The sequence below is a fragment of the Uloborus diversus genome, chromosome 1, assembly GCF_026930045.1.
Source record: "Uloborus diversus isolate 005 chromosome 1, Udiv.v.3.1, whole genome shotgun sequence".
NCBI lineage: Eukaryota > Metazoa > Arthropoda > Arachnida > Araneae > Uloboridae > Uloborus > Uloborus diversus.
The window spans coordinates 248,075,731-248,213,335 of record NC_072731.1 but is presented as its reverse complement, the minus strand read 5'-3'; the positions used below and the strand labels follow the sequence as shown (position 1 = coordinate 248,213,335).

General features: G+C 32.6%; 3 protein-coding genes across 3 annotated transcripts; 2 read left to right on the top strand and 1 right to left on the bottom strand.

Moving 5' to 3' along the window:
* Nucleotides 1-19,055: 19,055 nt before the first annotated feature.
* On the top strand, nucleotides 19,056-70,985 carry LOC129226606 (sodium-dependent dopamine transporter-like). The gene is made up of 13 exons (XM_054861237.1): nucleotides 19,056-19,412; nucleotides 27,295-27,429; nucleotides 31,623-31,875; nucleotides 32,259-32,397; nucleotides 41,319-41,453; nucleotides 45,608-45,711; nucleotides 50,272-50,396; nucleotides 51,093-51,205; nucleotides 59,664-59,792; nucleotides 62,110-62,209; nucleotides 62,390-62,490; nucleotides 65,209-65,376; nucleotides 70,788-70,985. Exons 1-13 carry the CDS (start codon nucleotides 19,232-19,234, stop codon nucleotides 70,881-70,883), a joined length of 1,779 nt encoding a protein of 592 aa, XP_054717212.1. The 5' UTR covers nucleotides 19,056-19,231; the 3' UTR covers nucleotides 70,884-70,985.
* A 3,592-nt stretch (nucleotides 70,986-74,577) lies between these two features.
* Nucleotides 74,578-111,351, top strand: LOC129226599 (septin-2-like). Its single transcript, XM_054861227.1, has 12 exons — nucleotides 74,578-74,671; nucleotides 90,553-90,637; nucleotides 93,229-93,315; nucleotides 95,070-95,193; nucleotides 101,683-101,817; nucleotides 102,986-103,103; nucleotides 105,040-105,141; nucleotides 105,526-105,622; nucleotides 106,677-106,728; nucleotides 108,198-108,302; nucleotides 109,587-109,665; nucleotides 111,030-111,351. The coding sequence occupies exons 1-12, from the start codon at nucleotides 74,624-74,626 to the stop codon at nucleotides 111,120-111,122; spliced, it is 1,125 nt and encodes a 374-aa protein (XP_054717202.1). The 5' UTR covers nucleotides 74,578-74,623; the 3' UTR covers nucleotides 111,123-111,351.
* A 5,800-nt stretch (nucleotides 111,352-117,151) lies between these two features.
* LOC129226588 (peroxisome assembly protein 12-like) lies at nucleotides 117,152-131,921 on the bottom strand. Its single transcript, XM_054861215.1, is given in 8 exon segments — nucleotides 117,152-117,322; nucleotides 119,277-119,356; nucleotides 121,660-121,825; nucleotides 124,235-124,455; nucleotides 129,715-129,902; nucleotides 131,390-131,498; nucleotides 131,621-131,677; nucleotides 131,679-131,921. Coding segments are annotated over 8 exon segments (1,002 nt in total). The 5' UTR covers nucleotides 131,742-131,921; the 3' UTR covers nucleotides 117,152-117,204.
* Nucleotides 131,922-137,605: the final 5,684 nt, after the last annotated feature.

The following is a 137,605-nucleotide window of genomic DNA, read 5'->3' as shown; positions in this document are numbered from 1 at the left end:
AATTTTCCCCCTCCCGAAAATGAAACTTTGGGATGATTGTATGTAGAATCCTATTCAGCACTGAGCCATAACAGCTTGATTATATTAAAAAAGATCCATTACAATTATTTGCCAGTGTTATGAGAACGCAAGGCCTAACCTTAGCATGCGCCAGACAAGCACTCTCCTAAGTAGTGATATTGTGATGTATGTTAGTCTGGCTTTGAGGTACAGATATTTGACATGAATATAGTGCAACACACTCAGGAAATGTTGTAGTAGCTGTAAAAGGGAATTTTCTTTGGTTAAAAAATTTCACTGTGATTTGAATCATAATCAGGGTTCGAAAATAACATGATATTTTCGAAAATATCCGATATTTTGATATACAGGGTGTCCGAGAAAGATCTGTACAACTTCAAAAATTTATTGAAAAAGAAACAATAGGGTTACAGCGAAACTAATTAGTACATTAGATAGAATAACTCAAAAACTTTTTTTCCTGTAACTTAAGTTATTACCTTAGGAAATTTCTACATGAGATCCTTTCATAGCACGGACAATATCAAGATGATAATCCAATTCCATCCAAGACCGTTTCAGCATGTAGTAACAATGTGTCATCAACAGTAGCTACAGCTGTTTGTATGTTTTGTTCCGTTGTGTTTACTTATTGGATTTTGTTTCGATAAACCACGCAGCACATTGAGCTTTCTTCACGCGATCCGCCATTAAAATAATTAAAATGCTTTAATATTCCTTTGCGTGGCATGTAGCGCCATATATGCTCAGAAACATACCTTTTTGGGTTATTCTACCTAATGTACCTAAATTTCTAACTAAGTTTCGCTGTAACCCTATTGTTTCTTTTTCAACAAATTTTTGAAGTTGTACGGATCTTTCTCGGACACCCTGTATATCGGATATTTTGATATAATCCGATATTTTCAATTAGCACAAACTAAAATCTTCAAAATAATAAATGCATCCTCAAATCACTCTTTATTTTGTTATATTATACAAACAATATGTAGACTTAAAATTAAAAATTCTTTCATTATCTATATATATAAAAATGGAGTTTGGTAAATTTGTTCCCTAAGATCTCAGAAACTACCCGGCAGATTTGGCTGAAACTTTCACCGTTTGTTCTTTTTGGTACTGGGGAGGTTTGCAGACCAGTTCGAAAAAAATCCGATTGATAGTTCCTTTTTTATTCTAATTTGTCCAAATTTTCGCATAAATGCCCCAATATGACGGCGAACAAATACGTGCACATTTTAAAATTATGTGTCCATCGAAAGCGCTTATTTTTCTGCTGAAGATGGCATCTGTTAGAAAGTTCTAAGTTGTATGAAAAACGAGTTATGAGCTTTTTTTGTTCCATGTTCGAAGGCTTTCCTCAACCCAATTCATTATTTAGTGTATCATCTCAACTCCCAGTTCATAGTTAGAGTTGTTGAATGTTTTTGTGTTTCGTCTGACTGTTTGAGGCTTTTCTCAAGTCCAAAGTAACGTTTCCCCCCCCCCCCAAGATTTGCTAATAATAACTAGATTTGGTTGATTATTTTCCATTTAAACGGAGCTTTAGTGTAATTAATGGGTTTTTTAAAATTATTTGTGCTGATTAGATTTTTTAATCATAATCCAATCTAACAGCAGAAACCTCGCCAAAATTTATGCAAAAAGATTTCAGTAGCGGATGCATTTGGCAATTTTTTCAACTGTCGCGGTTTTTGAAGTCAAAGACTACGTAATAATGTTTGCCAGCTTTCACCATGTAAACAAAATATCGTCAACCAAAGAATCTTTAAAAAAATTTTTACTGTAAAATAATCCAGCAACTAAATTAGGCAAATCCATAAACAGCACAAAAACTTCCATTAATGTGACTTTGTGCACAATGTCAAACCATCGCCAAATTTTACTACTTATTTTGGAAACATTTCGGATGAAATTGTTTAGCACCATTTTATGGTGACCAAAAGTATCTCAGCATATGGCGACAATATCTCTTTAACAAAAATGAGTAACATGCCGTTTTACAAAGTAAGGAGGGGGAGCATTATCCAAGGTATCCCAAAACGATTCCCGCAAATTCGGTAACATTTTAAATCGCACCAAGAACCCACAATAATTGAAATTTTCCAAAATAACTAAAGCAAGTTTAAGGGGATGATGGGCGCGCGGCTACATTTTTTAAACAGTTCGTTCTTCAATAGACATACAGAGAAGGTAAGACTCCATGTAAAAAAAAAAAATGAGTATTAACTGATAAATCTTTTTAAACATGTGAAGTTTAATTTCATATTTCGGAAATTCTTCAAATTTGTATAAGCTTTCATAAATTTCGTTTCTAAATGAAGACTATTTTGCTCTTTTTACTTACTGCTACTTTAGTTTTATGATTAAGGAAGAAGCTAGATTTTAAATCACGTCAAAAAGGTGTGTTTTAAGTTCTTTCACTTAAAACAGAAAACAAATGCAAGTAACGATTGTTTCTCATAATTATTGCTAACCCAGGCAACGCCGGGTATTTTTGCTAGTTTATATCTAAAAATTCACTTTGCATTTCTATCAATTTTAATGGAGTTCATTTAGCATTAGCTGTTTTACTCATTTTTCTTCTGTTAGCTACTTTTACAGTTATATGATTCAGAAATAAATAATATGCATTAGTCGGTGCACTGTCATAAGACATTTTCATCTTCTGAGCAATGTTTAATATTTAATTAGGCACTTTTAATATGAATCAAAATTGTTACATTACTAATAATTTTATGAATATAAAATACAAGTGTAAAAGGGATATTATATTACTTTGCTATATTAATAATGTATTATACATCATAAAAATATAATACATAACATTTTGGTTATTTTTTAATAATAAATGAACAATATTATTATGATTAATATACTTTTTATATTGAAAATATCATAGTTGAAAAAAAAAAAAAATCAGATATATATCATGATATTGGCGAACCCTGATCCGAATACTGTCGGCCCCACTTAATCGAATATTGCCGGTTCTAAGAAATATTGCTTGATTAATCGGGAAAATTTTCTTTACCTTTCTAAATTGGCAGCAACATTTCTCTTAAAACGTAATAATCATAAATCAATAGTTATATAAAGGAAATAACTGCTGTTATTTGTAAAAAGTTATTGAAATAAGGCAACAAAATTGTATAATAGTTTGTACATTCTATATTATAGTACGTATGAAAATTATTAAACTTGACTTCAACTTGAGTTACGAAATGTTTGTTTTAGCATCTTATTTCAGTACAATGTTTTGAAAAAATTCTGTAATAGTGGATTGCTTGCTCCAAGTTCTTTTAAGAATACTTTTCCGAGTCCTTTTCTCCCCTTCTCGTCTGCCAAGTTTTTTATTTAATATTTATCAAATTATTATGGTCTGAAATGTGTATATTTCTTTGTGTTATTTAATTTAATTTCCGATTGTGCTGTTTTTTTTTCTTTTTGTTATGGCAACGACAAAATAAATTAGATAGAATGGAGGAAATGTTTTGATCAAAAATAGAACTTTTTTCTTGCTGTTGAAGGCGAAAAATATTGTTTTATGTTTTTACGTCAACAATTGTTTTTTCTTAACTTATTTATAGTTTTTTATTTAATATTTATCAAATTATTATGGTCTGAAATGTGTATATTTCTTTGTGTTATTTAATTTAATTTCCGATTGTGCTGTTTTTTTTTTCTTTTTGTTATGGCAACGACAAAATAAATTAGATAGAATGGAGGAAATGTTTTGATCAAAAATAGAACTTTTTTCTTGCTGTTGAAGGCGAAAAATATTGTTTTATGTTTTTACGTCAACAATTGTTTTTTTCTTAACTTATTTATAATTGATTCAAAAAAATTTCAACAAAAATATTTGCGAAAGCTGATCAATATTATTCGATTATCCAGGGAAATTATTCAGTTGAGTGAGGATTTTTGACATTGTGTCTATGGGGAATTATTCGGTTCCAGGAGGTTTTATTCGTATAGGCCAGGTATTCGTTTCTCCGTTACCCGATTGAGCAGAGCTGACAGTAGTTTTGTAATCACACTTTTGGTTTTCTCTTAAGATTATGAAACATTATTTCAGATCTTGCAATTTCTCAAAAACAAGCGTGTACAAAAAATACTTGCATGCATCCAGTTTTACTGAAATTTCTGTGACTCTTTTAAAATCTTCAAATATGCTATGTATTTGATCAATAAATTAAAACAATTTTTATTTGACCACAATGTCTGAATTTACGTGTTCTTAAACTATCTTGAAATGGGAATCTATAAATTGAGAAATTTGTTATTTGTTTTACTTCTTGCTTTTAAATTTTCTTTAGAATTTAAACATATATAAACAATTTAATTTAAAAGCATATGCATGTTTCTTTTTAAAAATTTGGCATTATTTATTTTAAGTTAACAGTCACATTTGACGAGGATATTAGCATTGAATATTTCTATTTTATTTGTAAGCTATCCAATTTGGCTCCATTACAAATATTCTTAACGCAATTCAAGTATTAAAACTTTCATATGACACATATGACCTTTTGTGTCATCACGTTAGGATGTTATATATATATAATTGATTGTTTTATTTTTTGGTTATTAATTTTTTCCATTTATTGATCCCTCAAAGTAAAGGATTAGTATCAAAATGAGAAATTTTCATGTTTTCAAAATTTAGTTCATACCCATAGGTAGAAAAATAACACGTAGGAAAAAAACTCCAGTATATTTTCCAATTATCAAAAATTAATATAAATATAATTTATGCAATGTGTCATGAAGTGCTTTTTGAAAATTTTTGATTTTCTGAAGATATGAAAGGAAGTTATTTAGTACTTAAATATTACTTTCTTGTTTCCTTCCATTTTTGCACTCAGATTATATGTAGAGGAATAGGGTTAGATTTTTAACTTTGAATTTATTCCGCTCATTTTGATTAATTTTCATATTATATACTGTGATTGTAAATAGTTAATCCAGAGTAAAAAGATATTTTTAGAAATTTTTGTCATTTACATTTCTGTTATGGTAAAAATTGTACTTTTGAAGATTTATAAATCTCAATCTGTGTACAGTGGCCGCTGCCTATATGAATCATGTTTGTTCTGAACGGTTTTGATTCTATAAAGCGGCTGATTCAATAAAGCAGGTAATTCAATGACTGGATACTCAATCTGGATTTTTCTGTTTTTGACAATTTGATTCAATAAAGCAGTTGATGCAATTAACCGCTGACTCAATTAACCGGCGTCCACTGTATTATGTTTGAGGAGTGAAATTTTTCACAAGAATAAGGTATAAAAAACTGCATTTACATAAAAATAAAAAGGAAAAATCAGTAAAAAGAAAATGACAGGAGTATTGCAGATCTTACTTGTAACGTTTTAATTTAAAAATGTATATTCTTATCCGTAATTGTAACACCTATTAACTTTTTCCTTTGTGTAACTTGATCTTCAAAATGAGTCAGAGAGGTTTCTTTATTGAATTTCAAATTTCTTCACCAATGTGTATTCATGAAAGAAATTAAAATATTTTTTAGAAGGAAATTTGTGGACTTTTTTAAAAATATAAATCACAACCATTCAACACATCTCTGCTCTATAATTGTCAAGTTTTAGTGTTGAAAACAGTATGACTTATAGTAATGAACATTTTGTCGAAGGGGTGTTGTTTTCTATGATTGGCATTGCACTGGCAAGAACTTTTACAAAATTCATGAATTTTTCATGAGAATATTTTAACAAATATGATGGAAAATTTGCTTAAGTTGATGAATTAATCTGGAGAGTATATGTTATGAGAAATATAAGCATGCACAATTCATGCTAGCTCCATGAAATCCTGATTCAAGCTAATCAGGTCCAACTACTCTGAACTCCCGATTATCCGCGGAATAGTGTGACACGGTATCCGCGGATAGGGAAAACCGTGGATAATCCGACTAATAGGTGAAAACGATACTACTGTATACAATAGCTAAAAAATATGAATAATACTCTCACATACATTTAAATTATAGCTAAAAACATCGCTACATTGCATCTACTAACATAAAATGTAAAAAAAATATACATATGTTAAAACTAAAGAAAAGCAATAACACAATGATAAGTTTGAAAATAATAATGATAATAATTAGAGACGTACCGAGTAGCACTTTGGCCGAGTACCGAGTACTCGGCCTTTTATTACTCGGCCGAGTACCGAGTTACCGAGTACTCGGCCTTTCACTACTCGGCCGAGTTCCAAGTACCAATTATGTTTTAAGAAGAACCACCGACACACATGTGATGAATTTTGAACTTATTGGAATAGTAGTATAAACCTCCTTGTCCATATAATAGTTTTTAAAACTAAATTCCTGCTGAAATTTAATTACGCATTATATATATACAATTTTGTTTGTGTCAAAAATTTTACAAAAAAGTAATTTTTTAAATTAAAAATAAATAAATAAAAGGTATGATTAATCAAGTTGGAATTAAAACAAATTACACTAAAATCCCTCTAATGCGGACACTAACAGGACAAATTTTTTTTCTGCAATATAGAGGTGTCCGCAGGACAGGGGTTTAATAATGTTATTTGCATTGGAACTGGGGAATTAAAAATTGTCCGCATAAGAGGGGTGTCCGCCTTTGAGGGGTGTCCGTTAGGAGGGGTTTCACTGTATACCAACCAATTATAGTTCTAATCTGCCAAACATAAATAATTTTTAAAAGCAGATAAAACAAATGTGCAGGAACACTCCAGACACGTGTTTCTGCCCCCCCCCCCCCCCCCCCGTTACAAGGAACGTCTTTTTCAGTGCATAACATGTGAGCTAGAGAATGTAAAGACATTCAACAAAAAAATACTTTTGTCGGATCAACAAAGTCGGACTTTTGTCGGATGCCTTTAAATCTACGAGCCCCCATTTTGTGCATTGAAAAAGGAATTCTTTGTAATGCCAAAACACGTGTCTGCAGAGTTCCTGCACTGTACTTTTAAGATTGTTTTATTTTTTAAGCAAAGTTATTTTTACATTTTTATAACTAATTTTTGTTTGTAGCAAAAATCCATTTTTAATATAAAAATTACATATTTTCTATACTTACATTTTTTGCGTAATTTTTAATAAATAAGTTTTATTAACTTTGGGGACATTAAAATAAAGATTTATTCCATTGAAGCATTACAAACTTCATTATTCTCAAACTTTAAATTTGACTTATAAATTTTAATTGTAAATGATTGCAGAATATAATGTTTGCTCTTTTTTTTATAAATTTTAGTATCTGTCTTGGACAATATTCAATTTTTTGCAACTACTCAGTATTGGCCGAGTATCTGATCAGAATTTGGCCGAGTACCGAGTACTCGGCAAAGTGGCCGAGTACCGAGTAGTTACCGAGTACTCGGTACGTCTCTAATAATAATAATGACCGTTAAATAAATAAAACAAAATGTGAAAAGACCAGTTGATCATCCGAACTCCGATAATCTGGATTTTACTGTACTTCATTGAAGAAACCTATACGAACATAGGCGTGCGCAGGGCTTCAGAAATGGGGTACCACTGTACCAAGAGGTTTAAATTGCACCTGGAAAGACTCTCATACTTGCTCGTTTAAGGAACATTTTCAAATATTGTGAGTAAAAAAGCATTTTAAAAATGTATGAGCTAAGAAATTAATGAACCTAAAAATGTAAAATTTTAACCACTTTCGTATTAACTGTCATTTTTACGTGCTAATGGGGGTACCACAGTATTACTTGGTGCCCTGGTGTATGACGTTTATAGAAACGATTAGAGTTGATTCAGATGCAAAGGAACACCTATCTCAAGAAAGATTCCAATTTAATTGAAAAGATCGAGGGAGAGAGAAAGATTATTTTTTTGAATTACAAGTTAATTTCTTAACGTTACAGGGTGGCGACAGATCAGGGAAAAGTCAGGGAACTTTATTAATCAGGGAAATATCAGGGAATTTTGAAAAAAAAAAATAACAAAATCAGGGAAACTTGAATATGAAGGTTTTTTTTTTTGCTTTACAAAATTAAGTACTCTAATTCCTTACGCATTTTCCGCCAAATATCTATTAAAAAAAAAGTAAAATTACTGAGGTGCGATTGTACATTGCCGCATATTTGTGCATCTTTTTTCCTCAACGTCTAAGTATTGAATCTTACTTATTAACCACAGGATGAACTTCCTAAGATTGCTTCTGTGTCTGTTAGGTTGTTTATTTTACCTAGCTTGAAATTTCCTTTTACGCTCTCAATGCTACGTAAAATAAACAACCATACAGGCAAAGAGGAAGCCTTCATTAATGATTTAGCTCCTTTGCCTTTATTCCATTGTCTCGAAGTAATTAGCGTACTGTAATCACGATTTCTAGAAAAAATTTTTGGTTTTTGAATTAATACTATAAAAGCTTAAAAGTTATTAATTCTTTGCATTTTTAATTTAATTGCTAAAATTAAACTTTCAATGAAAAAAACTTTGTTTTTTGCCGTTATACTATTTGTTGTCACCGCAGATTATAAAGGTTTTCTTTTCTTCAGACTTAAGTGATTCTTTAATGTTATACCCAAGTTGTATTCTTCTTTTATGTATTTTGAAATTAACTAATTGCTTTTTTTCCCCCCGTGCATTTCAAAGTTGTTTGTTACAAAAGCATTCTAAGATTTTTTTTTCTTTACATACTGAAATCATTTGAAATAGAGTTAACTTAGGTACTTAAGTAAATATCTTTATTTTTTTATTGTTAAAATGCTGTATTCATTCATTAAAACCCATGTTCTTGACTAGAGAAAAGCTCCCTATGAATGGATGTCAAATGATTTCATCTGTTTTGCATAAATATGTCAATTAGTTATATAAGAATAACTACATTACTTCTATTCTTTCACTATTACTTGTTATTCTTGCAACAATTATTATACTGTTTGAAAACTTAGTTCAAAATAATTTCAATTACTTTATAGTTCTATCATAAGTACACATATGTTTTTAAGAGTAATTTTAGTAGTTTCTTAAAATTCTTATGCTAAGTGGTTTCTGGAAGTAAAGTATTTTTTTTTCTGTAATCTTTCCACGTAGAAAAATTTAATATACTGTTTTGTAGGGGTTTTCCCCCCAAAAAAAATTGACTTGACAAGTATTTTTTTTAACCATTTTATTAAAAAAGTAGCATCTTTTTAAAATATACCTTTAGTTCAACAACTTTACACAACTTAAAACGTTTAAAATACTGCATTTTATACAAACATACAGTAGATTTCATGTAGAGCAAAGAAAAAAACCCATTATCATTGGTAACGTAAATCAGGGAAATTTGGTGACCCTTTATCAGGGAAAAGTCAGGGAACTTTTTTTCACAGTTCCTGTCGCCACTCTGCGTCACTTTTAGCCAATTTAACCGTTAAAGTAATTAAAAAAAAAGACATGAAAGGAAGCTAAATGCATTGTAAATATATCGTTAAGTACAAAAAAAAAAAAAAAAAAGAGTCAAAAATAAGTAAAATATGAGTGATTAAATAAATATCAAAAAATTTAAAATGGGAAAGACGGGTAATGAGATGAGGAAAGTGCGTGTCTATCGTTCTGTCTGTCTCCCTTCCCCCCAATAACTTTTGAAGGAATAGTCCGATTGGAAGAAAACTTTTTTTTTTGCTCAAAAAAAGAAAAAAAAAAGGGGGGGGGGGGCTAGGACACTTCATTCATATTGTTCAGTTTTTGATTTGAATGAAATTTTTTTTTTTTTTTTGGAGGGTTGGAAAAGTTTTTGATGAAGAATATGTTCATAAAAGAGCTTTCGAAATACACAGTTAAAAATCATCAACGCCTACGGGAACATATTTAAGGCAATGGGGTTGTATCCCTCAGTCAAAAGTACAACTTTTAGTCACTGATAGAATGAGAGAAAAAAAAAAAGACCATGGAGCGAGGTAACGAGGAAAATCCCCTTTTTTTTTTCAAAATGTTTAATTTTTAATTAATTTTTTTAAATGTCCGATTTTTCTAATAAGGCGTGTTCTCTATGACGTCATAAAGACCATGAACTTCGACGCATTAGTCCACTGGTCCGCTGAATGTTAACGCAACTATATACCACGCTTCTGGGTTATGATAATTCAGAAACGAATTAAATATATATTGCTCTCTACGCTTGCTATCAACCATATCGTTGCCAGTACATGTGAGTAAAGAAGCGAATTAAATATTGCGCTAATGGCATCAATGAATAGCATTTCATCACTTGTGATGTCATGTGCAGTACTGTAAAAATAAAACTGAATCTGCACACTGATTAAAATATTTTTTTCTAGAAATATTAAACTTTGTGAAATTATTTTAAAAATGGTCAAATCCTTTGATTTTAAATATGCTCTTTCAGAAAAAAATACTTTTAAAATTTCGGAAACGACCCTATTGTAGTTTCCGAACTTAAAGGCGTACTTGCTTCGGACAAGCCTTGTTAAAGTTTTTGACAAAGAATATGTTCAAAATGAACGATTCAAAAGAATTCAACATTCACGTTTACGGGGGAATTTAAAGCAAATATAGATTTTGAACAGAAAAGACGCATTTGTTTTAAACAAACTTTGTTATAGAAAGCTCTTAACAAAGAAACTTTTTTTTTTGATATAGGTATTTTTTGAACAATTCAAAAATTTTTAGCATTATAGTTTGATAGAAACAACCCATTACTTTAGTAGTAAGGAGGCGTTGCGGAGACCTGAATCAAAAAAAAAAAAAAAAAAAAAAAAAATGCTCAGACGATTTTATTTTTGAGGAAAATTATTCATTCAAAAAAGACTTTTTAATATTTATTTATTATTTTCTAAAGTAGATTTATTTATTTATTTATTTAAATTTTTGACAACGAGGGGGAAATGACATTTGATGAGACGCTTTATTTTTACACAAAATGAAGAGCTAAAAACAATTTTTTTTTTGATAAACTTTATTTATTTTGATGTTTTAAAATTTTTAATTCTTTTTTTTTTTTTTTGAAGGATATTAAAAAAGTTGTTTTTCTTTTTTTTATGGAAGAAGTATATTAGCTGCATTGTTTAAAAGGTACCACTATTTTATTGGTTTGGATTTTTTTTCTTTTTTTTTTACGCAGCTATTTCATCAGATGAGAGACACATATTTTGTTTTTAGAAATCAGTTTCAAATGCTAACAAAGAATGTTTGACATAAACTGCAGCCTTAATTTTTTAAGAGAAATTGATCAGATGCCAGAAAGTCGACGTTGGTATATGGGAAAGTAGACTCATTTAGTCCTGGACGAAACTTCTTGTTTGAAGAGTTAAAACCAACGAAGTTTCAAATCCGATACAAAAAAAGAGTAACATTGTTTTCCGACAAAATTGAAGAACATAGGACAGTGCTAGAACCATAGGCAGTATCCTTTAGACCTGAATTTTTTTGTCGGTGACATTAAAGGTCAAGACTTAGAAATTTTTTTACCGACCCGAGTCCTGTGGGAACTAGACCCCAAAACTTTAGTGGTCATTGACCACCGAAATTTGTCGACAAGTTTTGAAATTCAAACTGGGGGGGGGGGGGGGGGTACAGCAACCAACGTTCATAAAAATAAAAAAATAAAAATAAAAATAAAAAAACATGATTAGATCTTTGCACATTCTAAAAGATAATTATTCAATTCTGTTTTTACATGTGGAAAAAATAAGTTAAATAGGTTTTTTTATTTCTTTGAACACCATCGAAGCTACTTTTAAACACATATTTTGAAGTCGGTGCAAAAACAATCGATAAAATCATACTTAACCAAAATTTAATTGCAACTGTTAATTGTAATGGACCCAAGTTCTTCAATTGAATTCGCATACATTACATTGATAACAACCTATCTGTATAGCGGTATAAATGTTTTGTTTTTAATTTTGAGTTTTGCTGAGAACTCTTTTTTTTTTAGCCAGTGAGATGGAAAATATTTTTTCTTCAACAGTTTAACTTTCATGAATTTAATTCGCCGCGCGTGACAAAAATAGTCTCGTTATCTTCATTAGTCTTGTGAAAATACGAACCGGAATAGAACCATTTTTATGGTTTTTAATTATTATTTTCACCAATTAAAGCCCCACAGAAGCGACCAAGTAAAATGGATTATTTGGAAAATTCCGATTTTTTTCTTGTATTTGGCTTAACTCGTCCACATTTACCGACTATTCTCGAAAATATAGCTTAACATGCATCCATACAAACATTCATATGTCTGTTTTAGAAGATAGTTTTGAAAGAGGAGCGGAACGTCAGTCTCGCTTCAAGAAAACGCTAAGCAAATCTTTATGGCTAAAATAATAATAAAAATAATAATAAAATAATGATATAGGAAGAAGGGAAAAAAAATCATTTGAATTTTGACTTCTTGAATTCAAACTATGTTTTTTTTAAATCACGATTTGCGATAGGGCCATACTCGTTGGGTTTCTTGATTTTGCAAATGAAATGGAATAGAACTGGCCAAGAAATTTGCACCAGTCATATTATGACTGGTGATTTTCGAGAATAGGTAATACGAGGCATATCCATATTAAAAGAAATTGTGATAAGGTTGCGGTAATAAAGGTAAAGATTTTATGGCTGATATCCACAATTAACTTATCGATTAAAGATTATTTACAGAGCATAATGTTGTGTATTCTGGAAATTTTGTATTTAGATGAAGTTTTGCTGTTTAAGTTTATCATAATACGTAATTTTCCTGAAAAAATGTCATTTTATAAGCAAAAAAAAAAAAAAAAAAAAAAAAAAAAAAAAAAAAAAAAAAAAACTTTATTTAATGTAAAGTCTGCTTGAGAAGCCCTGGAAAAATAGGAATAAAATCAAACCGCAGATGATTCGTAACCACGACAACGAAAATTTCGCTTTCTAAATAAATATTGTAAACAACTCTCGTCATGACAATCTGAAAAATCAGAGCGACATTAACATTGATCAAGTGAGGTAGTGAGGATAGTAAGCAATTCGTGATTACTCAAAAAAAAAAAAAAAAAGAAAAAGAAACTAATAACTAAAACACCCGGAAACTTTCCTGATTTTTTAACTAAAGATTAACTTTAAAAAAATATATTTGAAAACAAATCTATATTTTTTTCACAGAAAATGTAGTTACTGCATTTAAAATTTTTATTCATATTTGAGGAAGAACTATCACAAATTGTGACAGTAGTTCAACATTTGTTGTTAGAAATATTTTTAAGAGCACTAACATTTTCATAATGTGTTCAAAACGTTGATTCTTCCTTTGTGAACCGAATCTCAAGTGTATTCGGCTGTTCTCGGGGTTATCTATTGTGATTCTTCGCTTTTGTATAAATTCTATTCATGACTCATGTCTTCATGAAGTTTTTTTTTATAGAATAAAAATGCCCCTTCACAAAAAATCAGTATTTGTGAGTCATTCTTTAGAAACAGCTGCATTTAAGTGCTAATTTAAAAATGCGATGAATATAAAAAATTTTATGTTTTTGAATACTGGTAAGACTCATTCGGGAAATGTGGGGATTAAATAGTTTTTTAAAACTTCTGAATTATGCTCTTCTCAGAGGAAGTTCATGCGAGGGATAGAGCTTATTTCTGAAATCCAAGGACCTAAAATCTACAATTGTCTAAAATCTGGACAAGATTACAGTGTTTAAATTTATTGCTACAGGTTGCTCTTTAAGAAGAAAATAACAGAAAGAATGTTAAATGTTGAAAAAGATGGTGTCAATATTAGTTACATATAGCGACAATGACAGATGAAAAATATGCGTCATTCTCATTAGAAGAAACCACAAGTAAATAAGAACTGACTAATTAAAATCGTAAAACTGAAGAATAACCATGGAGTTAAAAAAATAAAAATAATAATTTGAACTTTGACATCTTGAATTCAAATTATGTTTTTTGCAATCACGAGTGTGTGTATGTAGGCATGTGTGTGTGGGGGGAGGGTATGTTTGTGTGTGTGGGGGGGGTATGTATATGTGTAGGCATGTGTGTGTGTGGGTAGTTGTGTGTTTGTGTGGGTAGTTGCGTGTATGTGTAAGTGTATGAATGTGTTTGTATGTATGCATGTGTGTATGTGTTTGTGTGTGTAGATGTATGTATGTGTTTGTGTAGGTGTGTGTATGTGTGTTTGTAGGTGTATGTGTAAGTAGGCAAGTAAGTGACGCAACCTGGAGACGGTTTTCGCTATAGGAGCAGCATCGTGAGGCGGTCGATCGACGGTGGTGCTGCAGAGGGAGGCGGCGGGGGGGGGGGGAGAATAAAATTACAGGAATTCAAAACTGTCAAGTGAGAACAATAAGCAATCGTGATTGCTCAAAAAAAAAAAAAAAAAAAAAAAAAAACTTGTGGCATTAGAGTAGTTTTATTGAGTAGCATAATATTTTTTTCGTCGATTTCATCCAAGGTTTTTTCTTCAAATAATGGCCAAAATGCTGAATGCAATACAAGAAAATGCGTAAACATATTTTAAGCAACTTAAAATTTTCAAAACTCTAAAATTAGCAAATTGCTTGTTCTCAAGGCATGTAGATTTATTTTAAAATGTGAATGTGTTGTTAAAATAAACACTAAGACAAAAAGTAATGCAAAACTTGTTGTTCGACAAGAAATTATTTTCGCAAAAAGAAAAGAAACGGGAAATTTATTACAAGGGATTGCTGAAGTGTTGAACACGAAGATGAAGTGAAAGTTAAAGCAAAATAAATAACAGCAGTTAGAGTGGCATTCCGTGTCGCAGTGTTTTCACTGAGGGAGAAAAATATTGGATGTCCATTGTATAAGTTCCGGAGATAGAAAAAAGCTGAGAGTTGTAAGCGCATTTTCACGTCACATATAATACAAACATTTCTGTAAGAAAAACACGGAAGAATTATGGGGGAGGGAAATAATTATTCATCAGTTTCGGAACTGATGCACTGGAGGGCTCCGCGGGTCACTGTGACCATCCAAAAATGTCCTCATTCGGCAAATTTGGCAACATGATTGCAATATTGCAGTTTTTGAATGCCCGAATGCTACTTTTCATTTGATGTATGGATACCCGTATTTTACCATTTGGCAAAACATGGAGTTCCATTCGGCAAATTATGAATTATCGAGATGAATTCGGCAAATTATTATTCGAATTCGGGACACCCCTTGTTTGGCGTCTTATTAATCAAAATTCTCCATCAAAAACAACCAGTTAGCTTCCATGCAAATTAGGCTCTGGGATTGTTTGCCCTCATATTTAAATAATAGCCGATGATCGAGTAACCCGCGTGTTTCAACAATGAAACTCGCGCCACGGCATGTTGATTTGATACTATGTTTTGGTAATGTTTGACATGCGGGGAAATGCTTTATTGTGAAAAGGCTGAACTCGATCCGGCAACTTAACTGTTTTACTTGTAAGACTTTGTCATTTCAGGGGAATGAAGAAACGAAAAAATGGTCAACGATGAACGCTACCTACTGGAGTTTAGGGTTAATCCACTGGAGTTAGGGTGACGATTTCATCTATCAAAATATCACCAGGCAGTTGCTTCGTTCAAATGTAGAAGCAATTTTCACCCGCCATACCTTGACGGGCGATTTTCTAGTTAATAAAAATAATTATGAATCATCCAAGGCAATCATGAAACAAATACTGTCAGATCCACTTAATCGGGTAACGGATAAACGAATACCCCGCTTATACGAATAAAATCTCCCGGAACCGAATATTTCCCCATAAGTGTTATGTTAGAGATCCTCGCTTAATCGAATCATTTCCCCGGTTAATCGAATAATAGTAATCAGCTTTCGCATTTATTTTTGCTGAGGAAAATTTTGAATACGTTAAAAAATAAATAAATAAGAGTAATTATTGACGTGAAAATTTAAAATAGCATTTTTTGGCAAACAACGGGCGGGAAAAACAACATTCATATTCCATTAAAGCATTTCCACTATTACATTTAGTTTCTTTTATTGTTGCCAATTCGCAACTCCAACAAACTATAGGGAGCACTGCAGCCACTGTCTAATGGCGGATGAAAAGGGTAAAACAAACGCATACCGTAGCGTAGAAAATTCTCAAAAGCCTAGTAAATTTTGTTAGTATGCACGATTTTTTCGCTTTTTTTTAAATTAATTTTCAAAGTCTTTTAGATATTCTGGCCCATCTTTTTACCCCAGAGACTGTAGTGTAAATGGAAGCACTCCATTTATTTCCTCGTAAAGCTGATGGAGGCAAATAATTGCTCTACACACAATCAGTTCAGAAGCTTAAAAAGTTCCGCACCAACAATACTCAATATGTGGCCCGTTGGTCACATGCGACCCATCGAATCCTCCAAATGCATCTTGCATTTAAAAGAAAAATCATACAAAAAATTAAACTATGCGCTGATTTTATGTGAAATACACACAAAAGTGTCAGTCACATCAAAACTTAATCTTGGGGGAAAAAATGGGAAGAATGAAAAACTCAGTTGTTGCCCAGGGTAGAGCATTTATAGGATGAATGGAAACACCATCAAAAATAGCTGGGAAGATGAAATTCATAACTAAATGTTTTTAGCAATTTTCCGCGAGAAAAGTAAAATTAGTTGAAATCAGTGACTTCTCATTTTTAGATCTCTGGAGAGGAAAATGTAAGGCCACTAAACTTTTAAAAAAAAAACATTTTTTCACGTTGGTCATCTTCAAAACATGATGAAGCCTACACAATTGTTTGGAAACACGTGAAGCCTCAGGATGTCTACTATAAGGTACTTAGTCTCTACTCACCAGCAGTTTAGTTTCCAAAATTATCCCAAATACAGTTTGTTTGCGTTTACCCAGGCCCGACGAGAGGCTATGTCAGCCTAGACGGAAACTAGGGCCCTGGTTCTTGGGGGGGGGGGGGCGGCGACACTAACGAAAAAAAAAAAAGATAAATTAATTTGAATTTTGGCTTCTTGAATTCAAATTATATTTTTCGCAATCACGTGTGTGTGTGTATGTAGGGGTGTGTGTTTGTGCCCAGGCATGAATGAGTGTGTAGGTATGTGTGTGTGTGTGTAGGAATTTGTATTTATGCGTGTGTGTTTGTGTCTGTATGCAGGCATGAGTGTGTGTGTGTATGTATGCGTGTGTGTTTGTGTTTGTATGCAGGCATGTGTGTGTGTGTGTGTGTGTAGGCATGAGTGTGTATGTGTGTGTGTGTGCAGGTGTGTGTATGTATGCGTGTGCGTGTAGGATATGGGCGCAACCTGGAGACGGTTTTCGCTATTACATGGAGCAGCATCGTGAGGAGCCGATCGACGGTGATGGTGCGGAGGATGGCGGTGGGAGAATAAAATGATTTGACGCCAAAAACAGTCAAATGAAAGCAATAAGCAATCGTGATTGCACAAAATAGAGAGAGAGAGAGAGGAAATAAAGGAAGAAAGAAAAAGGGGGTTAAAAGTCCGAATTAAAGAAAACATAAAGATTAAGTAAAAACTGACTCTTTTGGTATTTACTGTTGCATCACTTCTAATAGAGGTTATTGTTTTCTAGTAAGCTGTTCGATTTTTTTCTTTTTTCGCCCCTTTTTTGCCTTTTCTTTTTCCTTCTTTTTTTCTTTCCCCCCTTTTTTTCTTTACCCTTTTCTTTTTTTTGAGAAGCGAGAGGGGCCCGCCTTGATTCTCTGCAGCCCTGCATTTACCCCATATTTTCTTTTATCCCAACTGATCCCAATTAGCTTAACGACGTTTTGCATCAAAAGAGAAAATGAAACATCACAAAATAAGGTTTGATGTCATTCAACAAATGAAAAAGAAAAAAAAAAAGTTTGAAAGGAAGAAAATGTCGTTGAAGCGAGGTTGAGACGAACTCTCTTTTCGCTACTCCTTCAGCATTCATTCATACACTTAGGAATGAAAAATTGATCTCGCTGCTCGGAATGATAGAAGCTTTCAGTAATGCTACTTTCTGCAAACAACAGAGATAGAAATTGCTCCTTAACGACCTTCGCTTAACACAAGGCGCACATAAAAAGGATCCCACCAATATCTAAATCATTAAATTTTGCCTAGCTACATTTTCCCACTACTTTACGAGTCTCGGACCGTGACGTCATCTTTTGCGCGCGCCACTTTCTTCAAGAAATGATCCAACAAGTTGCAAGACGGCCAATCCGTGCTCCGCGATCATCCCCTGCTCATCCTCCGGGAGCTGCCCCTGTTGGAAGGTTTTAAGAGAAATTTCGAATTTTCCCCATCTGTTGATCGTTCTTTTAGTGCGAGAGAGCGGAGAATATGAGTTCCAAAGTATCGAATCGGTCAAGAAAAGTTTTTCTGAATTTTTTCGGGAAAATTAAACTTAAAAGTGGAAAATGTTCGATGTAGAAAATTTATCTATGGAGCTGTTTATTGGAACTTTTTTGCGTCGTTTTCGAAAGGATTAAAATTAATTCCAACAATGTTTTTAGTTCTGCCATTTGAAGCGATGGAGTTTCTACAAGACTAACGATGCATCAATAATAAATTGAAGGAAATTGCAACGATATAAAAATTGAGATCAAATATGGTGCTGTAACCAAAGTTTGGCAGACATTTTTTTTTTATATGTGTTGAAGGAATATTGCTTTTATTTAAGAAACTGAGTTGTGTATTCTATTTTTTTTTTTAATTTTTAAAATCAATTAGAATTTGATAATGGTAGAAAAGTTTTTTTATATGCGTTGAAGGAGTATATGCGTTGAAGGAGTATTGATTTATTTGAGAAACTATATTGTGAATTCTCATTTTTTGAATTTTTAAAATCAATCAGAATTTGATAATAAGTCAATTAATGACTTAATTGTCTCTTGAGACAAAACTTCTCAATGTTTGCAATTTAACCATAGAATACGGTACATAACTACGAATTGTATTCAATTTCCTTGGCAAGAAAACCGTTTTAAATGCAACAATTAATCTTCAAAACAGAAATTCTCATATGATTTCCCTTTTTTATTTTCCAAAATCGAATTAAGAATTTCGTTAGCCGCCATGACACTAAAAGGCGGCAAAAAGGTGAAATCGCTCATACTGGAAAAGAAGATAAAAGTGTCGGAACTAGGCAAATGGCTTTGTGACATTCTCAACTGCAAAAAAGAATTATGCTAGAAAATGGCTCTTCATAATTTGCGCAAGAAGCTAATTGAAAAGACGACAAGGACAACGAACGCCTAAAGTCGTAACCATAATAAACTTTACCGTTTTTTTTCTCTGGATGTCTGACAAAAGAAAGCCCAAAGACTCAATCGTGGCAATGCAATCTGGTGCAGGCAAGCACGATCAAGAGCGGGAAACTTGGGGCAAAAAAGCAGATTTTTTGCTTTCTGTGATAGGCTTCGCTGTTGATTTAGCTAATGTATGGAGATTTCCGTACTTGTGCTACAAAAATGGAGGAGGTACGTAAATATTTCTTTTGCGCTTTTTACAGTTAAATTCTCTTTATTAGTCAGTTTTTAAGTAAAATGATTGTTCCAGTAGCTTTAAATACATTTGTTCTCAAAGGCAAAAAACAAAATCCCCACCCCCTCCTTCCATATTTATTATTAGTGGTACCCGCACGGCTTCGCTCGTAGTAGAAAACTAAAAGGTCTTTTGGTTCGCCTGTATATATTTACAAATAATGAGTTTATCGCCAATTGGCTTGCCCATGTTACGGTTCCACGTTATGATAACTAGGTAATTTACTCGTCCATTTTATGATATTTTGCTCGGTAAAATGTTTTTAATATTGGAATAGTAAAAGAACAAATAGAATTTTCGAAAAATCGCATCGAGGTGAACACCCCCGTGCTACAAACTAGATCTGTGTCAAATTTCATGAAAATCGGCAGAACGGTCTAGGCGCTATGCGCGTCACAGAGATCCAGACAGACAGATATCCGGACAGAGAGAGAGAGAGATCCAAACAGAGAGACTTTCAGCTTTATTATTAGTAAAGAAGATTTAACACTGCATTAAAATATTATTCACACACGCACATACACAAAAAAAAAGTACGGTTTTTATGGAATAGTACAAAAAGAATTTATATTTGGTATTAATTAAATTTGACAATCATGGGATTTATTTTTACTCTAAGTGAAGCACGTGCAATATTAGCTTGAGTAAATTCACAAAAAGCTTTAAAAAATTTCCTAAAATCTAGTCTAGTTTAAGAGATGAAAAATGGTTTTATTGAATTTAAATTTTAGTCAAAATGAAGTAAGGCAATATTTTTTTTTCCTTTCGTTATTTAGTTTACTTTCTCGTAAATGTAAAAGAAAGAAGGAAAAAGCACGGAAGAAATCTTAATTGCATTTTCAAAATATCGCTATATATAAAAAAGTCAAAAACAAATAAAATAATTAAATAAGTATCGGAAAAATTAAAATTAGAAAGCACGGTTTCAAGATAGGGAAAATGTGTGTCTGCCGGTCTGTTTTTTCTCCCCAGCCCCCCATAACTTTTGAACGAATTCGTTTGAACAAATTTGTTTTTGGTTCAAACGATGTTGGCGAGGATACCTTATTCCCATACTTCGTATTTTGATTGAACAATATTTCGTTCAACTTTGAACAAATCAAACAAAAAAAAAAAAAAAAATACCATGGGGGAAATTTAAGACAAATATATATCTCGAACTTATGTATAAAGGCGAATTTGCTTCAAATAAACTTTGTCGGAGAAAGCGCTTGATGAAGAACATGCATAGAAAATATCTTTTTGATTTAAACAACTTTGCGAAGAAAAAAAAAAAAAAAAGAAAGAAGAAACAATTGTGCAGATTCTGAATATATACCCCAATTTTTGGATTCAAGAAATAGAAAAAAGTTAATTAATCGAAATTTCAGACTTAACATTGACGAAAGTCAGAGGTAAATATGACTTGAATCAAAATAAAATAAATCCAAAGCGCAAATGTTTTAACCAGGACTGCGGAGTCGCAGAGAAAATGATCAACTCGCTTCTCCTAATCCTAGAATTTTAGAGTCCGAATTCGAATCCACGACTCTGACTCTGATTCCGCAGTCTTGGCAGAAGTACAGACAAAGAGTACATACTCGGACGGAAAATGACCAACTCTAGGAATTTTGATTGGTCAATAAGATTTGTGTTATTTTTTATTCTAAAGCTGGCATTTATTGAGCAATCACGATTGCTTATTGCTTTCATTTGACTGTTTTTGACGTTCCTTTGATTTTTCCCACCAGCACCCTCCGCAGCATCACCGTCGACCGGCTCCTCACGATGCTGCACCTCTCGCGAAAACCGTCTCCAGGTTTCGTCAATATCCTACACTTACGCGCATACATACACGCACCTACACACTTAGATACATATATACACCTATACACACATACATAGACCTACACACATACACAAACACATACACACACAAACACACACACACCTACACACTTACATACACACAACTACCTACACACTCATGCCTGCACACAGACACAAACACATATGCCTACACACATACACATACCCCCCCCCCAAAACACACCTATACACATACACACAACTACCCACACACTCATGCCTGCACACAGACACAAACACATGCCTACACACACACACATACCCCCACACACAAACACCTGCTTACATACACACACACACACTCGTGATTGCGAAAAAACATAATTTGAGTTAAAGATGACAAAATTCAAATTAATTTTTTTTAATTCTATTTTTGGCATCGGGAAATAAAGCGAAATTCGGAGTCCTTTATGTTTTCAACAGTTGTGCAGACGATTTTTTTTCTTTGATAATGAAAATTATTTTTTTAAGAGGACATTTTGTGTCATTTTTTATTTATTTTCTAAAGCATATTTATTTATTTTTTAGATTATTTTTCGGCAACAGGGGAAAAATTAAACCCGATGCGCTTTATTGTTACCCGGAAGAATAAGCTTAACAAAGGATTTGTTTTCTTGAAATACAATGTATTTATATCGAAGAGATTTTATTTATTTATTAATTATTATTATTATTATTATTATTTTGCTTTTTGGAAGCGAGTCAAGATTCTTTTTACGAAAAAGAAAAAAGTTAGCTGCATTGTTTTAAAGGTGCTCATACTTTAGTTGTCCGTTTATTTATTTTTTACGTATCTATTTCATTAGATGAGCGAGGCATATTTTTTTTTTCTCCAAAAATCAGTTTTAAATGTAAAAAAAGTATGTTTGCAGTCTAAGCTAATTAGCATGTTTGTAGTGTGCAGCCTAAGCATAATTTAGAGAATATCGATTAGATACTAGTTAGTCGAATTTGGTATATACGAGAAATTAAGCTCGTTTAGTGCTGGCCGGAACTTCTTGTTTTTCTTAGAAAAATAATTTCTGACTTGAAATCCCAAAAGCCCACAGTCGTTTTTGCAAACCAACTGCGTTGCCCGGCCTTGCACGGTCTACCTTGGAAATAAAAGTTATGTCACATGACGCATGTTCAACAATCAGAACTTAATAAATGAAGAAACAAATGTGTAAAATTTCTCGTCAACGCTCAGAAAAGAGCAATTTTATGACTTAAATTTAAATTTGGATTAAAAAAAATCCTCTGTATTTATTTTTAATTAAAAAAATAATTATTGTTATTGACGTAAGCATTTCGTTTTACGAATTTTCTTGCGAAATCGACCCGCAGGAGGCCATAAATATGCGGAAAATCCTGAGCATCAAAGAACCTCTGCAAAATTCTCAAAGATTCGACATAAACTGTGGATTTGTACGAGAAACACATACACATACTGCCATTTCTATTTATATAGATAACCAATTCAAATTGATACAACATAGGTTAATTGCAGCACGTTTCCTTATTGAAACATAACACGCCACCATTTTCGTGGCAATTTTGGATTTCGATGTTCCTATGCGTTCTGCTAATGATTCATGCGTTTAAAAAGTTGTGATTGAAGTTATAAAAATTTATAAAACTTTTGACTTTGATATTACTCCAGTGTAGTCTCATACATGAATAAAGCAAACCAAGATCACTCTTGTGAGAATATTTCTGTGATATTTTGTTTGTAGAAAACATTGTTTTCAAATGTTAAAAGAGCAAAAAAAAAAAAAAAAAAAAAAAAAACCTTACGAGACTTTGAAGCAAGGGCAAGTAAAACAAAATTAAAAAAAAAAAAACCTTTAACAAAATTTTTATTCTGAAATTTTTTTAAAAAGTCTACAAAATGCTCTAAGTAAAACCGAAATATGCCAAAAGAAAAGAAAAAACATCCAGCCCAGTCATTAGTTTGAGTTTCGACATTTTGAATTCAAATTAGTATGACTTTCACAATAACGAGATACAATAGAACCATACTCCTCGGGTTTCTTATTTCTACAAATGGCTCCTATCGCAATAATAATGGCGAAAAACATAATTAGAATTCAAGACGTCAAAATTCAAATTAATGCCAGGGACTGGATGCTATGTGTTGCGCGCTGGATGCTGTTTTTGTCTTAAGAGGAGGGCCAAAAGGTTCAGAAATTTTTAACTTTACTGTCTGCCAAAAAAAAAAAAAAAAAAAAAAAAAAATCCAACCTTTCAATCCAAAAAAAAAAAAAAGCCGTCAAAAATTTTGTTGGCAAGTGAAAATTCGGAAAATTGCAGAAATTCTAAATATATTCTTCTTCTTTTCTTTTCTTTTTTTCTTTTTTTTTTTAATTTCAAGAAAACGGAAAATAGTTAATAAAAACTGGAGTGCATTTTAATTGACAAAAGTCTGAGATTGTTTGATTATGCAGATGGCAGCTTAAAGCGCATCTGTACTAAAATCGGTTTCTATGGGGAAAATATCATGCTAAACCATGGGGGAAATATCTGAGCCTCCCCTTAAAATTTTACATATGGGCACTCTCCCCCCCCCCCTCCCTTGTCATAAGCTGTTACGACTTAATGAACCCCCTCAAAGCGGGACATCATAATTATTATAATAAGGGTTCATTTAAATAAGGGTTCATTTATGGATGACCCCTTATTTAAATTTCTGAATTGTAAATTGTAGAATGAGACATTCTTTGAACCATTCTTATTGATTTCACTACTTGATTACTGAACGAGAGCTTAAAATAGAATGCATTCTCTTGGTCTTTGTGAATCAAACCGACGATGCTCATTCTTATTCGTCGCACATCTCATTACGTTAATGATTCACGTGGTGGTTTAAGTCCCTTAACTTCTTCATTATGAGAAAACGTTCTATTTTCATGTGCTTTCGTAGTACTTTTGAGCCATGAAGCGTGACAACTGGTGTAGTTATTCGTTTAAGAACTATTTCAAGCCATTTCGATTTTCAAATCGAGATCATTTAAAGGAATTTTAACCAGTTCATTTAGCGTCATGACTGAATTGAAAAAAAGTTTGCCCGTAGATTATAATTTGATCGTAATGGAGAAAAAAAATAACTGTTAGTGAGTACGTCAAATTTAATTTCTAAGCCTTCTGCTTTTTCTAAAAAGAAGCATGAAAAATGGTTTAACGTATTTTGAAAATATCGCTAAAAACAAAAGGAGAAAAAAGTGAAAAATGAATTAAATCCTCATATATATATATGTAGCAGCGAATGATCGAGTAATGCTGACGTCACCAACAATGAAACTCGCGGCACGGCATGATAATTTGATAGTATTTTGGTAATGTTTGACGTGAAGGGAAATGCTTTTTGGCGCATCTTTGTACCGCGTTTCCACGTTATGATAATCAAGAAGCGAATTAAATTCGCGCTCTACGCCTGCTATCAAGCATATTGTTGCCAATACACGTGAGTAAAGATGCCAATTAAATATTTTGCTCTGAGAATGGCCACACAGAATGGCATTTCATCATTTGTGATGTCATCGGCAAGAAATGTAAACAATGAAAGACCACTGATTTAAGTATTTTTTTAAAAATACTAAACATAAACAAATCATTTAAAAAATGGTTAGATCTTATGTTTTTAAGCATGTTCTTTCAGAAAAAAAAAATACTTTTAAAATATTGGAAACGACCCCATTACCATTATTCATTTTCGGTTTTGGCAACGATTAAAAAGTAAAAGTAAAAATTGTTTTGGAACAATTTTTTTAAAGTTTTGTATTTTTTTTGGAACAGTATTGTTAAAGTTTTACTTTTAAGTTTTTTTTTTAACGATAAAAGAAACCCCTATACATTTGATTAAAATATGCTCTAGTACACTATTATATTTCACAGCTATCCCTTTAATAGCAAAGCTCTTAAAATAAGATTAAACCTCTTGATTTCTAACTTGCGATTCTTAAACTTTCAAAAGTTTCCTGTTTGAAAACTTTGAGATTAAAAATAAAAAACATAGCCACTACCACTTGGAATAAACTAGCAAGTTATTCACGCATTGTTGATTTTCTGCATGGCCCTCCAGAGAGCCATTGATCCAAGCAACCAATATAGCAAATAGTTTGAAGAAATCAGAACTTTAGCAACGATTCATTTATAGCCTTGAAGCTGAAAAGTTTTAAATCTGTTCTGTTTAAAAGCAAGTTAACCCTATCAGTAAAATGCTTTAGTATTTTGGCTATCGTAAAATGAATCTGCTTTTGATACACCGTAAGAATGTTAAGAAACAAATGATTTTTACATGGAACTGAAAAGTTTACTTCTTTGCCGCTATAAATCGATCGTTTGGAAATAAAACATAAATAGTACTAGCATGTAAAAAAAAGAAAGAAAGAAAAGAGTATTTCATCAGCCAAACTCCATGCTAGAAAGAACAATAAAACTGTCGAAATTAGCCTCTGTGACTAAAACTTTTGGAAATTGAACAATTTATTGAGCAAGAAATAATATTAAATTAAAAACTAAAAAACCCCGACTAAATTGAACCATAGCTAAGAACAGTAGCACCTAATCTTTTTCATCTGAGGTAGAGGGCCACACCAGATGAACCTCTCACCAAAGCACATACAATTAAAATTAATAATGTTTTTTTCTAGATAACGTGGGCGGGGCCGCAGAGAGCCCAGGCGGGTCCCTTGTCAGTTATGTCGCCGAGCCCCTCCCGCCCCCCAAAAAAGAGAAAAAAAAGAAAAGAAAATGGGGGAAAGGAGAAAAAAGGGGTAACAAGAAAGGGAATGGAAAAAGAAAATAAAGAGGAGAAAAAAGGGGGGATGTAGAAGAAAAAAGGGGGAGGGGATCAAAACTGCCAACTAGAAAACAATTAACTCTTTTTTAATTGACACAACAGTAAATACTAAAAGTAAATTTTACTTAATTTTTACGTTTTTTCTTATTTGGAGTCCCCCTTCCCCTTTTCTTTCTTCCTTTGTTTCTTTTTTCTTTTCTTTTCTTTTTTTCTTTGTTCTTTTCTTTTCTTTCTTTCTTTTTTTTTTGCGTCAGTGTCGCCGAGCCCTTCTAAGGCACGGGCCTCTAGTTTTCGACTAGGCTGACATGGCCTCTCGTCGGGCCAGTCAGTGGGAAACACAGAAAAGGAGAAAAAAAATACCAACTCAGATATGTTGTTACCATTATTGCAAGGTTATTTCATTAGTAAGAAGCTTCCATTTGTTTTTCAGAAACCAATTTCTCAATATTTGGCTCCAAATTTGCAACAATTACTCTTAATTTCAAATGAAGATGATTGCTTGGGTTGATGGTTTGTAACATTGAACGTATTGATCACAACATTGAACGAGCGCCACGGATCAGCTTCAAAAAGGCCCCAGATGACTTGCGGGACGTAAGTTAGGAACCACTGACAAATAATACCCTCTTATAACAGCCGATGATCGAGTATGAAACTCGCGCCACGGTATGAAAATTTGATAACATGTTTTGGTGATGTTTAACGTGCAGGCAAAGGCTTTATCGTGACAAGGCTGAACTTGATCCGGTAACTTAACTGTGTTACTGGTAAGACTGTGTCATTTCAGGGGAATGAAGAAACGGAAAAGTGTCCAACAAAATGACCGCTATCTACTGCAGTTTAGGGTTAATCCACTGGAGTTAGGGTTACCATTTCAACCATCAAACTACCACCAAACAGACAATGGCTTCGTTCAAATGTAGAAGCAATTTTCACCCGTCATACCTTGACGGGCGACTTTCTAGTGTGTATATAATTTGAAAAGTTGAAACATTTGTGCGTTTAAAATTTGCGTGTGTGTGTGTTTAAAACATTGACTATAAAGTTCCACTTCACGAAATGAGCCAATTTAGACATGAACAGCAGTAGAAAGTACTGGAAACTTATTTCCAAAAATAATGTTGCGCTGTCAAAACTGCGAGTTTTGAAAATAATTTTTACTTTCATTCGTTTCTAATTTCTCTTTCCAGGTGCTTTTCTCATTCCTTACTTAATAATGCTAGCAGTAGGTGGGATTCCACTCTTCTTCATGGAATTAGCATTAGGACAATACAACAGGAAAGGTGCTATCACGTGTTGGGGTCGTATCGTGCCTCTACTCAAAGGTTAGTGTATTTTAAGAGAAATGTTTCTCTAACAGGAAATTTGTGTTAAATAGAGAATCATTCTCACAAAAATAGTCAAATCATGTCCGACACTTTTGAATTTTGTTTATTAATTTAAAAAAAATTCACCTTCTGATCATATTTTTACTAATTCGCAACTCCAATAAGCTATAGAGGGGACTGTCTAATGGCGGATGAAAAAGGTAAAACAAACAAATGCCGTAACTATAACTTGCTTTGAAGCTTTATGAACGACACTAATTTTTCATCGTAATTGCGGAAAGCTTTTCTTTTCTATCCCTCTGAAATTACATTACACTACAAACTGTCTGTAGCCTTTAATTTACCCCAAAGAAAACACGTAGATCGTTTTACCTTTTACGGTAGTATTGTTATTCACCGCAAGGTAACGTATTCGAGCCCTGGAGTTGCGAATAGTCCCAATGTTAAACCATCAATTCTTTTTACATAAGTAATTTAAGAAGAACAGCCCATAGGGTGGGCAAATAAGCCTTTAAAAAGTCTTTTCTAAAATTTACTGTTACAGAATAATTATGAACTGAAATACTGATCCCGAATCTTATTTTATCAGCAACTTCAATAAATAAATAAACAAATAAATAAAATCATTAAGCAAATACAATACATTGGAAGTTCAACGGTTCAAATTAACTACCAGAAAAACGAATTGGACTCACCTTTTGTGTTAACCGTAGAATTCAAAGTAACTAATCACGGAAGTTATAATTAGTCTTCTTGGAAATATTACCAGAATTAATGTCCATAATTGTTTTTTTTTTTTTTTTACTTTTAGAATGGCTGTAGTAAAGTGGACAGTGTAAACTTGGAACTTTTTCTTCACGGATTTTTTTGTTCCTGAAGTTGTATTACAACGTTTGAAGTTGTATTACAACGTTATGTTTTTACTCCTCAAGTTGTATTGCAATGTATTGTTACAAATTCTGTAAATAGTAATTATTGTAGTAACGTAACCTGTAAATAGTTTCCCGTAATGAATATACAACCCCTTTTCATTCGGTTGAAGTATACGATCCCCTATTTCCTTTTCTTTTCATTGATAAAATTCGATAACGGTCTACGCATTTCGAGAAGCAGTAAGAATGTTGTGGAAACTTTTTCGATGTTTATAAAAGTGTCCCGCGTGATAAAAAGTTTAGTTTCGATTGAGAATTCGAACTGAGAGCGTATTTGCTCTGTTTATTGCGAGGCATTTCGCTGTGTTGTTTTTCGTATTTGGAAGTAAATACGTGGGTAACCGTTGAGTTTACGGTGTGGTGTGATATTTGTTTAATTGCTGATGATTAATTTAGCAGTTGTTAACGATTTCTCCTGTACATAGTGTAAATAAAGCTCCTGTGTTTTAATCAAGAACTGTGTCTTCATTTCAAGAAAGTGGAAGTCGCACTGAATCCGTTACAATATATATATATATATATATATATATATATATATATATATATATATATATATATATATATATATATATATATATATATATAAAGCTGTACTCTTTAGCTATACAATGGTTCTTAAATTTTTATAATATAAATAACAAATACTTACATAATATTATAATATAAATATAAAAATAGTAAACTTTTTCTTGTTCCAAAGTAAAATATTTTTGAACAGTTTATAACTTACCAGTGTACAAACAGTTGATATTTGATTATGCACAATTAAATGGAGAATCAATTAAAAAAATATGATTAATAGTTGACCATTATTAAAATTGATACAAAAATTTCTAAAGTTTAAGACACGATTTGTAGTATTTTTGCGAGATTTTGTAGTATTTTTGCATGATTATTTGAGTAAGCAGTTGCGACATTATTGATGGTTAGGAAATTTCAAAACTGTTGTTAGTTCAGTTAAAATATTTTATAATATATTTGGTCTAAAAATAAAGAAAAAAAGGGAGGGAGGCGTTTTTCTCAAAGAGATAAAGGTAAAGTTAATATTCATATGATTGAATACAGATATCTTTAGTGATTTTGCTGCAGTATTTTGAAAGAAAATGTAAAAATATTTATGGGGCTTTATTTGACCATGTTGGTACTCAGTGTAGCAGTAAGGGTATTTATTGAAAAAAGATTTTTTTAGAACAAAGCAACCCTTATTACTACCTACAGTTTAATCACTAGAAGATTTCAGTAAATAGTTAATAGCAGATAACAATAATATTTAAAATAATCTCAATGAAAAAAAAGCGATTAGGTTGAAACGGTCATCATCGTTACTTTTCCCATTTCACGAGAAATGAGAAACAGCGTGTTTGTTTTATATCACTTCACAGTTCCGAAAACGTTTAGGACTGTTTAACATTTTAATAGTGAAACCTGTGTATAACAATACTGTTTATAACAATAAACCTGTCTATAACGATATTTTCCTTGGTCCAAGCAAAATGTCAGCATAAATAATCAAACTGTTTGTAACAATAGCCTGTCTATAACAATATTTTTTAGATCCCTACAGTAGACAGGTTTTACTGTATAGGAGTACGGTAAGACTGACAACTAAGAACAGTTTCTTCTTTCTTTCTTTCTTTTTTTTTTGTTTTTGAGGAGAAATATTTTTTTATTTTCTAGCAGCAAGAGCATAAGACGTTTTACCATTTTAGCAACTTTTCATTGTCCTCAAGTATCGAGTCCCGACTTACACGAGTTATGCGTTCAAAGACCCCTCGTGTAAGTCGAAATTTCGCGTTGTGGAAAAGGGCATGTGTAAGAATTTTTATAAACATACCAATTATTTTAGACACTTGTAAATGCCATCTCAAACTGTTTTAAACCATTCCTTAACTATGCATTGCCGTTTCTTGCATAAAGAACTGAATTTTAATTGTACTAAAAAAACAGTTTAATTCTACCTAAAATACTGTTACGATGCACAAAATCAATGATCAGTAGGAGAAAGAAACATGAAATAAAGCAGCTCGGTCCGTACAGTACGTACTAATAACAAAATGCAGCGCTATAATAGTACGGTACGATACAGTAATGACCTATATTTATAACTTAAAATGTGAAGATGATGAGAATTTATGCTGAGTAATTTGGCTGTTCAGCCTCCCCCAGACACCGCATAGGTGTCAGGAAACTCGCAGGAGTAGAGGAAGAACACAGGAAAGAATACTGAATTAATGTTTTTTCTGCCGAAAATTTTCGCGTTGTGGGCGAGCAATTCACGTTAGCTATAAAATTAGTTACTCCTGAAAACCCGCGTTATAGCCATTTCGCGTAAGTCGAATCGCGTTGTAGCGGGAGTTGACTGTAGTCTTTTTATCTAATGATACAAGATGTGTATCTTATGATGAAAAACTTTCATTTAGAAAGCAGCTGTAGGTAAATACAAGAAGATCATGAACCAGCAATTTTCGACACGTTTCCTAAAGCTGTTTGCTTTTGACACAGGTTTTCCTTAATTTTTTTTTTGTTCAAAAGTCTGTACAAGCCCTTAGCATGTTCATGATGCGTATGAAGTCCAGTAATCCTTAAATAAAACGAGTTTTTTTAGCACTACTAACACTGGGTAGTTGATATATTCAGTAAATTACTGATTAGCTACCAGTTTGTTTCGCACTCTTGGCTTCCTTAAGAGGTTTTCCATCTCCAGCTCAGTCACTTTCCTATGCCGGGTTGATGAGTGCTAATAAGCACGAAACTGCAGTCCTCGCCTGGAAATGACTGAGCTGGCGGTTGTATTTCACTGGGTAGTTGGTCAAAATACGCTCAGACGGACAGCTGATGGGACCGTTGCCAAACCGTGAATAAGGTCGTTACCAAACTTTTACAACAGACACGTAGAAAGTATGTAATTTCTTAAAACAAGATTATTTATTTCAAAGCACTTTCCATACAACTAACGAGTGTTTCGAACGTTCGTTTTCGTGTCGACGAAAGTTCTGTGGTAGTTTTAAACGAAATAATTCAAAACCCATTTCTATTGGAGAAGAAATAAAATTAATAGACAGAAGGACTTCATTTATAACAAAACTGTTTCCTCATTTCCAACTCCATGATGCAATTCAACAACGATCAGGAAAGAAACATTATTGGAAAAAGGTAACCATTAAAGCATGGGAGATTTTCAAATTGTTTTCGCATTATTACCTGAACAAAATCATATAACAGCTTCTAAAAGAATTTTTCTTTTTAATCCCTTTTAAGGTGTTGGATACGCTGTTGTCTTAATAGCGTTTTACGTGGATTTCTATTATAATATCATCATAGCTTGGTCTCTATACTTCTTTGTGGCCTCCTTCAACACTGTTTTGCCTTGGACAACATGTGACAATGCTTGGAACACCCCTTTCTGCAGAGAATTAGACGACAATTCGACAATAGACAATGTCACGGAAAATGCCAGCATTGAAGGTGCCTTGCTGGAACCTAGAACTTCACCAGCAGAGGAGTATTTCAAGTAAGTTGATCAAAGCTTTCATAAAATTTTTTTTAAGAAAGTGGATTGTTGTTAAGTAATGATCTTTAAAAACGTAGAAAAGAAGTTTGCTCCAAACAACATTTTCATTTTACTCGAAAACTGGCCACCTAGCTTCGGCAGCATCCTCAACCTTGCGATCTACCCGTCTGCGGCGGGTTGGTGCTCACCGCCTTCGGCCGTGTACTTTCGCTGCTTCCTCCCCTTCTTACGGTCTGCACTTCGGCTTAATAAACCTTCCAAATCCAGGAAAGAGTTGTATTTTGCATTCTGCTTTGACCCTTTACAAGCATCCTAAACTTTCTGTAGATAATTATATAACTATCTTCAGTTAACCAGGATTTTTTTTTTGTTTGGTTTTGTAGCCGTGCAGTTTTGGAACTACACGAAAGCTCTGGAATCGATGACTTAGGAATCATCAAGTGGGATATGGCGCTGTGTTTACTTGCCGTATATGTTATTTGCTATTTTAGCTTATGGAAAGGCATCAGTACATCAGGGAAGGTAAGAATTCAACTACTTATTTGTGAATTTTGATTCATTTTGTAAGTACCTTTTAAAACTCTTTAAAAAGATTTTCTCAAAAATTTACTGTCAAAAAATTAATACAACATGTTCAGCCATTTTTTGTTAATGTGCAGTTCATTTTAAAAGAAAGATTACATTATGCATACATACGAGTATATGGGGTTATCCGGTTTTACTGCCTGCCATTCAATAAAATGTAAAGCAAGGAGAGGAAAGTATAAAAAAGTAAGTAAAAGGAAGTACTTCTAAAAGGAAGTATTGTAATGGCGAAAAAAAAATTACCTAAAATTTCGGCCTTAATTTCCATTTTTATTGTAGCTCTAAAAAGTTGTTTTCACAACAGAGTTAAAAAATATTTTTTTAATGCGGTGGATAGGGAGCGCATAAAAAAAGTCTCACATAGAAAATAACCGAAAAACTTACAAAATTGAAATATTTAAAGAAATCAAAATGAACCAAGTGATGATAATTTTTGCCGAGTAGTCGGACAAAATTTCCCGAACAAGGAAATTTTCGGAAGGTCACAGTGACCTTCCGAACACCGGTTCCCACCGGGTTGCCTATGTCGTCACTTGAAGGGACTACTCGCTCTTGTTTTAGAAATAATTTCGTCAATTGAATCCCAATCAGATTAAAATTTTAATGTACGGCAAAAAAAAAAAAGTTCACACACACACACACACAAAAAAAAAATCGTATTAAAAAAAATTGCACTAAAAAAAGACCGCATAAAAATAGTGGGATGTACTCTCCAACCACGGATTGCATGGAATTTTCAAACGTTTAGATAAGACGAATCTATGTGAATGAGGGGGAAAAGTAAAAATTTGATGCGCGTATTCCGCTCATTCGAAAGAGACTCTGCTTCTGCAAAAGCTGACATCGATAAAAAATAATAGATTCGTTCATTTCCGGTGGTAAAACGGATGTTTGTCTTTCCATACAATCCGTGGTCAGACAGTATTATCTTTCTGCCCTTTTAACTTCTGGGAAAAAGTGATAGGCTGGATTAAATGTTAAAACTTCAATAGCTGGTTTCAATATTATATTTTATTGCAGTGTTACAGACGATCAATTTTCGCTGAAATAGTGAAGCCACGGCTGTCGAAATTTTAAGCGACCTTTATGAGGTCACAATGTTATAACTTCTCTTTTGCATCTGATGGGTTGTCTAAGAAAGTCATCACATTTCGTGATTATTGAATGCTTGGCGAGAATTTTGACGACGATGCGTGAAAATGCTACCTAGAACCGCTTTAGAAGACAAACTGACCTGTCCGACATTTAGGTTCCAAGAGAACCTTGGGTCCAGCTTTGTTTCAAATACTATAGGCACATTTTTAAAGTAAGAACTGTTTTGAAACCAAAAAAGAACAAGTACAGATAGAGCAAAGAAATTAGTTGGACAAAAATCTACCACCCTTACGCTAGTTTCCGACATTGCTTGATTTTCCCAGCATTTGTCATAGCATGGTACAGGTTTTTGTATACCTATTCGTAGAAAGTTGCCGCTTGTGTAGTCAACCATGAGGACTCTGGCTGGGACGTTTTTGAGCATCCTCCGAACTGCCCCGACCTTGCTCGTAGCAACTTTCATTTGTTTCGGCATCTAGTCTTTCCTTGGCAGTCGATGGCACAACGTGCTCAGAGAAAAATGTTACACCATGGATGATTACACAGGCAGCAACTTTCTATGAATAGGTATACAAAAACCTGTACCACGCCATGAAAAATGCTTGGAAAATCACGAGAGCAATGTCGAAAAATAGCGTAAGGGTGGTAGATTTTTGTGCAATAAATTTCTTTGTTTTTTTTTTTTTTTTTTTTCATTTCAAACGGTACATACTTTGAAGACATGCTTCGTATATCAAAAACAACTGATGAGAGGATGAGTAAAACGCCGTTGTGAGCAAATCTAGCAAGATAACTATTTTTACTTCCTTTTACAAAAAAAGGAAGTATTGTATTCGCGAAAAAAATTTCACCCAAAAATCGACCTTAATTTCCATTTTGCTCACCCCCGAATGAATGTTGAGTTTTTTTTTTTTCGACTCGACCACACGTGGATAACTGCATAAGAACGTATAGACACGCGAAATATCCATTTTGACGATTCCCGAGTTAATTACAACGAGTTTTCTCGTGACGTCCGTATGTACGTATGTGCAGATATGCGTATGTATGTCGCATACCTCAAGAACGGTATGTCCTAGAAAGTTGAAATTTGGTACGTAGACTCCTAGGGGGTGTAGTTGTGCACCTCTCTTTCTTTGGTTGCATTCGGGTGTTTCTAAAGGGGTCTCTTTTCTTTTGCCCCTTTTCGGGGAGAAATCATTGTTAATTTCGATGTTAACTCAAGTGGTGTTTTAATTTGGTGGACACTTGGCGATATATCGCCAGTCTTTTGGTCGCCAAGTTTTGTCGCCAACTTGGCGACAATTTTGGCGATTTTTTTTTTTTAAATCTGGTTTCAATTTGGCCGCTGTTGATGATATTTAGAGAGTAAACTATTGAATAACATTAAAATTGCCAACAATGTGAAAGTGACATTAAATTGGAGCAAAAGGAAGTCATGTGATGCACACATCAGCTCGTTTTAAATCGAACAATAACTTATCAGAACACGTTACTAGTACAGAACCCCCATGTTCATACTTAACTTCAATGTGAATTAATCAAATGCTAATTCACCCTATTTTTGTGTTTTTTTCATTGAAACTGGATATAAAAATATTAAAGACTATGGTAAGGGCGGCAGTTTTAAGTTTTTGCTCCGGATCGGAAAAATCGTAGATCCGGCACTGCATGTTAGTGGTCTAACGCGTAAACTTTTAGAACCAAAATGGCGGATCAGCCAGTTCCCCTCATGCAGTGGCCTTAATGTAACCAAAACGCTCATCTCCATCCACCCGTTCATTACACAGCTTCCCCTCTTATGGTCTTTTCATGTAAAAGATCCGATTTTTTCCTTCTTATTCTTTCCCTTCTGAGTCTCCAGGATTTAACTTCTGCCGTTTATTATCTTTCATCACTGAGCGGAGGCCTCGCCATTGGTCGAAATTGCAATAACGTAACGGACGCTCGGTTTCTCTCCGGCATCCGGCGAGGCTCCTAATTGGAGGAAACGCCTGCAATGGGCCGGAAGTGGAGCCAGGGATGATCAGAGTGAGTTTTCTCGTGTCGCAAAGTTTTTAGAAAAGGTTCTTGGACCATAAGTTCGGGATGAGATGAAGTATTGCACCATCAGTGCCCTGCATCCTTGAAAATTTTCACTTAACTTATGTTAAATTTGTTTGTTGTAAGAAAATTTATATGCAACTATAACAATAAACAGAAAGCAATATAAATGTTGCCTGTTAATGTGGAATCCTGGAACTCAATTTTCATCCACTTCCTGTGATTGGATTCTTTTGAAATTTCGTATGTAACCTCAGACTCAGGGGCGGCAAATAGGGGGGTCAAGAGGGGGGCGGTCGCACCCCCAAATGTTTCAAGAGGAATGATAAAAAACGAGCAAATTCAATTTACGTGAATCGCAAACCAATGTTCATGAGAAAAGAATCTTGCTGGTTCTCTGTAATGGATGAAGAAACTCGACATTTTTTCAGATATGAGCAAGTGTTTTCCGTTTTTTTTTATAATTAGAAATTCATCAAGCCTTTACCGGCCTTTTCGGAACAGAAAAAACTGATGAAGAATCATGGTTAATTTTACCTAAAGACGTAAACTTCATATAGGCTAAATATTTCATTCTTGTGTGCTCTGTGTAACGACGGTTATGAGAGGTCCGTGCAGTGGTGTGGCTGCATGATTTTCACTAAATGCCTTGGTGTTTTACATTCATTGTTACGCTCATATTTTAAGTGTGTCTATTTAATGAGTGTTCATCACTTTCTTCTGCTAGAAACACATTTCAACTGCTCAATACATAGTATACTTTCATAGATACGTCTTAAAAATACATACATACTATTTAAAAAAAAAAAAAATCTCACATCATCAAATATCTTTTCTGTGGGCTCTTTAACAATGCAATATCAGCGTGATACAAGAGGGTCTTCAAGAGACAACACAAGATGGTCTTTTAAACCATTAAAACCCTTCTCGATAATTTCAAAGCAGTGATTTTAGAAAACTGTTTCAATAATGAAGAAGCTAATATCCTTTAACATTTCTTCATATGAATTTTTATCCGTTTTGTTTGTATTGCAGAGAGTTTTTGAACATACTTTACTCTATTAAAGCATCTTCAATCAGCTAACCTTAATTTTTAGACAGTTCAAGCTTCAGTTTAAGCTACAAGTGAAACTATTAATGAATTTCACGTGGATGTATATTTCAGGCAAGCGTGGATTTTTTCAAAAAAATTCGTACTCCAAGAGAATTTTAAAAAGGTGCAAAGAATATTCAAATGAATTTAGAAGAGGTGACAAAAAAGCACATGATGATGTAAAGTCAAACCTTGATTTAACATATTGTATAAAATAATAGATTCAGTTTCTAATGAAATTAACACAAGACTTGATGATTAATGTTTTCCAGTATTGTTGGCTCTATATTATCTGGATTGGATGTAGAAAACAAAAAATAAAGTGTTTCAATTATGAGTAAAATTTTTAGCATGAGGCAAGAAGAATTGTTTAGAGACTAGCCTAGAATAAACTCTTCAACAATGAAAAAGGAAGATCATCACAATTTTTCAAGTTACCTGGGTGATTTTGAACAGCAAGATGTGAAAGTTGTGTTTTCATGCGTGACTTAGTTACTTCAATTTTTTTTCAACTATACTAATTAGTTCAGTTAGTAGAGAAAAATCATTTTCGTTTTTCAGGAGGTTAGAGAATTATTGTCGACTTAGCTGAAAAAAGAGCATGACACTGGGCATTGCTCGATTAGTAACAAGATTTCCTGTTCTTCCACATTTTAAAAATAAAGTGTCAAAACTTTACTAAAAGGTGAAAACTGTAGTACCAAATATTTGGTATAATAACATATTATAAAACGAACTACAAATTTTGTCATAAAAATTTAAATTGCTTTTTGCCACACATTTTTTTTTTATTAATTTTAAACCCATATCGTGATTACTTGCTGTTAGCCAATATGTGTTTTGGTTCCATACCGGGGTAATTCATATTTAAGAAACTCGACCCCCCAAATGAAACGCTGAAATACCGCCCCTGCTCAGACTCGATAGCAATCCATTATTCTATAATCAAATTAATTAACTAACCGTTAATTACAGTAAAACCTGTAAAGTTGACCACCCTTGTTGACCACCTACCTTATGTTGACCGCTTTTGTCGGGAACGGAATTAATCCTAGCTTATACAATGAAGGAAAACCTCTGTAACTTGACCACCTCTCTATCTTGACCACCTGTCTATCTTGACCACTAATGAACACCAAATTTGGTCTGGAGTATTGTAAAAAACCCTTTGTAAGTTGACCACTTGTTTACTTTTTAAATTTAATCAAGCAAATTATTTTATTTTGTCTTTATTTATTTATTTTTTTCATAACTTTCCATGAATAATTTTAATGCTTTGATGCAGGGTTGCCAACTGCTCCGTAAAAATAGCTAAACTCCGCAGCTCCACAAAAAAGTTATCTTGCTCCGCATTTCCCGGTAGAACGTTTTAATGCATGACATAGTGTTTAAAGCTGTTTTTCTATTTGAGATAGCCTTTTGTACTCTGTTCAATGAAAACAGGTGTCAGTAGAAAAGTACTGTCTTTTCTTTCAGTTGCAATATTTTGTGGCAACACTGGAATTGTGCTTAAGGGTAAAGTTATTTTTTTCTGGTTCAAGGGATTAAGGTTGATAAAAAGTATGAAATATTAAAATTAATTGAAAAGTGGGAAAGCAAGAGAAAATTAGCTGATACATATGGAATTTCTACAACTACAGTGTCTAATATAGTAAAAAAACAAGGGGGGGAAAAACAAAAATACTTGAATTAACATTTTAAATTATTGTTTCAAAGTAATGTTAAGCAATGAAAGTGAGTTGAACAGAATGAGTAAGTGTGAATTAGTCAAAAAATAAATACATGATGGAAGAAATGACAAAAAAAAAAAAAAAAAAAAAAAATCAGTACCACATTTTGTAAGTTGACCACCTGTCTAAGTTGACCACCAAAGTACTGCACCGCAAGTGGTCAACTTACACAGGTCTCACTGTATTAGTTTTTTTCAATTTTAATCTACATTTTTGTACAATTCCTCTAATATGAGGCAGAAAAAATGCTCGCAGAAATTAAAATTAAATATCCATAGAAACCCCTGATTTTTCTGCATCAGATACGTTTTTTTCTAATATTCCAAGGTAATTAGGATCAATTTCATGCTAAAATGTAGGTGAGCTTTGAATTGAAAATTCATCATTGATCAGGGTTATTGTTGAAGAAACTGAGCGTATCTTTGCATGTATGTATTTATTTCATTGCTACTTCTGGTGAACAACAGAAAACTGAGCATCGAACCAGGTATCGATAGATTCATAATTTTCTCAGCAACATGTTTAGCTAAGTGGCATAGCTGTGAGACTTTAATTAGCGGTGATGTTAATTAAAAACAATTAAAAGAATTTCTCTCCTCTCGGTTTTGCCCTCGGAATCACTTTTCCCCATAATTTTCCCCATCATTCCGGCAGTTGCCAAAGCGGAAGTTAACTCGCAGACCAAAGATTTTTCCTTTTCTAGGCTACTTTGATAATGCGTTCATAGTTTCTCTCTTTTTTACTACCTTTTACAAAAAAGGAAGTATTGTATTCGCGAAAAAAATTTCACTCAAAAATCAGCCTTAATTTCCTTTTTTCTCACCACCGAATGAATGTTGAGTTTTTTTTTTTTCGACCCGACCACACGTAGATATATGCCTAGGAACCTACAGACACCCGAAATATCCATTTTGACGACCTCCGAGTTGATTACAACGAATTTTCTCGTGACGTCCGTATGTACGTATGTATGTGTGTATGTATCTCGCATAACTAAAAAACGGTATGTCCTAGAAAGTTGAAATTTGATACGTAGACTCCTAGAGGGGCCTACTTGTGCACTTCCCCTTTTGGTTGCATTCGGATGTCTCTAAGGAGGTCTTTTGACCCTTTTAGGGGGAAATCATTGTAAAACTCAAGTGGTGTTATAATTTGTCGGATACTTGGAGATATATCGCTAGTTTTTTGGTCGCCAACTTGGCGACAAATTTGGCGATTTTTTTTTTAAATTTTAACTTTGGTTTCAATTCGACCACTGTTGGTGATATTTAGAGAGCAAACAATTGAATCTCATTAAAATTGCCATTAATGGAGAAATGACATTAAATTGGAGTAAAAGGAAGTCATGTGATGCACACATTAGCTCGTTCTGCTTAAAGCGGAAGGAATTGAATAGTTCCAGTTAATGGTTTAGTTACAAGGTGCACGGAACGGAATCGAATGATTCTAGAATAGCGCCGCACAAAAGATTAAAACACTGTTTACTAATTAATGAACCGTCGCAAACGTCAATTAAATTTCTTTTGCTCAGCGAAGTCAAAGGAAAAACAGCGCCTTCGGAGCTATATTTCTATTTCGGAAGAACACAGTTGTACACCAACCCACCAAAGGCGGATTGTGTGAGTCACCGTAGGCGGCGAGGCTGGCTAGTATTTATTAAAATGTGTATGAGATAACATCACCTGATAAGAAAAACTAGCTGCATCGCCCGGCTTTGCACGGTCTACCTCGAAAATAAAAGGTATGTCAGGTGACGCGTGTTCAACAATCAGGCTTGGAAGAAAAAAAAAGAAATTTTTGCGGCAGATTGTAGAAACATAACCAAAAAGGAAAAATTTTAAATCCCCATATTTCAGGAAAAGCCTCAAAACAAAAGGGAGAATTTTATTTGTTCATATTCGAGAAAAAAATGGCAACACATTTTTCTTCTCAATAATTTTCCTCACGCTACAAATTTTAATAAAATCATTGTTGCGGAAAGTTGAGATGAAGACCTGAATAATAATTTGAATAAAGGAAAGCCTTCGAAAAATAGGGATTTTATGTCGAAATCTAAGTGTCATATAATTAATAGTTTTTAATTGATATCTCCACTAATTATTATCGGATTATTATATTAAATAGCCACACATACTGTGCAACCACGGATTGCATGGAATTTTCAAATATCCAGATAAGACGAATCTGTCTGAATGAGGGGGAAAAGTAAAAATTTGATGCGCGTATTCCGCTCATTTGAATGACTCTGCTTCTGCAAAAGCTGACATCGGTAAAAAATAATAGATTCGTCCATTTCCCGCTGTAAAACAGATGTTTGTCTTTCCATACAATCCGTGGTCAGACAGTAAAGACGGGAAAATTATGAATCTATCGATACCTGGTTCGATGGTCAGTTTACTGTAGTTCGGGAGATGTAACTTGGACATAGATGGGTACATAGATAGGTACGTACATAGATACGCTCAGTTTTTAATTATATAAGTTTAATTGATAGCATGAAGGATACTACGATGTGCAAGGTTATCCACAGTTCTCCAATTATAACTACATGTGAATCGCCATGTTCGATGGTGGGCAGTTGGAGTGGTGACAGTACAGGCGAAATTAAATGATTTTCATCATGTGTTGTATTGTTCGTGTGAATGTAGTTCGTGTGAGCAGTACCCTCAAGTCAGGGCGTACCGACAGCCCGGTTTGCAGTTTCGTCATTGTTATGACCTCGTCAATCTACGTTGTTTCTAATCTCAGCTTCAATGCGAAAACATCTGCCTGCAGCTCGGATATTGACTATTCCAGACTGACGAGGCCACAACAAGGACGAAACTGCAGTCTCTGGATGTCATAAACGAGCTATCGTTTCGCTGCATGTATTGACACGTGTGTTCCTTTCTCCACAGGTGGTCTGGTTCACTGCCCTCTTTCCTTACGTCGTCCTTCTAGTGCTCTTAGTCCGGGGGTGTACGTTGCCAGGAGCAGCGGAAGGAATAAAGTTCTATTTGACTCCAGATTTTTCTGCCCTCGCCAATGCGAACGTGAGTATCAGAGAGCTGGCAAAACTTTATTTTAAACGAAAACAATTTGATAAGAGTTTTACTTCTAGGCTTGTAGCTAGATACAGTCTGCCCACGGTTGATATGGAGTTGGCACGTGTCCAGTTAAGACGAGACTATCTGAATGAGGAGAAAAAGTAAAAATTTGATGCGCGTGCTCTGTTAATTTCAATGTGACTCTGGTTAGTTTAGAGGCTAACTTTTTTATAGAAAAAATAAGATAAATATGTATGTCAGTTGACTAACTATCATATTTATTTATTCATCCATTTTTTAATATGTGACTTGTCATCGGTTTCTACAACGTATTGATTCTTTTTTTGCTGCTTAAAAAATGTTTGAAACATATATTCCGGCCGTCCTTAGTAAGGTGTTTCTATCGGCCATCGGCTCTTTTTGAACCATCGGCCAACAATCGGCATCGGCCCAAAATTGCCATCGGTTGATTTAACCACTGCTGCTATCTGTGGGGGGGGGGGGGGGGGGCTATCTAAGGGCTAGTATTATTCAATTAAATATTGCAATCGTATTTTTCAAAATTCCGGTTTTTCTTAAATTTATTTATTTATTTATTTATTTTGAGCAATCACGAATTGCTTATTATCCTCAATTGACCTAAGTTGATGTTGCTCTGATTTTTAAGATTAAAATGGCGACGCTTTTTTTAAAATATTTCTTTTAATATTTCTTTAGGGAGCGAAATTTTCATTGTCATAATTACAAATCATCTGCGGTTTGATTTTATTCATATTTTTTCAGGCCAAAAACGTTTTTTGGGTAAATTACGTTTTTTCAGGTTAAAAAAAAAACTATATAAAAGAACAAAAAGAGCAAAACTTCATCTATACACAAAATTTCCATATTAATAATTTCCATCATTTAAGATTATTAAGAAATAAAAATAAATAACGTTATACGCTGTAAATAGTCTTTATAATAGGTGTGCTGGTCGATATCGGGCATAAGATCTTTAACTTTTATTACAGCATCCTATTCATCATTTCTTTTCTGTGGAAATGAATTGTATTACCTATTCTACAAAATAATTAGTCATAATATGAGAGGGTGCAAACTTCTTGACCATAACCATTCTATTCCATTTGTATAAACAAGAAACCCAACGAGTAGGGTCTTATCGCAATTCGTCACTGCGAAAAACGTAATTTGAATTCAAAACGTCAAAATTCAAATGAGTGATGGAGTCTGGATGTTTTTCTTTCTTTCTTTTTCTTTTCTTTTTTTAAGTAATCGTGATTTTACTTTTCGACACTGCTTCAAGCTTTCATAGTAAAAATTTAATGATGTTGCTGAAAGTGCTAAATTATTATTTTATTCCTTGTAAAAAATCATTTCCTAGACAACTGAGACAAGTATTTTTGGCATCGCTATTCTTAGGAACCTCCAACATTATCTATTCCAACACCATCTAATTAGCTTCATTCACTGCCCCGCTTTCAAGAACTAAATTTAATCATCACCGAGGGAATACGCTCTTTCTCACTTAAAAAAAGTTTTAAAACGTCTGATGATGTGCTGCACTGAAACTGCATTAAGAAGGGGAAAGTAGCAAAAGTTTTTTTTTTTATGTAGCAGGGGTGCAGTGCAGGGGGGGGGGGGGGGTCATGGCGCAGGATGTGTTATCGAAAGTTTTAGAGGGGTGCTTTAAGGTGTATTTTTTATTATGGAGACTCTCGCTGTTGGGGGCCTTCATAGTAACTGAGAGTGAGTTGTGTGCGCCCTTGCTCTTAAGGGATACCCCTGTATATTGTACCACTGAAGTAACCAGAATACCTTATCTATAGGCACAGCTAAATTGTTCTACAAGTTTTACTGTTTTCCGCATTTCATTAAGCAAAATGAACTAAAAAGAAAAAAATAAAATAATAGTTTAAAAAACTAAAAAACACGTTTTAGTAGCAAAATGAACTAAAAAGTTAAAAAATAATCTTTGGATGACAAGTGTATAAAGTAATTGACCAAACACTTAATTTTACTGCAATAGAAAAAAGCGTGGGAGGCTGCCTATTTACATTTTTGCATGGATAAAAAGTGGAAGAAATCTAAGACAACTGATAAGAAATCCCCCACGCTTTTTTTCTATTGCAGCAAAATTAAGTGTTTGGTCAATTACTTTATATACTTGTCATCCAAAGATTATTTTTAACTTTTTGGTTCATTTTGCTACTAAAGCGTGTTTTTTTAGTTTTTTAAACTATTGTATTTTACTTATTTGTTTGTTTGTTGACCCTGGCTGTGTAACTTTTTTAAATCCAAAAGATAGCACAAAAAAATGCGCAACGCTATGAGCTTACAAACAGAGCAGCCGAGAGCCAAGGCGGGTTCCTTGTTACTGTGGTTGCCGGGCCTCGCTTCCCCTATTAAGCATTAAATTCGTAAAATTTCTCCGTTTTCTAGATATAAGGTCTTAAAAGTCTGCTGAAAAAAAAAACGCATGAAACATGTCTTCCATTTCTCGTCGAAACATGCTAATTGTGACTTTTCTTGAATTTTCGTCAAATTTTAAGACTTTATTTTTCGATAACGGGGAGACGAGGGCAAATAATTTATGTGCCCAAAACCATGTTTTAATTTTGTTTTCGATTGCTACTTTTTTTAATTTTTGCATTATAATATTATCGCATGTTTTTTTTTTTTTTGGTCAGGATTCAATTGGTGTTCTGGTACTGGGAAAAAATTCCGAATTCATCAATGGCTTAACCATGTTGCTACTGGAGAAGAGACAATTTTTTTTAAATATTTTTTTCAGAAATAATTTAATTTCCGACCAATTAAAAAAAAAAAAAAACGACCCCCTCACCCCTAAATCGCTCACCCTTCCAATTTTATGTTTTCACAGCCTCCCATGTTCACTTTCATTCTGAACTCCTAATTCGAAGAAATAACGATCCTTCTGCTTCTCTTTTTAAAATAGAAAATCATTAGCTTTGTTGGAAGGACAAATGAATGCTGAGAAATACTAGATCCCTGATCAAGAAAGCTCATTAGCTTTTAAGTGTTTTCCAAAAACTCCTCAAAAGTAGTCGATTAATAATTGTAAGAAAATTAATAAATATATTTCGCGATGCTTATTGTAAAAATTGTAGGAAAGGCACGGGATGGCAAAAAGCAGTTCAGTTTCTTGCACATTTTTCATTCCAGAAAATTCAGTCACCTTAACGTGGCGCATTTCCATTTCTTGTTCAAGGTTTTAAATCACAATATTTCTGTATTAAAATGTATTTGTGAGAAATATTCAAAAATTAACGGAGTTCTGGAAAAGCTAGAGGTAAAAGTCTATTGGGTTGCTTACTTTCGCTTATTATCGTATATTTTTTGGAGCATATACGTATATGGTTACCGTTGAAGAGTATGATTCACATTCAATTATTTTATGGAATAACTAGGTATTTAATGAAATAACTAGACAAGTCAGTTAACTTATATAATTTATGAAAAATTTCATGCTTTACCTAGTTGTTCTCAGAAAGAACTAATGATAATTCACTAAAGGGAAAAATAACCAATTTCAAAGTGTTTTGTTTTATAAATTATATAATTGATCAAAAACGACTAAAATCTCTCGAAAAAAAATTAAATCTTATTGAAAATGATTAATTGAGGAAAGTCAGATGATATAATTTATTATTGGTGACAAATTAGCTTTCCGTTTACTCGCGACGGCCCCGGTGTCACCCGGAGCAAACACAATTAGTGATGGTACTGTGTTTCATGGATTAAATATAATTTGACATATTAGAGAAAAAGGTCAGGATTGAAGTATCTTTTCTTTTTCATAAAATAAAAAATCCATTTTGTACCCCCAGTAGGGTGTTTTCCGGCACAAATGCCCCCCCCCCCTTGTAATGATGCAAATTTGTTTTATAAATTAAATATAAATTAAAATATTTGGAAAAACTTTCAGAATTGAAGTTTTTATATGTTCCATAAAGTCGCAAACTCATTTTGGTGTCAGCCCCCTTCCCACGGGTAATACAACCTCCCCCCGTAGAGACGCGACTGAATATATATACCATAGAGTGGGTTTGCAGGCTTACTTAATGATAAAAATACAGTCAGATTATGCATAAAAATCAGCCTCAAATCTAGCAATAACTTGGTTCGTCATTTCTTTCCAGGTATGGGTGGATGCAGCCACACAAGTCTTTTTCTCTTTAGGGCCTGGTTTTGGAGTTCTATTGGCATTTGCTAGCTACAATAAATTTCACAATAATGTCTATAGGTAAGACATTTAACATTTTCTCTTTAACAGCGAAATAATATTGCAAGCTGATATTTACTTATTTTGAAAGTGTGGGAGAAACCCGTGCCTTTTTCTACAAGCCAACGGCTCCCATATGCAAAATTTTAAGGGGGGAGGGGGACTCAAAAATTTTCCCCATGGGTTAGCAGAACATTTTTCCCAAGGAAACCGATTTCAGTACAGATTAGAGATACTAAAATTTGACATTTTTAATAACTTATTCATTAATGGCTGGAAAAGAAATTTTTATACATTTTTGCAAAGAAAGAAGCATTAAAAGCAAGGAAGTTATCATTTCTATGGGGGGGGGGGGGGGCTTGAGCCCCCACTTGCCCTCCTATATGGGCGCCCATGCTACAAGCATTTGAACAAATTGGGTTATTTCGTCAAACTATACAGCTGTGAAGGCTCACTATTTGTATACGCTATTTTCACTTGCAGGCCATTACGAAACTAACGCTATGATATTTTTCTCAGCCTGTAGTATTGAACACATAGTTTATATGTATTAAGGAACCAGAGAATAACGTCTGTTTTTTTTTTTTTTTTTTTCAAACAAATAAATTTTAAAAAGTTTTTATTTTTAATCGACGATGTAATTACCCTCGTTAATAAAAGCCTTTTGCCATCTAGTATGTAAATTTTAAATCACGGATAGATTAAAATCAATTATTTTTTTGAGCAAAATATCTGGAAAAATGGCGTCTTAGATACAAACCAAACTTTCAAGCTTTGGCCTCATAGCAAATGTGTTAGCGATCGGCAGAAAGAGAAATCAAGGGATACAAAACTCTCCTCAAGGCAAATTCTTAAAAAAAGAAAGAGCTTTAGTGTGCTATTTCACCCACTACACTCGCTTGACATTGCACCATCTGATTTCTCTTTATTCCAATCTATATGGAACAAAAAAGACTTGAAAATTTGTCTGACATCCAAATTGCCATTTCCATATATTTTTTCCCGAAAACCGATTAATTTCTATCTATTAGTGATTAAAGATTTTTGCACTAAACTGCAAAAGGTTGTTGATAACAAGGGTATTTACAGCATTGATTAAAAAAAAAAATAAATAAATATTTGTTTGAAAAAAAAAAAAAAAACGATATCACTTTCCGATCTTCCTATTATAAATATAGTTACATACTTCAACAGTCATTGGTTTAATCAAACAGTAATTTAAACAATTTCAATAGGAAAATTCTAAACTGAATTTGCATGCAGTAAAATTATCACCGATAGAGTGGAGTAATGGTTAGGCATTCGCCTCTTCCGCCAAAAAGCGCAGGTTTGAACCTGGTTCCAGTCAGTGGATTTTCAAAATGCCGAAAAGCGACAGCGTCCATGTCGAATGATTGTGCGACATGCATAAGATCCATCGAGTATTCGTTTAGCTTTAAGTACTCATGGCAAAATTAAGTTCATAGTACAGTTTCGCATCGTAAGACTCCAGGTGCTTTCACCCGTGGGAAACTCGTAAAATTTTCGTAGTAATGGCATCCGCCGATAGTGGCGTCACTTTAAAGAATGATTGTGGTCTCATTAGAATTGCGAGGTCTGTGAATGGTAAGTAGCCACTGCGCAGCCCCATTAGAAAACAAAACAGCGAATGAACTTGGATTTAATAAAATTCTATTAGCTCTATATGAAAGAATTTTATAACTTTAACATTCCTGAATTTTATAGCTACTACTGGATATTAACGTCGCATTTTAAGCGCCATCTTTGGAGGAAAGGAGGTTGATCGTATTTGGCACAGGCGCTCTAATTTAGAGCTGTATCTTGCTTTTAAAGAACCTGATGTGGGTAAAATTAATAAAAATTCAAATTTTCAAATGGGGTGGCCACGTTATTGTTATTAGATTGGATAAAGAAAGATCAACAAACAAAAGTTTTTTGGCTAAACCTACAGGAGTTAAAAGGCCCTAGGGGTCGACCCAGTGGCGTAGCTAAGGTGGGGTAGGAGGGGGCGGTCCGCCTCGTGCGGCATATTTTTAGGGGCGGCGATTTAGCACCTTTGATGTAGAAAAAAAATGTAAATAAGGGAATCATACTTTACATCTGTTACCGGAGGCAAAGGAAAAAAAGCCCTTCGAAATGTAAGGCTTTGTTGTGGCTACAATTGCGCTTCTAAGTGTTCAAAGTTGAAATATTTCCGTAATGAGCCCTTGAACCTTCTCCATTCCCTAAACGTCTACTAAGACAGACTTAAATAGTGTTTTTAAAACGCAAATTTCAGAAAATATTCGGGGAAAAACGTTGACTTCCTTACGTCACCAAAAGCTAAAACTGACTTCAGTTTTTATGAAGATTCGGGAGAGAACTCCATCCTTTCTAAATATCACTTTTAACTACGATTTTCGATGTAAATTTAGAATATTTCTCCGAGATAGGCGTCTAACATCCCGATCCTCCCCCTCCTCCTTTTTTGCAGGAAGAGAATACGAATTAAATTAGTTTCCCTCTTCTTCCTTAAATGAAGTTTTCAATTTGTTCATTATTTTTCGACGGTTTAATGTATTAGAAATGTCTGAATGAAAGAGCGGCAAATAGAGGAACCGCAGCGGGCGGCAGAAACTGTAGCTACGCCACTGGGTCGACCTAACCTCAGATGGGTTGACTGCCTTGATAGGGATTTTTCTACCATAAGAGTGAAAAATTGGTAAGCCATGGCCAAAAAAAGAGAGGCCAGGAACAAAATTCTTGAGAAGGCCAGGGCCCGCCCAGGGCTGTCGTGCCACTGAGGAATGAAGGAGGAAGGACTGGATATTAACACAGCGTTGCTAATAAAATGTATATTATTCAGCAATGGGGTTATTCCTTCAGTCAAAAGTACTACTTTTAGTCACTAAAATTAATAGAATGAGCAAAAAAAAAAAAAAAAAAAACAGACCCAGAAAATATTTTTATTTTCCCTACAGTTACTTTTTAATTATTTTTTAAAATGTCCGATTTTTCAAACAAGGCGTGGTCTTTATGACGTCCCAAATGATGCATTTTGGCGCACGTTATGATAATCAACAAGCGAATCAAATATTGCACTCTACGCTTGTTATCAACCATATTGTTGCCAATACACGTGAGTAAAGATGCGAATTAAATATTTTGCTCTGTGAATGGCAACACTAAATGGCATTTCATCATTTGTGATGTCATCGGCAAGATTTGTAAACAATGAGAGTGCACCAATTAAAGTATTTTTTTAAAAATATTAGACTTTAATAAATTATTTTAAAAAAATGGTCAGATCCTAATCTTTTAAGCATGCTCTTTCAGAAAAAAAATAGTTTTAAAATTTTGGAAACGACCCCATTACTGATTCAACACAGACCCGGCTCTTGGGGTAGGCGACCTAGGTGGCCACCTAGGGCGGCAAATTTTAGGGCGGCAAATTTCGAAATTGAAATTTAAAAAAAAAAAGGGATGAATATCTGTTTCAGCGTCATAGTATTCACTGCTTCAATGCTAAAAAAAATTAATAATAATAATAATAATTAAGAGTGTGTACCAGTGCTTGGATATGCAAAACATAGTTCAGAATTTAACTAGAAATTCAATTTACTTTTTGCGCGATCTGAAAATCATTTGAAAATATTAATATCTGTTTCAGCGCAATAAGGTGCACTACGTTAATGATTATAAAAATGTAATTTAAAGTATGTACTAGTGCTTGTATATGCAAAACCCAGTTTTCAATTTAACTAGAAGCTCCCTTTAATTGTAAACACTTTGCTATTATTTTTATTTTATTAAAATATCATTATTTTACATTATTACTAGTGGTACCCGCACGGCTTTGCCCGTAGTTGAAAATTAAAAGGTCATTCGGTTCGCCTGTATATTTACAAATAATGTATGGTGAATTTCTCGCTAACTGGCTACGTTCATTCGTTCTCCCATTCCACGTCATGATAATTTCGGAATTTACTCGTCCATCTTATGATAATTTTGCTCCGGAAAATGTTCTTAAAATTGAAATAGAAGAACAAAATCGAATTTTCGAAAAATCACTTCGAGGTGCACACCCCCATGCTACGAACTAACTTTGTGCCAAACTTCATGAAAATTGACCGAACGGTCTAGGCGCTATGCGCGTCACAGAGATCCAGACATCCTACAGACATCCAGACAGAGAGACTTTGAGCTTTATTATTAGTAAAGATAAAGATTATTCAATAGGGGGGGAGGGGGTTGTGGCACTTGTCAATATCGCCTAGAGCGGCAGAAGTACTAGGGCCGGCGCCCTGATTCAACATGAGCTAGAGTTGCTAGTTCTAAAAACATTTGATCATACACTACAAATGTCCGGTATTTAATGAAGAAGTATTAAGTAAATTATGATTCACAGGGACAAAGTAATTTTTAATGGAGGCTTGAAAGCAAGTTACATCGAGTCTATGGCTTAAGTAAAAAGCGACCAAGATTTCGTCGCTGTCGCAATCAGTGTAAAACCAACATAAAAGCTAACACGTAGTTCTATTGAAAGGGGTTAGTGAAAGATAAGTTATTCCTCATAAGCTTTTTATTTTGATTTATCACTAGGGATGCTTTATTGACGAGTGCAGTAAACAGTGCAACCAGTTTTCTTTCCGGATTCGTGATCTTCTCTGTACTCGGTTACATGGCGCACAAAGCTCACGTGGAAGTCAAAGATGTTGCTGCAGAAGGTATTGTACATGTCTGTTTCTTCAATTAAAAGATGAATGCTTCGTGGTAAGGTTATTGAAGTAAATGATTCGTTTCCCATTAAATTATGAACGTAGATCTCTCTCGGCATATATTTTAAAATTTTAGACAGACTTCTTAAAATAAATTCCTTTCGAAGTGAAATTTGAAATAAGTAAAAGGAGCAATGGGGGCTCTAATAATGCAGTGCGCTCCACTTAATGGAGAAGCTGCCTTTTACAACGATAAAACTCTAAAAATATAATTTATCACTTGTCATAGCATGCATCAGAATCATTTTCGTTAGATATACTATTTGAATTAAGAAATGATCTCGATATCAACTGATTTCTTCCGAAATTGTATTTCCTTCTGTTAAACTTGGTTTCTCTGTTTCTCTCTTTTTTTTAATTGCTTTCTCCCTAAACTGAATAAATTAGGAATTTTTAATTAAAAAAATCGGAAAACGAATTATATTCTTGTTTTTTTAATTATGTATTTTTTGCATTTAATAAACTTCCTTGTCAGTCGGAAATATATAGCTTTTATCCAAAATGCAGAAATAATTCAAATACATAATTTTTAAAAAAAAAATTATTAGCAGGTCTATGTCTAGTTTGCTTGAGGCAGCATTTTAAGCTTCGTGTAAATGTAACAAACCTGGTATCTTACACTTAACAACATCTTTTTTATATTAGGGCCCGGACTGGTGTTTATTGTATATCCTGAAGCTCTAGCCACTATGCCAGGATCATCTTTTTGGTCAGTGATGTTTTTTCTGATGCTGCTGACGCTTGGATTAGACAGTTCGGTAAGACAAACAAACATTTTACAACCGCAATACAAGATTATCACTATTTTTACTTTCTTTTACAAATAAAACAATAGTTTAAAAAACTAAAAAAACACGCTTTCGTAGCAAAATGAACTAAAAAGTGAAAAATAATCTTTGGATGATAGTAGTTGACCAATCACTTAATTTTAATGGAATACAAAAAAGTGTGGGGTGCTGTCTATTTACATTTTTGCTTGGACATTAAATGGAAGAAATTCAAGACAACTGATAAGAAGCCCCCCCACGCTTTTTCGTATTACATAAAAATTAAGTGATTGGTCAACTACTATCATCCAAAGATTATTTTTCACTTTTTAGTTCATTTTGCTACGAAAGCATGTTTTTTTAGTTTTTTAAACTATTGTTTTATTTTTCTGTTTTTTAGTCTTATGTTGGAGAATTTTCAGGTAGAGTTTTTTTTTTTTTTTTTTGTGCGGTATATGAAAATTTGAATCAGATTGGGACTTAATTGACGAAATTATTTATGAAACGAGTGCGAGGTAATATCTCAAAATTAAGACAAGGGCACCCCGATGGGAAGCTACTGTGAGTCATCGATGTATGTTTGCGGAAATCATATTTATATCACTTTGAAAATTTGAGATGTATTTGAATAAAAGTTTTTTTCAACAATGGTCTCATCAGCAATAAATTTCCAATTGAAGGCTCACCTCAATTTTGGCATGAAATTAGTTAAAAACAGTTATATTTCGTGTTCTAATTACCTTGGAACATTGGAACAAATTTTGTCTGATGCAGAAAAATTAAAGGTTTTTGTAGATATTTTTAAATAATTTTTGCGAGTATTTTTTAATGTATTTTTTTTTAAATTTTCTTTTTTCACATTGTTGGATTTATGCCAAAATATTGATTAAAATTGGAGGAAACTCACAATTAAAAGAGTTAATTAATTAATTTGATTATAGAATATTGCATTGTCATCGGGTCTGAGGTCGCGTGCTAAATTTCAAAAGAATCCGATCGCAGGAAGTGGGCGAAATTTGAGCTGCAAGATTCCATTACAAGATACATACATACATACAGGTGAAGCTAATAAAAGCGTGTAAAAAAGGAAGTATTGTATTCGCGAAAAAATTTCACTAAAAAATCGACCTAAATTTCCATTTTGCTCACCCCCGAATGAATTTTAAGTTTTTTTTTCGACTCGACCACACGTGGATATATGCCTAAGAACGTATAGACACGCTAAATATCCATTTTGACGATTCCCGAGTTAGTTACAACGAGTTTTCTCAAGACGTCTGTATGTGCGTATGTATGTCGCATAACTCACAAGAACGGTATGTCCTAGAAGGTTGAAATTTGTTATATGTAACTTAAAATGTTTTACTGTGTAATTTTGTATTTGTTTGGAAGTCTACAATGAGTAACTCTTTCATGTCTCTGATTTCCATGCCATATTCCATTTCATCCTCAGAAATGTAGCAGTTTTTTTACTTCCTTTTACAAAAAAAGGAAGTACCTATTGTATTAGCGAAAAAATTTTCACTCAAAATTCGGCCTTAATTTCCATTTTGCTCACTCCCGAATTAATGTTGAGTTTATTTTTCAACCCGACCACACGCGGATAAGTGCCTAAGAACGTATAGACACTCGAAAAATCCATTTTGACATTCCCCGAATTAATTACAACAACTTTTCTCGTGACGTCCGTATTTACGTATGTGCGTATGTATGTCGAATAGCTCAAGAACGGTATGTCCTAGAAAGTTGAAATTTAGTACGTAGAGTCCTAGTGAGGTCTAGTTGTGCACCTCCCCTTTTGGTTGCATTCAGGTGTTTCTAAAAGGGTCTTTTGCCCCTTTTTGGGGGGAATCATTGTTAATTTCGATGTAAACTCAAGTGGTGTTACAATTTGGTGGACACTTGGTGATATATCGCCAGTATTTTGGTCACCAAGTTTTGTCATCAAATTGGCGACAAATTTGGCAATTTTTTAAATTTTTTTTAAAATCAGGTTTCAATTTGGCCACTGTTGGTGATATTTAGAGACTAAACTATTGAATCACATTAAATTGCCAATAACGGGAAAATGACATTACATTGGAGCGAAAGGAAGTCATGTGAGGCTCACATCAGCTCGTTTTTTTTTTTTTTTTTTTACTTTGACCCAAAAAAAAAAAAATCGCTGTAAATCTATGTGGCATTGCAAATATTGTAGACTTGAATGATACATTACGGTGCAGTTTCATAAAAAGTCATTTATTGACGTCAATGTGAAAGTTAAATGGATGGGATTTTAACGCACATTAAAAATTCTTAAGCCATATTTATAACGCTTACCTTTCAATTGGTCATTCATATTGCAAAAGATTTGCATATTGAAAATGTCAATGTCAATTAGATTGAGCTTGAAACTTTCATTTTTTTCCTTAAAGCCTTTGAAAGAATAAAATGTATTCTCTTAACAAACATGTTCATTTAATTAAAAACTTTTTATAGAAAAATTATTTAACATCTCAGCGTTTATGAAATAGACAGTATTAGATTTAAAAAGACATTAGGCAACGATATTTCAAAATGTTCTTAAAACAGTTAAGTCGATCTCAGAAGATAGACGAAGTGATAAAATGTTGAATAATGTGTCAATAGAATTTCAAAGAATCTCATAACTAAATACAAAATAATCTAAATAACTAAAGTGCAGGAAGTTTCCGATTACTTTTGTAATGCATTTTGTAAAAGAACAACGCATTTAATGTTGATATTTGAAAAGAAAAAAAAAACCCCGTTTTGTGGCATAGTAGAGAATTTGTTTTGCAGAGCGTACAGATGAAACTATTCGCAAAATAGTTAACTTTCTATAGAATTTTATGAACTGAAAAAAAGAAAAAACTTTCTAACCAATTCTAAAATACATGTCTTAAATCTTAACAATTTCAACCGAAACTTTCTATATTGTAAATGCATTTTAACTTTTGTAAAATGAAATACATTTTGTAAAATGAAATACATTTTACAAAGTTAAAAACTGTTTCGAAAGAATTCTTTACGTTGTACATATAGTTTTTTTTTTCAATCTGATAAAAGAGAAGATTCCATAGAAAGAGATTCAATCAAAGTAGAAATTTCTTGCAAAATCTTTATGTGAGGTTATATCCAATATTGTTATTGAATTTTCAGAACTAAAAGTAAGAGCTTTCCATGTGCTTTTATTGTATCCCATATCTTTTCCTTAAGAAACTTGATTTTTCTATTGTGGCAAATACTTTAAAAGTGGAGGATAAGACAGCGCGAAAGATAAAGAGAATCTAGTTTCTCAAGTTTTGACAGCTAAAAGTATTTAACTCCGGAATTGCAGCAATTTCTGTGCTTGAAGTAGGCTTCATATGTAAGAAAAATGAAATTAATTCCAAAACAAGAAACTTTTAGCTATATGTATCTGCATGCAGGAGATTGATTATACATAGTTAAAACGTGCTGCTGTGATAATTCCTTAAATGCATCGTGTTGCCATTTGGCAACATACCCAATTAGGTCTTCTAAAATACTATAAGAACAAATTGAAACTCTGTAGATGTCAAGAAAATACTCACTAAAGATGCTATTAAATCAATTTTAAACTTATAAACACACCAACTTGATGGAAAATCAAAATATATTTCTGTTTTTCGGAATTCGCAAATGTAGGATTCTTTTTTTTTTGTTTAGAGCTCACTTCTTTTAATTGTATACGAATTATTTTTACTCATACTTAAATAGAAAGGCATGTTTACAGTTTTTATCAATGATTCGGGACATTTGACGGTAAATTATTTGTTGTTTTTAATTTTTTCTACAAAAAAGGAAGTATTGTATTCGCGAAAAAATTTTCACTCAAAGATTGACCTTAATTTCTATTTTACTCACCCCCGAAGAATGTTGAGGTTTTTTTTTTCGACTCGACCACACGTGGATAAGTGCCTACGAACGTATAGACACGAGAAATATCCATTTTGACTATTCCCGAGTTAATTACAACGAGATTTCTCGTGACGTCTGTATGTACATATGTGCGGATGTGCGTATGTATGTCGCATAACTGAAGCAGGGCATGTCCTAGAAAGGTGAAATTCGGTACGTAAACTCCTAGTGGGGTCTAGTTGTGCACCTCCCTTTTTGGTTGCATTCGGTTTCTAAAGGGGTCTTTCCCCCCTTTTTGAGGGGAAATTATTGTTAATTTCGATGTAAACTCAAGTGGTGGACACTTGGCGATATATCGCCAGTATTTTGGTCGCCAAGTTTTTTCGGTAACTTGGCGACGAATTTGGCGATGAAAAAAAAAACTGGTTTCAATTTGCCCACTGTTGGTGATAATTAGAGAGTAAACTATTGTATCACATTAAAAATACCAATAATAGGGAAATGACTAGGACTCGACCGATGGTTCAACAATTTAGCCATCGGCATCGGCATCGGCGGCCGATGCTAACTTGCAGGAAACATCGGCCCATCGGCCTTAAAAAACATCGAAAAGCCGATGGAATTGGCCGATGTTATGAAAATAAAGGAGCTTTGCTGTTTTATTTTTTAATACAAAGTAAAGGGAGTTATTGTTTTCATATAAAATTGTTTACTTAAGTTTCAGTATGAATTTCTATTTTAGTCAACCCTGAATGAGTTTTTAATACTGCATTCAGGTACCAAACAAGTTAATTATTGCGTTGTTTCTAGCAGCTGGATGTACGTATGTATATCTCATAAGTAATAACTCAAAAATGGTAAGCTGTAGAAGGATCAAGTTTTGCATATGGGGTGTGCGTACGTTCTAGTTGTGCACTTCCCTTTTTGTTTTCAATCGGGTGTTCTGAAAAGCCTGTTTACTCATTTTTTTGGCTATTAATTACTTATTTCAATGCAAAACTAATATAGCGTCTCATATTAACGATCATTTGGTGATATATTACCGAATTGGAGACCATGCAAACAAATATGAGATGGCGCAACCGGTTTTTGTGTCATTTTGTTACATTCCCGTTGAACCGACGGTAATTTTTAATTTTTCGATATTTGTAATATGAATCACAGTAATGCAGTCTTTTCTGTATCGCTTCGGCGGAGTTACAAGTTTGGGGCCCTATTTCTCTATCACAGAAGTTGTAAAACATTTATCATAAGCATTTTTGTAACTCCTACGGCCTCTCGCGCAATTGTAACATTTGCTATATTTTAAATCCGCCACTGCACGTCAAAACAAACTCGGGTGCAAGTTTTGAAAGGTTTTTTTCTGCTCAATGTTTGTAATGATTTTGAACTCTATTTTTTACGACTATTTCTTGAACTTCCGAGAACACTTGCATGCCTTTCCTCCCACTCCCTCAATTTCTAAAATTAAACTGTAGTTATACTTCTGAGTTGTTTAAAACTAACACCATTCATAAAATTAGAGATTTTTTTCTTTCAAACTTTATCTATTGTTTAGAAAGAATTTAGAGCATTAACGTAAGAAATTGATTAAAGACGTTTTGAATGGTGACATAATTCGGAAATCAAAGAGATTTTTGAATTTTTTTTCGGAAGTGCTGAAGTAGATTCAGAAATTCTTCCGAGGCGTTGGTGGTCGCGGATCTGTACTAAAAAAAAGCGATTATTTATTTTGGTCAAGAAATGTAATTTTGCGTATTTCTCATATTTGTTTCATCTATATTTCGTAATGCGCCATCTTTTTTGCATTATTAATAGCGATCGATTTTTTTTCTGTTGTAAGTTATACGATTTTGATGTATTTATATAAAATCAATGAATAAGGTTTTTTCGTTTTTATAGAAAAGTTTCAAGAATTTTCTATTATGCAATTTTTTAAATTTCAGAAAATTGTTGTTAAATTAAAAAAAAAATAATAATTATTTGAACTTGTTTGTAAAGCTTCATAAAAGATCAAACAATCAAATGGTTCAATATTATGTGTGCAAACATCAGATCAAGTAGTATATGTGTTCAGTTATTAACTTGATGTAAATATTGAGTTTGTTGTAGCTGCGTTTTAAGAACTTCACTCTTTTAATAACTATTTCTTTTTTCAGCAAAATTTATGTCACTGTTATAGCTTTTAGGAAAAATGGAAACTTTTCTATTCATAAATTTTAAATAAGTATAAAAATATTCCTATTATGATTTAATATTGCAATTTATCTGTTACCTTTTTTGTTTAATTTGATGACTAAAAATGTCTACGTGCAATCTTTCCACTTTAATTGCATAATTTGTGGACGGTTTCATAGTTTTATTCTTAATGTTTTTTTTTGAATGATTAAACAACATAGTTTAATGTTTTTTAACTATGTTTAGTGTACCTAAATCCATGCATTATTACAATATTACTGAAATCTTAGTTATATGTTCAATTTAAAAAAAAAATTAATTGGTTATTAAACAGTCTCTTTGTTTTTCTTCCTTTTCTTTCTTTCTTTTTTTTTTTTGGCTGTTGTTCTTTCTCTTTCATCATACAGCAGTCAAAAAAGGAGAAGCATAACTACACCCTATACAGATTGAACGCAGTACGACCCAAAAGTTCGGGGACAAGCTGTATAAAACTTTACCCAGAACAGTTCGCATTATCGAAGCACATCCACCTTCAAAAGGTCACTTTGAGGGACTATGTACTTCTGCCAGTGTTCATATAACGTTTGGAAACACTCCTGGAAGCCATTTTTCGCTACCTTCTATGATGCAGCTTTATCTTCCCCTGAAGGAAGAAAGCGGTGTCCATGCAAATGTTTTTTTTTTTTGCTGGGAACAGGTAAAAGTCACACGGAGCTAAGTCCGACGAAACGTTATGTTATTTCTTTGTCATATCAGAGTATTGACAAATCGAACCTTGCTTCCTCAACATGAAAGTTTCCTTCTTCCTCACGATGAAGTTAAAGCAGCAGTACAAGACAAGAGGTGCTTACAGGAGGTTGCGAAAAATGTCTTCCAGGAGTGCTTCTAAGGCTATATGAACGTTGGCCTGGTGCATAGTCGTTCAAGGTGACTATTTTGTAGATAGATGTGCTTCAGTAATGTGAACTATTAGGATAAGGTTTTAAACAACTTGTCCTCGAACTTTTAAATCATACTACGTACGTATGAGTTTTCAACTTACTATTTCATAACGTTTTTGAGTGATGCAAGTTTACGCGCATGAAGACATCACAAGAGAATTTGCGATAATTAACTGAGGAGGCGTTCAAAATGGATATTTCGGTCATCTATATGTTCTTAGGTACATATGCATATACAGATGTGCCGGTAAAACTTGTGAAGTTTAATTGGGTAATCGTAAAATAGAAATTTAGGTTAAAATCTGATTTTTTTTTTTTGTGATTACAATTTCTTATTCGTAGAAAGGAAGTAAAGTGAAATGAATCAATCATCCTTTAAATCCCTGACAATCTTATCAATTTATTTCTGTTTGATTTTTTTTTTTTTTGCCATCGGCCATCGGCAATCGGCCATTTGGAGGAAAACAATCGGCCATCGGCCATCTTTGAACAATCGGCTAACAATCGGCATCGGCCCATCGGCCAAAAAATGCCATCGGTCGAGCCCTAGAAATGACATTAAATTAGAGTAAAAGGAAGTCATGTGATGCACATATCAGCTCGTTTTTCGGTCAAGCCCGAGTTACCAAGCGGTTGTTTGACCATAAACCGTACCTAAATCAAACTATGTGTTTTAAAAGCACTTTTCTCATTGTTTGAGCAGAACTTCAAAGCCAAAGACAATATTTTAAAGTTTTTCGTTTTAAATCATCTATTTAAAAGTTCAAGGTTTCTGTCTCTTGGAAATTCCATAACACATAAAATTTTGTGAATGGGGTCGTTTCCAAAATTTTAAAAGTATTTTTTTTCTGAAAGAGCATGTTTAAAAACATAGGATCTGACTATTTTTTAAATAATTTGATTAAGTTTAATATTTTTAAAAAAATAATTAAATCGGTGCGCTTTTATTGTTTACGCTTCTACCAATGACATTACAAATGATGAAATGCCATTAGCGTTGCCATTCACAGAGAAAAATATTTAATTCGCATCTTTACTCAAGTGTATTGGCAACGATAGGGTTGATAGCAAGCGTAGAGCGTAATTTTCATTCGCTTCTTGATTATCATAACGTGGAATCGCGGCAGACAGATACGCTAAAAGTACATCATTTGCGACGTCATAAAGACCACGTCTTGTTTGAAAAATTGGGCATTTAAAAAAATTAATTAAAAAATAACTGTTGGGAAAATAAAAGTATTTTCTGAGACCATGTTATTATTTTTTATTCATTTATTTATTTATTTATTTATTTTGCACATTCTATCAACTTTAGTGACCAAAAGTAGTACTTTTGACTGAAGGAAACAACCCCATTGTTTACTTCATGATTACATTTTAAAATCCTGAAAACCAATGATACTAACCTTGATTTTAGGTCTTAAAACATAATTTGTTCTTTGGTTTTTCAGTTTGGAGGTTCCGAAGCTATCATCACAGCATTGAGTGATGAATATCCAACAATAAGAAATCACCGAGAGCTTTTTGTAGCTGCTCTCTTTTCTTTATATTTCCTTGTTGGTTTACCCAGCTGTACTCAGGTAATGTTTTATAAATTCCAAGATTTCAACCTAACTTATGAAATAGAATTAACTTGACTAAATAAATAAATAAATATATATATATATATATATATATATATCGTTGAATTTAGGACCAGGGTTGCAACTTTTTCGCCTTTCGTTGTGTTTCTGTTTATTATGGATTTCCTGGAGAATAAAAATTTTGTATTTTCAATTTTGCGAAAAATTCCACTTATTTGAAGAAATTTAAGATCTGTGTTTCCTTCTAACACAGTAATATAATTTTCTTAGCTAATCAAACGTGCAGCTGCCGGTTTTACTATCGCAGATAACTACAGCGCAATTTCGTAAATTATTTAAATATAGCTAGAAACATTTTTTTCAAAATTTTCAGATTTGTGTTTTCAGCTTTTTAGTTTTCGCCATTCCTCCGCCCAGCAATTTTAATTTTCTGCGATTTTTTACACCAGGGGTTATCGAAGTGGATATAATTAGGGGCTGATCCGCTTTAGGACGTCTTGTAGAGGTCGGTGATTACCAATGGTATTCAATAACAAATTTAGCAACCGCAATTCAATAAGTACGACTTTTGGTCCGAAGACGTTTTTGAATTCCCTAGTGTACAAGAATTAATTCTTCGATCATTTAACTATTACTAAACGCGCGCGAAAATATATATTAAACAAAAATATTAAAGGCCTTGCAATGCTATATTTCTCTTTCTAATTAATTAATTCTAATATTTAATCTTTTAATTCTCCAAGCTTGTATATAGTTCAATCTAGTTTCGGTTACGTTAATTCTATTTTACTAAATCAGGGGAATAAATTGAAGGCGACTTAAGATTGAAACTAGAGTAACGGTTTCAGTAACAGACATGCTTAAGACATGGTTCTCGTTAACTCAATTTTCTGAGCCTTTTAATGTATTTAGACTTTTAAAACAATTTTTCTCTCATGCAACTACATCTCATCTAACGTTTGGCTGCTACTGGATCCTCTGAATTAGTTAATTCTATTTTTATTTGCTCAATTTCGAAAAACAGTCCGTTCTAGTAACAGACAACGACAATTCTGATGATACCCAGTAACAGATAGGATAAATAATGGACAGAATTCCTCTTTTCTCTTCAAAATGTGCAAAAATTCTTTATTTTTAAAATCTAATACCTTATTAAATTCAAATGAACGTGAAACACTTGCATACCTCGTGGTGGCTGTTCATAACCTTCCACCACGGCCTTGTCAATACCAACTGACTCATAAAATACACTCTGATGACACTAGATGGTTGCACCGTATTCATGGGCCACAGCAACATCATTTTCACCCGCCTAAAATTCTTATTATTTAAATCCAAACTTACGACTGTCTGTTAATGGACCCTGGTCTGTTACTGGTGCCGTTACCCTATATAGCAAGTTTCAAGGCAAACATTGTTAATCTTCCAAGCGTCCTTCTCATTGATTTACGTAAAAACTTAATGTTTTCAAAATAAAACGAATCGCTTAAATAACATATAGGGATCCTCCCCTTCTTTCTAACGTTTTTTTTTTTTAATTTTTAAATTAGGTGGGAGGTCGATAAGAGAAGTAGCTAATGTTTAAGGGTTTATGATTGAAAAGCTTGGCGTTCCTTGTTTCACACTTAAGACGAGCTTTGGATTATTTATGTACGAAAACAAGGTCTGAAGACTATAGGGCTTCTGCACTTTTTTTAGTTAGATATGAAGCCCAGATCAAAAGTTAAGTAGTAAAATATGAAAAACAAAATACCCTATAAACAATAGGGGCTATCCCCAAATGATGTCACACTTTAAGAGGGAAGGGAGGCTCGTAACATTGTGACAGTTCGTGACAAGGGAGAGGGAGGGGAAACAAGAAGAGTGACATCACGCATTTTTTTATAACTATATGCGTATGAAAAACAGTATGACATTTTGACGAAGAAGGGGGGGGGGGCGAAGTGTGACACTCAATTAATTTGAAAAAAAGGGACATTTTTTATGAATAGCCCCTAGTTTAATTAAAAGTACAAGTAATGAAAAGAGAGTTAAAATAAGCAAATACTCGTCAACGAAATTCGGATAACGAAAGGGATTTCTTGACTAGTCCAAAAAAGGAAGCTTTAACAAAAATGTTAATTAAATTTGGGGCTCTACAGCAAAATCTAAAATCCAAAATCCCCAAAGGTAAATGAGCAGATGACGAAACGGCAATTTTCTGATTTCACATAACTTTCTTTTTATGACTTTTAATTTTTATTTCTGCTTCCAGTTATGAACAATTCATTGCGCACCTTTTGTATTTTGACATCCCTTTTCAATCTTTTTACAGGGCGGTGCATATGTCGTTCAACTGTTGGACAGATATTCTGCTGGTTATTCAATTTTATTTGCCGTATTTTTTGAAGCAATTGCAATTTCTTGGATCTATGGTGAGCACATTTCAATACTTAACTTGAGAAAGCATGAATTACACTGCGATTAATGGAAACTTTTCAATTTTTCAGAACTGCAATTAAAAATGCTCATCATTTCACGATAAGTTTATAAATACTGAAATTTTATGAAAATGAAATTGAGAAAGGTGACTTACTTCTTGCATTATTTTTTAGGAATTAAACGATTTTCAGCAGATATCAAGGAGATGTTGGGATTCGATATTGGTCGTTATTGGAAATTCTGTTGGCTTTTCATCGCTCCTCTTTTTATAATGGTAATTTCTTCTTAACACAGTTTAGTTACTCTTGGTGGCATTTTCCTGGATGTTATTGCCGATGTAGGTATATTGACCAATATATGGATGTTTGACTTGCCAAATCGATTAACTCCATAAAACAAAAAGTCGAGAAAAGTGATGAAGAAGATAGCGTTATCCGTAGAAGTGAATGGGCCCTCGCGTTACATTTTCTGCCATCGCAGGATCGGAAATGTACTGAACCAAAACTTTATTATAAATTCACATTAAATTAAAGCACTATTAAAGCAGAAATGAGGATTTTTATTAAAAGTGGAGTAATCGATTTGGCTACTGAGGCATCCGTATGATAAACAGTAGTTTTAAAAGAGCAGATGTCTAACCAAAGAGCAGATGGCTTTTCTAAGAGCGATTTTGAAAATCCGCAGAAAAGAAAAATACATAACATTTGTTCATAGTTTTGTACTGAACTAAAACCTTGATCCAAAGAAGAGTTTTTACTGTTGTTACATATATCACTAGCATCAGCGAGTAGAATTTGCTACCTGCATAATGGCCGTCTTTTCTTTTATCTAGCAAAAGTACTAAAAGTTTTTAACTTCATCTCAGACAGTACATGATAAATGGAAGCACCTTCTATTAATAGTTTAATAATTTTCATTTAGACCAGGGGTGGAACAACCCTGTTTTAGAAGGTTTTAGAGTAGTTCTCGATTCACAACGTCGAACGTAACAACGATTTACATAGGTCAGCTCCGTGAGCAGCATATGACCTGCGGGCCGAAAGTCAGGCACCACTGCTTCAGGAGAATGTGATCGGCTTATGCATGAAAACAAAACTTTTTCCAAAATTTATCTCAAGAAATTAGGAGCCGATTATACACGTATACTGCAGTGGGCAGGTAAAATGGCAGTAACTGAAAAAAAGTTCATTTTATTTTATTTATTTATTTATTTTTTTACATTTTTTAAAATCTATTAAACGTTAACTTTATTGAACAAGCTTGCTAATTTGGTTTTCGCGGGGAAAAAAAGCGCGAAAAAAATCTCTAACCGTAACATTTCCCAATTGTTAGTATTGAATTCCTGAAGCGTATCTTCAAATATCAAATTTCTGTAGATGCTGCAGTTTACCTGCCAACGGCAATATAAATCATACACAATAAATATTTCTTTGGAACATCCTTGATGTGTGTTCTTTGAACATCCGCTAATATGCTCGAATTATCACTGAATTTCTATTGTAAAACTATTTTGAAAAGATCGCTGTATTTATAGTTGAGCGTCGGTTATTCGGACCTGTCGGCGTTGAGGCAAATCCGGTTAAAGAAAAATCCAGATTGTTGGACAACTCCAAAAAATCGGCAAATTTTTTTTTTTGTTGTTGTTGAAATTACGGTTTATAGTTCACTTTTTTCAGGCACAGGACTATCACTGTCGATTTCAATAGCACGTATCACAAATGGCGAGTATAGAGGTTAATGTTTTAACTTAAACAACTTTTTAAAAAACTGTTTGAATAGAAGTACACATATTAAAAATTATTTTATGTAACCCATACACTGTGCACGTGTAGCCCATATTTAAAAAAGATCGGAGAATGTAGAAACGAAAATGCATGGTTCGTGATCGATCTGGTTTACTAGACATCTGGATAATCGACTATCTTATACTTGTCCAATAAATAACACGAACTTTCATCATATAGGGTAACGGCACTAGTAACAGACATGCTTAATACATCGATCTCAGGTTAACTCAATTTTCTGAGCATTTTAATTCTTTTTAAACTTTAAAATTATTTTTCTCTCATGCAACTACATCTCATCTAACGTTTGGCTACTTCTGGATCCACTGAATTAGTTGATTCTATTTTATTTACTCATATTTGAAAGAAGGTCCGACTCCCCAGTAAGAGACACAGAAAAATCTGATGATACCCAGTATCAGACAGGATGAGGAAAGGATGAGTAATAGACAAAATTCCTATTTTCTCTTCAAAATGTGCAAAAGTTCTTTATTTTTAGAACTAAACCCTTTTTAAATTCAAATGAACATGAAACACCAGCTGACCTTGTGGTAGCTGTTCATAACTTTCCACCACTTCCTTGTAAATACCAACTGGCACATAAATGGTTCAAAGGCGGGCTACCAGGCAAATAAATGGACTTTCTCACTTAGACTATGTTTCCAGACTTAGAAGGCTGAAAATGTACAGTCTTGAGTAAAGAAGAGACAGAGGGGATTTGATTCAGTTGTTGAAATTTATTAAAATGAAAGATGTTACGGGACTGAAAACAGGACTAAGGGTCATTGTTTTAAGCTATTTAAATCTCAGGCTAACATGGATATTAGGAAAAATTATTATTATAGCAGGGTAGTGGAACCTTGGAACAGCTTACCGGAAGAGGGGGTAATGAGCACGGGAGTAGATAGTTTTAAGAGGGCCATCGATCTTCACTGGGGATTGTAAACTGACTAGGACCAGTCTAGCTGGGCCCAGAGCCTGTGGCTGGTCGTCACTTTTGTATTTGTATTTGTATTTAAAATTCACTCTGATAGCACTAGATGGTTGCACCGTATTCATGGGTCGCAGCAACATCAGTTTTACCTGCCTAAAAGGCTTATTATTTAAATCCAAACTTATGACTGTCTGTTACTCGATCATTGCCTGTTACCGGTGTCCTTACCCAAATTTCACAAAGGATTGAATACCGTTTCTTTTCTTCGGTTCAGCTTATTATAGTCTACGGCCTGGTGAGCTACGAGCCTCTGACCTACGAGAACTACAAGTATCCAGTGTGGGCTAACGTCTTCGGAATGTTGCTGGCTGCGTCTTCAGTGCTGTGCATTCCGTTGGTGGCGATCTGGAAGCTCGTGAGAACTCCCGGGTCACTGGCACAGGTAAACCACTAACTTTTATTGATTCAATTCTCATTAAGTGCAACTCAGGCATCTGGGTGGTCATTCCAAGCTCGTCAGCTTGCGAGATCGAGATTTTCGCTCACGTGATCGGTTGTGACGTAGAAATGTCGCAAAGTAGTATTCTAATCTGATCGAACCTAGCCGCAAGCTAAGTTCGAGTAGATTAGAATACTACTTTGAAACATTTCTACATCACAACTGATCACGTGAGCGAAAATCTCGATCTCGCAAGCTGACGAGCTTGGAATGACCGCCCTAAAGCGAGGACTAAGAGGATGAACCGCATTACTTCCACTTGAGTCATCATGGTAAAAATTTGATGATGCTGATGTCGTGTCTATGATAATGTGCATTTATATGGCTCCGAAGTTGTTGTATACAGCCTCTTCAACTTCGACAGCCTTATCTGTATAGAGTAGGTACACTGGGTCTTCTAAACCGATGTTAAAAAGTTTGGCCTGGATTGCTGGACAGCTGAAGATGTGTTGACGAGACAGTGGGATGTCATCTGGGAAATGAGGACAAAAGTTGGTGTACTACGCTGTCCGTCCGCAAAAATCCTCATCCCCTTTAAGTGATTTGTCCTAAGTCTGGTTGTAGTGGTCGATATGGCTCTGTCACAGAGCCATATCGACCACTATAAAAGTGTAATATACTGTATTATACTGGTACAAACTTGAATTTTCAATATGCGTTTAATCGTAAAGAGACTAAGTTTAACCCTTAAATGCACCATGTTGCAATTTGGCAGCATACCTAATTTAGTCTTCTGAAATACTCTAAGAACCAATTGAAACTCTGTAGTTGCCAGTGACCAAGAAAATACTCACTGAAGATGTTATTAAATCAATTTTAAACTTGTAAATGCACCAATTTTGAGGGAAACAAAAACAGATTCTTTTTGTGGCATGCGCAGAAGTAGGACTTTTTTCCCTTTAGTTTAGTGCGCTTGAAAATGCCTACTTATTAAAATTGACGAATAAAGTATTACTACTGCTTATTGTTAAGTCCAGATATTTTCTATTTTCTTCGAGCATTTTTATCTTGCAAAGAAAATTCGCATGTTCTCATACTAATTAAATTAACAAAAGAAAAAGGAATCGTAATGCTTTTAAATGAGCAGTCTTTCGTAAAAAAATAACAAAAATAAAGACCTAAAAATGAGGGGGGGGGGATCTGATCCAAAAAGAACTAAGATAAAATTTTGTATTTTTCGTTAAAATATGTTTTATCACACAAGTACTAAGATATGAGATAGGTTTGTCAAAAATACTTTTTCCTACCGAAAAAACTTTTATAACAAACCAGAGGCGTACGCATACACGTTAACTACCACTACCACACTTTCACACTACCAAGCGCACGCTGATTGGGTGACATTTATTTGATCTGTAAAAATTATATTTTCATACATTTGTGATAAGACCATGATTGGTGATGCGACCCTTGGACCTACTAATTCTTGTTTCTCGTACGTCAAACTATTTCTCGGACATGCCTTAAATTTTATAATAAAAAATTATGTACATTATTAATTCAAAAGACTTGGGAGTCAATCTTCTAATTACGACTGTTATATTAATCGAAATTTAAAATTTTTACATTTGAAAGAAATAATTACTCTCTAAAGAGCATACATATATTTCTTTAATAGATTTTTCACAAAATTCACTATCGGGAGAAAAAAAAATAACAATAATAAATAAAATAAATAAACAAATAAATTGTCTATTGCAAAAATAACACAATCGGCAATGCTTTCGGAATCTTCAAAACGTGTCAGTCAATGAGCTTATAAGCATTTGTTTTAAATACAAATTTCCGAAGTGCTTAAATCACTGCTTTATGTCATTTTAGAATATTTATTTTCACACTGGAATTTTTCCTTTTTTAATTAATGACTTTTAGTCTTGGTCCCTGAAACAATTACATCACTGAAGTATTATTCCAAATTTATGAAAATTAAAATATTGACATGTGGCAAAAAAATCTGTTAACATAGCTTTTGCCCTTCCATCCGACTGTGAGCTCAGGCACGCGAGTTTAATGTTATTATTAAGTAGCATTTTCATTAAATATTATTATTATTATTATTAATTTTTTTTACTCTTCACGATATCTCTCCTCAATACATTAATACAAGGGGGGAAAAACATTTTCTTTATAGAAGGCTAGAATTGTAGTTGCCCTTTTGACATCGCCGTTTTTATAACTAAATACTGGAGCCTAGTGTAAAATTAATTCAAAATGAAAATTCTGTAACTGGTTCGTTTGAATTAAAACGCCTTTTTGCTGTTATTTATTCAATTTCACTTATTCTACCTCCATGAAAAATAATGTTTAACACAATTCGTTGAAGCCTAAACTTGATTGCCTTATTTGACATGCTGGCTCGTCGCCGACAGTACTGCCGAAGTGTAACAATCTAGTTTTTAGAGCACTAAAAATTATCTGTAAATTTTGCGGCAAAATATTAAGAAGAACTCAAAAGAAAACCTTTTACCCTTAAATGCATAATCTTTTATAACACTTCAAAATACGTTCTTTGGCTAAGGAGAAAAATACTTCACAGTTTAATTTAAGTATGATTTTTGGTTAAGCATACACTTAGCAACATCGGGCTTAAACTGGAAAAAAAAAAAAAAAAAAAAAAAAAAAATAATAATAATAATAATAATTTATCATCAAATGGTCCGAATCATTGATAAAAATAAAAAAAAAATGCCTCAACGAGATAAAACCTAAAAACGAGATATCTTATAACCAGGGCTACGGTGTCGGAAGGAAAATGACCGACTCCGACCCCGACTCCTGGATTTTGAAACGCCCGACTTCGACTCCAACTCTGACTCCAAAATTTTTTAAATTTTATTTTAATTGTATTTTTTCAACTCCCTCTCTCCCTTCAGGGGAAGGGGGAAAACCTCTTAACAGAGATTGAAATATTAATTCCTTTTTATGAAAACTTCGCACTTTGTTTTTTGTTGTAAACCCAAGACGCATACAACGTTAGAAATTCAATTTAAAAATCAAATTTTCCAATAGTTACGAGTTAAAAAGTGAGATGACTTAAAAATTCCTTTTTAAAAAAATTTGAAAAGGATTATCTGTAATTTGCCCCCTTTAATGTTTAACAAATAGATATTGATCAAATCGTGTGCTTTCAATTTTTGAAAGCTGTAACTTGAGAGAAAAGAGGCTTTTTTCTAAATCCAAGTTCTTGAGAGGGGGTGGTTTGCCCCGGGTGACACCCATCTGCTAGATGACACCCAAAGTTAATTTCAGAGTTTATAAAAAATAAAAGTATTTTAATTCTGAAAATTTTTGCGAATATATTTTAAATTATATTTCATCAATAAAATTTCAACGAAAATAGGGCATATATACGTCAGGAGCTAATTTTACACAAAATGCGGCGGTATACAAATTTGTACGAATAGTTTTTACTATATCTATATTTCTTCTTCGCTAAATTTTTAATTTAAATTTTAATAGCTGCTTTAGAATTAACCTTAATATGATTTTAAGATTAACTGCAATTATTGAGTGTAGTAATCAAGAAATCATTTACACTTATTTTGTTACACACTTTGTGAGAACCAAGCTTATAGAAATAGTCTTAATAAAGAAAAAAACATAAGATTATTCATCGAATCTTTTGGATTCGTACTTTCGCGCCAGAACCTCTTTGAATTTGCCGATCACCCTTAAACGTTTCAACCTTAGCTACGGGCTTCGACTTACTAATTTGTTACGTTTCTTTTACTATTTTGTAAATGAGATCGAACAAAACACTATATTTCTATTTTTATTTAAAAGTGATTACTTGAAAATGTTAGGCAACAAAACCGTTTACTGACAGTTGCTATTAGTTAAGTTGAAAAGCAAGCAAAGTAGGGGACAGCTACAAAAAGTTCGGTTAGCACTCAAGCTAGTTGATTGCCATAATGGCAGTTATTTTCTCATTAGTATCTTTTTATACATGTAATAGAACCAATTGGTAGTCAGTTTTTAAAAAATGCAAGGAGAGTCAGTGAAAAGGAAAGAAAAAAAGAAGCCCAGAGTCGGAGTCGGCATGTTCTCTAAAGACTCCGACTGCTTTACCCCAAAATCAGTCGGACTCCGACTCCACAGCACTGCTTATAACAAGATGGATGCCTGATTTCACGAATCTTCGGCTGCTCAAAAGCGTGCCAAGTTTTTAAAAAAATGTCTACATTAACTATCATTTCACAAATTGCTTCGAGTAATCATTATTAATTTCATTAAAAATCTTGTGAAGTAAAAAAATAATAACTTCGTACACATCTTAAACTGAAGTTTGAAAGAAAAGAGAAGGGAAAACGAATTAAGTTTATGCAATAAAAAAGCCTAATGTACAGGTAGTTACCAAAATAATGGAAACACTCGGTGACAAGTGCGTTGGGAATCAATACTCTGCCATAAATGTTCTATCGATAAAGGTGCCTTCTGACTCGAATCACTCACACTGGTGAATCCAGATGGTAATTGAGTTCTCTGGTCATTTTTGCTGATATTGTTCGCTTTTTAGTCATTACAATCCTCTTTAATACCGTCGTTTTCTTTCACTTAAGCTTCTCTTTGAGTCCACTATTTTGCTTTGCCGTGCTTGTCTTACCACGCTGCGTGTATGCTGTCATGACTTTAGATACTGTGCCTCTAGAAACACCAAAAAGTCGAGATGTTTCAGTTACACTTGCTTCAGCTAGACGCGCTGCAACAATTTGTCCTCTTTTAAAATTTGAGAGGTCCGATATTTCACGCGCTTGAAAAAAATCCAAGACGTCCAGAACTTCAGTTAATCTACCCTATACTACCAGAATATGTACATTGCTATTTATAGAAAAAAAAAAAAACATATCTAGTTTTATTTTTTATTACGTACGAAGCACAGTCAAAAATGTCATTTTTATTCACAGGTGTTTCCACCATTTTGATAACTATCTGTATAATATATACTATCTTAAATCTTGGTAACGTAAAATTTTCAAGATTTATGATACCATATTAGTACCAATTCATATGTATCTTAAATTGACGGAACTAAGGAGACTTTTGGAACAACATAATAATAAAAATTTTAAATTCTTAGCAATGTAAAACTATTAAGGTTGAAGTTATTTATTGTAACTACCTTAATCTGATGAAACTAAAGAGACTTTCAGAACAACATAGTAATATAATACCTAAACTCTCAGAAATGAAAAATTATTAACATTTAAGTTATTTTATATTACCGAATTGTACATAACTTGAATTGATAAAACGTCAAAACAATTTTAAAATGTCTTAAATCTTGATAATGTAAAATTATAATATTTTAGGTAATGATAAATATTCACTTAAAATTTTTATTTTTCTTTTTTCAGAGATTCCACTTTCTAATAACACCGTTCCGTGATAGAAATGCAGCTGGTGATAAAATCACGTGTCATGAAATAGATGGAACACCAGTACCTCTTTGATAACTGGAAGGCTTTTTTGTGAAATATGTTTTTCTATTTGTAGAAATACGAAAATGTTGAATTCTCTTCTAAATGTGTTCATTTCTTTTCATTAAAATCTTACACACACATACGTCAAGCATGTTACTGGCTTCCTCTAGTCATACTTTAAACAAATGAAAAGTATAAGCCGAACTTACTTAAAAAATGTAGCAGCTCACTTAATGATTATTTCGTTGAAATATAAGATAATTTTGAATAAAAAAAACATGGAATAGGAATGTTAAAGATGCTTATACATGTCACAGTGTCAACATGAGTGGAGATTTTTTAGATTTTAAACAATAGAAAATACAGTAACGTCACAATGGGGCAGAGAAGGGGGGAGGGAGTCCCAGGTAAAATCCTTCGAGGGGATAACACCCAAACTGGTTTAAGGAGTTAAAATGATTAAAACTATGATTCTGAAAATGCAATTTTAAGGACACATATGACAGGGTCATTTTTAGATTTCTATTTTGAAAATTGTTCGAAATAAAGGCCTAAAAAAACTTAAATGTTCGGGAAAAAAATGAAAAGTGTGTTTTTACAAATGACTAACTTCTCTCCTCATTATAGTAGAATGAAAATTCAAGAAATATTGTAAAGATAAAATATAGAGCTTTCTATTGATATATAACATGACTTTCTTACGATAGATTTAAGTTTCAAGGTTATTCACAGTGACGGCGTAATATTGCGAAGGATGTTTTTCCCCTATTTATAGTATTTTCAGAAAAATCCTGAGTTACGTCAACTTTAGTTTGTTTAATTTTTCCAAATTTTCAATCAATATTTGAATTTTTGTAATTAAAATCTAAAATAAAAGAATACATTGTACCCTCTAATATGCAAATTATCCAATAATTAGGAGTAAATTTCACCCCGTTAAAAGTGTCTGTTGCCAATTAAAAAAAAAAAAAAAGGTACAATATTTTTAAGCTTTTGATGGATGTGCAAAGTTTAATTCCAATCGGGATTCATACTTGGGTAGGGCACTTGTTAGCTTTTTCTTAGCCCACCCCTCCTTTCTTATTTAGTAATTTTCATTCTTAAACTGATAATCTTGTTTCACGAGTTACAGTTTGTTTACAGTATAGCATTAAATTCACAATTTCTAAAAAGTTCAGCAGCTAAACATAAGATCTTAAAGCCATTAAAAAGATGCAAGAAAAAGCGAACTTTTTCTTTTTCTTTTTTTTTTTTTTTGTAAATGACAATTAATAAATAAAATGATTTAAACTATCTCATTTTAGCGCCGTTTTATTAGTGAAGCTGAATCTAAATCCCAAAAAATCATCACTAAAATTGCTGTGAATATTTATTTTATTCGTAAGTTGAAATTTTTTATAAATTTGTTGCGCTGAAGCTGCAAGAGAAGCGAATGGATTTTTCCATCATTTAAGTATCACAAACCATCGGGTATAGTAAAGAGTTCAAAAGTTCAACTTTTCACTGTATCTGAGATTTATTCATTTCAGAATTCTTCAATTTGCAATGATTTAATGATAGAGAAAGCGGTTGAAATGCCGAAGATGACCGTTATTAATTGAAGTGATTAAAATGGAGAACCAGTTGATTGTCGAAGACGGCAAGTATTGTATAAAGCTTTAAATAAAAAGACAAAGTTTTCTTTTATTAAAATACATTTTGAAGTCTTTATATAGCGAAAGAAAAGTTCAGTAGCACATTAAATAAAGGGGGGGGGACCAGTTTAGAAGACCGAAATTTTAGTGTTTTTCGTGATTTTTTTTTTAAACAACAAAGAAATAATAAAAAGAAATGAAAATTTCTTTAAACTTGGAGGATATTTTATTCATCTTTTGAAGTACACCTTGTAACTTTTTCAAGTCATTTCCACCAGAAATAGTGGAGTTAGAAGCTGTTGTCCATAGACGATCGTCATCAGAGCTTGTTGCTGGTGTGCATTACCGAAGCGACAATTTTTGCATGTAATCATTACAATTTTTCGTTCTCACAAACAACATATTTCCCTAGAATATAGACCTAATTGTGATCAAAAAAGTTGAAAATTGCACGATTTTGAGGTGTTTGAATACAATGTTATGTTTTTCAACCATTTTTTTTTCACATTTCTTGCCCCCATTAAAAAAAATATTTTTATAATAATATTGTCGAAGAGTTAGGTTCATATAGAGCATAATTGAATAAAGAATATTCATAGAAATTTCAGAACGATTGATTAAAAACTCTTTGAGTTAGAATGCACAACAGTTGAAAAAAAGTTGCTTCCTGAAAAACGCGTTTGAAAAAAAAAAAAAAAAACGCAGTGAACGTTTTCGAATCTCTACAGTCACTCTAAGTGCTCATAGCATCGGAATTTTTCGCTCAAATTTTGACAACATGTTCTTGAATCGTTTTAGTAACATTTTATGACATAAACAAAAAGTGGATTTTTTGAGTGGTTAAAACTGGTTCCCCCCTTAAACAAATCAGAGAAAAATATATTTAGTAAGTAAATAAATTATTAAACTATAAAAATTAGGTGAGGCGCAAAATATCACCAACTTTACCTTCTTTACAACTTACTACAGATTCAGAAGAAGAAAGGGTTGGTTTTCTAAAAGAACCACGATACCCCATCCCATCACCACCTAGTGAAAGTCACTAGCCCGCTATGATCCCTCGGGCCGGGACTTGTGGCAGCTAGGACTACAGGAAATATTAAAATCTGTTACGCTTACGAGTTCTCGAGTGCGAGACATAGGGATCGTCCACAAATGTCACTCTTTGAAGGGGGGGGGGGGGGGTGCGGGTCATGAAATCGCGCCAGTTTGTTACAAATGGTAGGGAGGAGGTGTAAGGAGTGACAACACACCTTTTGAACAACAAATAAACCGTTATAAAAAAGCTTGAAACAAAGCCTTTTTTTAACGGTTTATTTATGTAATATGGCTTGACACGTGACAAGGGAAAAGGCGGGGATCAGGTGAAGAGTGACTAACGTTGGAGGGTGGTCAAATATTTTGTAGTAAGTTACCGCCCTAAGCCAGGGCTAAGGCAGAAATACATAAAATACACCACCAGCTCAGCTATTCCATCTGAGGACTGCAGTTTCGTGCTTTTTAGCACTCATCAGCCCGGAATAGGAATCACATGAGATGGTGGCGAAAATCCTCTATTCCGGGCTGATGAGTGCTAAAAAGCACGAAATTGCAGTCCTCGGATGGGATGGCTGAGCTGGTGTTGTATTTTATGGTCAAATATGTTGAAAAAAAAAGTGTAACATCATTTATGAACAACCCCTTATCCTAACCATGAAAAAAAAATGCAGAAGAATAGAAAAAAAAAAAGTAGAAATTTACAAAAAAAAAGAAGGAAAAAAAGTCTAAGAAAACAAGTAAAATTTTACAAAAATTCTACGAACAATTTTTTTCAACTTGACTTCTTTACATTTCTCCAACAACCATCAGAAGAACTTCACACCATCTTTTTTTCTTTTTCTTTTTAATCTAAAAAGACCGATACTCAATTGGATGTATTTATATGAACTTTCTTTTATGCGATTCCGTTTTGAAAAGCCGTTCTGTAAAGTGGTTCAAATTGCACTTGGCAGGACTGAAGAGAGGCCTTTTTTTTCCTCCTCACACATCTATATTTATACCCCGGAATCGCGGTCCTTGAAAGACAGTTTCTATTTGACAGCCACCACAGATATACGCAAAGAGAAGGAACACAATGCAGCCATACACAAATGTGACATGTCGGGGGACAACGATTTGTTCAACTTTGTCTGGCCATCTAATATGGTAAGTACATGATATAATTGTATAATTGATTCCTCTCAATTTTGCTGCTATCGGAAATGGCAAAAATATTAAATGCATAAAACATACATTCTATAAAAATTAAATTACGCAATAATCTTACTAAGCATATGATTTGACTGTAGAGTGTATGAAATATGCTATATATACCATACTTTATTTGAATTTTAAATCAAAATGCAGTGTTTTGTTTATTTCAAGAATATATTACTGTCTAACCACGGATTGTATGGAAATGCAAACATCCGGTTTACACGCGGAAATGGAAGCATCCATTAGTTTTGAGTGATGTCAGATTTTGCAGATGTATGTTAGCCTCTAAATTAAGCGGAGTCTCATTCAAATGAGCGGAATATGCGGATAAAATTTTTATTTTTCCCCTCATTCAGATGGAGTCGCCTTACCTGGATGTTTGCCAATTCCATACAATCCCTGGTCAAACAGTATTAGTTCAAGAAAATAAATGGGGGTTTCCCGCCCAATTTCGAATCTTGTCAACTTTTAATTTACTGGCATATTACAAGTCAGACAGTAAATCATAATAAACATTTAAAGTACAGTTATTCGGGTTAATTTTGAACTATGCCGGTTAACTTTGTGCCACTTTCATTTTTTTAGAATATTTAAAACCAAGACTCCGAATATGATACCTTCTTACTTCGTTGCATGAACTTTATGATTAACAATAGACTCTACTACTATATAGGTTTGCCAGACATCCGGGTTTGACCGGGACAATCCCGGTTTTCAGGCAAAATCCCGGTGTCCCGGTCGGTTTACTTCATGTCCCGAAAAAAAATAAATGTGATTACAGATGATCAAAAAGTCCAAAAATAATTAACTGGAGAGGATTATCTAGGATAATTTATTTTGTCTTTTGTAACTTTTCCTTGAAAAATTAATATCGGATTAGTTTGTGAGGATTTTTACAACAAGATTAAAACCAAAAGAGACTTTGTAAAAAGGGTCATTGCTAATGAAAAGTAAAGTAAGTAATGTCAAAGTTTTTATTCTTCATTCAAAGCGTTTCTTCTTACTAAAATTACTTGTAAATATTAACATGTAAGAAGCATAATTTTTTAATTTATAAGCTCGCGTGTCATCTTTTATTACCCTTGCTTGAGGTTCAAAATTCGTAACCATTTACTCATATGACTGAGAATAAACTGCCCTATAAAACACTCTAAAAGCCAGCCAGGGGTGTGTACCCTTTTAAATATTCACTACGCGGGGGGGGGGGGAGGATTCCGGTGTCCCGGGTGAACATTTCAGAAATCTGGCAAGCCTACTACTATATAGTATGCAATGTAATTAAATTTTAAAGTTTCCCAGAAACATTATTTAAGAGGGGGAGGGGGTTGCAGTTTTAAAAAAGTGACTTTTTCTTTTTTGGTTCGTATTGTAGTTAAACATTTCAAAAATATTTTCTCAAAATTTCAAGTAGTTTCGTGCAAAATTCTCAAAGTTATCAAGTATTTAGTCGCCGCCCTTTCAAACTGTAGCTCCGACACCTGCTGAAAAATGCAGCAGTTCTGTCAGCTGCGGAAGGAACGCTCAGAATGTCAGTAATGCTTGCTTGGGGTTAGTTAAATATAATATAAATAAATAACGAAAAAAGAAGAATCTGAGGAAATCGAAGCTGCTACAGGGACTGTACTCTAAGGAGCTGGAATTGATGCTTTTTAGCTTCTAAAACGTTAAACTCGTTTTTCTCAAAACCACTTTTTCAAATTATGTCTTCACTCCCATTTAGAAACCGTTCATTCAAATTTAGTGCACACATTCCGCAAATAAAAAACCTCCCTCCTACGTTGAGTTTGAGTTTTTTTATATTTTTAATGGGTTTTTCTTGCTAACAAAATAGCGGATTTTTTCGCGAAAAATAGCACTTTTCACTTCCAATGGCCGCCAAAAAATTTAAAGTCAAACAAAAAAAGATCTGAGAACGTAAGGAAGAGGATTAATTAATACTTTGACTATATTCAAACGGAATTTGATTTCAGACAGATGTCAGCTGAGATACAGCGAACACGGCAAATCATCTTTCCCCAAAGGTGCTGGGGAAAAGCTTTCACCGACTTGTCTGTGAAAATTTTATAATAAAAAAATTATGGAATGTTCTTAAAACCATATATTATAATAATGCACGAAAGGTTTTTTGACGCTAACCCCTCTTTCCTTAAATAATCTTAACTAATATTTTGTATCTCAGTAACGGACGTACTTTATGAGATACGTCCGTTACTGTGCAAGAAAAAAAAAAAAAAAAAAAGATGACCTAGTGATGCATATACCTGGTAGACTTTCTACTCTTTATTTGAAAAAAAGGGGGGAAAAAGAAAAAGAAAAAGAAAAAAAAAAAGAAAGAAGGAAAGAAAAGAAAAAAATGAACAGTGCTCTACTTATGGGAAATTGTGCAGTTTTCAAAGGGGGGTTTTTTCCATTGAAGAAACACCCCCTTTTTTTAGGAATTTTATTTTGCTGCATTAAATTTGCTATTTCTATTAAAATAATTTAGTTTGCATCTCGAATCTGAAGTGTCTCAATGTGACCCTAGACGGCAGATTAGCTTTGAACCCTAATGACTTATTTTAAATAGGCTTGATAATTATTCTTTCTTAATTTTGGAAAACTATTCAATCGTTCAGGATAGTTAACGAAAATAACATACAAATATTAAAATATAAGTGGTACACTTTGAATTAAAGAAATTGTATCTTCAAGTTACCCTGAATTACTGAGGTTAATTTACAACACATAAAAAGAAAAAAAAATGCATTACCAATTTAATACTAGAGAGTCTAGAAAGGAATCGCGGAATAGTGGGAACTTCGCGAATTTTGGACATAAAAAGTACATTACAAAAGATGTCTCGTTTTTCTTGTATAATATTATTAATCCTTTCCTAATAATGTATAATATTATTAGGAAAGAACTAATCATACACATTTATAATTCTTAAAAACCTTTGGAGATTGTATTTATAGCGTTGGCAATTTCAATAATGTTCTTACTTTTATCTATTGAATGGAGCTATGGTTGTGGAAAACCCAACCCGGCCGCGTTATAATGCTGTGTGATTATTAGCCTCCACAATGTCGGGTTAAATTTGCTCTTACTATAATTCCTAGTTTAGCTCTGTAAAGAAGTAATAATTCAAGAGGCTGTTTTTTTAAGAAATGTTTCATTTTTAATTAATTAATTTATTTTTTAATTTTCTTCTAAACTATCAAATAACAATTACCACTCCATTGCTAGCGTATAAAATAAACATTAGAAATATTATTAGAGCATTCAAAGCAGAAACTTAAATAACTAGGTTATTTTTATTGGTTTATTTTCTTTATTCAATTTTTTAATTGTAAATATATATATATATATATATATATATATATATATATATATATATATATATATATATATATATATATATATATATATATATATATATATATATTGAAATGTTTCGTTCTTTATTTATTTATTATTTAATTTTCACTTTAACGAATTAAGTAACAATATTTAATCAATCATTAAAATAAATAATAATCATCATAATTATTGCTAGAATACATAAGTAGAGCAGTAAATAAATACTGCCTTTTTACTGATTTTTTTTCCTTTACTTTAATTTTTCTTTTTCATTTTAAATTAGTGAAATAAATAAATAAGTAATATGATTGATTTTTTTAGACATGTTTTATCTATTATTAATTAATTAATTTTATTTTATTAATTAATTATTTATTAAGTGACAATTATTATTAATACATAAAATAATTCTTAAGATTATTATTGAAAAAACAAGTAGAAAAGTAAACAAATAGTGTATTGTTATTAATCTTTTTTCTTCTCCTTGATTTTTATTTTTTTAAATATGAAAATAAAAACTAATTTAATAATTATTAGAATAAATGATTTTTTTTAGAAATGTTTCGCCCCTTACTTATTTACTTATTTTAAAACTTTCTGTTTAAATTATTAAGTAACGATTATTAATAAACGAAACTACCATTAGAATTTATTAGGATACAAAGTAGAAACGTTTATAAATTGCATTTTTGTTAATTTTAACCCCTTTCGTTTTTGAAACTTTTTCAAAAAGCGATTATGAAAATAAAAAGTAAATGAATAAGTAATATGATAAATATTTTCTAGGTATGTTTCTTCCTTCATTTATTTATTTATTTTTAAATTTTTCTCTTAAATTATTATGTAACAACTATTAATAAATAAATAATCATTCAAATTATTATTAGAATTCATTAATAGAAAAGTAAATAAATAGTACCTTTTTATTGGTATTTTTTCATTTTTTTCCTATTTCGTTTTTAATTATGAAAACAAATAACAAACTGATTAAATAATTAATATGATAAATATATATTTAAAAATGTACAGTTCTTTATTTATTTATTTATTTATTTATTTTTTTCAATTTTGTCCTTGAATTATTGAGCAACATTTACTGATAAATAAAATAATCAATAGAATTATTGTTAGAATACATCAGCAGAAAAGTTGATGAATAGTGCATTTTTGTTGATTTCTTTCCTTTGTTTTAATTTCCATTTTTTTTTACCAATTACAAAAATTAATACAGATAAATAAAAAAAATATAAATTAATACAAATAAAACCTAATAATAATTTTTAAGCGGATTTCCCCAGCTTTAAGAGCAAGTTGTAGCAGACTAATGAATGGGAAACAGGATGTCAACACTGGCTTTCAATCTTCCTTTCTCCCACCAGAGGGGTCGGGGCACCGCCCTCTTAGAGCATTAATCGATTCCCCTCCCATGATGCTTTGCGCGGGGTTCATCCACATCCTCGTATCCCAGCATTCTCCGCATGGCGTCTATGTAGAGCAGGGAAACTAGCATTACGAAATTTTAAATATGCTTCATTCAGGTAACAAGAAAAATTTTGCATTTCTTGTTGCAGTGGCAAATAAACTTTGTTCTTGATTTGTTTCTAAATTCATATTTGGATGTAAATTTAACGTGATCTAATATTTATTTCATTTGTTATGCTGCTATTTCTGGATTACTTTTCATCTGCTTGTCAACATAGACGTAAGTAACATGGTTCTTTATGACATAATCAATATTCATATTAAATAATTTATTGTATTATCTTATTACGTATTAGTGGCACTCGCACGGCTTTGCCCGTAGTAGAAAATCAAAAGGTCTTTTGGTTCGCCTGTATATTTACAAATAATGTATGGTGAATTTCCCCTCCAATTGGCTCGCTCATGTTACGGTTCCACGTTCTGATAAGTTGGTAATTTACGCGTCCATCTTATGATAATTTTGCTCGGGAAAATGTTCTTAAAATTGGAATAGAAAAAGAACAGAATCAAATTTTCGAAAAATCGCTTCGAGGTGCACACCCCCATGCTACAAATTAAATCTGTGCCAAATTTCATGAAAATCGGCCGAACGCTCTAGGTGCTACGCGCGTCACAGAGATTCTGACAGACAGACAGAGATCTGGACAGAGAGACTTTCAGCTTTATTATTAGTAAAGATCAAATATATGCACATTTAAGCTGCATACTTGCTTTCGTTTGAAAAAAAAGGATCAATTAATTTTAAAGTACTAAAAATAAAAAAAAATACTGTTTCGATCTGATTCTGAATACTCGTTAATCTTTCGAGCTATGCAAAAATGCAAATGAAATTTTGTTTCTAAACGTATGCTCTTTCTTCAATTGTAAGCCTGAAAGCTCAAAACACGCACGCACACACACACACATGTATGTACACAGGCCCGTCATTTCGAATTTTGCCTGGGAGGGAAGGGGGAGGGCGGAGGGTATGTACTCAATGTATATTAGACCAAAAAACAGTAAAAAACACGCTCGTTTGCCTTTAAATACATTGATTTTCCAAAATCAGGTGGAAGTACTTAACCCTTAAATGATGAGCCTGTGTGTACATAAATAACTAAATAAATAAACACACACACACTAATTAAAGAGAAATTTTAAACCGAAAACCAAAAGCGATTTATGATGAAGTAAGATTTCAATAAGAAATTCGACGTCGTTAAAAGTACTACAGAGTTGCTTTATAAGCGAGAAAAAAATGTAACTCAGAAAAAAAAAAATCAGTTTTTTAAACTGTGACTTGCACTTTTATTTCAAACTAAGTCAAAAAGTTTGAATGGAGATTAATGATTGTCAGTTTATTCAACAAACACAGTCAAAATTAATAAATAGATGAATAAAAATAAATGAAAAAAATAATAAATAAAACAATTTAAAAAACGTTTGAATTTTCAGATCTTGAATTCAAATTATGTTCTTCGCTGTCACCAATTGCGATAGGACCCTACTCGTTAGTAAAGACAAAAGCTGAGTTTTTGTCGGATGTCTTTTCATCCATAAGCTCATTTCTTTTGCATTGAAAAAGGCGTTCCATGTAACGTCGAAACACGTGTTTGCAGTAATCTACAATTTGTTCTTTCTGGCGTTGTTATTTCTTACTTCACTTTTCAGCACAAATATATATTTATCATACTCGTTGGGTTTCTCGTTTCTACTAATGGAGTTTCCACCATTAATCGCATGATAAGAATTCAAGACGTTAAAAGTCAAATGAATGCCAGGGGCTGGATGCTGCATGTTGTGGACTGTGGACTGGATACCTATTTTCGCGAAAAAAGAATTGTGTGAAGTTGAGAAGGATATTTATAAGTAATTCGATTCCGAGGCCCACGGACACCTGCATTATAAGCATAGAAAAATAAAATCAAAGGACGCGAACCTCATTTAACGGTCAAGTGAAAACAATAAGCAATTCGTGATTGCTCAATAACAAAGTAAATAAATAAATAAATGAATAGATAAAAATGAGTAAAGAAAAAACATAAAATAAAATTTAAAAAAAAATGAATTTTTTTCTGGAAAAATAAATTGGAAGTAATTAATGATTACAGCAGGTTTTTTTTTTTCCAATTAAAAAACAATCGGAACATCTCTTTTTTTATTTCCTAATTTTTATGTTCTACAAATGAGAAACAGGTTTTCACAGTAAAAATTATTTGAAAAATTGGAGGGTAAAAATTATGGTTTTAAAAATTACTTCAAGGGAGAAAAATCCTCTTTTAGTCTCCCCCTTACAGCAAATGAGGCAGTGAGAAGCAAAGGGATGTAATTGGGCATTTTTAGTTTCGAGTAAAATGCGTTTAAGGTTCTGGTCTTAGGTAGGCTTTCATTGAATTTTTTTTCCAAATCATCCAAATCATGCTGTACAGCAGCCCCTACCAGGGCTACTAGTACAATCTCTTGCCCCAAGACAGAGGAGAGGTTCTCCTACTATTTGTACTGGTTAGCTCAAAATTTTTAATTTTGCCACTTACTTACATCCCTTTGCTTCTCACTTCCTCAAATGTTCATCGCTTTTTCCGCCCTTCAGAAGAAATAAAACGGTTAAAATAATGCTCCCTTTCCCTCCAAATCAAAATCGTTGCCATTCAGTAATCGAAAAATGAAAAAAAAAAAAAAAAAAGAAAGAAAGGAAAAAAAAAAAAAAGAAAGAAGAAAGAAAGAAAAAAAAAAGTGTGGTGTCACCAGAAAGCGGTAATTGATGGGGATCATATTTGGATTCAGAAGGTCATTTTAGATTTAAAAAAAAAAAAAAGGAGGAATAGTGTCAAAGCAATATTTATGCTGCGCAGTGTAATTAGTGAAAACACGAATCAGTCAGCTTCCCAACTTCCTAATAATATAATGTACGTAACATTTTGATTCCGTATTAAATCATGACCATACATTACCCTTATACAATTACATCCTTCACATTAACTAAAAATAACCAAATCCATCTAATTTGGGACAGGTAGACATGTTCAAGGTAGATATAAATTATGTGAGGCGAAAGAGTTTTTTTTTTTTTGATCAGCCACTTTATTGCATCAAATGTCAGCTGCTTTTTTGGAATATTTACTTTATTGTTTCAAATTTTAATGAAACAGGCGCGGTTTGAATAATTGGTGGTTACTGCGTTTGCACCCTTCTATTTGGGTACGGCTCTGCGAATATCAACAGAAAAGAACATTTAAAAAAAAAGAGTATCGAAATCAATGCAGAAGCGCTGTTCTTCTTGTAATGCATTGGCGCCCATAACCTGGAGGCTATTAACATAAAAAGACAATCCCATGCCAACAACAGAGAACTTATCTTATTATCGGAGGTATTGTGTTGTTGGAGCAAAAGATATATAGGAAGCTCAGATTTCAGTGAGTGGCGGTCACGGCAGTGGCCAATTGCGTGTCTTCTCTAAGTTCACTTGGCGGACGATGAGCAAATGACAGGTAGTTCGATTCAGTCCGCTGGAACTCGTAAATAATTCTGCAACGCTGATCAAGGGGAAGAAGTTTTGGACATACAGTGCTAAATATGACACCTTGAACGAATAAATGGATGTATCACTTGGATGTTGGCCTTGCACGTTTTAGTGGTTTCCTTTAGTAACTTATGTTGTATGATATATTATATCAATGTTAAAAATGAATTACCAAGCTTGGAGGTACGATCAAAAAACAGACTTTTTATCTCTTAATCAAAGTCGGAATGTTTCTAATACCAAGGTGAATCTTTATTATTATTATTATCATCATTACTATTATTATTTTTACTGTTATTGCTGTTATTATCATCGTCATCATTGTTATTACTATTTTATTTTTGCTATTGTTTTATTTTCTTAATCATCATTATTATTATTACTATTATTGTTGTTATTATTATCATTGCCATTATTATTATTGTTGCTATTGTTTTTTAAAATCATTATTACAATTATTGTAATTATTATTACTTTTTACTGTAGTTATTTTTTTTTTAATCATTTTCATCACCATTATATTGTAAACAACAATGCTGCGCAAATACATTGCTTCAAATATTCCTCAATTTATGAGCAGTATGATTCGATTTTTATATTTCATCAGCAATATATACAGTCAACGTCAACTCACAATAACTAGAAGCCTATATAACTGGAACATTCTTTTAGTTGAGAGTTTTTATTGGGTTCAAATCTCTCGAGAAGACTGTAGGAACTTCCCATAACTAGAACTACGAATAACTCGAAGGTTGTACCCGGTTTGGGGTTTCGAGTTATCGAGAGTAGGCTGTGTTCATGAATTTGAGTCGTAAGTGACTACTTTTGTAGGTATATTTTAATAACTGTTACCACTTTAATTTTTTTAAAGAAATTTATTATTTAATATCATGCAGTCACACTAAGCATTGCAAGGTTTTCAAATAACTTTTCAAGTTTTTTACAGACTGTTACACATCTTTTGGTTACTAAAAAGGGATTATTATGGAAGGGTAAGGGTAGGGAGGTATTTAATAGCAAAATTAGCGGTCGTCACCAGCTGCAGGGCGCCTTAACGGGGGAAAAAAAGGCAATTAAAAATCACCTGTCAGTCGTCACCCGGTCGTATCATTCCCCCCCCCCAAAAAAAAAAATCCTTAAGTGTTCAAAAGGCCATGAAGTCTAATCGTTTCTACCAAAATCAAAAGGCAAGCTTCCTTAACCAATCCAGAAAAAAACATTACCCCCATGGATTAATGTTGTTAGTATTATTAACTTCAATATTTAAAAAAAAAATCGTTTCAAACATTGAGGGAAAAAAGTGTCTGTGAATTAGATTGTAACTACTGATCACGACTAATGTATCGCCTCAATTTTACCTTTCAGAGAATTTTCTGCGCGTTTAAGACATTGTAAAAGCATTTCTTGAACTATTTTCACCAGAACTGGTTATAATTATAAATTTCAATGAATATTCTATAAATGAAAAAAATTGCACAGAAAAATATAAAAACAAACTTTACGAAAGAGACGTTTTTTTTTTTTTTTTAAATATCATTATAGAAGAATTCAGCCTTATAGCTTTAAACAGACAGTTTTTGATGTTAAGTTTTAATGTCTAAAATATTATTCGTATTGTCATACAAATGAATTACTCAACAATAGAATCAGGCGAATTAGAATCATCTTCATCAATAGTTATCGGATCAAATGCAAATGCAAAATCGGATTATGGGCAGTGAGTATGTAATTGTGTAGTTTTGCTTAGTTTGGCAATAGTGGATTTAAAAGCATAAAACTGGGAATGTTTTAAATTAAATGCATATTCAAGCGTTTTTGCTCATTTTTTAAAGTTTTTTTTAACATTAAGAAAATTAAACACATATTTTACTCTTCACAAAGCACACAGTTAATGGCTATGAGCAACAGAGAATTTTGAGTATCCTCATGAAGAGTTTAATTTCCGATTTTACCATTAATAAAAATTCAGTAAATTACCGCCCATTAGCCAGGGCTAAAGCAGAAATACATGAAATACACCACTAGCTCAGTCATGAGGTTTTCCATCTCCAGCTCAGTAAATTTCCTATGCCGGGCTGATGAGTGCTAATAAGCACGAACTGCAGCCCTCGGCTGGAAATGACTGAGCTGGCGGTGTATTTCATGCATTAATAAAAAGTTTAAAAAATAAAAAGAAAAACAGACACTGGACTAATCTTAGTACTAAGTAACAAAAAGCAAAACACCGAAATAACAAACGCAAAAAATACAAGGGTCAATCATTTCTAGCTCAGTGGTGACAACTTTCTCTACGTGACAAAATTATTACAGTGAAGCACCGTTTATACGTTTTTGAAGGGATTGTATGAAAAAAAGCGTACAAATGAAAAAACGTATAATAGGTATGGGTTAATGTGTATTAGACTTTGCAGGGACCAATTTAAAAACGTATAATTGATGAAAACGTATAAACGGTGCTTCACTGTATTTAATACAATTTTTAAATTTTTAGGGCATATTTTACAAGTTTTTGCTGGTATATTTGTGCGCATATTTTAATGATCTTTATTGCAAATAATTCCGGCTCTGCTTATGAAAGAGTGAGACGTTAAAATAAGAGCAGAAATGACTGCAGTTGAAACAAATTAGTATATTTTAAAGCTTATGATTCAACGCAATGAAATGTAGGTATATGCAGAAAAAAATTAAATGCATGCATGATTCATGTTGAAAGAAAAAAAAAAGAGCATTAATAAATCCTTTCACTCTTCAGTTAAAATATGTAATGGTTCCTGAATGAACAATCTCTACTATTGCAAAGTGATGAATAAATAGCAATAATTGAAAAAAATGTCATAATTTCAAGTACTTGGATTTGTTTTTAGTTTTTTTCCAAAAATAGATTTATTTTAAATTTAGTTATTTTTTCTTCTGTGCTTTGTTTGCGAGTTTTATAGAAGCTTCCAGCTATTTGCCATCTAGGTGGAAAAAATACATATGCACTTACGCCTTATTGACGGGTGGAGGTCTTTACCCCGTTACTTATTTTTATATTCATAACGCAAAAATAAAAATTTACAATTCATTGAAAATAAAAATGGATTATCATGACTAATACATACCCATTCGGGAAAGTGGAAACAAAAATTAATAACAGTTTCTGATATTCAATAATTTAGATTTCAGTTCTTCTGATTAATTTGGTTTTGGTGAAGAATTGAATATTTTTTTTTCCATCCTCATTCCTCTTGTCATTTAATCCTTTAACAAGCTCTAATAGTAAGCTAGTAGTGTCAACGTTAATGGAAAATGTTTTGAATTTATGCTTTACATACATGACATTGACGTGAGACAAAAAATTCCAGTGGGTATTTTAAAGTCATATCGAAAAAAAAAAACCTTTTGCCTTGAAAATCAATCTTCTCCATATGAAGACAATACTTAAAAAGGACATTAATAGACAATATTTAAAACGGACATTACTTAAAAAGCAAAATCGAGTATAAAAAATGACATGGCAAATTTCTAATTGCTCTCAAAGGAATTTCTTTTTAACTTATAAGGGATATATATATATATATATATATATCTAACAAATAATTAAGAACTCATAATATCCGCCATTGAATTTTCAAGGTTATCAAACGGAATTAGCGAAAAAAATCAACCATTTTTTTTTCCAAAAAATATGCTTATCTCTATGTTTTAACGCTCCTACTTTTCTCTTAAAACAGTGGTGAGCGACCTTCTTTCACCCGAGGGACGCACCTCATACTAATATAAATCTCGCGGGCCAGATTACATATAAAATTAAAATATAATGAAATATTTTTTTTACAAATAACATAAAATTACTACATGCGTATTCCATTGATAGCAGTTTCCATCTCTTTTTACAAACATATTTCTAACTATATGGCTTCAGATTTGCAACAATCATTCGTAATACCGAGTAAAAAGACAATCTATTGTCTTGAAAGATACCAAAATATATTTTTCGATTCGCAACATTGAGCATAACAACGGGCCACACAGATCTTCGCGGCCCCATTTGGCCCGCGGCCGCAGTTTAGGCACCATTGCCTTAAAACAATAAATTTGATATTCCATAAAACTATTACAATTGAGAACAATTTCTCAATAGAATTAATTTGATATTCCATAAAACTATTACAATTAATTTGATAACAATTTTTCAAAAGAATTAATTTGATCGTCCATAAAACTATTACAATTAATTTAATAACAATTTCTCAAAATAATTAATTTGATGTTCCATAAAACTATTACAATTAATTTGATAACAATTTCTCAAAAGAATTAATTTGATAGTCCATAAAACTATTACAATTAATTTAATAACAATTTCTCAAAAAGAATTAATTTGATATTCCATAAAACTATTACAATTAGTTTAATAACAATTTCTCAAAAAGAATTAATTTGATATTCCATAACACTATTACAATTAATTTGATAACAATTTCTCAAAAGAATCAATTCGATATTCCATAAAACTATTACAATTAATTTGATAACAATTTCTCAAAAGAATTAATTTGATATTCCATATCTCTATAACCAATTTATTTTTTGTACAGCCAATAAGAGGAAATTTACGTCGACTAAAACTGCAGCTCATTCACGTTGCTTCATTTCCTTTTGCAGCCATGACGACCTCAAATGCTGCTAAATGATCATGCTGTTAAAACTCCATTAATCTGAATCCGAATGATATTAGCTCGAGTCATTTGGTGTCCATTGTGAGAGTAAAATATAATTTCTGAGTTAACTTCAGCCTTTGATATTAGAGCCATAAGGCAAATGGGTGGTTTTTATTTATTAAATTTGAAGATTATTACGTCATTCGCTCTCTAATAAGAGCCAATTAGGGGGAAATGCAGTTTCTGCACACAAGCTAGTTATTAAATAATGCGTCCTAGCTAATTGTGATTTTCTGAGTATGTACCCATTAGGAAGAAAATGTGGGAGTGCCCTCTGTTGAAATTTGAGTGAGATTTTTAAAAATTGAGCGAGATTTCTTCAAAAATCCTTTTATTCAATTTAACAGACGAGACAAAATCGCGAGAAAATCCCGCATCGAAATATTTTTAGAGGGAGATTTCTTTTGAAAATGCGCGATTCTCGCGGTCTCGTGCTCTATCAGGAGCCCATGATCATAGCAAATGCTTGATGACCAACTGAAAAGGAAAAGATTATTAACTCTTAACCAGGGCGGTCATTCCAAGCTCGTCAGTTTGAGAGATCGAGATTTTCGCTTACGTGATCGGTTGTGACATTTCTACATCATAACCGATCACGTGAGCGAAAATCTCAATCTCGCAAGCTGACGAGCTTGGAATGACCGCCCTGGTGCGGTGGGGTGTCGTGTGCCACAAAAAAATTGAACTTTTGCATTCAAACCTTTTGTAATGTTTAAATGTATGGCTTTATATATAGGAGTAGGGGAATATGGGGCAAAGTAAAACAGAGCGGGGCAAAGTGAAATGTTGAAATATTTACTCCGCGCTTAGCGCCACTTACCTGGCAATACTTTAACTATGTAGTAACATATGTAGTCTTTTCCAGTCAAGAAAAAAATTGCCTCTGAAAACCAAAGCATGTGATAAAGCAATTTTCAAAAATAGATACTCAAATCGTAATATTTTGTTGTAAGTAAAAAAATATTTTGATACTATTGAATGATAAAGTTCTTCTTGTTAACATTTTAAATATTAATTGGTACCTTCTGATATTGGAAGCTGTATTTATTTAGTTAATATTTCGTTTATTTGTATTTCAAATATTTTTCATAATTAGTCAAGTGCATGCGAGGCAAAGTGAGCTAGTTTATTTCGTTTACTCATTCAATCCTTTACTAAATCAATAACGTATTCATTTATTAACTAATTTATTTACATTCCTTCATTCAATGATTCACTTATTCATTCCTTCATTAACTATTTTACTCGCTCATTCCCCCCTCATGTATTAATTAATTAATTTATTAGTTTGTTGTTTCATTATCTTTTCATCTATTCAATTATCCTTTTATTTCTCATTAATTTGTTCCTAAATATTTTTCACAATCGAAGAGAAAAAAACATTTTATTTGAAAAAATATTTCATTTTTCACTTTGCCCCATGAAAAAAAAAAAAAAAAAAAAACTCTTTTTTTGAAGGGTAGTTTTACTGCCAAAAATAAAAATAATGTTTCAATGCAAGTTTTATCTTTACTAATAATAAGGCTGAAAGTCCCTCTGTCTGTCAGGATCTCTGTGACGCGCATAGCGCTAGACCATTCGACCGATTTTCATGAAATTTGGCACAAAGTTTGTTTGTAGCATGGGGGTGTGCACCTCGAAGCGATTTTTCGAAAATTCGATGTGTTTCTTTTTCTTTTCCAATTTTAAGAACAAAACTATCATAAGATGGACGAGTAAATTACGAAATTATCATAACGTGGAACCGTAACATGGGCACAATTGGCGAGATACGAAATTATCATAACGTGGAACCGTAACATGGATACACGCCAATTGGCGAGAAAATTCACCATACATTATCTGTAAATATACAGGCGAACCAAAAGACCTTTTAATTTTTCTATTACGGGCAAAGCCGTGCAGGTACCACTAGTTTTAAATACAATGTTCTTTACGTGCTGTAATTTCAAAACAAATTTCCAATTTGTTCATTTTGAAAAAGCTCAGTCATTTTAACGATTTCACTTTGCCCCACATTCCCTTAAATTACTCACAGTACTGTTTCCGTTGTATTTTGCTCAATCCATTTGCTGAAAATGAGACATTTTTACGCATGTATTTTCATTTTATTCAGGCTCGACACAAAATTACCATTGAACTCTGATACAAGGTACGTGATATGGAAATATTAAAATAAACCGATAAACTAAATTAGTTCGTAATAACTTACATACTTTGTGAATAAAAGATTGTTATAATGGCATTAATGTTAGGTAATCATTAACATTAGCATCATAACAAGCATCATAAGAAAATGTATCGAAGAACTCACTAAAAGATGGCGTAAAACGGTAGAACATGTACTTTTAAAGCTAAGTTTCTCAAGTTAACAATGTATTACAGTAGAACTTTTTTAACGAACTAATTGGTACCGGGGTTGCCAAAATCCTCCGGATTACAGAACATGTAATGCTCTTCGTATGTCCTGGACAACGCTAGAACGTGGTTAAAACGGATCATAAGTGTTGCAGAAAACAGAGAAATTCTTTGTAGAGTAAAATATTATTTAAGTAATAGTAAACATAGAACATAAACAGACTAACCGTTGAAAATAATGTTTACGGATTCATGTATCTCATATCGGGAGCATTCGGATTAGTCAATTTTCGGATAACGGGGTTTCGGATGAAAGAGGATCTTCTATACTAAAGAAGTCAAGTAATTTATTGAAAAACTTTTGACTCAACTGATATTATATTTCCTTTAGTTTTTAAATTTTTTTTTCTGCGTATTTTAAATAAATGTTTTACAATATCTTCTTCTAGGGTGAAATCGGGTTTGCAACCCTGCCGGAGCAAGTCCACAGGAAATCCGTGAAAAAAGGCTTCGACTTCACTATGATAGTCGTCGGTAATAATTCACTTATGTTAATCTCTGCGCTCCAGGTGTACCTGATAGGGTGCATAATCCATAAAAATATCCTTTTGTTAAAAAATCATTAAGTTAGTGAACTCTGTTGAAAATATTCTCATTTCATTATAGTCATGTAAATTGCAGCATTAGTTAAATTTTTCGAATTGTTCGTCTCAAAGGAAAATAGCAGATGATAACTCGCTGAAGGCTGGTCCTTCTTGTGTTGCAAAAGTTATTTTCTTTGCTTAGTACTGTCTGACCACGGATTGTATGGAAAGACAAACATCCGTTTTACAGCCGGAAATGGACAAATCTATTATTTTTAGCGATGTCAGCTTTTGCAGAAGCAGAGACTCATTCAAATGAGCGGAATAGGCGCATCAAATTTTTACTTTTCCCCCTCATTCAGAAAGATTCGTCTCATCTGGACGTTTGAAAATTCCATACAATCCGTGGTTGGACAGTACTTTGAATTTTTTATAGTAAAATGCTATATTTCGTTGAGCAAGTTTTATACTTAAAATTAGCGACAAAAAAAGTTCATGTACAGGTTTTATTTTTGTGTATTATTATGTTATCATGCTCATACAACGGAATTATTTTCGGTCAAAATATAAAATATTTATTTTTCCAATTATTTTCTTGTTCTGAGAATCACAAGATGTACAGCGAAGAAATAACATTTTTAAACAGTGGTTATTCACAGGTCTGAAGAGGATAGATTATTTCTGCGTAGTTTTTAGTGAACGCATTCATAATAAAATACGGTAATATAATATGCAGTTACTAATGAGGGAGCGTAGTGCGTCGATAAATCGCGGGTTGAATGCCTAAGATCCTACCAGGCAGGGCATATGCTCGTTTAATTGGAGTTCCCAAAAGTTCAGCGGTCATTTGCTAAATAGTTATCACGAGTACAGGACACTTCCCTCACCGGCCCCATTCTTTGGTCAAACATACGCTGTCAACAGGGGCACCACGAACTTAAATTTTTGGGAGGGTGGAAATTATCAATTGACCTAATGGTCCAAATTTTGCCGAATCTTCAGACAATATTTGACAAATAAGGAAATTTTTCGAAGGTCATAATGACTTCCCATTGAGAGGGTCCCTGGTTGTCAATAGACGACTTGAAAGTTCGACTACTTTTAAAAACCACATCACATTTTCAAATACTTTTAAGTGCCACTAGAGGGCGAAATGAAATATAAGTTTTTTTTTTAAGATCGTGGGAGGGGGGAACAGTAACATAAATATCCATAATCATGCAAACTACATTAGTCTAACTCCATTTCTTAAAAATTGTCTTCTACTTAAAAAATAACCAAACAATCGTAATTCTGATTTAGTTGTGCAGTGACATTTCTCTGAAGCGACTACTCCCCATTCCTGCAAAAGTGGTCGTTAATGCAGGTTGGTCGCTCTCAGAGGTCATTTTTGAAAATGCAAAAAGCAATAACCAGCGTTAACAGAAATCGTGTTTGTTCGCTTTTAAAATGCGCGAAGAGATTTGTCTGCTTCAGATACTTTGTTCTGAAACAACTTTTGTTTTTAGTTCAGCTTATAGCAGAAAAAAAAATAATTATGTCGTTACAAATTGTGTACAATTGAGTACATGAGCCAATCTATTTATCACGTGTTCTAAAGAGCTAAAATTAGATTCAGACCACTAAAGTGACCATAAGAATGTCCTTCTATTCGTGAGCAACACGTGAATTGCAAACTTTCAGAGAACTTCAGAATCCTTGTGATCCAAAACACGTGCATGCAATTTCTGAAATTTTGTGCGAACTAAAGCTGTTATGATTTCTTTTAAAGAGAAGAATGCTGTATGAACTAAGTGTTGCAGCAATATTTTTTATGAAAGCAAATTAAAATTGCGATACTCTTTTATGAATCAATAAAAATGCATACTAACATATTGTCTGACCACGGATTGTATGGAAAGACAAACATCCGTTTTACAGCCGGAAATGGACGAATCTATTTTTTTTTTTTTTTTTTTTTTTACCGATGTCAGCTTTTGCAGAAGCAGAGCCTCATTCAAATTTTTACTTTCCCCCCTTATTCACATAGATTCGTCTTATCTGGACGTTTGAAAATTCCATGCAATCCGTGGTTGGACAGTACGAGTCCAAATGCTTACTTTACGATTCTACAAGAAGATGAGGGTCAAAACATCTTCAACTGAACAATACTAACCTAGGAAAATAAACAGCAGTATCTAAAAATTATTTTTCATTTTATTTTTTACATTTTTGTCATCTGTTTTACTTGAGCTTTTTTGTACTTGCTTGTTTGGGTTCCACAGAAAATAAAGACGAAAAGAACGTCACATTCTAACATTTTTACTAGAGTTTGAACGTGTGAAACAAACCCCCAAAAAATGTGTTTCTTCAAATATCTCAAAAACTAATTTTTGTAGATACTGCGATTTACCTGCCCACGGCAGTTTAAATGGGATTCACGTCTAAAACTAGGATTCTATTAGAAAATGTTTAATGATCATATAATAGTCATCAACAGATCATATAATAGTGCTCATGTGTTAAATTAAATTACATTAATACATTTCTTTTATTTTGTAGGAGAAACTGGTCTAGGGAAGTCAACCCTTATAAATAGCTTATTTTTAACAGATTTGTATAAAGACAGAAAAATTTTAAGCGTTGAAGGTAAGAAGTTTTCGTATAAAATACATTGAAACTGGTAATAGGGGAGACCGGGTATAGTTGATACACTTTTTAAAATTTGAATTTTGTCAGTATAATGTCACGCACAAAAATAAAATTTTATGTGATAACATAACTATTTTCTTATCAAATAATGATTTCAAAACCTTTGTTAACAAATTTTTTTATGTAAAAAAAATCGTAAAAATGTTTTATCAAAATGTATCCATTTTATACAACGTGGGTCAGGTTGATACACAAATGAATAAACTGTAATGCTGACGTAATAAGCAACGAAATGAAGTTTTCAAGAGTTTTTTTTTTTAAAGTGAGTCTCAGAAAATGTTTCAAATCCGAGTTTCATGATAAACACAAATTTGATGTACAGCTAATACAAGTAAAGGTATAGATATCTTCACTGAAATACGCTTTTTCATTTACTTCAGTGGGAATTTCATTTTGAGATTTTTTTTTTGTCACTTTTAAACATTTTTGAAGGAAGAGAAAACACTAGAAACTTGGGAGTTAATTTATTGTATTTATCAAGTTAACCCAAAAGCGATGTATTAACTTGACCCAAGAAACATCATTATGTTAACTCAAAAAAAAAAAAAAAAAGCTAAGAATATAAACAAATTATCTTAAGTAAAATCATGTCTCCTAGTCAAGGAACACATTAGTAGCTTGTTCAATATGAAAAAAATTACCTAAACAACCTATACGACAATTGTAAGCAAATCATAAAAATTTACTTTGGGGCCCCAAAACAATTTCTGTAGAATAACACTCAATTAAAAAAAAGATTGGTTCTCCTGCGTACGTAGGTCAATCAGCTTAAATCTGTCACTTCCTCGGAAGACTTTCAGTTCCCGGCACATAGGAAAGGAACTCGGAGAATTGAAGCTGTTGTATCAACTTGACCCGGTCTTCCCATCTCGTTTTCCTGATTTCTAATTTTACGGAAACAATGAAATTTGACATTCGAGGTTGTTAAACCACTTTATTAGAATGTCACATGACTGAAAGCAGGCCCGTCATTTCGGATTTTCCCAGGAGGTTAGGGTCAAAGGGCGCACACCCAATTTTATCGAAAAACACTCATTTATATGTAACTTTTCAAAGCCGCGGGGGGGGGGGGGGGAGAACTGTCCCCCCCTCCAACTGACTATAAGCATGGGCTCCCATATGTAAAATTTAAAGAGGGAGCTCAGATATTTCCCTCATGGTTTAGCAGGATCTTTTCCCCATAGAAACCGATTTCAGTACAGATTAGAGATATTAAAATTTGACATTTTTAATAACTTATTCATTGAAAAGAAATGTTCTTGCTGAGAAAAATTACTAAAAGCAAGGAAGTTCTCATTTCTAAGGAAAGGGCGGAAGGGGGAGGAGCTTGAGCCCCCACTTGCCCCCTTGTATGGGCGTCTATAACTGTAAGTACGATAATTAGTTTAGACTGGTCCCCGCATACACATGTACAAATAGTCATACCTTTTTTAATAAATAAGTTTAAATTTGAGCAATACATTTTTATGAATAATTTTTAAAACATTTTTTAATCGGTTCTTTTTGAATGGAGAACATAAGTATTTTTTTTCTACTCTTAAAACACATTTTTAATTTTCAAATGTTTAATTGGCAGACCAATTTTTCTCCCCCCCTCCCTAATCAAAAAAAGTTTAATACATTTTAAAATATGTTCTGCACTATATATCTATGTTCAACCAATGATGATCACACATTTTCTTATGTTTTAGAACGTGTGGATCGAACAGTTGAAATTGAGAAGACTACTATGGACATCGAAGAAAAAGGTGTTAAACTAAGACTAACTGTTGTTGACACACCAGGGTTTGGTGACGCAATTAATTGCGAAGAAAAGTAACTAGAAATTTTGAATAGAGTTTATATTTACTTTTTAACAATTAATTTATTTGTTGACCTTTCTGGTTCAAGTAGTTGAACAAAATTAAACAGTTGATAAGAATAATATTTTTAGCATAGTTATTAAAATTGCGATTTTATGCAGAACCCCACATTTTCCTCTTTCAATAGCCTGGCTTTGAAAATTGCCTGCATGAAAATGCTAAAAAAGTGGAAGAAAGCAAGATGTGCAAATCGAAATATATTTAAAGATTCATTGATGATATTATAATAGCTGGGTGGATACGCTGAATAGAGCAAGATTTGAGAAAATGGCCATTTTTTCAACATACATTGATTTAAAGGGACAGTCAATCGGAGCTTGCTGGAAAACGTTGTAACAATACGAAAACTAATAAAACACGTTCACGGATCCTATTTTTTTAAAAGTGATAATATAACTGTTGTTAAACTTGATTTTCATATATAAAAAAAAAACAGAATTAAATGAGAAGCAAGCAGGGACATTTACGGGGGGAGAAGCGGAGAAGGGACACCTGTTGGTCCGGCCCGAAGGGGGCCCTATATTTTTAAAACTGGAGGTGAAATATAGAGGTTAGCAATATGAAGGGGGTCCTGAAAAAGTCATTTGTGACGGGCCCCAAAATTTCTGTGTACGCTCCTGGAAGAAAGTATTTTAAAAAAGTTGAATCTCGGTGTAAGATTAACTTAGAGAAGACAAAGCCAGTGTTAATGAAATAAAAAAGTTTGTTCTTCAGGCGTGGTTGGCTTTTAATTTCCATTCCCATAACTTAAGGCTTCTTTAAGAAAAATTACAAAATGGCTCATAAGTTTTGTGCAAAAGTAGCAGTAATACAACGTACTTACGCTATGTGTGTGAAGAAATGTAAATAATTTTTTGAACAAGAATTTCTTAAAAGTAGGGGATCGACTAAAACGGGAGATCGATTTATACGCGAGTATATATGGTATTATACAATTCTTTAGGTCTTTTGCTTCTGTTTTATACCAACAAAGACAATAAAACTAATAAAATATGAGTATGTGGCAGATTCAAAAGTAGGGTACTAATGGGGATTCTGCTGCAAGAGGCGCAATCGCGCAATGCATTGCGCCTCCCACCCCTGGTTGCGCCGTCCCGCCCCACCCCTGGTTGCGCCTCCCAACCCCTCTCACTCCCCCTCTGACCTTGGGTTGATCTTCCTCCTGATAGCCGCCTCCCAGGGCCGCCGCGAGAACCCGTAGAAGGTAACGAGGTTATTTTGGCGCGTTTTTGAATATTTTCCCGCCTTTTTGGACTTTGTCGTTTTTTCTTCTAACCTTATACGAAGGTTTTCGCACGGCCGTGTTTTCACACGACCGCGTTTTCGCACTTTGTCGTTTTTTTTTTACTTTTACGGAATGGCAACACTTGTTGTCGTGACAACTAAAGTTTTCGGGTGGCAACACTTGTTGCTATGGTAACCAATGTTTTTACTTTTCGATTTTTACTTTTAAGAACGTTCGTGGCGCTATCTATCGAGACTTTGAATATTTTTTCCGGACTTAGAATATTTCTGCGAATTTATTATTTTTATTTTTCAGAGTGTCGAGAATCGAACACCCAAACTTTGAGTTTGCAAAAACGTATGCTAATCACTATGCTATATTTCCCATTACCTTTTCAGTCTTAATGTGAATCTGTACCATGACAACGAATATTACAATTAAATTAATTTTAAAACCATCAATTAATTTACTCTTTAGTACTAATCAAGACACATCATTAACTAAATTTCAGCTCATAATTGAAACTATCATCATTATTATTATTTTTCATAATAACACAGTTTTTCACTTAAGTAAAGATTTATTTAAATACAACCCATTCGAGATTTTTTATTTATTTCAATGCTTTGTGGACTTGAAATATATTTTAAACTTTGATTTTCTTTTTCATGCATTTCAAACTTTATCTTTTTTTTTTTTTACAACATTGATTCTTTGCATGAATTTCAAAATTTGCAATCAATTTACTCTTAGCATTAATTAACACTTATCATTAACAAATTTTCACGGATTTTTTAAAAATCATCTTAAATATGTTTTTTTCTTTTTTTTTTACTTTCATACAACAAAATATTTTTTCTAGCTATAACTTAATTTGCCAAATTTTAGATTAAGTTTCTTAATTTAACGTATAGCTGTCCATTTGAATGTATCGTTCGAAAAGGATAAAGACTAAAATAAATGATATCGATTTTGTTAAAGAAATTAGTTGTTAAATAAAATATTATTGGGAAAATGAAATAGTCAAATTGATTCTAATTCATGAAGTTTGAAAATTTTGTTTTATTCTAACAAGAGTGCTTGTATGAAAAAAAAATAATAATAAAGTAAAATACTATGCGATAAAATGACTAAGTTAAATACTAATCAAAAAATAATTAATAGAGTTGATTAAATAAAATGTGATAAATTAAATGAAACTCTTGAAAAGCATATAAAGTGATGAAATGTAACTTGAGTGCGAAATTTGCTTACTGGAAAAAAAATTAAATAAGTTGATTTTTTAAGATTCGGGAAAATTTGTTAATGATAAGTGTTAATTACTACTAAGAGTAAATTGATTGCAAGTTTTTAAATTAAAATAGTTGGATGAAAATTGTAGATGTGATAATGTTTCGAAAAATTTGAAGGTTCGATTCCTGTCACTAATTGTGAAAAATTTCTAAGTTTAAAAATATCGGGGAAAAAAAAACGATACAGTAAAAACAAGCATGAAAATGATTAAGTTGAATACTAAGCGATAAAATGACTAAGTTAAATACTAATAAAAAAATAATTAAATAAAATGTGATAAATTCAATAAAACTCTTGAAAAGCATATGTAGTGATAAAATGTAACTTGAGCGCGAAATTTGCTTACATGAAAAAATTATTTAAGATGATTTTTAAAATCCATGAAAATTTCTTAATGATAAGTGTTTATTAATGCTAAGAGTAAATTGATTCCAAGTTTTGAAATGAATTTCAGTAGAAGTTATTTTTCGGTGAGTCTATTTTTAAAATTTGCTGACATGAAGTTTTGATACTCGACTTATAATTTTAACATTTCTTGGGTTCTTCATTGATGTTTAACATTTTTATGTGATGTGTTTTATTTTACCGTAGGTAAAAATAATTAAGTAAAACTGAAATTTATAAATTGTAATGAAAATTCTGTTAATGAAATTAGTTGGTTGTAAAGTAATATTTTGGAAAAGCTGTAATGAATGATAAATAGTAAAACGCAGTAAGTAAATACTAATCAAAAAAGAATTATTAGAGTTGATTAAATAAAATGTGATAAATAAAATGAAACTCTTGAAAAGCATATGTAGTGATGAAATGTAACTTGAGTGCGAAATTTGCTTACATGAAAAAATTAATTTGATTTTTTTTAAATCCGTGATAATTTGTTAATGATAAGTGTTAATTACTACTAAGAGTAAATTGATTGCAAGTTTTTAAATTAAAATAGTTGGATGAAAATTGTAGATGTGATAATGTTTCGAAAAATTTGAAGGTTCGATTCCTGTCACTAATTGTGAAAAATTTCTTAGTTTAAAAATATCGGGGGAAAAAAAAACGATAAAGTAAAAACAAGCGAGAAAATGATCAAACTCTAAAATATACTAAAAAAAAAAAAAAAAATCGAAATCACGAAAAAATAATCTAAGTCTGAAATGATTGAAATTAGTTAAAGACTAAAAAGTAAAAAAATAGTTAAAGACTGAAAATAATTGAAAAACGCTAAAATAGTAAAAAAAAAAAATAATCAAAGTGCTAAATGACAGGAAAAAACGTTAAAGTTCAAAATGTATGAAAGAATATTTAAGTTAATTATTTCTTCGAAAATTTAACAAGTAAGAAAAAATATTTTGTTGTATGAAAGTAAAAAAAAAAATTGTCTTCATTTTTATTCGTAATAAACAAAACAAAAATTACGAGTAAAAAAAAAAAAGTTAAGAAAATTATTTCTTCGAAATTTTAACAAGTTAGAAAAAATATTTTGTTGTATGAAAGTAAAAAAAAAGAAAAAAACATATTTAAGATGATTTTTAAAAAATCCGTGAAAATTTGTTAATGATAAGTGTTAATTAATGCTAAGAGTAAATTGATTGCAAGTTTTGAAATTCATGCAAAGAATCAATGTTGTAAAAAAAAAAGATAAAGTTTGAAATGCATGAAAAAGAAAATCAAAGTTTAAAATATATTTCAAGTCCACAAAGCATTGAAATAAATAAAAAATCTCGAATGGGTTGTATTTAAATAAATCTTTACTTAAGTGAAAAACTGTGTTATTATGAAAAATAATAATAATGATGATAGTTTCAATTATGAGCTGAAATTTAGTTAATGATGTGTCTTGATTAGTACTAAAGAGTAAATTAATTGATGGTTTTAAAATTAATTTAATTGTAATATTCGTTGTCATGGTACAGATTCACATTAAGACTGAAAAGGTAATGGGAAATATAGCATAGTGATTAGCATACGTTTTTGCAAACTCAAAGTTTGGGTGTTCGATTCCCGACACTCTGAAAAATAAAAATAATTAAATTCGCAGAAATATTCTAAGTCCGGAAAAAAATATTCAAAGTCTCGATAGATAGCGCCACGAACGTTCTTAAAAGTAAAAATCGAAAAGTAAAAACATTGGTTACCATAGCAACAAGTGTTGCCACCCCGAAAACTTTAGTTGTCACGACAACAAGTGTTGCCATTCCGTAAAAGTAAAAAAAAAACGACAAAGTGCGAAAACGCGGTCGTGTGAAAACGCGGCCGTGCGAAAACCTTCGTATAAGGTTAGAAGAAAAAACGACAAAGTCCAAAAAGGCGGGAAAATATTCAAAAACGCGCCAAAATAACCTCGTTACCTTCTACGGGTTCTCGCGGCGGCCCTGGGAGGCGGCTATCAGGAGGAAGATCAACCCAAGGTCTTAGGGGGAGTGAGAGGGGTTGGGAGGCGCAATGCATTGCGCGATTGCGCCTCTTGCAGCAGAACCCCCATTAGTACCCTACTTTCAAATACAGAGATTGTGGCTTGAAGTTACTCTGAGTCTAAGGCGGATCCAAAGTTTTTTTTTTTCCAAGGAAGATCGATTAATTGTTCCTTTACTAAGTATACTAGTTTTGATTACAAATGTTTCGGACTTCAACTCCGAAACATGTCCGGGGAAGAGCCCTAAATCCTCTCCTTTCCTTAATATAATCGAAAATCAGCTAAAATTAGGTGTTTTGAACTTCAAATCCAAAACTTTCCGGTGTTCCTCCCTCCCTCAAGGGAGGGGCAATCCTCCCTTGTATCCGCACTTGCCCTGAATGACTGTACTGCTGAAGTGATATCTATTTTTCATCTATCAGCTGAAATTTTTATTATTTCATAACTTTAATGTTTTGTCTTTCCTTCAGAATAGCACTTCGCATACCGTAAAAGCAGGTGACTGTGGTACAGTTTTAGTACATTTCTGACTAACTACTCAACATTCATTCGAAAAAAAATGAAGTTGCGTTATTATTATAGTTTAGGACTTGGGCTTTCGATTCCGACCCTGAAAGGATTTAACACTTTACCCCCCCCCCCCCCCCCAGAGCAGTTTTTCTTTGCACTATTCTTACCATCTCACTGCGAGTGAGAATGATACAGCACATGTTTCAACGTTTTCATATAGATTTTGGTGGTTTGTTCCATACTCGACCTCTCTTATATTTTAACGGGAGAGTTGTAGATGTAAGTTATGCTGAAAATTGAACTTTGGAGAATCAGGTACATCATAAATTCGAGATAAAATCAATGGCTTTATTTTCTTCATAATTTTTGAAGATGGATACCAAATCTTATACTTTTCAGGCCACTGCCAAAATTTAATTCGCTTCAACGTTGTTGAAACTTCAAACTCACTTGCATCTACACCCGTGACTTTTCCTGGGTATTTTTCCCCCTGATAACCCAACGCATACCTCCAAAATGTCGACCAATTAATGAACCACACTCACCCTTGAAATTGTAAACTTTACACATTTCTACCTGTAGCAACATCAAAATATTTTATTTTTGAATGAAAATTGGAGGTAACTTTCTTTATGTGATATGAAAGCGAAAGGTACTTACGAAATTGTGAATCCTTCTGCACTAAAAGTCCCCCAACATGAATTTCCGAGCTACCTACAAACACGTAGCACCAGTCGCTCCCAACAAATAAATTCCCAATCATCAGGTTATTCGTCTGGCGGGCCGTTTTGACAGTTATAACAACTCTCTCATCACCGGAGAAGGTTGCACAATAGTTTCTACTGAAACTGAGATAGCCCAGAATGCACTACAAACGTTTATAACGTCAAAACTGAGGTCTGTATCATTCTTACCCTCCAAACCATTCTCACCACCTTTTACGGTAATCAAATCTAAAAATTAATCAGAATTTTCAAAGCTGTTTTCTTATTTATTGTGATATTTTCCAGCTGGAAAACCATTGAGAGGTACATTGATGATCAGTTCAACCAGTTCTTTAAAGACGAAAGTGGCTTGAACAGAAAGAACATCGCTGACAACAGAGTGCACTGTTGTCTTTACTTTATTCCACCATACGGGCATGGGTAAGAGAAGAACCTTTTTAAAATAATGTTTATTCTATACACGCACGCATACACATTACGAAAAAAAAAAAACATGTTCTGAGTAAAAACATCATTGTAATTATATTAACAAAACATCGTTGGGCTTTAGTTTATGTATTCTTGTTATTCATACAGAAAACAAAGCCATCTTCATGTTACCATATTTGTCAGATTTCTATTTCACGTTATCGAAGTCAGTGGCGGATAAAAGAGGAATGTCATGGGGGTCATGACCCTCCTCAAACCGTGGACAATATTATGCACCCTACGTTGCTTTCAAACACTTAATGAATATAATGCAAACGATTTCAGTTATCTTTTCAATCCAATAATTGTTTTTGAAAGTAAATATTTAAAATACTACTCTCTCTCTTTTCATTGCTTATGAAATTAATTGGTAACGTTTATGCCATTTTTTCTGCATCCTATTCTAGGCTGATGTGGTGCTTTTTACTGACACCTTAGCCGCTACAGAAATTTTTCGCTCCCAAAATCGTATGTTCGTTCACAGGGAAGGGGGGAGGGGGTGTAATTTTCCAGCATGAACCCCCCCTCTCTAGAATGGTATTCTGTACCTGTCCTGATCGGCGCCGCAATGATTTAACATCTAAAATTCTTTGGGTTTTTCCTCACACTGCAATAACGTGTCTATTAATTTTTCCATCTCCAGATTTTCATCAGTTTCCCAGCAGTGATATAATGCAGAGGTCATCAACCTTTTTCCATCAAAGAGAACATTTTAGAATACTGGCTGGATAGCGGGCACCACTTTTTTTTTTTTTCAGATGAATTAATGGTTGGGCAATGTAACTTAATGCACTAAAATTCTTGTTTTTTCCTAGAGTAAAATAAATGATTAATTAACAACGTATACAAAATCAACAAAGTAAATTTTTTAAATAAAAATATGAATCTCAAAGTCAATACGATTTTTGTCATAGCATTACATTGAATATTGCTTCATAAGTTGGGGGTATGATAACATTTCTGTCAGTAAAGTAGCGTTTCTTTTTGGGGTGTCACTGAAAAGGGTAAGTATTATTGGCATGACTTGTCATTAAAACATGAAAATAATTATTTATTCAGAATTTTTTTTCAACATTCAAAAATGTTAAGCAAATTCTCTCTCTTTTCTACTTGAATGCAGGCTGCGGCAGCTAGACGTAGAGTTCATGAAACGTCTTCACCAAAAAGTAAACATAGTGCCAGTCATTGCAAAAGCAGACACACTCAATCCAGCAGAAGTTAGGCGACTTAAAGACAAGGTATGATAAAATTTCATTATTGTAAGATCCTGTATGTTTAATTCCTTTAAACAAAATGTAAAAAAAAAAAAAAAAAAAAAAAAAACAATATTTTTCAGAAATACTGCACATTTTAATGCCAGAGCATTGAACACATTATTAGTTTTGGTATGATGTAACAGCCACATGGTTCAGAAAATTTACACTTTGCACACTAGCAACTGTACTCAAATTTTAGAACCCCCCTCCCCCCTGCACAAATCATTAATTTAAAATCTAAGTTTAATATAGTCCGACCCCAAACAAATAACCCTTGTCAATCCTTTGGGAAAATGAATCCATTCCTTAAAATAGGCAGAGAAGGAAGAATGGACGTGTGCCCTATTTTGGAGTTGGCCAACATTTTGGCGATACGAAAAAAAAGGTACTCCGATATATTTTTGTCTTGCAACTATTTAGATCTAAAAATTTTAAACTGCAGCAGTAACTGCAATGAGGTGGAGAAAAAGTAAAAATGACAAGCTTTGCATTCTTTAATAGAACCCTACTCTTTCTTTTTCAATTGAAATTAATTAGAGGAGGCGTTGTTATCTCTGAACAATGCCTGCTGAAAGAAGTAAAACCAATCCCCTAACGCAGGATGTGACCTGTCCAATGAGACATCTGCCTTGACCGCACAAAATTAAAACGTTTTACCTCTTTGGCTAATTTCTTAAATTCTAAGTAATGCATTCAAACTTTAGAACCAATGACGCACTTCACGAGAATGAACAATTCTGAAAAGAGGCGGAGTCGAGGGTAAAATCTTCGTAGTCACACTAAACTTTTACTTTCCGCATAACTCACACAGTTAGTTTGCATAACTGGTGAGTGGTGGGGTACATAAACGATATAATCAATAGGGAAACAATCTAAAACTTTATAACTGAGAAGAATCATTTTTGAACAAGTATATACTTAATTTAAGCTGCAAAACTTTCAACCAGTAGATATACAAAATTGTAATTTTAATCGTTTTTATTTACATGTAATATAAAAGTTATACATGTCACTAAATTTTTACAGTACTTCAATATAGACACTAGCATTGTGTACAGTCTATTTCCAACAATGTAGACGTCGTGGGGTACCTGTAGTAGAATCTGTCTTGCTGATGGTTCAAATGGAGCGGTCTACTGCTGCAAGAATCTCCGACACAATTTTAAAGCTAATGCCACAAAGTATTAATAAACTCTTGTGATTGAGTAATCCCTAAGTAGAAGTAATCACTTCATAGCATTAACTATTTTTGAGATTCTTTTGGCAGTAGACCACTTCATTTGAACTATTAGCAGAGCAGGCGCTACTACAGGTGCCCTACTATTTCCACAATGTTGGAAGCAGGCAGCTGTACTGTACACAATGGTGGTGACTATCTTGAAGGACTGTAAAACTTGGTTGCATGTATCACTTTTGTATTAGATGTAATTGCCACTATAAAAATTCCAACTCTTCTAACATATAAATGGTTTGTGCATAATGGAGTATTTGAGAATAAATCAGTTAAAAGTAGTATTTGTAAATACTTGATTTTCTCCTGAACTATTTTTTTTTGAAATGTATTCTCTTTTAAAGGTGCAATATGTCATGAATAATTTAAATAATAAGTATCTATCTAATCATCTATGATCAAATTGTTTCCCTTTTTGTAGTTTTCCCCAAGTAACCACATATAATAGAAATAAAACAATTAAAACATTGAGGCCGACATGTTTTAAACTACAGTCAAAACTTTTGAACCAATGAAAAATTTGACAATGCCATCAACTTAATATTTCATTGGAAAAGGACAATATGGCAGCATTAAAACACTATTGAGTTATTTTGTGAAACAAACCCTTATGAAATAAGATGGCTGTGTACAACCGTTAAAACATTTATATTTTCAAGCTGTTATTACAATTGTTTCTCCCTTTAGATTCTTCGTGAAGTAGAAGAAAACCAAATAAAAATTTACCAACTGCCCGAATGTGACAGTGATGAAGATGAAGAGTTCAAACAACAAGACAGAGAATTAAAAGTAAGATCTATTTTGAATTCTAGCTTCATTAAAGAAGGTCAACTTTGGATACATATAAGTTTAAATGCATCAAAATTTGATTGTAATGAAATACTCACTCCAAAAACTAAATATTTTGAAGTGTAATTTCAAAACTATAGGAAATCCTAGGTATATAGGAAATAATTTGCACATTGTAGTGCAATGTTAAAACTATATGAAACCTTAAGGGAAGGGAATAAATACATACATTTAAATATTCCCAATTAAAGATCTTATAAATAAATTTATAATTGAATTCTCTATTTAATGAAAGCAAAACAAAATCAACGACATGATGATAGAAAAATACAAAAAAAAAAGATATTTCTTGCGAACAGTTATCTATAGTATCATTCTTTTCAGGAAAGCGTTCCTTTTGCTGTGATTGGGAGCACACAAATAGTTGAAATTAATGGAAGGAAAGTTCGAGGAAGGTTATACCCCTGGGGCATTGTAGAAGGTATGTAGAAAATCCATTTATATATGCATGTATATTTGTCTAAAAATAATTAAATTCTGTGATTTATTCTTTTTAAACAAATTAATGCACTTGTTTTTTACTTAGTAAAATTATGTTTCGAAAAGTTAATTTAATATTTTTTCATGCAAAACAATTTTAATAATAATTAGCTGCGTTACCCGGCGTTGCACGGTCTACCTCTAAAATAGAAGTTATGTCAAGTGGACGCGGTGTTCGATAATCAGGCTTCAATTAGAAAAAAAAAAATACTGTAAACATTTCCCATCAAAATAATCATTCTTAGAGAAAGAAGATGGCAAATCAAATATTCCCGAACAAAATTAAATGCTACCTTCCTGATTAGCGTCTGCTGGCAGTGCAAAAAATAAAAAAAATAAGACTATCAAATAATAATCAAAACGGGAAATTTTTATCTCAAAACAAAAACAAAATTTTAATTAGCAACAGTCAAGAAAAAAGAGAGGCAACCTTCTGAATGGTTTTATTCAAGCTAATTTAAAATGAGATCGCGCAAATGATAATTTTCCAATATGAAAATGCTGTTCCATATTGGGCTTGAAAATGCTTTTAACTTTTTCCCTGGTGAATTTGCAGCCTTGTTTTTTTTTTTTTTTTTTTGAAATTTGAAGGAGGAAAATTAATTTCAGGGTATTTTTTGCGGGCTTTCAAATGGGACCTGAACGAGAAAATTGGATAATTATTTCATGTAGAAAGAGCCGTTTAAACCATTTTTTCGGGCACTAAAATTAAAATTCAAATGGTTTGGTACTTTTTTGGCATTTGAAAATCCCTTACGTTCCTTCTTGTGAGTCCAGACACTTCCCTCCCAAATTTGGTCGAGATTCGACGTAAACTGTGGGATTTGCATCAGGAACATGCACACATACATACATATATACGCACATACACATATATTCTTTGTTTAGCAAAATACATTACGTATTAAATTGTGTGTAATAAAGTTAACTTTATGATATTGACATAGATATAAATATACTTTTTGAAATATAATTAAATTTGTACTTTGTTTCAGTGGAAAATCCAAAACACAGTGACTTTTTAAAACTTAGGACATTTTTAATAAGGTAACTTTTGTAATTAATGTACTGCTATTTTTGAAATGCTTGAATTTTTTAAAGAAATTGATTTCTATATTTGATTGAAATATCCCACTAATTTTTCCATTTAACAGTGGAAACTCCCACTTACAAATTTAAAATACAGTGAAATCCGGTAACAACACACTTCAAGGAATCACAAATTTTGTTCTTTATAACGGGAATTTTGCTGTAATGGAAGTCAAGAAATGTAATGAAGATCAAATCGGGACTGAAAATTTCTTTCATTAAAATGTATTTTTCCTTGTATTGGTATTCATTGCAATGGGATTTAACTTATGTACAGTTTTTTCAATCAAAACTTTGAATAGTTTTGTACGGGAAAAAGGGGTTTTTTCGAAACGTGAAGCAAATGTAGTTGATTTTTTATTTGCTGTATGTGTTTTTGAAAATGTTTCTTGTTTTTTATTCTTTTTACTTAACTCTACTGCCCACCTTGATTCTGAAGTCACAACAAATTTCATTATAACACAGGTGTTCGAAAAATCCTTAATACATTTTAAAAAATTCATAGAAAACCAACAAATTGTCGTATGAATTTGCGGTTTGCACCATAATACTTCACAGGTTCAATCACACAAGGTCATAAGTTTTTATGACATCAAAAAAAAAAAAAAAAAAAAAAAAAAAAAAAAAAAAAAAAAAAAAAAAAAAGAAAGAAAAGGGGGGAAAAAAGAAGAAGGAAAAAGGCATTTCGCAGCCAGGGTGTAAGTATTTGCTATGCTTGTAACTTTTAAATTGTTTTTGTTGACATGGGAAAATGCAAAAAGGAATGAAAATTACTAAACAAAGAATTACAAGCATATCATATACTGACACCCTGGCGCGAAATGCCTTTTTTCTTCTTCTTTTTTTTCCCCTTTTCATTTTTTTTTCCTATGTCATAAAAAATTTTGAACCTGTGAAGTATTATGGTGCAAACTGCAAATTCATACCACAATTTGTTGGTTTTCCATGATTTTTTTAAAATGTGTCAAGGACTTTTCGGACACCCTGTATTTTCCTGAAGGAGTGTTATTCCTTTGTTGACCAATGTGACTTGAGTGATGCAATGTTACTGCTTTACATTTAGGTTGTAGGTAGTAGTGACAAAAGTTAATATTTCAGTTACAAACCTATTTTGAAAATGTATGAAATCCCACTACAATGAATATCAATACAATGGAATATGAGTTTCCACAAAATAAATTTCTGTCTCGATTACATTTATATTCCATTACAACAAACAAAATGTGTGGTGCCTTGAAGTTCGTTTTAACAGGATTTCACTGCTAGTAAATTGACTCTAGATAAAGAATAAATGAAGGAAAACTATCAAATAAATAATAAAAAAAGGTTTTAAAAAGTTGAATAGTTCAAATAAAAAACTAATATTAATTTATTATGCAAAAAGATAAATAAATTGAATGTATGTGTATTTTTTAATTTTTATGAAGCACTCACATGCAAGATTTGAAAGACGTAACAAGAGATGTACATTATGAGAGCTACAGAGCACAATACATAACGAAGATCTCACAGCAAGCAGCGAGAGAAAGAAAGTGAGTACCTTCTCATCATAATAGTTTATTTAAATACCACTGCACTAAATAATTTAAAATTGCTGTTGTAATTTACAAATTTCGACATTTTCTATTTTTTTAAGACCTTAATCCTACTGAGTTTTGAGGCAAAAAATTTGCTTCAATTAATGTATTGTTCTGAGAAAATGAAAATATGCATTTCAGTTTAAGAAAATACTGACAGATTCTTTATTCAAAATACATAGCTGTAACATTATTCACAAATTATTAGTACATCCCACTTAATGTATTTGCAATGAGTTAAACTGAAACCACTTTAAAAAGTGTACTTTGCATGACAGAAAGAAAAAAAAAGGTAATTTTTAGACAGGCATGTTCTTACATAAAATAATCTATAGTTGAGGCTAACATAAGCTGGCAGCATTGTAATGCTATCATTAGGATCATTGGGGCAAATGATGATGATCATTAGTCATCATCATTTGCCTAACTATAGAGCCATTTCATCAAAGTTTAATAACTATCGAAAAAAAATAAGAAATATCTTTATTTGCTTTAAAATTTGAAAAAAAGAAAAAAAAAAAAGAAAAAAAATCTATCTTTGGAATGAAATTTAAATTATTCTACTAGCCAAGAAAGATAGCTTAGTCATGCTTTATGATTTAAAATAACTTCTTTAATTACTCCCCTCCCCCACTAACCCCAGAAGTTAATTTTAGAAAATAAATGAAGGAATAAATAAATAAAAATAAAGAAGGAGGGAAGAGAAGCGTCATTTATAAAGGGGGAAAAATAGTGTTGACAAAACAACTCTCATGATATTGAAAAAAAAAAAAAAAATTTGAACACTAGAATGCTGTGTCTTGTACAAACTGTCTACCCAAATTATTGTCCTGATTCCTGATACATTAACCAAAACCAAACGATACACATTCATACCATATTTAACATATACATTGAAATTAAATATTACATTAGAAATAAAATTTTTAAGGCAAACATATTAGAATATATTTAATGTGCATGTGTTTCTTTATTCAAATGCAATGGCCTTTTTCACAAACACCCATAACTTGCTTGAGATGGTCACATGAAGCATCAAAGGGTAGGCTTGATTTTGGAAGGGGGAAGTTGTAAAAATACAATACATGCATCACATGAACAAATATTAATAAAAAATAGCACCACACTTAAGGGAAAAAAAAGATGTTCTTTTTGAATATTTGTTGAACTTCACATACTATATGAGTAAAATATTTGTAAAAAGCATGTTTTTTAAATATGTTTATTCTTAATTTTTAGCAAATTGAGAAGAGATTCTGGACCAAACTTTGAAGCAGTCAGTGAAACAGATCGTTTATTGCAGCAGAAAGAAGAAGAGGTAACTTAAAAGCTTTTTTTTTTATATTAAATTAGTATGAATAGCAAAATGTGTGTTAAATTTGTCAGTTTTAAATTAACATATATAGAACATACAGATTTAGGTATTAGTTTTAACACTAGAATTACAGGAGGGGTCAGTTTGACACCGAGCAAACTTATTTTACTAACTTATTTTGCTGAATTTTCATGAAAAGCCCAAGCCTTTCTTGTCTTTTCCAAAATCATCTTGCTCTCTCATATCGAGTTTTCAAGAAATTTTTTTTAAAACCCAAAGGGTTATACTTAAAAGTGGTTAGGTGTCATTTTGACCCTTTTGAGAAAAAAAAAAGAAATGCAAATACATTTATTAATGCTGAAACAAAGCAAAAATTCAAAAATGCTTTTAAGAACATGTCATTGCAAGAGCATAAGGCATACATAATATTTTTGTACATAAAAGGGAGCATTAGCCACTAGTTTCTGAAATGCAACTGAAACAGCGCTGCTTATTTTAAGGGTATTATAAACTTTTTAAAGGTACTTCACTACATATCCTTAAAATCTCTGCATCCTTTAAATAAAATGCATTTATTATGTTTTTTTTTTCTTTGTATCTAATTTTTAAATCTTTTCTTTATCTTTACTAATAATAAAGCTGAAAGTCTGTCTGGATGTCTGTGATGCGCATAGCGCCTAGACCATTCGGCTGATTTTCATGAAATTTGTCCAAATTAGTATTAGTTAGCATGTGGGTGTGCACCTAAAAACGATTTTTTGCAAGTTTGATTTTGTTCTTTTTCTATTCCAATTTTACGAAAACTTTACCGAGCAAATTATCACAACGTAGAAGAGTTAAATTACGAAATTATCATAACGTGAAACTGTAACATTGTCAAGCAAATGAACATAGCAAATTAGCGAGAAATCTGTCATCCATTATTTGTAAATATACAGGCAAACCGAATGACCTTTTAATTTTCAACTACAGGCAAAGCCGTGCGGGTACTACTAGTGTATAATATTATGTAGGGAACTATAAAATTTTTTTTTTAGGAGTTAAAATGACCCCCGCCGTACGCGAAGACCATCATAGTTCTATTGTTATGATTCAATAATGACAATCTCACTATGGAAGAAATAATAACGTCAGTGTGATTTCATGTAAAAGGCTATTTTTTGTTATCAGTTAAAAACTACTAGTGTTAAGTTCAAATAAGTTCATTACAAAAATATCAAAAATTAGTTACTCTAAAAATAAAAACTTATAAGATTCAAATCAAAGAGAAATGTTCTTTGTTTCCGACAAAATTTGACATTAATTTTTCAAAATGTGCATCATTTAATCTTAGTAGTACAAATGCTATAACATATTATTTTTTCCAGATTCGAAAAATGCAAGATATGTTACAACAAATGCAACAAAAGTTAAGAGCAGCAGGCAACGAAGGTGAAGGACCAAAAGAAGTTAATCTTTAACTTTATTCCATGTTTGAAGAAATAACATTTTCTATGAAGCTTATGTATGAACATTTTTAAAAATTTATGACATGCTGGAAAGATCATAAATTGGGGATTTTTTTTAAAAACGAAACATATTTTATTATTTAAACATCCAAAATTTTATGTTATAATATTTTATAAACCAAACAATGAATGAAATTACATTAATTTTACATTAAAGTTTAGAAAAAATAGGTCTTTGAATTTAAATGTTTCTAAACATCGAGAATATAATTTATCTCACGTTAAAAAAAAACCTTTGAAGAAAATAATATTTTTATGACATTATAAAATGAATTGCAATTATATTCTAAAACGAGACTTTTCCTATTTAATTTTATCACATTACAGAGCTCGGATGACTTCGTCTTGCAAACATTTCAGATACATTTAAAAGTACTACAGTGCAGAACCTTTTATCCAGGAACCAAAAAACCGGGAAACCAGAAAACCGGCAACTGTTAGCAGATTTTCTCGCCATTTTTTAAAAATTCGCATTTTTGGCAATTTTTGAAAAACTAAGTTTTTTTTTTGTTTTTTTTAAATACCTAAAATAATATGAACTGTTTCCCAATAAATACCATATTACTTACGTAAAACTGGGGAAAATGTTTACAAAGACGAACTTCAATGGGTTAACCTTTACGCGTGGCAAAATTTCCGAAATATTTTCTTGAGTTAAGAAGTACACTCTTAAGTCGGAAATTTTCGTGTTTTATTCTAACTGAAAACTAAAGAAATGAAGAAATGAATATTGTCGAATTCTAATGCAATATTTTATTGAATGGCCTTTAAAGTTAAAGCCGTTTAGAGCGTCAGTGCTGTAGCGAAATTGCGGGAAACGCCGAAAACCAGATTCGCGAATTTCGCGGATAGTTAATCGTGGAATCTAGAAATCGTTAAACGCATGATTGTAATAATACTGCAAGAACTCATAAATCAAACTCCTATTGATATTGCAAAAAACAATAGCTATCAATAACCACCGTAATCAAAAACACAAAATCTTTATAAAAATTTAAAAAGAAACGCGTTCATGAAAACAAATTTTTTTCATACAGAATAGCAGGAAAATCGCCCATTTCCATTCAAAAACTTGTTTCTAGCCCTTCCCTTCATTTTTTTTTTCGATTTAAAATATCGAAAAGTGATGTTTTTTTTTTCTTTTTCAGATTGAATGTGAGGGTCTCAGGTCTTATGAATAACTTAAAAGTTTTTTGGTGTTTACATTATTCTTTCACAAGTAGTTTTTAATATTTCGATAGTCTTTATAAGCATTTCTGAATTGTTTTCTTCTTCTTTTAATATGTATTACTATTTATCATAGTAATTTAAGTTTTTTTAGCCATTCAGAAAACCGGGAAATTCAGATATCCGGAATAGCGGTGGTCCCGAACTTCCCGGATAATTGGCTCTCTACTGTATATAAATTAACAGTTTGGCATGCAATACATACTAGTTTGATTTTTTTTCTAAGACTAATAATTGATATTATGACACAAAATGCACAATTATACAAACTATGCATAAATTAGGAGTTTAAAAATGACTATGATGTTTTTTCCAGTTAAAAATAAATCAACTTGGGTAAATATTTAAGCAAAAGGAAGTATTTGCTATTATATGGTTTCAAAGCTTGCAATTTTCATCTTCATTTACTGTAACTTGTTCTCTCCTGGTGCAATTTCGAAACTGAATTTAGATTGTTAGGTTTGTAATACAGAGTCAATGGTGAATTTGAGAAGAAAAACTGCATATTTGTTTGCATTTTTTTTACACGTAGAGATCTGATGTACTAGATTTTTGTACATAGGTACTTTTCTGTGATGTATTTATTGTTGTTTTTATTAAAAATATAATATAAAATAGTTTATTGGTGTGAAATTTCTTGAAACAATGAAGTTGCTTTGCATCACATAATATTTAATAATATGCATGGCAGTATTCTACAATTTATGGCAATTCCAAGAGTCCTCAGGCTCCAAAAGCTGAGTAAGGAGCAAAAAATACAACTGGAAGTTATTCAAAGCATGCATAAATTAACAACACGAAGGTCATCAGCTAGAGACCTAGAAGGTCATCATCACATTAACTCTGACTAGAATGCTGTATTTAAATATCCAAAATTAAATCTCTGATAAACCCTAAAAGCAGGGTTGGCCGGGTTGAACCCAATGGCTTTTTTTTTTTTTTTTTTTGAAAAAACCCATTAAAAAAACCCCATTATTTTGCCCACTTTTGGGTTTTTTTTTTAAATTTTTTGAGAATTAAAAAAAAATTAATTTAAATACTTTCACAATTTAAACTACTTTTTTATTTGTTCTTCACCACAGACAATGGACATAAAGATGAATTTTGAACTATAATAGCATTTCCTAACTCTTAAAGGCATTAAAAAATACTTCAAAGATTTTAAATAAATATGTTTAACTTTTTTCTTTAACTGGTCAAAAAATAGCTCAAATTATCTTGACTTAGTCCTGACATGTCTGATTTTCTCAATATTTGTAGATTGTACAAGTGCTAACTAAGGTACTAAAAGGCTTTCATGTGAATTATTTTCTGCTAACCAACACCTCACAAATCTCAAATAAACAAGGTATATTTTTTAGAAATTAACAGGTTTTACAAACGGTCCGACAGAAAACAGCATAGGATATACAATATTTTCATTATCTTACGAAAAAGTTTAATATTTCTTATTCTGTACACATAAATAGAAAAATGGGCAACATAAAATTCAAAGAAATGTCTTGATTAAGCTGGGATTCAGTAAAAAAGGGATTTAAACTACTTGAGGTTTTACAGTAGTTTTGCATAATAAAATGAAATACAATAAAGTAAAATGCAAAAGAAAATGTAGTAATTAAAAGCGAACAAACAAACAATAGATTTTATCACTCCAGAAGTAACTTTGCCTTAACTGTTGGTAATCATGGAACTAGAAAATCTGAAACTCACCATTCTTGGGCTTCGTTGTCTTTTTTACTTTTCTTCAGAAAAAGCTGAATTTTCCAACTTTTTTTACCCCAATACATTTTTGTGCTTTGTCCATATACTTACACTACAATATGCTACAAGTACCCCACATTTTCCCTAAAAAAAGACAAAAAAAAAAACCCACATTTCTTTTAAAAAACCCACCTTTAGTTGGGTTTTTTTTGGGTTTTATTTAAAAAACCCAAAAAACCCTGGGTCCATGGGCTTTAAAAAAAAAACCGGGTTTTTGTCAACCCAGCCTAAAAGCATAAATAAATTATTTCGTCAATCTCTTATGCCCTACATGTTTAACAGGGGGATGTGTTTTCCTTGTTTATATGAAAAAATCATTAATTTTAAAAAGCTAGGGGGTATTTAATGGGTTTGCTTACTTCAATACAATTTGAGACAGCTCTAAAAAAAATTTCAAATTACATACAATGAAGCAATTAAAATTTTTGACAGAATGGACACTGAAATCAGGATTCCAATGATGGCAGTTAATATACGAATTGTTTATCAAATATAGGATAATGGTATTCTTAACTAATCAAGTTGTACTGATCTTCTAATCCTCTTTTATAACACAAATTTGAAGAAAAGAAAGGAAAAGCGACTTTTCTTTCCAAAAGGCAAATTTTTCCTGAAAAAAAAATTGTTTTTTCAATTTTTACATTAGTAAGGTTTGAATAGGAATCATCGACAATTTACGTGTAACTACAACCACCATCTAACAGGCATTCCAAATGCATGGCAGTATTTGATGTACAAAGCATCAAAATAAGAGTAATTGTCAATTTTGACACGGCAATGTTTGGAAAACATAAGTAACTTAATGAAGCTCAAAAGGTTCAGGATTTTTGTAATAAATGACTATATTTTTGTACATTTTAGGGCACTTAATATTTTTCAGAAATTTAAGGACAAGTACAGGACAATTAAAAGTTCATTAGTTTGAAAGTTAGAATGTAGAATTGGCGTACATTGCTAATATAATGAATTTTTTTACTATTGAGAGAAAGAATTCCTCGTTGGCGACATTCTACAAATGGCAACCCTAATAGTTGCTGCCATGCTTGGTCAAAGATATAGGGGAAGTATGTATCTACTGATATCAAACAATATTTTGTGATTTTAAATTACTGCTAATAAAATAGGGCGCTAAATAAGATCAAAAGTTCCGGTAAAATGCAAGATATTCCGTCCAATAAAGATATGAAGCAGGGCTGTAAACAAACCTTTGTCTTGGGGAGCGTTTTACCAAACACCTTGTGCTTCTTAAATTCATATTTTTTGACCCTTATGAAATATGTTACAAAACTTCAAATTTAAAGAATTTAATATTTTTGTTTGTGCCAGCCATTCAAAATCTGCAAGAAAACACGGAATTGTTTTGTAAGAAGTTTGGTTCCCAATAACTTAGTAAAAATAAATACTGCAGAGAAAGTACTAAGTTTGTAAAATTATTCAACAGTAATAATAATTTCACTTCAAATGAAATTTTAAAAAAAGGAGAGATATTGAAAAAATAAAATAGTGGTAATAACTTTTTTAGCAAATAAAGTATAATAATAAGCATTTTTTGGGATAGTTTTGAAAATTTTCGTAGGGGTTTGAACTCTGAAAACACACCCTTTAAATTTGGCCATGAAATGAAGTAACGAGCCGATGTGTGCATCACATGACTTCCTTTTTACTCGAATTTAATGTCATTTCCCCATTATTGGCACTTTTGATGTGATTCAATAGTTTACTCTCTAAATATCACCAACAGTGGCCAAATTGAATCCAGATTTAAAAATAAAGAAAAAGTCAAATTTGTCGCCAAGTTGGCGACCAAAATACTGGCGATATATCGCCAAGTGTCTGCCAAACTATAACACAACTTGAGTTTGCATAGAAATTAACAATGATTTCCCCCCAAAAAAGGGCAATAGACCTCTTTAGAAACACCCGAATGCAACCAAAAGGGGAGGTGCACAACTAGACCCCACTAGGAGTCTACGTACGGAATTTCAACTTTCTAGGACATACCGTTCTTGAGTTATGCGACATACATACGCACATCTGCACATACATACCTACAGATATCACGAGAAAACTCATTGTAATTAACTCGGGGAATGTCAAAATAGATATTTCGTGTGTCTATACGTTCTTAGACACTTATTCACGTGTGGTCAAGTCGAAAAAAAAACTCATCATTCATTTGGGGGAGAGTAAAATGGAAATTAAGGTCTATTTTTGAGGGAAATTTTTTTCGCAAATAGAATACTTCCTTTTTTTGTAAAAGGAAGTAAAAATCAATAAAAATCGAGTAAGATGAAAAATAAGGAGCAAACATGGCGCAAAGTTAGCAATATTTTTCTAATTTTGCAAAAAGAAAGAAAACAAAGTGTTAAGCACCAGTATAAACTTATTCTGCATTTATTTGTTTCCAATTCGAAGCATCCATATTTTCAGAATAGTAATAAGTGCTGCATTCAATACCCTACTACCGGACATATTTTTTATTCAACTTTAAAAAGTACAAAAATAATTTCATGATATAAATTAAAACAAAATACTACTTTGATTGTAAAAGTCTTGACCATTGCACATCCAACACATCATTCTTGATCAGTAGCGTAACTAGGGGTTGGCAGAAGTGGCTTTCGCTAGGGGGTGGCATTTCAAATGATTTAAAAAAATTTTAAGAGTGTTTTTTTTTCTTTTTGATTATAGAATTTGAAAAATGCTTTAAAAAATGAAAAGAAAACTCTCAATAAAAAGAGCTAGAGACACATACAAAACATAAACCAAGAAGGAACATTGGGCATCATTGAAAACAATTCTAAAAAAGAAAATAAGAAAAAAAATTACAATGCTGCCTTCTATTTGTCGAATCAACTAATCAAAATGTTTCCAAAAAATAAATAAATAAATAAATAAATAAAAAATAAAATAATAACAATAAATAAGAAAAACAATTTTTTTTGGAGGTCACAATGACCTTTAGTGACTTCCCATGTGGCGACTTGGGGGGGGGGGGGGGCGCAATTTTACCAGTTCGCCAGGGGTGCTAGACCCCATAGTTACGCTACTGTTCTTGATGATATAACTTTATGAGCTGATTCAGTGAAGAATAGTATCCAGTCACAGGACACTTATTTTCAGCCTGAACATAGCGGAAAACACATGGATAGCAGAAAACAAACCTAAAAAAGTATCATACTTTAGTGCATATTTTGAAATTTAAATGAAAATTTTAATACAGCTGTAACCAGGGCTTGAAAACCATAGTGCCCAACATGCCAAGAGTATATGAAAACTTGATTTGGATAGGTATTATCTTCTTTTACACTACCCGAATAGCATTTAAATAACTAATTGTGAAATATTTTTTTCAAGAATAAATGTATTGTACTTCATTGTAAAACAGTACTTCATTGTGTACAGTATGCTTCATGTGTGTGGTACATTGGACATACACAATGATGTTAATTAGATCATAAACTTATTTTTTATTCTTTATATGTACATACTGTTTTAAAACATTTAGTCACCATTATTACAAAGAATCGACCCAATCAAGTTGACATGACACATTGCGTGTTTATGATGTCTATTCATTAATTTACACATTGAATAAAGAATGATATTGCAAAAATAATGTTTTTAAAGACAACTCTAAATTATGTATGGGCAATTCCAAGAGTGACTGACATTCTTGAAGAAAAACCAGAAGGGGTCTTTAGGGTAAAAGCACTTATGTTCTTTCTAAATCACCTATTTTACTCAGTAAAATATATGCACACGAGGATGGTTATAATCACGCCCCCCCCCCCCCCCCCTTCTCCGAAAAAATCTGGTCATACCTCAGTAATTTGAACTCTTCTTCTTAAAAATATTAAGAAAATTTCTTTTCTTTTTTCCCCCTTGGGCACTGTTATTTCTTTTTTTGTTTTTTAGTTTGAATTCTGATGGAAAAATTTTGTTAAAGGAAATGATTTTACATGTTGCGCAGCAACTTTTTCTGAGAATAACACTTTTGATGATTCATTCTCTCTATTATTTAGCATTTGCTTTTTTTAAACATAAAAGAGCAATTTTCTGTTTGAAATATTGTTTTAAATAAACAACTGAGTGCAATCTGATAGGAAAAGTAGTTTGAGAGGAAAAAAAAAAGTATGTGACAAAATAATTTTGAGAAAAATGATAAAAATGATAGCAAAAGTTCAAATATGCAATACTTTTCAAAATCAAGTTGGATAGCAAAACTGCCACTAGTATCCCTTGCCACAAAATAGATTAATACTTCTCCTATCTCATATTCTGTTCCTTACTAATCTCCTGTTACTTACGTCCCTTTGCTTCTAGGTGTCACACATAGAAATCTTCACTAAGATTGAGCATAGAAGCCACTTTAATGACTCATCAATACAATTAAAGCAAAATCGTAATCTGTTGAGTTAAAGAGCATAACATAGATTTCTAACCATCACTTTCTCCTAGCCTGACAAATTCCTGTGTTCAAATTAGTTTGCTTTTTAAATTGTCCAACAGAAATTATTGGAAAGCTAATCACATAAAGTACAACAGATGAAATGAATTGTTGGAAATAACAGAACAGTTGACCCAGCACAAAAATCATTAACAATAACTCTCTTTCTTTACTATAGACTCCATTCCATGCAAACTTAGTGTTATACATTATTTTATATTAGATCGGCTTTTGCAATTAACTTTTTAATCAAGTTGTTCCAGTTATACTGCACAAGAACCTTTCAGAACAAAGTTTTGGAAGTCAAATCAAAAGCATTTAACAACAAAATAGGCTGTTATCAGAGCATAGACTCACCGTTTTTCCCTAACGTCTGATTGAGTAGTGCTCAATTAGGAATACAGTGCATTTAGAATGAGTAAAGTGCTCAATGCATTAAACTTCACCTAACTCCACATTCCGTAGAGCATAATTTAAGCTAAAAGAAACCAAAATTGGTAGAAGCTACTGCCTCTTGAAATTCCTTAGAGAAAACACTAATACATGGTTTAAGAGAAACAAAAGAATGAACATTCTAGTAAAAGAATAAGACTTTGAATTGGTGTTCAAAAAGGAAGAAAAGTGTTGTTTTAAATAAATAAAATACTCAATAAAATTTATAAACTCACCCACTGCTTGCAAGGGCGGTATCATTTGTCCTTTTCTTTTTGCAAATAAAACAAATGTCAGCAGGAATTTCAGATGGCCACTAAAATATAGACAAAAAAGAAAGAGTTAAAATATTTTACAATTACAAAAGTTTTAACTAGATATCTACAGGTTATTCATAAAATAAATTCATTCACATTTATTCATTAATTCAACCTGTTCTCAAAATCCTATTACAACGAATAACAATATAGCAAAGTATCAGTTACAGCAAAATAAATTTTCAGTCCTGATTTAACTGTCATTGCATTGCTAGAATATCGTTGCAACGAAATTCTCATTACAACAAATAAAATTTGTGTCCCAAGAAGTTCATTGCAACAGAATTTCATTGCAGTTAGAAAACCTAAAAGTATAATCCCTGGCTTCATCCCTTGTTTTAAACTAAAGTTCAGAAACAAAAAATAAAAGTGCAGTAGAACTCAAATTATATCTGAACTCCAATCCAAATCAGTGATTATAAAAATCTCTTTCAGAATTTCAGAAAAAAAAAAAGACGGAAACGCACTGCAATTTGTAAAATAATGATTCCAGTTACCTGAGCTATTGCCACCAGCTCTGCGAAGATAGTGTTGGGTCAGCAGGAATATTATTGTGATGATGAGTTACTATCTCATAGTGCAGTTTTATTATTGGCAGTCATTCGTTACTAGGTGGCTGACCCTTTCATTTAATTAATTAAAAACTATTTTTAGTTTTTTTCTTGTATCTTGAACATACATACAGAAGTATGAAAAATTCTAATAATCCAAATTTTGAATTATCTGAAAGGGTTCCAGTCCCAACCGATTCGGATCAATTGGAGTTCTATTGCAAAACTGTTTTAATTTTATTTAAATTAATCTAATTTTGTAATAAATGATACATAATGCAGATAAAAAACGGCGATGATTCTTAAGCCATTTCTGTGTTATTGCATGAAAATGTACAGAGTTCATACTCAATTTCAGAAATAAAATGAAGGAGTATGGGAGGAGTTTTGAAGGAGTAAAATGAGGTTGTGAAGGAGTACTAATGGGCTGTCATTAAATGTCTTTTTTTTTCAACAAATTTGACCCTCTTCCCATTTTTTCAAAGTGTCACACTTCACCTAACTCCTCCTTTTGTCACATGTTATATTTTTATAAACATATTGTTACAATAACTGTGTGATGTCACTTTTTGTCAGCCTCTCTCTTCTCGCTCGTAACAATTTCATGAGCCGTCACATCCTCAAGGCAGGATATCACTTGTGGATGACTCTTTTTACAATATCATAACTGCAATTTACTAAACAATTGTTTTTTTAACACAATCGCTTAATACACTACATCTACTTATGTAGTTTTAAATATTTAAATAATAATTAGACAACCTGACTTTTGCTGCTGAGAGTGTGGTGGAGAAAAAAACAATAATCATAAAACTTGAAAAAAAAAAAAAAGCCAATCCCCATTTAAGCATGTTTTACTTCACTTATGAAATGTTTTAGTCTTCTAATAAAATTTTCTTCAACTTTTATGACTTAACAATGATCAATTTGTAAATCACATCTTTATGAAAAAAATAAATGCAAGAAATTACTACATTAAAATCGCCCTTGTGACGAAGTTAGTTGTCGATCAAAATATTATAAATTACTGTCATAGAGGAAGATTGTGCAGTCTTGAACTAAAAAAGAAGGAGTTTTGAAGGAGTTACAACCAAAATGAAGGAGTTTGAAGGGTCCTTCAAAAAAATTTCCTAGGTGAAGGAGTGTTGGAGGAGTTTTGAGGGAGTGTACGAACCCTGATAAAATATATAGAATTTTACACAGAGAATATCTAGTTTTCTACATGAAACTTTCACCGATTCAATATAAGCTGCGAAGGTAGCATAATGGTAAGCCATTGGCCTAATACTCCCAAGTTTGCAGGTCCAAACTCATCTCAAATTAGTGGACATTGCACAAGAGTGCAGAAAATCACAGCATGGAATCAGTGTGCAGAAAATTGTCAGTGTACATGTCATATGCTTTAAGTAACATTAGAGTGGGAACAACCCAAAAAAAAAAAAAAAAAAGTCCCAGAAATTTTGGGGGGAAAAAGTTTTTTTTCTTTGATTTTTTTGAACCAGGGCAAATCTTAAAACAACCACCCCTTATCCACCTTGAAATTTTTATATCAAGTTTCATCATCATCATCAAAAAAAAAAAAAAAAAAAACATCCACAGAAACACAGTGAATTTTCCACCTTTAGGGCCCTTTTTTGCCGCTGAGGGCAACTTACCTATACCCAACACTGAAATACACCCACGATATAAGTCTATACATACATCATTTAGTTTCTCTATCAGATTTATTAGTAAGTTTTCAATCTACATACCTGAGGAGGAGGCGGAGGAACAGGCATTGGAGCAAATGATGTTAATTTTCCTTCTCTAGTGTACCACCAATCAAGAAACTGGGTAAGAAAAGCTCCAACTGATATTGTCATTGTCACTCCACCAACAAGTCCATTCATGTAACTCCAAAGTACAGTGCTCAATTTTCTGAAAAATTTAAAAAGATAAATTTCAGGCAGTTGGAGCAATTTGTCAAATTAATATGAAACAGAGAAAAGTAAAGACACATCTTCAATATGGGTTAGAAACGCACATTTAGAATTTTTACACTTGAACTATGAGGCGTGTTAACATTACAGTAGAATAACTTTAAACTACCAATGTATAAAACACAATTTCTATACACTGCACAAATTTCCAGAAGTAAACAATAAGTTGTGTAGATAAAAAGAACTAGATTCTGAATCACTAAAGGGCTGTTCACTTATCCGCAGTCCGTCCCGTCCATCCCGTTTTTTGACTTGACGGACTGCCGATGAAAACAGAGTTGCATTCACATACGATCGCCGTACATCAATCACATGGTTGAATTCACACACGAGAGAGAAGAGCGGGCTGCTTGGCGGAAACCAATAAAATTCCGTTCTACTTTTGACAGACGTCAGCTATCAAGGTTCTTCTGATCATAACCGGTCCCGTCCAAGATGGCTTGCTGTCATGGCAACCAGCAAAGAAAACCTGTTTCAGGAGGAGAAATACGGGATGGAAGGGACGGACAGCCGATAAGTGAACAGCCCTTAACACACTGACGAATTAAATTTTGGAAGTTTTTCACTTTTTACGCTTAATTCAAAGCTTTAAAATGGAAAACTGTGTTTGCAGTAAAAATGTATCAAATTGTTCTTGTATATGCAAATCCAGAAGCTAGTCAAAGTGCAGGATCATGCACTCACATATGCAGAAATATAAAGTATATATATTTTTGAAAGATAATTAAATTGCATAATTTGAAATTGAATACTAAGTGCAGCAAAAACTTACACTGATGTGCAAATATATTAATATATTCAGAATATTATTTTATAAATTTGTAAAATGATATATTGAATGCCAAAATCTGTATAACGCAAAACCTTTGGTCCCAAAGTTTGTGATAAAATGGTCATAAACTGTAATGATAATTTAAATTAATATTTTTTCCAGCAATTATCAAAAGTCAAAATTTTGCACTCAGTGCTTTGAAAATAAGCTATTTTTCACTTGAACGGTTTTGATAGCCAGTCTTGGGACAACAAAATCTTTAGAAAACAGATTTTTAAGCTCTGAAACTGCAATCCATTAAAAACAAGTATTTTTAGTGTAATGACGAAGTACGAGCCTTTGATTATTGTTGTTTAGATATTATGACAATCTAAAATCCAGGAAAAAATTTCCCTGCCGCTCTCTTTCACGAGTTTACACGAGTGCTATAAAAAATCTAATGAGCTCAAATTTCCAAAAATACTTGAATGCATTAACAGCTAATTATACTTTAAGTGTCTAAAATTTCAGGCCTCCAGTGTAATAAAATTTTCTGTAAACTTAGTTTAAACTTGGCAGTTTGGCACAAAAAGCCGATTCGCCATTTTGGATCACATTTTTTGGAAATCCTAGATCCTCAAGCTTTGGATCTAGGAAACTGAAATTTTGCATAGGTTAGTTTCAAAGGCATCTCTATACCTCTATAAAATTTCCTCCAAATCGGAGACAGTCGAACGGGGACCCCTAGGTCACTTGACATAGAATGACTGTTCTATATTTGCTAGTAGTAAAAATAAGTGACAAGGTAGAAAAAGACCAAAAGTTTTCATTCTGTTTCGGAACGTTGTTCTGAAGTTAGATTTCAATTACGTATTTCATACCCCCTCTCCCCCCAGCTGAAAGCAATGCAATTTGGATATCAGTCTTTATTTAATTAATTACATCTCTTTCGGATTTTAAAAATTTTCTTTGCAACCATATTTTACATCATATTTTTTCACATTTATTTCATAATTACTTATAAAAATCTCGAACTAACTTATACAGCTGGGTGACACACTATAGCGGGTTGTGTTTTGGGAGAGAATAAATAAATAAAAAAATGATTATTTATTGACTATTAAAACAAATATCGCACAGGGTCACTAAAACTCTAAGCATGCCCCTGATGGTATGTACAGAAAAGGTTTACTGAAGCACATTTTCAAATGTTGGCAAGTATAGGGAGGGAGTAATGATGGGAGGTATTGTTAATAATTCCCAAGTTATTTTTTTGCCTGACATTAGCTAGAAATTTTGTAATACTGATATAGTTTGCTACCATTTTAAAGGGGTTTTAGTAGCCATTGGCTATTAATTGAGAATTGGAGTTTTGAGGTATATGAGCGGCGCAAAAGTCTATGGAGGCTAAAGTCTACTGTGCCCATCTTATTGTACAAGATTGAGGGCTCTCGGGTGCATGGCTGATTTTCCCGATGGGTGGTCAACTGAACACGGAACCCCAGGGTTTTGTTCCCAAGCACGCTTGGTAGTTATTTTATTGACCCACTGAAGGGATGAAAGGGACACATTTATAGAAAAATTTTAAAAACAAACCTCTTTTCTTCCAAAGGAAAGTAGTCTTTCCATGCATCACTGGAGTAATCTAGCATACTAAGTGGGATCAGCTTGGTCCTTGTTAAGTGAAGTACTGGGGAATGATAATCAGATTTTCCCAAAGCATATAACATATAGTAGGATAAAACAGTCATTTCCCATACAAAATGATAAATAGGATACACTTTTAAGTAGATGAGAGCCAGTTGTTTCTTTAGATCCTATAAAAATACAGAGTTTTAAATACTTGAAAAAATTTAAAAGTTAAATAGTTTTTATTAAATCTTCATTTTGAAATTAAGGCAAACAAAGCAAATTACAAAATAGGGTATGAAACAATGGTCAAATGTAGTAAAACACCAACATTATTCAATTAAAACTCATTTAAATCACACTGAGAGTTTCTCTCTCTATATTTTTTTTTTTCATTTTTCAAATATATCTAGAAAAATTACTTTCCAAATTCCTTTTTAAAATGCAAATTCAAAATCTTTGAGCTTTTAAAATGCTTTATGGATAGGGGAAAGGGGGGCACATATGAGCATGGTATGTTTTACCAGGATAACACCAAGCAAAAAATCTTAAAATATTCCCAAGTAATGGCAGTACCAGTCCTACTTCTTGGCCAAACTTTTGGAGCAATGAGCCTGTGCGTGTTTCTGTGTGGAAGTTTGTTTTAGCAGGTGTATGTAGTGTTATCGTTGTCTTCCTCACATAAAAACCAGGGGCCAATCCAGGATTTTTTTTTCTCGCTACCTATTTTTGTGAAAGTTTTTTTTATCAGCATTGTTTTTGTGAAATTTTAGAGGCATCCTAATTTTTGTAAAAGAGAAGTAGAACAAGTGAAATTTTAGTTCGAAAAGTGTAAATGTCATCTAGTATTATTTTTAACAGGTTTCGTTTTTTGGGGAGGGGGAACTAAAAACCTAAGAAGTACGAAAAATATCATCGTAATTTCAGCTTCATGGGCTATGTACTGTTTACAATACAGGAAATAATGAGAAAAACGGTTTCCCAAAACAGATGTTGAAAGATTGTGATAATGTTGCATAAATACACTTTGGCAAGAAACAGCTAAAATTTAGTTAAAATACTACAAAAAGGTTTCTATTTAAGCGATTCTTCATATAAACCTGCTTAGAATTTTATGAGTAAATTTTGTTTTAAACAAAGAAAAAAATTTTATATTTTAAAATGTGAATTTGTGTGAAATTTTCGATGTTTTTGTGAAGCCACAGATATTAAAACTTATTTTTGTGAAAGTACTGATTTCAAAACAAGATTTTTGTGAAGGTACCAAAAAACGGTAGCAAAATCAGCCTGTATTGGGAACTGATAACGTATTTTAAACTAACTAAGAAGCTAAACATAATCATTGCAAACCATTATATGAACATCCAAGTAAACTTATGACACTGTTTAAATTTTGTAATTAAATTGAAATTTCTTTATTTAAGAAAATGAGTTATAAGGTAGATGACGGGGCATTTGTAAACACAACATGCAGGGGCACAACATGTGAACAGCTCCCATATCCTCTCTGTAATATAAATATTAGTGTATGCTTTATAAGTGTTAAAAAAAAGGCGTAAAGATTTATAATAATTATTTTGCTACAACTAGATTTTAAATTTGGTGTTAATTATCATTACATTATTATTTTTCTATTTTATTATTTTTTGTTTTTTTAAATTCTTTTGTTACTAAATAGTTGGTCAAAAATTAAGTGGTACATAATATTTAAAAGGAAAAACAAAAAGGCAAAACATTTTCCTTTAACTAAAAACTGCAGTTTAGGATAATTTAAATTTTTTTTTTATCGTATTCTGTATGAAGCTTAAATGCAATAACAAGAATAAACTTTGCATAATAAAATATTCATTATATTGTTTACTCTCATTAGTTTTTTTTTATCGATCCAGTGATTAGAACATGCTATACGAAACTTTAAAATTCGACAGTGAGTAGAGTTACATAATTCAGAAAAAATACTACGAGGCTTGTTTTTAAAGTAAGGTCCGTTTAGAAATAAAAAAATAACGAGTATAGATAGAGCAAAGACATTTATTGAATAAAAATCTACCACCCTTATGCTATATTTTGACATTGCTCCAGTGATTTTCCAAGCATTTATCATAGCATGGTATAGGTTTTTGTATACCTATTCGTACAAATATGCCGCCTGTGTAGACGACCATGAGAACTCTTACAGGGCTTTGGCTGGGACGTTTTTGAACATCCTCTGGTCTGCCCCCACCTTGCTTGCAGCAACTTTCATTTGTTTCGGCATCTAAAGTCTTTCCTAGGTGGTCTGTGGCACAACAGCAATAATGAGCTCAGAGAACATGTTACCCCATGGTTGACTACACAGGTGGCAAAAAAAAATGAGTAAATTGGCTCCAGTTCACTTAATAGCACGACAAAATGCAGTTTATTACAAAGGCGCCCATATGGGGGAGGGGTCAAGTGGGGGCTCAAGGCCTCGCCCCCTTGAAATTAGAACTTTTTTGTTTTCAGTACTTTTTTCTTTGCAAAAATGTAAAAACATGTCTTCTCCATCATTTAATGGGTAAGTTATTAAAATTGCCAAATTTTAATAACTGTAATCTGTCCTGAAATCGGTTCCCATGGAGAAAATACCCTGCTAAACCATGCGGAAAATATTTGAGCCCCCCCCCCTCCCTTACAATTTTGCATATGGGCACCCTTGGATGATTGTCTTGTATTTTTCAATCCTGTTCATATGTGCCCTAAGCTTGTTCACATATGCCCCCTATAGCGGCATATGTGATTAATTGAAAACATTTTTTAAAATTTCTATTAAGTAACAAAATGTTTTAAAAAATCCGAAAAAAATCCAGGCTACAAAGAAAAGATTATTCAATCATGGGGACACTTTTGCTGTGAGAAATTGATGATATTTTCTGAGAAATTTAGAAAAGAAAAAAATTGTTCATGTGTGCCCCCCTTTCCTCTATAGGTTGTTCATCTGTTATAATAGTTGATATAAGTTGGAAGAAAATGTATTGAAATATTATGAATATCATCTTCTGGTATAATTGATGAAAGGAAATTCATTGTTTGGAAAAGAAATTCTTAATGTATTAGTTTCCTTCGAGGAAAGGAGAGACAAAAATACAAAGTTTACATTTTTATGTTTATAACATATTAATGTTGCTCCATTTTATTAATAATAGAACACAGCTCAGGGTACATACATTTCCATAACGCAAAATCAAAGACTTATACAGACTGTTAAAATTTTTTTTAAAAACTTCTAATATTAAATAATCAACAACCTGTTGCATAAATTATGATGTAAAATGTCTTATTTTTTCAAACTCAACAAATTAGGGGATGACATACAATATGAAACATAGAAGATAGTACAGTAAAACCTGAAGAGTTGACCACCTGTTAGTGATGTGGATCAGGTAAATACCCAGTGGGAAGGTAAATATTTTTTGGGGAGGGTAAATACCCAAAAACAGGGTATTTTACAAAAAAAAATGCATAAAGTGAGTCGGATTTTTTTTTTTTTAAATCTAAATATGAAGTAATTAGTAAAACACATACATATGTACTACACAGTTTATAATATTTTTAATTGGAAGACTTGATGAAATTATGAAAGAAACATATCGTGAACCAAAGAATCTTTCTTTTCAATGTTGTAATTGGACAAGTATAAGCAATTCAATGATGGACTTCAGGATTTCAAAATCACAATCTAGGTTAGTCATATCCAAAATGAAAAAAAAAAAAAAAAGAAGCATGAGGGATGCTTGGAAGAATTTACTGAGAAGTTATTAAGACTATGATGTTATTCATTTATTTATTTTGTTGCTGTTAGAGTGATAATGTGGCAAATATAGAAACGGTTTTCACATTAATAAGCAAAAAAAAAAATCAAAATAATGTTTTCTGTTGCCTTGTTCATTTGCATTTGCGCTCCCCGGTACATCATGATGAAATTTATTAGAACTATTTTTAATACATGCAATTAGTGATGTTGGGTAGGAAGGTAAATATTTTTTTGGGTATTTCCCCTCAGGGTAAATCCCCTAGTAATTGCGCGTTTTGCCAAAAAAAAAAAATTAGGTGGTATCAAAAGGTGATGATTTTCTTTTTAAAACATAAACCGTAAAATGAAAGATTAAATATATAAAAAATTTTAAATTATAATTTTTTAATTAAAGACATAATGAAATCTTATCAAAAAAACTGCCAGAATTTAGAATGAACTATTCTAAAACTTAAATAGGATGGTAGGATAATTTAATTTTTTATGGGATAAAGCAAAGGGATTTAAGTTTAATTTTGTCACATAGATGGCGCTAGCACAACTTATCATCTTTAATTTTTCATAATATCATGCTACTAGTTAGTTTTGGCTTTGATTTGTGATCAGTTTGTCCAAAGCCTCCTAAATACTAAATGGCTATCACATTTGCTTTAAAAGTGATCCTCCGCCGGTACACAAAAACGCTACCTGACAGCAATACATCGATGTTGTTGCTATGACGATGGATTCAAACAATTCAATAAAATTGTTAAAATTTAAATTTAGAAGTTAACCAATTGTTTTCTCTGCTTTTAATTTCTAATGCTTTCGACCTTCGATAGTTGGCAGTAGCCAGAAGACCGAAATTATGCTTACTGGGATCATTTTGCTCTATGTTAAAAGGGAGAACGCGATAGGCATTTAGTATTTAGGAGGCTTTAGTTTGTCACTCACTTTGTATTTGTAATGGTAACACTTTAAATTTTGCTTTGAAAAGTGAAAAACAAAAAAGAAAGATGGGGACATTGATTAGGCATATCCAACACATTTAATGTGAAGATCATATTAGATTGCTAAGTTGTTTCACACAATAATTCTTTAAACATGTGATCAAAATACAATTTTTGGGCAAAAATTTATTGTTTTCTTATGGTTGATTATATATATACATAGGGGTGAATACCCATTTTGGGTATTCACCCGGGTATATACCCTGGGTATTTACCCCTAAAAATAAATACAAAGGTATTTTACATCACTACCACTTGTCCAAGTTGACCAGCACAGAATTAGTCCTGGATTATATAATTATCATCTTTAACGAGTTGAGAATGAAAATCATTTACTACAGGTGGTCAATTTACATAGGTTTCATTGTATATAAGATTACATATAATTTCAAACTACCTATTTAATCTGATAGATTGCATACCGTCAATTTTTATCAATTTTCACTTTCATTAACATGGACTCCTTGCAGACACGAATAGGCCTCTGAGGATCCATGTGTACTTCTCAAAAATGGAAAAAAAAAAAAACATGATATTGTATTTTTCAAAATGTTGGCTGGTGCTTTAAAACAAATAAAGAAAATATTTTAAGGCAAAATTTTTTTTGAATGGCAGATTTAATTGGACTATGATGATTAATTTTAATAATTTGAATGAAATCTTTTAGGATACATTTATTTACTTACACTGTAATGAAGTTGGTTTTCTGCTTGCTTTCGCCTAATATTCTTGAACAGTTCTTCTAGCTGACTTTGTATATAAGGCAATACAACAGAAAGGAAGACCCAAGCAAAAACCTTTTTCTTTGAAACATCAGGGGTCCTAGGGTCTGGTAACCTCTTCAAACTGTAGAATGTTTCAGTAAACAAACCACCTACATGAGGCAATAAAAAAATTAAGCTCAGACAAATTAATTTTAAGAAATACCTTTAAAAATACTTGTATACAGGGCAGGGTTGGCAAAAATCTGTTTTTTTTTTAAGCCCATGGACCCAGGGTTTTTTGGGTTTTTTAAAATAAAAAAACTTAACTAAAGCTGGATTTTTTAAAAGAAATGTGGATTTTTTCTCTTTTTTAAGGGAAAATGTGGGGTACTTGTAGCATATTGTAGCGTAAGTATATGGACAAAGCACAAAAATTGTCTTGGGGTAAGAAAAAGCTGGAAAATTCAGAGTTTTCTGAAGAAAACCATAAAAGACAACAAAACCCAAGAATGGTAAAGTTTCAGATTTTTTGGTTTCCATGATTACTAACAGTTAAGGCAAAGTTACTTCTCAAGTGATAACATCTATTATTCATATGCTCGTTTTTAATTACTACATTTTTTTTTCTGCATTTTACTTTACTGTATTTCATTTTGTTATGCAAAACTACTGTAGAACCTTAAGTAGTTTAGATCCCTTTTTACTAAATTCCAGCTTAATCAAGACATTTCTTTGAATTTTATGTTGCCTGTTTTTCAATTTCTGTGTACAGAGTTAAAAATATTGAACTTTTCGAAAGAAAATGAAAATACTTGACATCCTATTGTTTCCTGTCCGACTGTTTGTAAATCCTGTTAATTTCTAAAAAATATACCTTGTTTATTTGAGATTTGTGACGTGTTGGTTTGAGGAAAATTATTCACATGAAAGCCTTTTAGCTAGAGTAGTTTCCTCTAAGCAATCAACAAATATTGAGAAAATCAGACGTGACAGGATTTAGTCAAGATAATTTGAATTATTTATTTACCAGTTAAAGAAAAAAGTTAAATATATTTATTTAAAATCTTTGAAGTACATTTTTAATGCTCTTAAGAATTAAGAAATACTATTAAAGTTCAAAATTCATTTTTTATGTTTATTGTCTGTGGTGAAGACCAAATAAAAAAGTTTAAATTGTGAAAGTATTTAAATTAATTAATTTTTTAAAAAACTTTGCAAAAAATTTAAAAAACCCAAAAGTGGGTTAAATAATGGGTTTTTTTAGATGGTTTTTTTTTCAAAAAAAACCCATTGGGTCCAATCTGGTCAACCCTGATACAGGGCTCAATTAAAATATTAGGAGACACTTGGCCAAGTATTTTTGAGGCCCTCTGTAGTCAAACCTCAAAAACACAAACATTCAAGGGGCCTTTACTCTGTTCACAGAAAAAATAGAATGAACTGACTCTACTGTCAAAAAAGGAAACCAATAATATTTGCATTCTGTTTGGCAATAAATCGTTCCTGTCCAAGTCAAACGTGCGATTGACACTGGCAAATGGAGCATTCATTGGTTTTAATATTTATTTAAGCTGTAAATAATTATACATTTTTTGAATATAGCATGTTTTATTACATTATTTAACAATAAATAAGAACAAAACAAAAGGCTACTTACCTTTTAATCGAAGGTGAATGTATTGAAATATAGAATCGACAATAGTATATCCTTCATCAAAATTGGAATAAAGAAGACTAAATTTTTCCGGGTAATTTTCAGCAAGAATCTAAAAGAGAAAGCCAAGCATTACTTCTCAGCAGCTAAAAGGAAATGCCAAACATTACTTTTCAACAGAATTGGAAAAAAAAAAAAATAATAACAATCTGCATTTTTAAAACCATTTTTTACCTTAAAAACATGACGAAACGCAGATCTAAGCCCAGAAACTAAATTTTCTTGTCCTAAAAATTTCAAATATCGTAGGTTTAGTTTCTCCCACAATTGCGTGGTGAATACCAAGTTCTGCCATGTATACATAGATTTTTAGCAGTCATATAACCTCATATATCATGCATTTCAGTTTTAATGCATATTCGTTCCAAGCATCAATAGACCATTCGTTCATTTATTTATTCATTTATGATAAACACAGGCTTATGCACTTACGACGTAGTTACGGTCATTTATTTGACAACAAATGCACGTAAGAATGCAACTGATGGGCGCAGCCATTAAAAGTGTTCTGTTGCCAAACAAATTACTAAAAATAATTCCGTCGCGTTCGCACAAGCTGCCTAACCACTAGTAGTTGATCACATGATTGCAGGCGCTTATTTCCCGCAAATGAACATACGAAAACACACTTTTGGTGCTTTGAAATTTATCTGTCTTACCTTTAACCTTTGGTTGACCAAATTATTATTAACTGAACCTCGAGGTTGAATTACGGTAACCGGATCGCGGTGATAAATATTTCAGTCTGGCAACCCGCTACATTCTTACCATGGCAACGGAGCAATTTCGGCAACCCTACACCAAAGCTTATTCGCTATTCGTTTGGCCAATCAACCATTTCAGAGTTCACAACACAAAAATTGTAATTTATTTACTTGTCTACTAACCTTGCATTCGACGAACCTCACCGGTCCGACCGCGGGGGGGGTAAGGGGGTAAGTACCGGTTACTAACCGCAGCGTTCTATGATCTACCTAGAGTCCCCATTCCAATGGTAGATTGGAGCGTGCTCATTAGTTATCACGTGATTAACTAGCCGGCGCTACCGGTCGTGCTCGTCGAACGTAAGAAAGATATTTTTTAATTTAATTCCATAGAACAAAATTTTTAATTTCCTCAAATGTGATTTTTTTTCTGAAAACTGGGCAACATATATTGTGTTTCTTCAATTTTTAGAAACTTTTTATAAAATTTTACATGGGGCCGTGGTAGCCTGATCGGTAGGGCATTGGACTCGGGGCCGGAGGGGCTCGGGTTCGATCCCCGCTGGTCGAAGACCCACCGGTCGTCATTAAAGGGGGACTGGGCGACGTTAAATATGCTCGTGGTCTCAATGTCCTCCAAGTGAAACGATACCTCTGGGGGTGCTAGTACCAGGTAGCTATTAGCTCTTGCACTAGTTCTAAATTCTCATTAACTGTTCGATCCGGTGATGGTGCTGCCATCTATCGGTATATAAAATAATGGAGGCAAGGCACTAGTATGCACAGACCTCGACATAAATACAGTTGTAGTCAGTTGTGACTCTTGAATAGAATAGAATAAAATTTTACATCGTGGAATGTTCGATCTTTGGATACTTTTTTGGAATTTTGTTTGCAATAAGTAATTTCCTTCGTGTTTTATTGTTCCCCATCTTCAATTTAAAATTCATTACTTCGTGATAGCTTTTTTCAGTAAGTTTGAATTAAAATTTTAGTTCTAATATTCGCTGAATGGATCTTTTGATGTGATTTAACTTATTTAGTTGATCGTTTTATGTTTTTAATTGAGCATTAAATTTACTTAAGGGCTCTTTCTATTTATTGACGAACTATTTCAGACTAATGTCGTTTTCCATAATTGTGAAATTGGCGAACTTTATCCATTGGTGTCAAATTTTTGGCACCAATGCCAGCGCGAGAAATATTTTTCTTTTGCATTCGTGAAAAAAGAGGAGAGAAATGGTCTATTTGCAAGTAGCTGAGGTGAGAATGAAGTCCCTCTTTAAGGGTGGGGTTTATTAGATTGTAACTATTCGTGACAAGGGGGGGGGGGGGAATAAATGACAAGACGGACATTACAATATGGAGAATGTGACATCAAGCCGTTTTTGATAAGAACGTTTATGAAAAACTGTGTGACATGTGACAAAGGGAAAGAGAGGGTATGGTGAAGTGTGATATTTTGTAACCAAGATAAAAGACGAGAGATAAAAAATTTTGAAATGTGCATTAGCCAGCTATCCCCTAAACAGTAAACAAACCACAAAGATTTTTTTCTTTTTAATAAAATTGCACTGTATTGCGACGACCAGTGTTTTTGAATGGTAATGTAGGAAGTAGAATTCTTTCATTTGACTGTTTGAAATTTTATATATCTAATGGCAGAGGTCGAATGTGACTTACTCAATAATATTAAACTTTTTAAAAGAAATGTGTTCATGCAGAAAATGTTTGGAAGAGGAATGCAAATGTTGGCAGAAATGCAAATTTTTGGACCAATTGCAACGAGAGAAATATTTTTTTCTTTGCATACATGAACAAAGAGTGGGAAAAATATATATTGCATACGGTTAACATAAAAAGGGGGGTTCTCCACAAATGAAGCCCCTCTTAAAGATGAGGTTCACGAAATGGTAACAGTTTGTAACATGGAGAACAAAGGAATGACAAGAAGGTTATAGAATTGGGAGAATGTGACAATAAGCCTTTTTTCAATAGGACTGTTTATGAAAAACAGCTTTACATGGTGACAAAGGGAAGAGGGGGGTACGGTGAAGTGCGAAACTTTGTGACAAAGTGGGAGAGGGTCGAAAATGTTTAAAGGGAGTGACATCAGTTATGCCCCGCCCTTAACCATAAACAAATCACAAAGACGACCTTTTTTAAAATTGTGGTGTTATTGCGACGCCCAGTGTTTTCGAATGGACAGTTATATGCTACCACGAGTAGAGTTCGTTCATTTGTTACTTGGAAATTTACATTTCTAATGACGAAGAAGCACCTTACTCAATAATAGTAGACGTTTTATGAGTAACTAGCATTTCCGTACCCTGCATTGCTCGGGGTAATGGAATTAGCAGGGGTTAACAGTGCTTGATGCACCTAGTTTCGAAAATCTCCTATAATAATTACTTATTACCTATAACTTTTTCTAATTTGGGGAGGATCCTGGGGCCCCTGGACTCCTTACATATATGCCTTTGTCCTTAACCAATCTTTAACTGTTATTAACGATCCTTTTAAAGTATTGATTATCTTTGCAACCACAGGCCATCCACATTTTATTAATATACCTATGTTTAATCAAGAACTTCTTTGCATACAACATTTTTATTATTTTTTTCTGGTGCCAAAAATTATTAAGCTGCTTGATGAACTGACTTTGGAGCAAGCTACATAACATTGGCCGTGTGAAAACAAGTCTTCTCTTAAATCGGTCCCTGCTACTTTTAATGTCTGTCCTTGTGACTTATTAATGGTTATTGCAAAGCAAACTTTAACAGGAAACTGCACTCTTCTAAATTCAAAAGGATAGTCCGCCTGTGATGATGTTCTTAAAAACTACGTTTCTAGTTTTGAAAAAATGAAAGCAATAGACAGAAACATTATGATTTGACTTGAGAAAAGCCTCGAAGAACCACGTGAGAAACAAACAATATCAAATTTATAGTTCGCTATCGACCAAAAGTTGAGATGAAGTACTGAATAATGATTTGAATGGAGAAAAGCCTTCGAAAATAAGGGATTTGAATTCAATGACAGGTTTTAATTTCGCAGAAATTAAGAGGTTTTAATTAATTTCTCCCGAACTAATTGAGATTTCGAAAAAATCCTTTCTTAGTGGTTACTTTCGTAATCATGCGGGACTTGCCTGCCAAATTTCAAGTCTGAAGCTTCAGCGGTTTCGGCTGTGTGTTGATATATATATATAATGTATATATATATATATATATATATATATATGTTATCTCAGGACATTGATTTTTATATTATATATATATATATATATATATATATATATATATATATATATATATATATATATATATATATATATATATATATATATATATATATATATATATATATATATATATATATATATATATACGTTTAAATACAAACTTACCTCTGTGCACGAGTATACTCGGATTTACATATATCCATACGCATATTTTTTTGTGTACACGTACATACTCGTGTAATCACGTATTTACTCGTGTATGCACGAATAAATTTGTACATGCACTTAGAAATAACGTACAAATACAAATGTACCTCTGTACACGAGTATACTCGGGTTACACGTATCTACTCGCATATTCTCTTGTGTACACGAACATACTCGTATATACTTGTCTTTTCTCGTATATGCTCGGATAAAAATGTATGTACAGTCTTAAATACAAATTCTCCTCTTTGCACGAGTATACTCGGGTTAACACGCATCTATATGCATATTCTCGGGTGTACACGAACATACTTGTATATACAAGTACTTTCTCGTATATGCACGCTTAAATATGCATGAACACGTAAAAATACAAATGTACCTCTTTACACGAGTATACTCGGGGGTAACACGTATCTATACGCATATTATCGTGTGTACACATACATACTCGTATATACACGTATTTACTCGTTTATAAACGCATAAATATGCATATACACGTGGAAATACAAATGTGCCATCATACACGAGTATACTCGGGTTAAACAAGTATCTTATACCTATTGTCGTGTGTGCACGTACTTACTCGTATATACGCGTATTTTCTCGTATATGCATGCATCAATATGTATATACATGTTTAAATAGAAAGTTACCTCTGTGCACGAGTATACTCGGGGTAACACGTATGTTTACATATATTCTCTTTGTGTACATGAACATACTTGTATATACACGTACCTTCTCGTTTATGCACGCATAAATATCTATATACACGTACAATAACAAATGTAGCTCTTTACCACGAGTATACTCGGGTTAACACGCACTCTATAATGCATATTTCTCGTGTGTACACGAACATACTTGTATATACAAGTACTTTCTCGTATATGCACGCTTAAATATGCATGAACACGTCGAAATACAAATGTACCTCTTTACACGAGTATACTCGGGGGTAAACACGTATCTATACGCATATTTTCATGTGTACTAGTACATGCTCGTATATACACATATTTACTCGTTTATAAACGCATAAATATGCATATACACGTAGAAATACAAATGTGCCATCGTACACACGTACTTACTCGTATGATACACGGATTTTTTTCGTATATGCATGCATCAATGTGAATATACACGTTTAAATGGAAATTTACCTCTGTGCACGAGTATACTCGGGGTAACACATATGTTTACATATATTCTCGTGTGTACATGAACATACTTGTATATACACGTACCTTCTCGTTTATGCACGCATAAATATCTATATACACGGACAAATACAAATGTAGCTCTTTACACGAGTATACTCGGGGTAACACATATCTATATGCATTATTCTCGTGTGTACACGAACATACTTGTATGTACACGTACTTTCTTGTATATGCATGCTTGAATATGTATATACACGTCGAAATACAAATGTACTTCTTTACACGAGTATACTCGGGGTAACACGTATCTATACGCATATTCTCATCTGTACACGTATATACACGTATTTTTCGCTTGTGTGCACGCATAAGTATGTGTATACACAATTAAAAGCAAATTTACCTCTGTACACGAGTATACTCGGGGTAACACGTATCCATATGCATATTCTCTTGTATACACGTACATACTCGTATATACACGTATTTAACACCTATATGCACACATAAATATGTATATTCACTTAAAAATTAAAATATACCTCCGTACACGAACATACGCGGGATAACACGTTTATATACGTATATACACGTATTAACTCGTGTATACTTGCATAAATATGTGCATACACGTAGAAATACAAATGTGCCTCTGTTCATGTGACATTTATATTTTACGAATTTAATCTGAATTAAAAATGTAATCAAATCAATTTGATTACTTTTAATCTGATTACTTTTAATCTGACTAAATTCAATTTGATTAATTTAATCTGAACTAAATCAATCTGAACTAAATTAGTTTTTTTAATCAACTAACGAGTTAGTT

Coding starts and splice junctions, on each gene's coding strand:
- LOC129226599 (XM_054861227.1), top strand. CDS start 74,624: ATGTCGGGGGACAACGATTTGTTCAACTTTGTCTGGCCATCTAATATG. Junction 95,194..101,682: donor GCAATTAATTGCGAAGAAAA/GTAACTAGAAAT, acceptor GATATTTTCCAG/CTGGAAAACCATTGAGAGGT. Junction 108,303..109,586: donor CAAGCAGCGAGAGAAAGAAA/GTGAGTACCTTC, acceptor CTTAATTTTTAG/CAAATTGAGAAGAGATTCTG.
- LOC129226606 (XM_054861237.1), top strand. CDS start 19,232: ATGTCTGACAAAAGAAAGCCCAAAGACTCAATCGTGGCAATGCAATCT. Junction 27,430..31,622: donor TATCGTGCCTCTACTCAAAG/GTTAGTGTATTT, acceptor ATCCCTTTTAAG/GTGTTGGATACGCTGTTGTC. Junction 50,397..51,092: donor CAAAGATGTTGCTGCAGAAG/GTATTGTACATG, acceptor TTTTTATATTAG/GGCCCGGACTGGTGTTTATT.